The 144,179-nt window shown below is 38.6% G+C and overlaps 2 protein-coding genes across 6 annotated transcripts; both read right to left on the bottom strand.

Annotated features, from left to right (window-relative positions):
• Nucleotides 1–33,228: 33,228 nt before the first annotated feature.
• On the bottom strand, nucleotides 33,229–111,680 carry CENPI (centromere protein I). Of its 5 annotated transcripts, none has more exons than XM_047844708.1 (21): nucleotides 111,638–111,680; nucleotides 109,899–110,131; nucleotides 108,883–109,020; nucleotides 104,760–104,878; nucleotides 104,365–104,472; nucleotides 88,537–88,585; nucleotides 83,399–83,445; nucleotides 78,437–78,526; nucleotides 77,762–77,890; nucleotides 77,362–77,529; nucleotides 77,089–77,209; nucleotides 69,100–69,191; nucleotides 67,485–67,602; nucleotides 67,333–67,397; nucleotides 62,576–62,670; nucleotides 52,195–52,330; nucleotides 51,210–51,334; nucleotides 49,309–49,357; nucleotides 48,959–49,177; nucleotides 34,886–34,927; nucleotides 33,229–34,182 (listed from the first exon to the last, which is right to left on the bottom strand). In XM_047844708.1, exons 2-21 carry the CDS (start codon nucleotides 110,116–110,118, stop codon nucleotides 34,048–34,050), a joined length of 2,265 nt encoding a protein of 754 aa, XP_047700664.1. In that variant the 5' UTR covers nucleotides 110,119–110,131; nucleotides 111,638–111,680; the 3' UTR covers nucleotides 33,229–34,047. The 5 variants fall into 5 exon arrangements, with proteins under 5 accessions (XP_047700664.1, XP_047700663.1, XP_047700665.1 ...); XM_047844707.1 differs by lacking the exon at nucleotides 111,638–111,680 and adding an exon at nucleotides 111,470–111,524; XM_047844709.1 differs by lacking the exons at nucleotides 51,210–51,334; nucleotides 52,195–52,330; nucleotides 111,638–111,680 and adding an exon at nucleotides 111,470–111,524.
• Nucleotides 111,681–113,249: 1,569 nt separating this feature from the next.
• On the bottom strand, nucleotides 113,250–125,422 carry TMEM35A (transmembrane protein 35A). Its single transcript, XM_047843992.1, has 2 exons — nucleotides 125,186–125,422; nucleotides 113,250–115,053 (listed from the first exon to the last, which is right to left on the bottom strand). Exons 1-2 carry the CDS (start codon nucleotides 125,303–125,305, stop codon nucleotides 114,646–114,648), a joined length of 528 nt encoding a protein of 175 aa, XP_047699948.1. The 5' UTR covers nucleotides 125,306–125,422; the 3' UTR covers nucleotides 113,250–114,645.
• Between the last annotated feature and the right edge of the window lie 18,757 nt (nucleotides 125,423–144,179).

Here is a 144,179-nt window from a genome sequence, read left to right as displayed (position 1 = left end):
AAAATAGAGACCTCTAATCACTTATTTCTTTATTCAAATATTTATTGAGCACTCACAAATTTTAAAACTTCAGAGTAGTAATAGCATAGGGGTTACTAGCACAGGTTCTGAAGGTCAGCTTCCCGGGGTCAAATCCTGGCTCTAATGACTGCTTATTGACTTTAGAGTCCCTCTTGGTAAAACAAAAATAATAAAATTACTCATGACTTAGGGTAGATACAAGGATGAAATGAGAGCTACATGTGAAGTGCCTAGCACATTGGCTGGTGCACTGAAAATATTCAATAAATGTTAGCTATTGTTGCTATTTGTGTAGAATCATAACAAACCTGTCAAGGATCAATGGATAGGAGTAAAATTTTACAGCTCTTCAGCCAGTTTCATGGGCCCATTGCTGGAACTGCTCTGGGGAAGAATCATGCCCCGAGAAGAGTGGTTGTAAAGGTACCATGGTTGGAGGAGGTAAGTAGAAATGATACTTAGATGCCAGAGAACTGCTTGTTGCACCACTGAAGTTTTAGAAGATTATCAACACTGAAGAAGATATTATTGGGGTGCCTGGGTGGCTCAGTCAGCTGAGTGTCTGACTTTGGCTCAGGCCATGATCTCAAAGTTCGTGAGTTCGAGCCCTGCGTTGGGCTCTGTACTGACAGCTCAGAGCCTGGAGCCTGCCTCAGACTCTGTGCCTCCCTCTCTCTCTGCCCCTCCCCTGCCTGTACTCTGTCTCTCTCTCAAAAAATAAATGTTAAAAGAATTTTAAAAAGAGGAAATTATTGCATTCCAATACATTGTATTCTAAGGTAAATGATTCCTCTAATGTAGCCAGGCCTCGACCAGTCCTGTTTTCTATCACATGACAAGGAGCACAATGCAGACGTAGGGCAGTGATTCTTAGGTGCAAATCCCAGAACCTGACAAATCATTCCAACTTCTCCCAGTAGCATTTTACCTGGGATTAGTCCTGCAAGTTGGGGTACTCTAACTGACCCCAGGAAAAGGCAAAATTGTGGCCAAGAGAAGATCTAATCGATGAGCCAAATGAAGAGATGACTTATTTAGGACTACCTTGAGCAGGTAGAGGGTCTTTTGCTGGGGCATGGTTTGAAAAGAACTAGGGAGGGTGGAGAGTGGAGGTGATAACTGTTTTGACCAGGCTAATGGCTGTCAGGCAGGAATCTTTAACCCCATTCCTGGCTTTCATGTTTATCAATCATCTACTCTGTGCACAGTAGTGTTAAGTTTCACGAGAGGCACAAACGTAGCAATAAATGAGCTTCCTGCTTCCAACTTGTGATTAAACTGAAGTGGAAAAAATATTCTGTATTTTCTACCTATAGCTTAATTCCAGATTGGGGAGTACAATGATAACAGCTGCACTAACTGCTTTTATTTCACATGCAGCACTTAGAGTTAGGGCTTCTTGAACTCAATTCACAGAGTGACATTAAACCGTGCATAGGCACTTCTGTTTGTTTATAGGATTGTAGCCAGAACTGTACAAAATTCTACATTTATGTTCTCTCACTGGATGGGCATTCTATAGTTTTTAAACAACCAACCCAGTGAAGTATCTCGAGTCCTCCCAGTAAGGGCTGGAGGGCCCAAGGACATACACACAGTGGATTAACATCATCAGGCATTCCTGTGCTAGATGTGCTGTTTTCCCTTAAGTCCTTTTGCCAGTCGAAGGTCCTGTTTTTGTTTTCCACTCCTGATGGGCTGAACCTCAGAAACAGTGGGCTAGTGAACAACCATTTGTGAACAATCTAATTGTGAGGGAATCCGGGCAATGGCAGACTGAGCATAATGAACCCTAAGCACCAACCAGCTACCAACCCACGCACTGATACACTCTCCAGATTCCTGTGCCCAAGTTCCTCGTACCTCCCACTTAGGGTAAGAAGGCTAACAGTGAGGGGAGGTACCAGGCGAGGCAAGTACTTTTCTATGATTATTTTTCTCTTCTACAAGACATTCTCAAAAAGTTCTCCTTTGCTAGTCTAGGGTGGGTTAGGTGTAGTTCTGCTGAAAGCAAAGAGACCCTTTCTTCCAGCTACGTGAATCTCTGGTTCTGTTTCCTGACTCGCACATAGATGAGCCAGGTTTAGCACTCATGCTCTCTATCTAGTCTTTTCTTCTGTTCAAAGCCACCAAGGCCAAACTATCCAAAAGGTTTCTGCTTATTAAAGGTTGCTGCTACTGGTACTACTACTATTTCTGTTTATCACTATTTCTTCTCTTAGAGAGAAGCTCAGCCTGATAGCACAGACTGAGAAATTATTTTTTTTAAATCAAAATATATGTATATATTTTTCAGGAATAGAATTTAGTGATTCATCACTTACATATAACACCCAGTGCTCATCCCAACGAGTATTCTCCTTAATGCCCATCACCCATTTAGCCCATCCCCCCACCCAAAACCCCTCTAGTAACCCTCAGTTTGTTCTCTGTATTTTAGAGTCTCTTATGGTTTGTCTCCCTTCCTGTTTTTATATTATTTTTGCTTCTCTTATGTTCATCTGTTTTGTATCTTAAATTCCACATATGAGGAAACTCATATGATATTTGTCTTTCTCTAATTTCCCTTAGCATAATACACTCTAGTTCCATCCACGTTGTTGCAAATGGAAAGATTTCATTCTTTTTGATCACCTAGTAATATTTCATTGGATATATATACCACATCTTCTTTTTCCATTCGTCAGTCAATGGACATTTGGGCTCTTCCCATACTTTGGCTACTGTTGATAGTGCGGCTATAAATATTGGGGTGCATGTGCTCCTTCAAATCAGAATTTTTGTATCCTTTGGATAAATACCTAGTAGTACAATTGCTGTGTCATAGGGTAGTTCTATTTTTAGCTTTTTCAGTCATACTGTTTTCCAGAGTGGCTGCAGCAGTTGGCATTCCCTTTAAGACTGAGAAATTAATTCTGACCTCAAGGAGTCACTGTGGGACTTCTAAGAGGGGCTGATATTTAAACTGATCACCAGACAGAGAAGGGCATTCCAGGGCTAAGGGAGCAGCATGAACAAGGGTACAGAGGCATGTAAGTGCGTGGCATGTTCAAGAAAACAAATAGCTGAGTTGGGGTGACAATGGAGGGTATTAGAGCAAGGAAAGTGATGTCCAAGAGACTGGATCAAGGTAGGGTGGGGGCAGATTGTAAAGAGCATTAAATGCCATGTTAAGGGGGAGGTGGACTTACTCCTCTAGGCAATGGGGTGTTCTAAGCAGATGAAACACAATCCAATCCACATTTATAAAATGAGCTCTGGTGGCAGAATGGAGGCTTAACAGGCAAAGGCAAGGAGGCCATTTAGGAGGCTCTACCATAGGGCTAGATAAGAAATAAGAGCCATATATAGAATAGTAATAGTGGGAACTGAAAAGCGGCAGATTTGAATAACACTAAGAAGTACTGGTATGCACGGGGGGGGGGGGGGGGCCCGGGTGGCTCAGTCGGTTGAGCGTCTGACTTCAGCTCAGGTCATGATCTCACAGTTCGTGGGTTCGAGCCCGCCTCAGGCTCTGTGCTGACAGCTCAGAGCTTGGAGCCTGCTTCGGGTTCTGTGTCTCCCCCTCTCTCTCTGTCCCTCTACTGCTCATGCTCTGTCTCTCTCTGTCTCAAAAATAAATATAAGCATTAAAAAAAAAGCTTAAAAAAAGAAGCAGTGGTATGCTGGTAAACAACCGGCTCAGCAGAAAAGGAAAAACCCTTAATTTATAGTGTTTGCTGATTTCCACAGTGTAAATACTTCCCCGTAGCTGATTTCGAGCTATCAACTGGATGTCACCGGATGTGGAATTGAGAAGATCTCAATCAGCTCTTTTGAGCCAGCCAGTGTGCCACTATGAAGTGACCAATTAGATGTGGGGGGAGGGTAGCAACGTGGATGGAACTGGAGAGTGTTATGCTAAGTGAAATAAGCCATACAGAGAAAGACAGATACCATATGTTTTCACTCTTACGTGGATCCTGAGAAACTTAACAGAAACCCATGGGGGAGGGGAAGGGGGAAAAAAAAAAGAGGTTAGAGTGGGAGACAGCCAAAGCATAAGAGACTCTTAAAAACTGAGAACAAACTGAGGGTTGATGGGGGGTGGGAGGGAGGGGAGGGTGGGTGATGGGTATTGAGGAGGGCACCTTTTGGGATGAGCACTGGGTGTTGTATGGAAACCAGTTTGACAATAAATTTCAAAAAAAAAGATGTGGGGGGAGGCGAGGGAGAGAAATATCAAAGATTATGGATGTGTCTAATTTGAATGACTCCTTAGGCGTCAAATTAATGGAGAGAGGGAACTCAGAAGGAAAAACAGATTTTGTTTGTTTGCTTGTCTAGGATGGGGGAAGATAAGAGGTAAGAGGCATACCAGGAGGGAATTAATGACGTTGGTTTTCGACAATGTTGAGTTGGAACTGTTAGCCATGAAATCCAATTTTCAGTGAGGCTCTGCCTGGTAACAATAACTCATACTAATGGAATACTAACACTATACTAAGAACATTATGTATTTTTATGTTCTTTCCCCTTCATAATAACCCTATGGGTCTGGTAAAATAGCTGGAATATAGTAGTTGTTCAACAAATATCTATTAAGTGAATGAATGAATTAGGCACTCTTATTTTCTTTGGTTTATAAATAAGGGAAATGAAACACAGATTCATTAAGTAACTTGTACAATAGCACACAGCTGGGCTCAAGCCTGGATTCCATCATTTTTTTTAATGTTTATTATTTTTGAGAGAGAGAGACAGCGAGCAAGCAGGGAAGGGATACAGAAAGAGGGAGACAGAGAATCCAAACCAGGCTCCAGGCTCTGAGCTATCAGCACAGAGCCCCATGTGGTACTTGAACTCATGAACCGTGGGATCATGACCTGAGCCAAAGTTGGATGCTTAACTGACTGAGTCACCCAGGAGCCCCTAAGCCTGTGTGATTCCAAAACCACTTTGCGATACTATCTGTGTGCTGTGGAGACAAACCATGGCATGGAAGTTTTCTTTTTTATCTTTCTAACTCTAGCCCATCACAATGTCTATACATAGTGTTATGGACTGAATGTTTGTGTCTTCCTAAAATTCATATGTAGGAGCCATATCCCCCAGTGTGACTGTATTTAGAGATAGGGCTTTTGTGGAGATAGTTAAGGTTAGATGAGGTCATAAGGGTAGGTCCCTGATCCAAGGAATTAGAATTGTCCTCATAAGAAGAGTAAGAAAGACCAGAGCACTCTCTTTCTCACTCTCCAATCCCTGCCTTCATGTATATCTGGTGAGGGAGGGCTTTTGAGGACAGAGCAAGAATGTGGCTGTGAACCAGGAAGAGAACTCTCATCAGAAGCTGAATCAGCCAGCACCTTGATTTTGGATTTTCCAGCCCTCAGAACTGTGAGAAAATAAATGTCTGTTGTTTAAGCCACCAAGTCTGTGGTATTTTGTTATGGTAGCCTGAGTTGACTAATACACAAGTACAGGACCATAAATATTTGTTGAATGAATGAGAACTGATCTTAACATTTATATTGGAAATACTATTTTTCAGAGATAGGACCTAGTAGGACATAAGGAAATTAGGAGTTAAAGAAAGCCCCCACATGATCTCTTTGATGGTGGATTTTTCTTTGATGAAAGCTTTGCTCTGTAGGATTATTAAGGGGTTTCTTGCCAGAATTTACAGCGTTATCCATAGCCAAGCCTCAGAAATATCTTCTCCTAAGGATCTTTGTACTCTATTTCCTCAATTCTTAATTTTCTTATGTCACTAGTACAATGGGAGAATTACAAAACTATTTATTACTTTAACAAAAATGGATTGAGTATCTTCTGTGCCATACAATATGTCCATTATAGTATTCATTTTTTACCACAAACCTTGGCGGTATTTCATGTTACCCCATTTATCCAGTGAGAAAATTGAGGTTGGTAGAAGGTAAGTAATGTGCTCAACGTTCTTATAAGTGAAATCACACATTTAAACTCCTGTTTGGCTTTTCAAAAAAATATCCTCTCCCTTTTTTTACCCTTACTAAACAGTAGGGTGCGACCTCTGCTCAATAATCTTTTCTCTACCTCTTGGCTTCTGGTTATTTCCACTTGGGGGCACAGTGCTAACTATTAATGCATTCTCTTATTTCATTCTCACAACAACCCTAGGAATCTAGCCCAGTATCTAGCTCATAGTAAGTATTCAACAAATATTTTCTGGAAGGATTACTATGTAATAATAATAGGAAGCAATGGGTCAGCATCCATTCTAAATATTTTACATGCATTCACTTATTTAATTTCCACAACAGAATGAGTTAGTGACTATTCTTTTTCCACCTTTTAAATATGCCTACTGATAACTTTTTGGGTGTTTCACGGGCATCTCAAATTCAACATGCTTAAAATTGAGTACCTCTTCCCATAGTTCCTTTCCATACAGCCACCCTTCCCTCCCATCTTTCTCCTTCCCTGAGTAGACATCTCTCTGCCTAACATTCTATCAGCCCTGCTTCTAGAAAAAGCATGTATCAAGGCGCCTGAGTGGCTCAGTCAGCTAAGCATCTGACTCTTGATTTCAGCTCAGGTCATGATCTCACGCTCACGGGATTGAGCCCCATGTGGGAGATTCTCCCTCTCCCTTTCCGTCTGCCCCTACGGCCCCCCCCCTTAAAACAGAGAAAAGCATATATCATTCTTTGATATTTATACATATCAATGAATGATGGAAATTGGCCCTCCACCATTTCATTGGTTCTTGAGGAATTATGGATACATTACCTCCACTTTCCACCATAGCAGTGGACATGTGATCCAAGCAAGGTTGGATTCTCTTAGAAAAGTGAGTCTCTTTTTGGAACAGCTTGCGAAGGATAGGTATTATCTCTGCTTGAAATGTCTGATAGAATTCCCCAGGGAAGCCATCTGGTCCTGGACTCTTATTTGTTGGGAGATTTTTGATAACTGATTCAATTTCTTTGCTGGTTATGGGTCTGTTCAAGTTTTCTATTTCTTTCTTTTTGAGTTTTGTAAGTGTGTGGGTGCTTAGGAATTTGTCCATTTCTTCCAGGTTGTCCAGTTTGTTGGCATATAATTTTTCATAGTATTCCCTGATAATTGCTTGTATTTCTGAGGGGTGGGTTGTCATAATTCCATTTTCATTCAAGATTTTATCTATTTGGGTCATCTCCCTTTTCTTTTTGAGAAGCCTGGCTAGAGGTTTATCAATTTTGTTTATTTTTTCAAAAAACCAACTCTTGGTTTCATTGATCTGTTCCAAAATATAGAAAGGGAAGGAAAACTTCCAGACTCATTCTATGAAGCCAGCATTCCTTTGATTCCCAAACCAGACAGAGACCCTGCAAAAAAAGAGAACTACAGGCCAATATCCCTGATGAATATGGATGCAAAAAATCTCAATAAGATACTAGCAAATCGAATTCAACAGCATATAAAAAGAATTATTCACCATGATCAAGTGGGATTCATTCCTGGACTGCAGGGCTGGTTCAACATTCGCAAAGCAATCAATGTGATACATCACATTAATAAAAGAAAAGATAAGAATCATATGATCCAGTCAATCGATGCAGAAAAAGCATTTGACAAAATTCAGCATCCTTTCTCAATAAAAACCTTCGAGAAAGTCAGGATAGAAGGAACATACTTAAACATCATCAAAGCCATTTATGAAAAGCCCACAGCTAACATCATCCTCAATGGGGGAAAACTGAGAGCTTTCCCCCTGAGATCAGGAACAAGACAGGGATGTCCACTCTCACCACTGTTTTTTAACATAGTGTTAGAAGTGCTAGCATCAGCAATCAGGCAACAAAAGGAAATCAAAGGCATCCAAATTGGCAAAGATGAAGTCAAGCTTTCACTTTTTGCAGATGATACGATATTATACATGGAAAACCCAATAGACTCCACCAAAAGTCTCCTAGAACAGACACATGAACTCAGCAAAGTCACAGGATACAAAATCAATGTACAGAAATCAGTTGCATTCTTATACACTAATAATGAAGCAAAAGAAAGACAAATAAAGAAACTGATCCCATTCACAATTGCACCAAGAAGCCTAAAATACCTAGGAATAAACCTAACCAAAGATATAAAAGATCTGTATGCTGAAAACTACAGAAAGCCTATGAAGGAAATTGAAGAAGATATAAAGAAATAGAAAAACATTCCATGCTCATGGATTGGAAGAATAAATATTGTTAAAATGTCAATACTACCCAAAGCTATCTACACATTCAATGCAATCCCAACCAAAATTGTACCAGCATTCTTCTCGAAGCTAGAACAAACAATCCTAAAATTTGTACGGAACCACAAAAGACCCTGAATAGCCAAAGTAATTTTGAAGAAGAAGACCAAAGCGGGAGGCATCACAATCCCAGACTTTAGCCTCTACTACAAAGCTGTAATCATCAAGACAGCATGGTATTGGCACAAAAACAGACACATAGACCAATGGAATAGAATACAGACTCCAGAATTGGACCCACAAAAGTATGACCAACTAATCTTTGACAAAGCCAGAAAGAATATCCAATGGAAAAAAGACAGTCTCTTTAACAAATGGTACTGGGAGAACTGGACAGCAACATGCAGAAGGAGGAAACTAGACCACTTTCTTGCACCACTCACAAAAATAAACTCAAAACGGATAAAGGACCTGGATGTGAGACAGGAAACCATCAATACCCTAGAGGAGAAAGCAGGAAAAGACCTCTCTGACCTCAGCTGCAGCAATTTCTTACTTGACACATCCCCAAAGGCAAGGGAATTAAAAGCAAAAATGAACTACTGGGACCTCATGAAGATAAAAAGCTTCTGCACAGCAAAGGAAACAATCAACAAAACTAAAAGGCAACCAATGGAATGGGAAAAGATATTTGCAAATGACATGTCAGACAAAGGGCTAGCATCCAAAATCTATAAAGAGCTCACCAAACTCCACACCCGAAAAACAAATAAGCCAGTGAAGAAATGGGCAGAAAACGTGAATAGACATTTCTCTAAAGAAGACATCCAGATGACCAACAAGCACATGAAAAGATGCTCAACGTCACTCCTCATCAGGGAAATACAAATCAAAACCACACTGAGATACCACCTCACGTCAGTCAGAGTGGCTAAAATGAACAAATCAGGAGACTATAGATGCTGGCAAGGATGTGGAGAAACAGGAACCCTCTTGCACTGTTGGTGGGAATGCAAACTGGTGCAGCCACTCTGGAAAACAGTGTGGAAGTTCCTCAAACAATTAAAAATAGATCTACCCTATGACCTAGCAATAGCACTGCTAGGAATTTACCCAAGGGATACAGGAGTGCTGATGCATAGGGGCACTTGTACCCCAATGTTCATAGCAGCACTTTCAACAATGGCCATATTGTGGAAAGAGCCTAAGTGTCCCTCAACTGTTGAATGGATAAAGAAATTGTGGTTTATATACACAATGGAATACTACTTGGCAATGAGAAAGAATGAAATATGGCCTTTTGTAGTAACCTGGATGAAACTGGAGAGTGTTATGCTAAGTGAAATAAGTCATACAGAGAAAGACAGGTACCATATGTTTTCACTCTTATGTGGATCCCGAGAAACTTAACAGAAGACCATGGGGGAGGGGAAGGAAAAAAAAAGAGGTTAGAAAAGAATTTTTTAAAGATGAATGCTGATCAAGAACTTTGGAAATATCGCCTTTTGTAGCAACGTGGATGGAACTGGAGAGTGTTATGCTAAGTGAAGTAAGTCATACAGAGAAAGACAGGTACCATATGTTTTCACTCATGTGGATCCTGAGAAACTTAACAGAAGACCATGGGGGAGGGGAAGGAAAAAAAAGTTAGAGAGGGAGGGAGCCAAATCATAAGAGAGTCTTAAAAACTGAGAATAAACTGAGGGTTGATGGGGGTGGGAGGGAGGGAAAAGTGGGTGATGGGCATTGAGGAGGGCACCTGTTGGGATGAGCATTGGGTGTTGTATGGAAACCAATTTGACAATAAATTTCATAAAAAAAGAAAAGTGTATCTCAAGTGTATATGGAGATGAAAGTTGGCTAGGATTTGGTAATCTAATATTAGCACTCTAAAGAGACATTCCATAATTTCCTGTTGCAGAGAAACTCATAGTTGCTTCTTTTTATTCTGTACTTTCTAAGGTCTGATCCAGCTCTTCCTTCAGTTGTGACCTACCCTTCCAATGAATTCCATTTTTTGTTTAAGTGAGTTAGAGACTTTTCTTTTTCAATTTAATTTTTTGCTGCTTGCCACCAAAGGATTCTGTTTAAACCAAACTCAGTGAATGGTACCATTTTATTTACCCAGTAGTTTAGGTTAGAAATCTGAGAATACTAGGCTGATAATGTATTCATCAGTCTCAAAGTCTGATATTAATTTTATATCTTATATCTTTTTAATCTTTCTATTTTTATTGCTACTGCCTTGATTCAGGCCTTTGTCTTGCCTTAAATGCAGCAAAAGTCTTCTTCTGGTTTATTCCCCTTCTGATATTTTCATGCTATAGTGAATGCTTTCTAAAAACCCAAATCTGATCATGTTACTCCACTATTTAATACCTTTTGTGCTTCCCCATCCCGTTGAAAATGAGTTTTAATTCCTTATCTTAATGCAAAGGGCAACTTATGACTAAGCCCCTGCCTACAATTCTCCCTCTAGAATAAAAGAAAACAAAACCACTATTTTTGTGTTAACATTCAACTACCCCTCTACCACATAGTGCAAACCAATAGGCAGGAGATATTTTCAAAATATTTCCTCAAAAGCCCTTAACTCCTGGAGGAGAATTTTTTTCATCTTTGTAATCACAGTGCCTATTCATAGACACATGATACTTAATTCTCTTCACTCTTTCTTATGCTGGATATTCTCCAATAATTCCTCACTGGAATTATTTCATTCTATTTCTTTGTTGCTTTGACCCTTCTGTACAAGCCAAAATGTATACATTATTTTCTTTCCTTCCTGTGGTGGTCCCCCAATGAGTCCATGCCTCCCTATATTCATGCCCTATGTGACCCATCCCATATCCCTTGAATCTTGACTGGTCTTGTGACTTTTTTTTTGACCAATAGATAGAACTGACTGTGTGAATGCTGAGGCAAGGTTAGAAGAAGCTTTACGGCTTTTACCTGAGCAACTTGGACCACTCCCTCTCAGAGCCCAGCCATTATGCTAAGCTCAGGCTGCATTGAAATGGCACATGCAGTTGCTCCAGTTGACAGCCCCAACTGAGTTCCTAGCCTACAGCTAGCATCAGCCACCAGTGATGTGAATGAGCTACCCTGAATATCCAGCCAATCAAGTCCTTTGATGAATCCAACCCCAGCCAAGAATTGCCCAGCTGAGCCTAGTCAGCTCACAAGACTGTGTGAGACAAAAAATAGTTTTAACTTTGTGGTGGGTTTGTTATACACCAAGAGATAATTAGAACACCGTTCTCATTCCAGCCTCTATCTAAAAAAAGTCTCATAGATAAACTAGCTCATGTTGTAGGATTGAACCTTCTTTCCTGGTTATACTATTGTCCAATCTACTAAATTTTTCCTCCTAGGACAAGCATTCAGAGAAACTAACCTAGATGACTCAGCCTTACTGTACATCTACAGTTCTGAGTTTCTCTAAAAGAAGTAATATATTCATTGAGATTGACTGATTGATTTTATGAGATAGAGAGAGGGTGTAAGTGAGCGAGGGCTGAGAGAGAGAGAGAGAGAGAGAGAGAAGTGGGGCTCACCTGAAGCGGGGCTCATTTTCACATGAAGTGTGGCTCATGCTCACCCAAAACAGGGCTCATGTTTACCTGATTTGGAGCTCAGGCTCACTCGAAGTGGGGCTCGATCTCACCCCATGTGGGACTCAAACTCATGAATCATGAGATCATGATGTGAGCCAAAGTTAAATGCTTAATCAACTGAACCACCCAGGTGCCCTGATTGGATTTTTTTAAAAATTAGGAGTAGTACTGATTATGGAACTTCTGACATTCATCCTAAGTAATGGCTAGGTACTTTTTTCTTTCATCTCTAAATGTCTGTTCTTGAACTCTTCTATCGGTAGCTATAGAATCCACAGACATCTTTATCCCTACACTTGGTCTCCAGGAGTAAATCCCTCTTCTCTTTGCAATAGAAAGATACTTAAAAAAAGTAGACCACTGACATCTCATTCCCACATTAGAAAAGATCTAATGCTTCCCTGTTTTTTCTTAGTGGCTAGTCACTGAATTGTCAATTGTGTCTTTGTGTTTTTTTTCTGGCAATATATATCAATGGCAACAATTAATAAGAACCAAGTTAACTATTTTCTCAATCTCACAACTTCTCCCTGCAAATCCTCAGCATCTTAACTAAAGATTCTCACTTCAAAGGAGAATTGCTAGATAAAGAATCCAGAGTCTATCCACTACTATCACTTTAGGCAAAATGTTTCCTTAGGTACTTATTGATGATAAATTGGGTGAAGAAGTGATAATAATAATGGTTAGCATTCATCAAGTGATCATTATATACTTAGAACTGTTCTAAGTGCTTTACATATATTAATTCATGTAATTCTTGTCACAACCCTGAAAGGAAGGTGGTATTATTATTCCTATTTTATAGATAAGGAAACTGAGACACGGATAGATTATTTAGGCCACATACCTAGAGTATGGCAAAGTCTAGATTTGAACCTCGGCAATCTAGCTTCAGAGTCCACTTTTTAACCACTATGCTATTAGGTCAAGATTTTGTTCAAAGCTTTCAGACACTCAAGCTTTAAAGAATGAATAGTGAAAGCAGAATTACCCAGTACCTAGTTTTTCTTCTATTTTCTTTGTGTTAGAAAAGGATTATTCATTGGTCTGGAAAGGGTAGAACAATTACTAGTATGAATGTTATATCCAAAAATGAGTAAGCAACCCTAAAGACAACATCTAAATTCTAGGGACCTGTGCCAGTAATTTACCCTCTGCTCCTCAACTTTACTCCTACCATTCTGTATTTGCTCTCTACAGTTCCCAGGCTTTCTTGCCAACTTAGGTCTTAGGGTCTGCCAATAGGAGGCATTAGCAGGAGATCAGAAGGCAGGAGGAAGAGAGATGCTTCCTGCTTTTGGCTCTGATGGGTAATAGCTGCTGGCAGGAGCTGCAGTGCCAGCAATACCAGAGTTTCTAGCCTTGGTTAAGGTGATACTACTTTGGTAGATATATACTTGATTGTAATAATGTCTCTAACAGTGCAATAGTAGGAACAAGCTTATGAACTTCACTCCAGAAATATCAGTTTCTGATCTCTGTATCATCTCTTCCTCCTTTTTCCTCCGTGTCTCCCTTTTGCTCTACCATTCTTTTAAAAATCTTTGTAATTAATTCATTTTATTAAATTTCCTGTTTGAAACACTAGAAATAATTTTGCTTTATCTGGCTAGACCCTAAGACCTCAAAGAACTTACAGATGAGACTATTGGAACCCTATCAAAGATCTTTGAGAAAGTGACAATTACAGGAATGGCATCAGAAAACTGAAAGCAGTGAAATATTGTACTAAAAAAACCCCTTTTGTATTGTGAAGAATAACACATATAGAAAAGTGAGCATACATAAATATATAGCTTAATGGTTTACCAAGAATCAGCCATAAACCAGCACTCAGGTCATGAAACAGAACATTATCAACACCCCAGAATCCCCCTGCCAATCATTAGATTGTCTTTCTTCCACAAAAGCAATCATTAACCTGACTTTTATGACAATCATGTCCTCGTCTTTCTTTATAGCTTTACTGTCTAAGCATCAGTTAATCTTCAGGTAATGCCTGAACATTAATATTCTGTTTTTTTAACTATTATATACATGTAATCAGGGGCATCTGGGTGGATCAGTCGGTTGAGCATCTGACTCTTGATTTCAGCTCAGGTCATGATCCCAGGGTGGTGGGATCAAGCCCACATTGGGCTCCACACTGAGTGTGGAACCTGCTTAAGATTCTTTCTTTCCCTCTCCCTTTGCTCTCCCCTGCCTGTGCTCTCTCTTTGTAAAATTTAAAAAAATAAAAATAAATGAACTATTATATACATGTAATTAAACAATATGTATACTTCTGTGCTGGCTTCTTTCACTCAACATCACATTTGTTAAATTGATCCATTCTGATGCAAGGAACTGTAATTAATACATTTTATTGCTCTATAACATTCTATTTTATGAACAAACATGGCTACCAAACAAGGTTTGATCTGAGGCCATATCAATAAAGTAGGAACCATTTGGTAAAATATCAATGAACTAGATGGCATGCTGTGAAGGATGACCAAGACAGTAAAGGTCTAGCTGTATATACTGGTTTGGAAAAAGAGAAGGCTTAGGGCATAGAAGGAAAGGAGCCACAGCTGTCATAAAATTTTTAAAGAGCTACCATGTATAAGAGGAATTGAACTTATTTTATGCAATTTCAGAGGGCATAATTAGGACCAATAGGTAGATGGTGTAAAGATTTCAGCCATCTTATCACTATATTCTTGCCCTTGTCTTCCATAAAGTTCTTGGAGATAAATAGGGATAAATTAAATGATCTTTATGGTTAGTTGCCTGAGCCCAGGGTTTTTAAATGCAATTAAATAGTTCTAGAAATAATCTTTATCTCAGCATTTTCTGCAAACCTTCTGTTGACAGAGACTTTTCAGCTGGAACAAGCAGAGGCAAATAAATATTAAAGATAAGCCAAAAACTGTATTATATACTGACCATATGAATCATGAGAACTAAATGATGTGAAGACTTCTGATTTGGAAAATTGCCATTTCAGTACTAATCTTTTTTTTTTTTTTCAGTTTTACACTAATCTTAAAAATCAATTCCTATACTAGGTAATTCTGGGAACTTTCTAACAAAAAGGTTATCTCAAATATGAAAAGTTAGAGGAAAGCCAGCAGAAATTTCTAGGAGCTTCTGTGTGAGCATGTTTGTCTAACACTACTTGCTTTACAGAGTTACAAAGTTCAAACAAGATAAGGCATATATAAATACTTTATAAACTCTAAAGTGTATTAAACTAGAAGATGGGATTTAAAAGAAAACAAGGTTCTAAAGAACTCTCAGAAGAATCAGCCTAAAGTTCCAAACCAGGGCTTAGTCTGAATAAGTTTTTCAGAAATGAGGCTCCTAAAAATTTCCTGATGAGATTCTTAAACACAATTAAACACATAATAAGAATTAACCTCTAGAGAAGGAGTTAATTTGTGAATAATGAATAAACACAAAAGGATATACCATTAAACTTTAGACCCTCAGGTCAAAATTTTGCTAAGAAAAAGCCTCTTCTAATCTAACATCTCCTTAAATACAATATCAGAGGTTTTTCTTTTATAAGCTGGCCAAGGTACTAACAGGGTTGTTTAAGTGGCTATTGCAGAGATAACTAATAATGAAAGTGGTTTTTGCTAAACTTTATTCCCCAAATCTAAGCATATTAAAGAAAGATATGGAATCTGATATTATTAGTAAATGCTGGAGGAAAATCTCAGAGCTGTCAAATTCTATCTTAAGATTAAAAAAATAATGTTTATTGGGGTGCCTGGGTGGCTCAGTTGGTTGAGCGTCTGACTTCGGCTCAGGTCATGATCTCACGGTTTGCGGGTTCAAGCCCTGCATCAGGCTCTGTGCTGACAGCTCAGAGCCTGGAGCCTGCTTCAGATTCTGTGTCTCCCTCTCTCTGTGCCCCTAACCCACTCGCATTCTGTCTCTGTCTCTCCCCAAAATAAATAAAAAAACATTAAAAATTTTTAAAAAATGTTTATTTATTTATCCTTGGCGGGCTGGGTGGAAGGAGAGAGAGAGAGAGAGAGAGAGAGAGAGAGAGAGAACAAGCGGGGTAGGGGGAGAGAAGGAGACACAGAATGTGAAGCAGGCTCCAGGCTCCAAGCTGTCAGCTCAGAGCCCGACCCGGGGCTCAAACCCACAAACCATGATATCATGATCTGAGCTTAAGTCAGACATTTAACCAACTGAGCCACCCAGGCGCTCCTATATCTTAAGATTTTTGATGGATGGGAATGCAAACGGGTGTAGCCACTTTGGAAAACAGTATGGAGGTTCCTCAAAAAATTAAAAATAGAACAACCTTACAACCCAGCAATTGTACCACTAGGTATTTATCCAAGGGATACAGGTATACTGTTTTGAAGAGGCATATGCACCCCAATGTTTATAGCGGCACTATTAACAATAGCCAAAGTATGGAAAGAGCCCAAATGTCCATTGGTGGATGAATGGATAAAGAAGATGTGGTGTGTATACACACACACACACACACACACACACACGCACACAAACATACATACATACATACAATGGCAATCAAAAAGAATGAAATCTTGCCATTTGCAACTGCATGGATGGAACTAGAGGGTATTATGCTAAACAAAATTAGTCAGAGAAAGACAAATATTATATGTTTTCACTCATATGAGGATTTTAAGATACAAAACAGATGAACATAAGGGAAGGGAAGCAAAAATAATATAAAGACAGGGAGGGGGACAAAACTTAAGAGACTCTTAAATATAGAGAACAGAGGGTTGCTGGAGGGGTAGTGGGAGTGGGGATAGGCTAAATGGGTAAGGGGCATTAAGGAATTGACTCCTGAAATCATTGTTGCACTATATGCTAACTAACTTGGATGTAAATTAAAAAATAAATAAATGATTAAATGATTATCAGCAAAATAAAATAATAATTAAAAAATAAAAATACTTAGGAATATTTTAACATAGGAAGTTTAAGATTTGCACATTGAAAACCATAAAATATGGGGCGCCTGGATGGCTCAGATGGTTAAGTGTCCAACTTTGGCTCAGGTCATTATCTCACGGTTCATGGGTTCAAGCTCCATGTCAGGTTCTGTGCTGACAGCTCAGAGCCTGGAGCCTGCTTCAGATTCTGTGTCTCCCTCACTCTCCTCCTCCCTCACTTGTGCCCCCCCCCAAATAAATAAACATTAAAAAAAAGATTTTTGATGAAGACTTTGTCATTTGTAATGAGTACAATGATTTCAGTTATACCTCTCTCAATTTACTATTAGCCATAGTATGATGTCTCATTGTGATGGGGAAAAGCCAAGTAGATGTGGTTGGGTGTTTTGATTTTTGTTTTGTTTTCTTGAAATTAGAAAAAAAAATGATTAAGACAAAATATAAATAAAAAAATGTTATTTGAAAGTTACAGAAGACAGAAAATGACCAAATATTGCTGAAAAAACATTTTAAAACCTAAATAAATGGATTGATATACTATGTACATGGGTCAGAAAACTCATTATTTTAATATGTTAATTTTACCAAAATTGATATATAGATTTAATACAATAGCGATAGAATTGTCAACAAGGTTTATTGTGAAAATCAACAAGATGATGCTAAAATTTATATGGAAATGCAAAGGTTCTGGAAAAGTCAAAGCAATCTTAAATAAAAACAAACCAGGAGGGCTTACACTATCAGACATCAAGACTTGTACTATAATGCTAATAATACTATAATACTATAGTTAATAATTAAGACAGTGTGGTACTCACGGGAAGACAGTCACATACACAAACAGGAGGAGTGAAGAGTGACATCAATAAGATGGCCACATAAGATGTCCTTTGCTCATATTCCCCTCTCAACATCAGTTCAGAATACATCCACAGACAAAAGTGCCTTGGTGGGAATATGGGTTCCAAGTAAGAGACTGAAATCCTGATACAGTCTATGAATACAGACAGCTGGTTTGAAAAGACAGGCCCACACCCAGGCTGTTGACTCATCTACTATGGCCCCACCTATAGAACTGATACAGTTGTGTACCCCTAAAGATTTGGATACAGCCCCGTTTAGGTTTGGTTCTAACACCACTACCATACATCAAGGGACTCGAAAGGAGTCTTACTGTATCCATAATAGGCATACTGATTTTGGTCCAGACTGGACCTTGATGTGGCTTGTGAAATGGATCCAGCCCCTCTTGGTCACAGTCTGAGAACACCTAGAGAGCACTGATTTAGATAATTACCTATGGATAAGAGAGCCTTTGTGAAAGTCAAGGAGTCCAGTGGAGAAGTTCCAGCATACCATTTAAGCAAAAGAAAAAAAAAAAAATCCAAGATTGGACACAGTAGAGAGAGTAAGATAAACAATAGAACTTTACCTGCATTATTCCTCCCTGAAGGCAGTATAGGTTAGGGCGAGAAGAGCACCCTTCAGCTCATGATTTCTCCCACAAGGGAAAACGAGAACATGTAAGTGAGCACTGAGCTTACCCACCTGTGCAGGACACTGCCAAAGAGGCCCACATCTCTTTCCCTCCACCCAGAGTACCAAGTCATGAGTTGTAAAACTTGGGGTTTGGTGAGTAGCTGGGAGAATAGGAGCTGGAGTTAAGAACATATCAAAGGGACATGGATCCTAATAACTGTGTCAGGAGTCTGTTCCCAAACTGCTAAGGACTACTCACCTGCAGATCATCCCAACTGGCACATAGACACCCTCAAAGCTCCATGCACTCCATGCACATTTCTCCCTAACCCTTTAGTTGGTTCCCTGTGCAAATTCCCAGTGACAGTGAGATCAAGCTTTTTCAGACAGCTAGTGAACACGTGCAGAAAGCCAGCCTGAATCACAGAAAGACAATTCAACAAAATCAGGAAAATAATATACAAACAAAATATAAAGTTTAATAAAGAGATAGAAATCATACAAAAGAACCAAATAAAAATTCAGGAATTGAAAACTACAATGAATGAAATGAAAACTGCAATAGAGAGTGTTAACATTAGACTAGATCAAATGGAAGAATCTGTGATGTAGAAGAAGGGACCTTTGAAATTATCCAGTCACATGAGAACAAAGAAAAAAATGAAAACATCCAACTTGAAATATGGGATATCATCAAAAGAAACAATCTATGAATTATTGCAATGAGTCCCAGGAGACAAGAGGGAGAAGGGAGCATAAAGTTTATTTAAGGAAACAAATGGCTGAGAACTTCCCAAATCTGGGTAGACATTTGGCTATCCAAGTTCACGAAGTACATAGGCCTTCAAACAAATTCAACTCAAAGAGATCTTCTCTAAGACACCTTATAATAAAACTGTAAAAAATCAAAGACAAAGAATCTTAAAAGCTGCAACAGAAAAGAATCTTGTCACTTATAAGGAAACACCCATAATGCATTCAGTGGATTTCTAATAGAACCCTTATAGGCCAGGAGAAAGTGGCGTGATTTATTTAAATTGCTGGAGAAAAAAACCCTGCCAACTAAGAATACTTTATCTGGCAAAGATATCCTGTTGAAATGAAGCATATATAAGGATTTTCCAAGACAAACAAAAGCTTATGGAGTTCATCACCACTAGACCTGCATTATAAGAAACGTTGAAAGGAGATTTTCAAGTTGAAATTAAAAGATATTAATAGGTAACGTGAAAACATATGAAAATATAAAACACACTGACTGGTATAGGTAAGCATATGTCATATTCAGAATATTCTAATACTATAATATGATGCTGTGTAACCACTTAACTCTAGCAAAAAGGTTAAAGGACAAAAGTATTAAAAATAACTATACCTATAGTAATTTGTTAATATACAATTTAAAAGGGGGTAAATTGTGACATCAAAAACAAAAATAAGGGAAGGAGTTAAAGGTGAGTTTTTTTGCAAAAACACTAACTCAAAAAGATATCTGCACCCCCATGTTCATAGTGGCATTATTTACAATAGCCAAGATATTGAACAAGACTTAGGAGACAACTTAAGTGTTCATCAATGGATGAATGGATAAAGAAGTTGTGAAATATATATGGATGGACCTTGAAGGCATTATGGTAAGTAAAATAAGTCAAACAGAGATGGGTGAAAATAGGTGAAGGGGATTAAGATGTCCAAACTTCCAGTTATAAAATAAGCCACAGAGATACAAAGTACAGCACATTTAGTCAATAATATTGTAATAATGTTATATGGTGACAGATGGTAACTATACTTATCATGGTGAGCACTAAGTAATGTATATAATTGTTAAATCACTATGTTGTACACCTGAAACGAATATAACATTATATGTCAACTATATTTCAATAACAAAAAAGAGAATATATAACAATCCTATATATGCACCCAACATTGGAGAACCTAAATATATTAAGAAAATACTAACAGATCTGAAGGGAAAAATAGACAACAATACAATTATAGTAGGAGACTTCAATACCTCACTTTCAACAATGGATAGATCATCCAGACAGAAAAACAATTTGAAAACTTTGAATTTGAACTACACTAAAGACCAAATGGACCTAAAAGACATATACAGAAAATTCTATCCAACAACAGAAGAATATACATTCTTCTTAAGTGCAAATGGAACATTCTCCAGCATAGATTACATTACAGTTCCCCAAACAAGCCAGCAAATTTAAGAAGACTGAAATCATACGAAGAATGTATTCCAACTACAACGATATGAAACCAGAAGCCAATTATAGAAGAAAAATTCACAAATATGTAGAAATTAAATGACACATTCCTGAACAACCAATGGATCAGAGAAAAAATCAAAGGGGAAATTAAAAAAAATCTCACAACAAGTGAAAATAGAAATACAATATATCAAAACTATGGGATGCAGTGGAAGCAGTTCTTGGGGGTAAATAATAAATGCCTCCATTAAGGAAAAGAAATGAAAATAAAGGACCTACCTTTACGCCTTGAAGAACTCAAAAAGAAAGAACAAACTAAGCCCACAGTTTGCAGAAGGATGTAAACAACAGAGATATATGAAGTAGAGACCAGAAACATAATAGGAAAGAGCAACAAAACTAAGAATTGGTTTTTTGAAAAGGTAAATAAAACTGGCAAGCCTTTAGCTACACTAACCAAGAAAAGAAGAGAGAAGACACAAATAAAATCATAAATGAAAGAGGAAACATTACAACTGATACCACAAAATATATAGCATCATAGAAGAATACTATGAACAATTATATTCCAACAAATTGGATAACTTAGAAGAAAGGGATAAATTCTTAGGAACGTACAACCTACCAAGAATGAATCTTGAAGAAATAGAAAATTCTGAACACACCAACAATGAGTAAGGAAATTAAATTGGTAATCAAAAGCCTCCCAACAGAGAAAAGTCCAAGAGGAGATGGCTTCACTGGTAAATTCTAAAGAATTTAAAGTATCTAATGATTAAATTAATTTAAAGAGTTCATGCCAATCTTTCACAAACTCTTCCAAAATATAGAACACTTCTTAACTCATTCTATGAGGTCAGTATTACCCCAATATCAAAACCAGACAAAGATATCACAAGAAAATACAAACCAATATCACTCATGAATACAGATGTTGTAAATACTCAATAAAATACTATCAAGTCAAATCCAACCACATATAAAAAGTATTGCATTCCATGACCAAGTGGGATTTGACACAGGAATGTAATGTTGAGTAAACATATAAATATCAACCAATGTAATTCATGGTATTAATAAAATAAAGTACAGAAACAAAACCATATGATCATCTCAACAAAAGCAGAGAAACCAATACCTTTTTATATAATAAAAGAACTCAGCAAATGAGGAATAGAAGGGAATTTCCTTATAAAGAACATCTACTAAATGTCCATAGGTAACATCATACTTAATTCCAAAAGAATGAAAGCTCTCAAAGGGGCGCCTGGGTGGCGCAGTCGGTTAAGCGTCCGACTTCAGCCAGGTCACGATCTCGCGGTCCGTGAGTTCGAGCCCCGCATCAGGCTCTGGGCTGATGGCTCAGAGCCTGGAGCCTGTTTCCGATTCTGTGTCTCCCTCTCTCTCTGCCCCTCCCCCGTTCATGTTCTGTCTCTCTCTGTCCCAAAAATAAATAAACATTGAAAAAAAAAGGAATGAAAGCTCTCTCCCTGAGTTCAAGGAACAAGAAAAGGATGTCTACTCTCCCCATTTCCATTCACCATTCTACTGGAGGTTCTACTAGCCAAGATAATTAGTCAAGAAAATGAAATAAAACACATCAGATGGGAAACGAAGTAGTAAAAAAAATCTCTATTTGCAGATAGCATGATCTTGTGTATAGATAATCAAAATAAATCATCTAAAAAACTATCTGAGCTATTAAACAAGTTCAGCAAGGTTGCAAGATACATGATCAAAATACTAAAATCGGTTGTATTTCAAAACTGCTACAACTGAACAGAAAAAAAAAACAACCCTGATTTTTAAAAAAGGGCAAAGAAACTGAATTGACATTTCTTTGAAGACACAGAAATGGCCAAAAGGCATATGAAAAGGTGCTCAAATCACTAATCATTAGGGAAATGCAAATCAAAATCATAATGAGATATCACCTCATACCTATTATGATAGCTATTATCAAAACAAGCAAACAAACAAACAAAAACCCAAAGATAACAAATGTTGTCAACACTATGGACAAAAAAGAACTCTTACAAAGTATTGGTGAGAATGTAAATTGTGTACTACTATAAATAACAGTATGGTGGTTCTTCAAAAACTTAAAAATACAATTACTATGTGATCCAGCAATCCCACTTCTGGGTATATATCCAAAGGAATTGAAATCAAGTTCTTGAAGACATACCTGCACTTCCATGTTCACCGCAGCATTATGCACTATAGCCAAGACATGGAAACAACCTAAATATCTATTGATGGATGAATTGATAAAGAAAATATGTTATATACATACAATGGAACATTATTCAGCCTAAAAAAAAAACAAGAAAATTCTACCATTTGTGACAACATAGGTGAATATAGAGGACATTATTCTAAATGAAATAAGCCAGCCACGGGACAAACACTACATACCATATATATGAAGAATCCAAAACAGTCAAATTCATAGAAGCAGAGAGTAGAATGGTATTGCCATAGGCTGGAGGGAGGGGGAATGGGAAGGTAATATTCAAAATGTACAAAGTTTCAGTAAAAAAATAAAATACAGATAAAATCAGTTTTATTTTTATATACTGATAATGAACAATAAAAAATGAAATTGAGAAAACAATTCCATTTACAATATCACCAAAAAGAATAAAATACTTAAGAATAAATTGAACAAAGAAGCATAAGACTTGTACGCTAAAAACTACAAAACATTGTTGAAATTAAGTAAAGCAGACTTCAATATATGGAAAGATATCTGGTGTTTATGAACTGAAAGATTTAAAATTGTTAAGAGGACACTACTCCCCAAACTAATCCACAGTTTCAATGCATTATCACAATTCCAATTGTCTTTCTTTGCAGACATTAACTAGTTAATCCAAACTTCATATGGAAATGCAAGGGACCCAGAATAGCCAAAACAACACTGAAAAAAGAGAACAAAGGGGATTATCCATACCTCTCAATTTGAAAGCTTACCACAAAACTACACTAATCAAGACAGTGTGGTACTGACATAAGAACAGACGTATAGATCGTTGGAACAAAATTGAAAGTATAAACCCATACTTCTATAGCCAATTCATTTTTGACAAGGATGCGAACACAATTGAATGGGGGAAATAATAGCCTTTTTACTAAATGCTATTGGGATAAATGTGTATCTTCATGCAAAATAATGAATTTGAACCTCTAACTCAGACCATATAAAATAACTCAAAATTGATGAAAGGTCTAAGACTGTAAAACTCTTATAGAAAAAAATATTGATGTAAGGGTAGATGGGGAGGTGGGGGAGAGTGGAAAGCAGGTGATGGGCAGGGAGGAGGGCACTTGTTGGGATGAGCACTGGGTGTTGTATGGAAACCAATTTGACAATAAATTATATTTAAAAAAATATTGATGTAAATCTTCATGACCTTGGTTTGGGCAACAATTTCTTAGACATGACATCAAAAGACAAGCAATCATGGGCGTGTGGGTAGCTCAGTCAGTTAAGTGTCCATCTCTTGATTTCGGCTCAGGTCATGATCTTGTAGTCATGAGATCAAGCCCCGCATTGGGCTTGGTGCTGGGCATGAAGCCTACTTAAATTTCTCTCTCCCTCTCCCTCTCCCCCTGCCCCTCCCCCATCTCTCTCCCTCAAAAAAAAAAATACAAGTAACCAACGAAAAAAATAGATTGGACTTCATCAAAGTTGAAAAATTGTGTGTACCAAGGGCACTATCAAGAAAGTGTAAAGGCAACGAAACATTTGCAAATCATATATTTGATAAGCATCTTGTATTCAGAATATATAAAGAAGTCTTCCAACTCTACAACAAAAAAGACCAACAACCCAATTTTTAAACATGGGCAAAGGACTCAAATAGGCATTTCTCCAAAAGATACAAAATGGCCAACAAGACACAAAAAGAAGCTCAACATCATTAGTCAATAGGTGAATGAATATCAAAAGCCACAATGAGATACCACTTCACACCCACTAGCATGGATGTAATTTTTTAACACTGAAAAATAATAGGGATGCCTGGGTGGCTCTAGTCAGTTAAGTGTCTGACTCTTGGTTTTGGCTCAGGTCATGATCTTGTGGTTCATGGGTTCGAGCCCTGTGTCAGGCTCTGCACTGGCAGCATGGAGCCTGCTTGGGATTCTCTCTCTCTCTCTCTCTCTCTCTCTCTCTCTCTCTCAAAATAAATAAATAAACAAAACTAAACAAAAATGAAAAATGTTAGTGATTATGTGGAAAAAATGAAACCCTCATACATTACTGATGGGAATGTAAAATGGTGAAGACTCTTTGGTAAAGTTTTGCAGTTCTTCAATAAGTTAAACATAGAATTACCATATGACTCTGTAATTCTATTCCTAGTTATATACCCCAAATAACTGAAACACAGGTGTTCAAATAAAAATTTGAATGTTCATAGCAGCACTATTCACAACAGCCAAAGGTGAAAACAACCTAAATGTCCATCAACTCATAAATGGATAACAAAAGATGGTATATCCATACAATAGAATATTATTCAGCCATAAAAAGTAATGAAGTACTGATACATATTGCATAATGTTGAAACCATTAAGCTAAGTGAAAGAAACCAGACCCAAAAGGCCACGTATTGTATGATTACATGAAATATCCAGCATATGCAAATCCATAGAAAGAGACACAGATTGGTGATTGCCTGGGGCTGGGAGAAGAGGGGAAAATGAGGAGCAACTGCTTAACAAGTACATTTGGAAGGGGTGATGAAAAAGTTCAGGAACTAGATATTGGTGATGGTTGTATAACATTGCAAATGTATTTGTTGCCACTGAATTGTACACTTCAAAATGGATAATCATAGATTTTGTAGTAATAACATGGAATTCTAAACATGATTAAGATTTTTTATACAGAGTATATTAGAAACTGGGTTAACTTTTTGAAATAAGCGTAATTTTTACAAAAAGATGCTCAACATCACTCGTCATAAGGGAAATACAAATCAAAACCATGATAAGATACCACCTCACACCTGTCAGAATGGCTAAAATTAACAACATAAGAAAAAACAGATGTTGGTGAATATGTGGAAAAACGGGAAACCCTCTTACACTGTTGGTGGGAATGCACACTGGTGCAGCCACTCTGGAAAAAATTAAAAATAGAACTACCCTACAACCCAGCAATTGCACTACTAGGTATTTGTCCAAAGGATACAAAAATACAGATTCAAAGGGGTACATGCACCGTGATGTTTATAGCAGCACTATCAACAATAGCCAAACTATGGAGAGAACCCAAATGTCTACCAACTGATGAATGGATAAAGAAGTGGTATATATATATATATATATATATATATATATATATACACATACACACACACACACACACACACACACACATATACACAAAGGAATATTACTCAGCCATAAAGAAGAATGAAATCTTGCCATTTGCAACAATATGGATGGAACTAGAGTGTATTCTGCTAAGCAAAATAAGTCAGAGAAAGACAAATACCATATTATTTCACTCATATGTGAAATTTAAGAATCACCTGAAATCAAATATATACAATTATCCATCTAAAAACGTGAGATAGCTCCCCAATTTTATGTAAAATACCATTCACTGGGACACCTGGGACTTCCTGATTCATAGACAGTCACCTTATAACTTTACTTGATGAAAGAGGCAAGGGAGTCCTCCAGGGCTTCTTTTTACAAGGGCACTTAACTCATTCATAATGGTTCTACCCTCATGACCTAATCACCTCCTAAAAGTCCCACCTCCAAATATCACATTAGGTTTCAACATATGAATTTGAAAGAGGGGGGCACAAACTTTCAGTGTATAGTACACCCCATTATCTGCCTCCCTTTCCCCATCAGCCCTATAGTCAACCACATTATTTTCTGTCTTTATAAATATTTGCCTATTTTGGACATTTTCATGTAAACAGAACCATACAATATGTGCTCTTTTGTGAGTGTCATGTTTCACTTCACGTAAGTTTTTGAGTTTTTTTCCATAGTATAATATATATCACTTCTTCGATCCTTTTTTTGTTTTGTTTTGTTTTGCTTTGTTTTTGGCCAAACACTATTCCATTATATGGAGATAGTGGGTTTTATTTATTCACTCATCAGTTGGACATTTGGGTTGATTCTTTTGGCTATTATAAATAATGCTGTTATGAACATTTGTGCACACATTTTTATGGGGACATGTTTTCATTTCTTTTGGGTTATATACTCAGGAGTGGAATTACTCATACAGTATCTCTGTTAAAAATTTTGAGGAACTGCCAAATTGTATTTCAGAGTGGCTATACTATTTATAGTTTATAGTCAGCAATGTATGAGTCTTTTAATTTTTCCACATACTCACTTGTTCTTTTATTATAGCCATCCTAATGGTTATAAAGTGGTACCTCATTGTGGTTTTGATTGAATTTACCTAATGACTTTTAATGTTCTTATTATCCATTCACAGACTTTTCTGGGGAGAAATATCTATCTGGATCTCTTGCCCATTTTTTAATTCAGTTGTCTTTTTACTATTGACTTACAAGAGTATACTCTAGATACAAGACACTTCTCAGATACATGATTTGCAAATTTTTTCTTCCATTCTGTGCATTTTCTGTTCACTTTCTTGGTGGTCTCATTTGAAGCACAAAGTTTCTAATTTTGATGAAGTTCATGAATTTTTTCTTTTACTGTTTGTGCTTTTGTTATCTCAAGGTCATTAAGATTTACAGTTTTTATCTAGTTTTACAGTTTTAGATGTTACATTTAGGTTTTTGATCCATTTGAGTTAATTTTTGTATATGATGTGATATAGGGGTCCAACCAGATGGTTTTGCATGGGGATATCCAATTGTCCCAGCACCACTTTCTGAAAAGACTATTCTTTCCCCATTGACTGTCTTGTCATACTTGTTGGAAATCAAACTGACCTTACTTGAATGAGTTTATTTCTGGACTCTCAATTCTATCCCATTCTTCTATGTGTATCCTTATGCTAGTATAATACTGTCTTGATTAGTGTAGCCTTGTAGCAAACTCTGAAATAGAGAAGTGTGAGGACTCCAACTTTGCTCTTTTTCAGGGTTATTTTGGTCATTCATGTCCTATTTCCATTTGAATTTTAGAATCACCTTGTCCGTTTCTGCAAAAATGCCAGCCAGGGTTTTAATCGGGCTTGCATTGAAACTAGATCAGTTTGGAGAGTATTGCCATCTTAACAATATTCAGTCTTCTGATCTATAAACATGGAATATCTTTGCATTTATTAGATGTATTCTTACTTTAAACCGTTTTGATAAGGTGTATAGCACTGATGTTAAACCAATCTTACAGGACTGGCATATATCCCAGTTGGGGAGTATAATCCCTTGTATATTGCTGGACTTGATTTGCTAGTATTTCCCTGAGCTTGAATGTATAGACTGTTTTCATCAAATTTGGTGTATTATCAGCCATTATTTATTAAAATATTTTTCTATCCCTTTGTCTCCTCCTCTGCTATACCCATTATGAGTGTGTTTGTGTGCTTAATGATGTACCACATTTCTCTAAGTTTCTGTTCATTTTTCTTCATTCAAGTCCATGATTTCCACTTGGAGTGCGTGTGTATGCATTCTATCCCTTACAGACATTTTCCTTTGGATGTCATTATCATCATATATTCCTTTTAATTATTTTAAACATGGTTGAAGTTCCTTTTTTTTTAAGTAGGCTCTATGCCCAATGTGGGGCTTGAACTCATGACCCTTAGATCGAGTCGCACTTTCTACTGGGCCAGCCAGGCGTCTCAAATATGGTTGAAGTTTTTTAGACATATTTATAATAGCTGCTTTGAAGTCCTTGTCCACCAAGTCCAGCATCTGATGCTTTCAAAGGAAATTTCTATTTTTCCTGTGGATGGGTCACATGTTCCTATCTCTTTGCCCCTTATAACAGTTTAGATAATATATTGTAGCAGCTCTGGATACTGATTGTCCCTGTTCTGGGGCTTATTGCTGCTGTTTAGTAACTTGGCTAGACTAATTCTGTGAAGTCTGTTTCTCCACAGTATGCAGCCTTTACTTTTCCTGTTTGGATTTTTTCTTGCCTTTATCTCTAAACCTGGCATCCTAAGGGTCATCCCTGGGTCATTACAGTTTAGCAGTCAGTTACTGATTGACCAGAATTGTGTTTAAGTTCCTGAGCCAGTAAGGTTTTCATTTTTTGCTGTGTGATCTGTGTGGCTTGGAGACTGCTTTCACATTACAGGAAGTTTACAAGTTTGTTCCACTGAGGACTAATAGCAAAGCAGTTTCCTCTCCAGTTGCTGCTGAGAGAGTGTGGCCTTAGGTATCAGCACATTATTCTATATCAGGCCTCCTTTGCTGTCTCTTTCTGATCTCCCTGTTAAACTTCAGATCTGCTTCCACTGGTATTACACCATGCTTTTGCTCTCTGGTAACTGTTACCTGATTTTTATTTTGAACAATACCTTGGAGGCATATATTGCTCCACTATCCAAATAAAGTCAGACCCCTCAGACAGGGTCAGGATGCTGCCAATCTTTGAGGTTTTCTCTTACCTCTCCATGGCAGAACCTCTGTATTATAGACCAGTATCTGGGACTGATGGGAGTTGCCATTTGGTTTCTAAGTGCTAGAACACCTCTTCTGAAACAAATTTGGGAGAGAGAATGGGTGTAGCCTCTACCACAAATGTTATAGCCTCCCTACTATTACTGAATCCTATATGTTTTGAATAAATTGTTCTCAATTTGTTGTAAATCCTTTTATTATTCTCCAGAGACTTTGCATGATTGTCTTTGCTAATTGTGACCAATTAGACAGATACTCCTCTGGGAAGATATCACAGTTCGTGGGTTTGGGCCCTGCATCGGGCTCTGCTGACAGCTCAGAGCGTGGAACCTGCTTTGGATTCTGTGTCTCCCTCTCTCTCTGCCCCTCCCCTGTTCATGTTCTGTCTCTCTCTCAGAAATAAACAAACATTAAAAAAATTTTTAAATGTAGTCTTGTTCAATATCATGTGATATTAACTGTGTTATTGTATCCATGGCTGGAATACTCACAAATGACCAGGATATTAAACTCTTGAATAAATGCTTATTCATAGTTTCAGCACTTTTTCCAGAAAGGGTCAGGCAACCTGTGTTCACCCAGAATGTAGAGTATAACAAAATGCATATTACTTCAATATGCTACTACCTTCTGTGACAGTCTTCAATTGCATTCTGTAAGTTATACTTTGATTACATACACTTCAAAGGTAAGAAAAACTTTGTATCTTTTTTCCTCCTTTATGGCTTTCAATGAAATTTCACAGGTTTTCTATCATTTTATATGCCAAATCTTTGAAAGACATACATTAGAGTCTAAATTTTGCCAAAGAGGGAATCAAGATGCAAAGTACTTAAGTGACTTCCAAGGTCATACAATTCATTAATGATAAACGTAAAACTAGAAGCAATGAAAGGATTCCTCAATATCCAGCCTTCACCTCTGTGCACCAAATCTAGTTAGATAAGCTAAGATTCCTCCTAGAAAGATAAAAAAAAAATTGCTCTTCTGCTACATAACTAAAAGTAGACTTTAGGGCACCTGGGTGGCTCAGTTAAGCATCCAACTTCGGCTCAGGTCAGGATCTCACAGTTCCTGGGTTTGAGCCCCACATCAGGCTCTGTGCTTACAGCTCAGAGCCTGGAGCCTGTTTCAGATTCTGTGTCTCCCTCTCTCTCTCTGCCCCTCCCCTGCTTGTGCTCTCTCTCTCTCTCAAAAATAAATAAATAAACATTAAAATAAATAAATAAATAAATGTTAACTTTAATTCACATGTACTTATTATGCTTCTGGGGAAGACATCCTTTTCTGGTATTATAAATATAAAGCATTGATGATTCAGATCAAAAATATATTCTGTTAAACATTGTTGGCCATTGTTGCTATAACATTATTTCTCACAATTCTGGAGGCTGAAAGTCCAAGATCAGGGTGCTATAACATGGACAGGTCTGGTCCTCTTTCTAGCTTGTACATGGCTACCTTCTTGCTGTATCTTCATAAGGGGGAGAGAAAAATCGGTATCGCCCTTGTTTCTTTTTTTTTTTTTTTTTGAGAGAGAGAGAAAGCACGCGAGTCAGGGAGAGAGAGAGAGAGAGAGAGAGAGAGAGAGAGAGAGAGAGAATCTTAAGCAGGTTCTACACTTACTGCAGAGCCTGACGTAGGGCTTGATCCCATGGTCGTAGGAACATTACCTGAGCCAAAATGGAGAGTCAGACGTTCAACCAACAGAGCCACCCAGGTCCCCTTCTTGTCTCTTCTTATAAAAGTACTAATCTCATTTATGAGGACTCCACTCTCATGACCTAATTACCTCCCAAAGGGTCCACCTCCAAATACGATCATGCTAGAGGTAAGGGCTTCAATGTCTGAATTTGGGGGAAAAAACATTCAGTCCATAGCATCCATCTTTATCAAAAATAGAATTCTTATGTGACAAAAATATAGGCTTTCTATAATAAAAAATTAAGTAAAAAGTTACATCAATTGAAAAGAGATGGTAAAAGTATAATATCAATTTTAGAGAATATTTTTTCTTATTTCTAGTAAACCATTGTGTGACATAAAATGTATCTGATTTAGAGAGAATGTCTGCTATGTTAACAGAAATTATGTGAGATATCATAGACTTATCTAAACTTTTCTTTCCAGGTCATCCTCAAGACCAAGAGGAAGAAGTTATGATAAAAAGAAAAATAAAATGTTAGAAATCTAACAGAAATTTAGTATTGAACATTATTAAGTCAATATTTATAACATCAACAATGTTACATAAATACTAGGTAAAGAAAATTATTGTTATTTTTGTACAATTGGGATAATAAACCAAATTTTCTATTTTTCTCTTCTAGACAACTTTTGCACTAAAGCAAAATATTCTTATTTAAATCTTATTTTTGTCATGAACATTCTTCAAAAAAGAGTTTTTAAATAACTAGATTTGGCTTATTTGCACATCCATTTATATAATCTTAAGTGGGTTAAAAAAATTGATCAAGAGAATAATATGGACTAAAAAGATCCCCAGGGAATCCTTACTGAACAAAAAGACAAACATAAAGGAAAATAGTTTTTTTCCTGGGTCAAAAACTTAGGTTTAGAAATTTCTTCCATGACTGGAAGACTGTTAGGGATTAAATTTTAGGAAAAATAATCAAATCCCTTCTCACAATTGAAAGTTCCACATGACCTTAAAGACAAAAATATCATGTCCTGAGTAACAATATGGAAAGTTATTTAGAACACAAACTTAAAAACAAAGAGAACTCTCTAAATGAGAAAGGGTATCTATTGGGGATGCTATCACATTTACTTCAAAGTGGCTAAAACTTTTTTACCTGGGTATATAGGCAATATTCCACACCAATAAATACTCCTTGTTTGACACACTTTTTTCACTTGGCTTCCAGTCTCCGACTTTTCTTTAGCCACCAGTGGGTCTTTCTGTCATTTGCTGGTTCCTCCTTTTCTCTTCTACTTTTTAATGTTGGCATATACCATAGGGCTCAGTCCTATGCTGTCTTTATCTGCTCTTTTCTAGCTGCACTAAATGATCTTATATGATGTCATGTCTATTCACTAATGACACCAAAATTAAGTCTGCCAGTCCCAACTTGTACCCTGAATTCTAGACTTGGGATATCCAACTGCCTACTCCATCTTCAACCTAACATGGCCAAAACAGAACTTTTGATTGAACACTCCTCCAAATCTGTTCCTCCTCCAGTATGCCACATCTCTACAACCCAGAATTCACCCAGTTGCTCAGTCAAAAACCTAAGAGTCACCCTTTTCTTCTCTCTTTCCCTCTCATATCCAAGCTAACAGCAGATCCTATCTTCTCTACCTTTAAAGTAGAGCCTAAATCCAATACCTAACCATCTCCTCATCATTTACCATACTAGTCTAAGACTCTTTCCTGGAACTCTAATAAACTTAACCAGTCTCTCTGCTTTAACCCTTAATTCTCTTCAGTCTAACTAACCTTCAAACAACAGCTCCCATACAGGTAAGCCAAAGTATATCACTCTGCTCTCAATCCTTCTAATGACTTCTTATTGTATACCACATTATTAGGGCCTTTATGAACTACTCGATGGTTTCTTTCCTATGTCATTCCTTACTATTCTTCTCCTTTAATTACTATGTTGTAACCTGACTGGTCTCTCTGCTAGCTCTCAAAAGTATGCCAACTAAGTTAACATTTTTAAGCCCTTCACAACTTGCCTTTGACTCTGCCCAGAATGCTCTTCCCCCAAATATTCACATGGCCCATATACTTATTTCATTAGGGCTTCTGCATAAGTCACCTCCTCCAATAGGCCTTAGTCCCTAACCACCTTATCTAAAGTAGCAACCCTCTAAATATTCTCTCCCTATTCCTTGTTTCTTCTTTATAGCACCTCATGTTATATTTCTGCTTACATTTTTATTGTCTGCCTTCTCCAAAAGGACGTAGTAAATTTCACAAAAGCAATACTTTGTATTGGTCACAGCTATACAACCAGCACACAAAAGAATATCTGCCACATAGTAAACTAGATAAATATGTACTGAACCCCAAAAATGAATGAATGGGATTCGAGTCTGAGCACTACCCAATAATATAGTTTTATTTTGCTTTAGAGGAAAAACAAAAGCCACAAGAATGTGCCCTTAAAACCAAAAGTAAACTCAGCTTAATTTCTCTCAAATGACATGAAATTTATTAAAAGGAGAAGAGTTACTCAGTAGCAGTGAATTTTAATTTTCAGCAAAATATTCTAGCTATGATAAAATTTTTTAAAAGCTTCAGAATGATCCCCCCAAATAAAGTCTCGGTTTATTTAAATGAGCCTGAACATGTAAAAATGGGACATGTAACATATACATATATACACATACACAAAATAGTACAGTTTTATGAAATCAAAGTGGAATAAATGGGAACATTTTAGATTATCCCACAATCCTCTCCGCTTCCTTCTCTCATCAAATTGCTACCAGTGAAGGCCCAGGAAGCTACCAATTAGCTAGAGCTGGCTTTAAGCATTAGAAATGTATCCTGTTAACTTGATGCTGACATTGTTGTTCACAATAAGGAAAATGGCAATATCCCCAGAGGTTTCAGAAGCGGCAGGGCTTTTTGCACGAGTATGTCTGTGGCTTAACTGCCACTATATGTTATCTGCTCTCTTCCACTGATGCAACTTAGAGTCCACAAGAATTTGAAAAATTCCACCACCTAATAGATGAATCTCTTTATGTATAATCTGGTGGAAGGCTGAGCCTGAAGATGAAGTCGGTTTTCACTAGTGGGCTAAAGAATCTAGATCTTGAAAAATAAATTTAGCCACACTGAGGCTCTCCTGAACCATGCACAGAAGGCCAGTCCAAGTGCTCCGAGGATGGCAGTCTGTTGGTGAACAGATTATGGCAACTCAAGTTGAGCCATTTGGCCTCTCTAGCAACAAGGAAAAGAATTTAGTCCGGTATGGTCAGTTTGTTTCAGTCAAAACTCATTTAATGTTGATGATGTGGTTTATGCTCTCTGGTCAGGGGGGTAGAAGAACGATGAATACTACTCCTTATGAAAAGTTTCAAGCCTTGTAACCCCTCTGAAAATAAATAGTCCAAATACCAGTTCCATTTCTTTCCCTGCAGGCACAAAAAGGGGAAAATTACTTATCAAATATTTACTAGGCTTATTCTCTACCTCCTGATCTTTGCCTAGGAAAAGTTCCCAATGTCCTGAATGCACATAACCAAGAGTTAGCTCAGAGGAGCCAGGTTTATAACTGGAACTCAGGCACTAAGTAATATTCAAACCAGAAAGTACCCATAATTTAAGGGCTAAACATTCCTTTTATTATACTGGCAAAAAAATTTTTAGCTGTTCAACTGAACAAGTACTATGAAATGGAAATGGGTCATCATTCGCACATTCTAGAAATTTAACATTTAAAATAGCTAACATGGGAGCAGACATTATGTTACTGCCTACATTAAATATGTACACAACAGAGTTTCTGTAACAATGAGACAACTATGTTAGGTTATGTTGAATCAGCCTCATTACAGTCACACTTTGAATACATGCAACTGTATTATAAAATGAGAAAATGCACAGATACAACAGCAAGAGTCAAACTATGAATAGCTGTATCTTAGAGAAGACTGTATAGGGTATGTGACAATAAATGCACATCAAAGTCACTGGAATGAATTCAGAAGGCAAACACTTCACTTTGACTTTGTGGAGGCAGCAGGATTAAGGTTGGGAGAAAAGTGAAGGTATAAATTTTTTGATGAAATGAAACTGTAGTAAATCCCTGAACATGATGAATATAAATTTATTTACCCGAACAGAGCTCATGTTTACTCTCCTTTCTTCTGGCCATTCCTTAAAAAACAAAAGCAAAAAAGAAGTGGGGAGATATGAGGATGGAAATATTTGGTTAGTAAAAATTACTAGAAAATTAAGATAGCTCTTCATTGTCTGATTCATTTGCTACATTTTATTCCTGCTATCGCTTTTGGATTCCTTTTGAATAAACACTCACAATAGCCTTCGATATTGCTCCCTAGAGCACACACAGAAGGAAAATAAGATCACAGTGAAGAAAGTATACATCATTTTGCTAATTTATGGCCTCAAATATGTACTCAGTCACTGGGGTGAAGATGAAAGATGTTAGAGAAGGCTTCTTCTGAGGTATAGGACACCCGAACAGAGTCCTGAAGGATGAGAAGGAAGTCTGGTGAGGCAGTCTCTGTACACAGTAGATTCTATAAAAACTGTGATTCTTTATGAAAACTCAGATCTAGGTGATCTCATTTATTTCCTATCTTTAACTATCACCCACTATACTTCAATGAAAAGTCATTAATTCTAAAACAAACATTTTTATATATTACGAAGAAAAAACTATGCCTATTAAACTATATATAACACAACGTCTTCTAACACTTAAAATTTAAAAAATTTTTATTTTATAATGATTGAGTTTTAGATGTAGGCAGATTTTGATCATATATCCTTTTTATAAACATGAAATGATAAATATAAACAAAATTAAGTAGGGAAAGTATTCAGAGTCCTACTCTTCTGAATTATTTTTCTACTCAAGAGCTGTAGATAACTATGTTTTTTTTCCCACACAATATCATCTTCTGTGCCAGAGTGTTGGCAATGGAACATTTCTTATAAGAACTAAAAGATACTGGTACTGGGATCCCAATTACATAAACCTAACCTACTTTTGGCACCTGCTTCTAAGAAAGTCCATAACATGTATGGTTTACTTCTTCCCTCCCCTCTTCCTCCAGGACATTTGGTTTTTGGGGCTTAAAAGAGTGTTCCAATATTTCCTGAAAGTTTTTTCCCCAAGCTTCTGACAACCATCCCACAAGGTCTGATTTTGGCAACCCCCCGGGGCACACTCAAAAACAGCAAATGATGGGGCACCTGGGTGGCTCAGTAGGTTGAGTATCTGACTTCGGCTCAGGTCATGAACTCGCGGTTTGTGGGTTCGAGTCCCATGTCAGACTCTGTGCTGACAGCTCAGAGCCTGGAGCTTACTTCCGATTCTGTCTCCCTCTCTCTCTCTCTGCTCCTCCACCCTTGCACTGTCTCTCTCTCTCTCAAAAATAAATAAACATTTAAAAAAATATAAAAAAAACAGCAAATGACAACTATATCTTGATTGCTGCCTGGCTGACACTGATCACAAGACTCATCCTGATCTCTAAGAAGTTCAAAAGTGAAAAAAAATGTGTTTTTACTGATTAAATATACTCTAAACTCCATGCTGATGAATTCCATATTTATATCTCTAGTTCCAACTTCTCTCTTGTGCTGCAAGTCCAGCTACAAACTGCCTACTTACACTTCTCTTAGATATCTAACAGGTATCTCAAACCTAAGTAGGTCAAAACAGAACTTGAGTCTCAACTTGCCCTCCCCCAAAACCAAAATAACTTCTCCTATTCTTTCATCAGTATTCCTGTTATTAATAAGTGGAACCAACATCAACCCAGTTGCTCAAGTAAAAAAACTCAAAAGTCCTTTTCTTTTCCTCATTCCCACTTCCAATAAAATCATCAAGTCCTGCCTGTTCTACCTCTGCAATATATCTCAAACCAGTCCACTTCTATCCATCTCCACTACCACCACATATATACAAATCTCTATTGCTATCTCCTGTATAGACTCCACCAACAGCCTCCTAATTGGTGCCCCTGCAGCCACTTGGGCCTCCTCTTATAACTCTGTCCTCCACCAAAAAGCCAAAGTGATGTCTATTAAACATAAACTCAGACCATACTACAACCCTGCCTTAAAATTTTTTAATTGTTTCCCATAACACTCCTAACAGACTCATAAGAGAGATAGCCCCCGAATCTCTGCCACCTTATTTCATTCCATTTTCCCTCTTTTCCTTAAGCTCTAAGCCAAACTGGCCTTCCTTTTTCCCCTGAACCTCTTGAGCCATTGTGCCATTCCCACTGCCTAGAATGCTCTTCTTCCAGCTATTCTTAGGCTGGCTTATTCTCATCTTTTAGAAGAAATCTCAGACCAAATACCACCTTCTCAAAAAGCCTTCCTTAAACACCCATTCCTCACAACTCCCCAGTCACTTTCTCTCACCCCACCCTGTTTATGTTCTTCATAGCATTTCTCAAAATTTATAATTATCATGTTTATTTACTCATTACTTGTTTATTGTTTGTTCTCATTAGAATATAAACTCCATTTGGGCAGAGATATTGGTATTTGTCTCCATAGGCACTATACTCCCAGTGTGAGAAGCACAGTAAACACAAAATAAATATTTGTTGAATGAATAAAGAAACAACGATTGATTCAAAGGTAATTATGATAATAAAATGTAGAGCTTCAGAACTGCCTGAAATGAAGGCTCTACAAATGTTGAAAATATTTTGACTCATTAAGTAAACAGAGCTCTTTGACACTGAGAACTGATTGGTCAAATTATATTTACTAAATTATCTCTAAAAAGCTGACTAATTTGAAACATTAACAATGTTAAAATTCAGTAAAATCAAAATGTCAGAATCAAATCATACTACCATGGTATCAGAGGTTATTTTTACCATCTCAAAGGTAAGATACTTAGATAATGAAGAGTTAGTTGGTGACAAGAGCTCAAAAAGGCGCTCTTTTTAACACAAAAATTGACATTAAAGCCTAGTACTTTCAGAACCATACAGAAACATCATCAGTTTAAAAACTGGCAGTTTCAGGGGCGCCTGGGTGGCTCAGTCGGTTGAGCGTCCGACTTCAGCTCAGGTCATGATCTCGCAGTCTGTGAGTTCCAGCCCCGCGTCAGGCTCTGTGCTGACAGCTCAGAGCCTGGAGCCTGCTTCAGATTCTGTGTCTCCCTCTCTCTCTGCCCTTCCCCCACTCATGCTCTGTCTCTCTTTGTCTCAGAAATAAATAAACATTAAAAAAAATTTTTTTTAAAACTGGCAGTTTCACATTTTGCCAAATGTGCTCTATGCCACTAGAATTTAAATCTTCTAGTCAGAACCAACCTTCCTTAATAAACATTTTAAAAACTGTTTTCTGCTTTAAAAGAATGTATCAATTCCTGATCTTTCAAAATGAGTTTGCTCACCTATGTTCTAGTTAATAATATTTACTACTTTAGAGACTGAATTTTATAACACACACAGTCTAGAAGAAAAAATTGTTTGACTTATGAAAATCATTTCTACTTTATCTATGGTTTAATACATGCTTTGCCAAATAAGAACTGGGTGCAACATTATTGACTGGGTATGGAGAAACCAACAACCATTCATGGTTAGCAGTAATGTAAATCTGTATGAATTCTACTGAAAGGAATTTAACAACACCCAACAAAATTAAAAAGACATAACCTTTGAGAACAATTCCACTTGAGAGCAATTTTATCCAGACACACATGTATATGTGTGAAATGATGTATATGGTTTAAGAATAGTCATTAGAGGGACACCTGGGTGGCTTAGTCAGTTAAGCATCTGACTCTTGGTTTCAGCTCAGGTCATGATCTCATAGTTCGTGGGTTCAAGCCCCGCATCAGGCCCTGTGCTGACAGTGTGGAGCCTGCTTGGGATTCTCTCTCTCTCCCTCTCTCTCTGCCCCTCCCACAGTCAATCTCTCTCTCTCAAAAATAAATTTTAAAAATTAAAAAAAGAATATTCATTAGAGTATAATTTCAAAACAGAACTAGAAACAACTTAAATGCTCAACTTACAACTTACATGCTTAACTTTAATATAGATTCATATGATGGAATACTATGGAGACAACAAAAAGAATGAGGCAGCCCTTTGCATGCAAAAATGAAACAAAGCCAAGATATTGAGTCAAAAATTCAAGAGGCAGTAGATATCATATATAATGTTGTAAAAGATCATTTACACAGAAATATACAATATATCTCTAGAAGGATATTCAAGAAATTGAATGTGGGTGCTTTATGATAAAAAGTGTCCATATGGAGTTTCACTCCCAGGAGAAGATCATGAGTTCTATGGACACACTCCCCAGAAAATGAGAAAATTTGGCAAAGACCATTTTTAAAAACCCAGCACTTACAGTATCTGGAAATTGTCCTAAGGGTATATTAATGTACAAATATAACAATATTTATTCAAGAAAATCTACTAAAATTCTGTAAGAACAGCAAGTGTCTGGGGCATGTGACCTGATCTTTCCTATGTGAGTGTGGCTGAAAGGTCAGGGCTGTAAATACCTACATTAAGAATGAAGGAGGGCCACCTGGGTGGCTCAGTCAATTAAGTGTCTGACTTCAGCTTAGGCCATGATCTCTCGCAGTTTGTGGGATCCAGCCCCACACTGGGCTCTGCACTGGCTGTGTGGAACCTGCTTGGGATTCCCTCCCTCTCTCTCTCTGCTCCTCCTCCACTTGCACTCTCTCTCTCTCAAAATAAATAAACTTAAAAAAAGAATGAAGGAAGATTTCAATTCAATAATCTAAACTACTGCCTTAAAACACTAGAAACAGGAAGGCAAACTAAACTCAAAGCAAAAAGAAATTACAGGTGACCCTTGAATACAGGGGGTTAGGAGTGCCAACCCTGGCACAGTCAAAAACTCTGTGTATAACTTTGACTCCCCCAAAACTTAACTACTAATAGTATACTGTTGACCTGAAGTCTTACCAATAACATGTCAATTAACACATATTTTATACACATTATATATTGTATTCTTACAATAGAGTAAGCTAGAGAAAAAATGTTATTAAGAAAACCATCAGGAAAATACATTTACAGTACTGTACTGTTATTGAAAAAAAAGGGGGTGCCTGGGTGGCTCAGCTGAACCAAACTCTTGGTTTCAGCTCAGGTCATGATCTCACGGTCGTGGGTTGGAGTGGGCTCTGTGTTCACAGAGCAGAACCTGCTTTGGATCTTCTGTCTCCCTCTCTCTGCCTCTCCCCCACTCAGGTTCTCTCTCTCTCAAGAATAAATAAATGTTAAATTTTTTTAATTAAAAAAAGAAAAAAAGAGAAAGAAAAAAATTCTGCATTTAAGTGGACCCATAGGAGTCTCAGACTTCCTAATTCCAAAACTTACTCCAAAGTTACAGTAATTAAAACAGTATGGTACTGGCATGAAGACAGACCTATATACCAGCGGAACAGAACAGAGAGCTGAGAAATAAACCCTCATGTAGAATATGGTCAAATTATCTTTGAAAAAGGTTTCAAAATCATTTAAAGGGGAAAGAACAGTCTCTCCAACAAATAGTGCTGGGAAAACCAGATATACACAAGCAGAAGAATAGAGGTGACCACTTTATACCATATACAATAATTAATTCAAAATGAATTATAAACCTACACATAAGACTTAAAACTATAAAATCCCTAGAAGAAGACATAGGAGGAAAGCTTTATGACAATGTATTATGCAATGATGTCTTGGATATGACACTGAAAGTATAGGCAACAAAAGCAAAAACAGAAAAAAAGGCAAATGGGGCTACCTTAAACTTGAAAACTTCTATATATTAACAGGCACAATTAAAAGAATGAAAAGGCAACCTATAGAATGGGGAGATATTTTGTAAATCATTTATCTGATAAGGGGTAAATATCCAGATTTTTAATTTTTATTACCTTTTTTAAAAGTTTGTTTATTTATTTATTTATTTATTTATTTATTTATTTATTTATTTTTTAAAGTTTATTTATTTTTGAGACAGAGAGAGACAGAGCATGAACAGGGGAGGGGCAGAGAGAGAGGGAGACACAGAATCTGAAACAGGCTCCAGGCTCTGAGCTGTCAGCACAGAGCCTGACGCGGGGCTTGAACTCATGGACCGTGAGATCGTGACCTGAGCCGAAGTCGGACGCTTAACCGACCAAGCCACCCAGGCGCCCCAAAAGTTTATTTATTTTGAGAAAGACAGCATGTGATATGAGTGGGGGCAGGGGCAGAGAGAGAGAGAGTGAGAATCCCAAGCAAGCTCCATGCTGTCAGTGCAGAGCCTGACACGGAGCTCAATATCACAGGCCATGAGATCATGACCTGAGCTGAGATCAAGAGCCAGATGTTTAACCAACTGAGCCACTCAGGCACCCCCAGACTTTTTATATAAAGAACTCATACAACTCAACAACAAAAAAATAAATAACTTGATTTGAAAAAAATGGGCAAGGGACTTGAATAGACATTCCTCCAAAGAAGATATACAGATGACCAATGAACACAGGAAAAGATGCTCTACATACTAATCATTAGGGAAATGAGAATCAAAACCACAATGAGGTACCACTTCACATTCATAGGATGGCTATTAAAGGAAAAAGGGAAAATAAGAAGTGTTGGTGAGGACATGGAGAAATTGGAACCCATGTGCCCTGCTGGTATGAATATAAAATTAATATGGAAACACCTACGGAAAACACAGTGTTTCTTCAAATAAATATAAATAGAATTACCATATGATCCAGCAATTCCACTTCTGGCTATATACCCAAAAGAACTGAAAGCAAGGACTTGAACATACAATTTTATAGCCATGTTCATAGCAGCATTATTTTCAAGAGCCAAAAGTGGAAAGTAATCCAAATATCCATCAAAGAGCAAACAGACATGGGTGGATCTAGAGCGTATTATGCTAAATTAAATAAGTCAGACTGAGGAAAACAAATACCATATTTCACTCATATTGAATCTAAAAAACTAAACAAATGAACAAACAAACAAAAAGCAGAATTAGACCTATAAATACAGAGAACTGATGGCTGCCAGAAGGAAGGGGGAGTATGAGGGATAAGCAAAATGAGTGGTGGGGAGTGGGATATACAGGCTTCCAGTTATCAAATGAATTAAGTCATGGAAATAAAAGGTACAGCATTATATGGTGACACATGGTAGCAACACTTGTGATGAGCATAGCATAATGTATAGAAAGACTGAATCACTATGTTGTACAACTGAAACTAATGTAACATTTTGTAAACTGTAACCTGCTTCAGATTCTGTCTCTCTCTCTCTCTCTCTCTCTCTCTCTCTCTCTCTCTCTCTGCACCTCTCATGCTCATGCCCTGTCTCTCAATAATAAATAAATGTTAAAAAAATTTTAAAGGAAAAGAAGTCTTTTCAACAAATGGTGTTAGGAAAACTGAAGCGCCACATGCCAAAAAAATAGAGTTAGATACCTATATCACATCCTATGCAAAAATTAACACAATTTTTTAATCTAAAAAAATCACAATTTTTAATCTAAAAAATCTAAATATAAGAGCTAAAATTATAAAACTCATACACACAACATGGGAATAAATTCATGATCTTGGGTTAGGCAGTGATTTCTGAGCTATGACATCAAAAGCACAAACAATACACTAACAACCAATTATCCAAAAAGGAAATTAAGAAAATCCTATTTATAATAGTTTTCAAAAGAATGAAATATTTAGGAATAAACTTAACCAAAGGATATGAAAGACTTATACACTGAGAAACTATAAAACACCAATATAAGAAATGAAAATATATGTAAAAATGTTTGAAAGACATCCTGTGTTCACAGATTCTGAGAATATTGGTAAAATATACATACTAGCCAAAGTAACATACAGATTCAAAGATTCAATGCAATCCCTACCAAAATCCTAATGGCATTCTTTACAGAAAGAAAAAAAAAAAACTATGAAATTCATAGAGAACTATAAAAGACCCTGAATAGTCAAAAGAATTTTCAGCAAGAATAACAAAGCTAGAGAAATCATACTTCCTGATTTCAAAATATATAGCAAAGCCTCAGTAATCAAAACAATATGGTACTTGTATAAAAACAGACACAAACCAATGGAACAGAACAGAGCTCAGAAATTACAAGGGTGCCAAGAATACACACTTGGGAAAGGAGAGTCTCTCCAATAAATGGTGCTGGGAAAACTGGGTATCCATATGCAAAAGAATGAAATTGGACCCCTACCTTACACCACTTACAAAAACAAACTCAAAATGGATGAAAGACCTAAATGTAAGACAGGACGACATCAAAATCCTAGAGGAAAAAACTGGCAAAAACCTCTTTGACCTTGGCTGCAGCAACTTCTTACTCAACACGTCTCCGGCAGTGAGGAAAACCAAAGCAAAAACGAACTACTGGGACTTCATCAAAATAAAAACCTTCTGCACAGCGAAGGAAACAATCAGCAAAACTAAACGACAAGTGACAGAATGGGAGAAGATATTTACAAATGACCTATCAGATAAAGGGTTAGTATCCAAAATTTATAAAGAATTTACTCAACTCAACACCCAAAAAACAAATAAGCCAGTGAAGAAATGGGCAAAAAACATGAATAGACACTTCTCCAAAGACATCCAGATGACCAACTGACACATGAAAAAATGCTCAACATCACTCATCATCAGGGAAATACGAATCAAAACCACAATGAGATACCACCTCACACCTGTCAGAATGGCTAACATTAACAACTCAGGCAACAACAGATGTTGGCGAGGATGTAGAGAAAGAGGATCTTTTGCACTGCTGGTGGGAATGCAAACTGGTGCGGCCACTCTGGAAAACAGTATAGAAATTCCTCAAAAAATTGAAAATAGAACTAGCCTACGACCCAGCAATTGCACCACTAGGTATTTATCCAAGGGATACGTAAGCTGTTTCAAAGGGGCACATGCACCCCAATGTTTATAGCAGCACTATCAACAATAGCCAAAGTATGGAAAGAGCCCAAATGTCCATCAATGGATGAATGGATAAAGAAGATGTGGTATATATACAGATAAAGAAGATGTGGTATATATATACAATGGAGTATTACCTGGCAATCAAAAAGAATGAAATCTCGCCATTTGCACCTACATGGATGGAACTAGAGGGTATTATGCTAAGCAAAATTAGCCAGTCACAGAAAGACAAATATCATATGACTTCACTCATATGAGGACTTTAAGATACAAAACAGATGAGCATAAGGGAAGGGAAGCAAAAATAATATAAAAACAGGGAGGGGGACAAAACACGAGACTCTTAAATATAGAGAACAGAGGGTTGCTGGAGGGGTTGTGCGGGAGGGATTGGCTAAATGGGAAAGGGAGGGGCTTAAGGAATCTACTCCTGAAATCACTGTGGCACCATGTGCTAACTAACTTGGGTATAAATTTAAAAAAACAAATAAATTATAGAAAGAAAAATTAAAAATTAAAAAATCTATAAAAAATTTTTAATTAAAAAAAGGAAGAAATCCTGCCATTTATGACAACATGGATAAACCTGAAGGAAATTATGCTAGGTGAAATAAGCTAAACACAGAAGGACAAATATTACATGGTACCACTTATATGGTGAATCTAAAATAATCAAACTTGGGACACCCGGGGGGCTCAGTTGGTTGAGTATCCAACTTCGGATCAGGTCATGATCTCTCTGCTGCCAGTGTGGAGCCCGCTTCAGATGCTCGGTTTCCCTTTCTCTCTCTGCACCTCCCCCACTCGTGCTCACTCTCTCTCAAAAATAAACATATAAATAAATAAACAAACATACTCCTAGAAATTGAGAGCAGAATGGTGGTTGCCAGGTGCTGGGGAGACAAGGACATACAAAGTCATTTTTCAAAAGCACAAATGATAAAGGAAAAAAATTCATAAATTAAAAGTTCAACAAAATTAAAAACTTTTGTCCTTCAAAAGATAGCAACAATGAAAAGACAACTCACAGAATAGAAAACTTTTATAAATCATTTCTCTGATAAGTAATCTAGAATATAGAAATGATTCTCAATGAGTCGATAACAATAAAACAAATACATTAAAAATAAACTAATTTATTTTTTATTTTTCTAAATGTTCATCTATCTTTGAGAGAGAGAGACAGAGCATAAGTGGGGGAGGGGCAGAGAAAGAGGGAAACCCAGAATCTGAAGCACGCTCCAGGCTCTGAGCTGTCAGCACAGTGACCTTTGCAGGGCTCGAACCCACAGACTGGGAGATCATGACCTAAGCCGAAGTCACACGTTTAACTGAGCCACCCAGGCACCCCCAGAATAAACTAATTTAAAGTAAAAGTAAACCAAAAAATGGTCTGACTCTTGATTTTGGCTTAGGTCACGATCTCATGGTTCTTGAGTTCAAGCCCTGCATCTCGCTCTCTGCTGTCAGCACAGATCCCGCTGCACATCATCTGTCCCCCTCTCTCTCTGCCCTTCACTTGCTCATTCTCTCTTTCTCTCAAAATAAATAAACTTTAAAAAATGGGCAAAAGGTCTGAACAGACCTTTTTCCAAAGAAAATATATAATGGGCAATGGGCAATAAGCACATAAAAAGGTGCTGAACATAAAGAGCTATCAGGGAAATAAAAACTGAAACCACAATATGGTACTGTATCACACCCTCTAGGATGGCTAGAATAAAAAAAAGAATAACAAGTCTTGGGGAAGATATGGGGAAAACAGAACCCTCACACACTGTTGGTACAAATGCAAAATGGTACAGCTACTTTCAAAAACAGTCTGGAAGTTCCTCCAATAATTAAACATGGATTATACCATATAATCCAGCGTTCCCACCTCTAAGTATATCCCCAAGAGAAATGAAAACATGTTCACACAAAACCTTGTATACAAATCCTTATAGAAACATCATTCACAATAGCTAAAAAGTGGAAATAACCCAAAAGTCCATCAACTAATGGATAAGCAAAATGAAATATATCTGCCCCAAAAATATATTATCTGGCAATAAAAACAAATGAAATACTGATACATGCTATGCCATAGATAAACCTTGAAAACATTATGCTAAGTAAAAGAAACCAGTCACAAAATAACATATATTTTATGAGTTTATTTTTATGAAATTCCAGAATAAGTGAATCTACATAGATATAAAAATAGATTAGTATTTGCCTAGGATGGGGGCAGGGAATGGGGAGACAGAAGTGACAGCTAAGGGGTGCAGATTTTCTTTCCAGGATAATAAAAATATTATAAAATATATTGTCATGAAGGCAAAGCTCTGTGAATAATCTAAAAGCCATTGAACTGCATACTTTAAATGTGTGGATTATACTGTATTTGAATTATATCTTAAGCTGTTTTAAAAAGACTAATTTTTTTAAAGTGTCCTATCTTTTAGAGGTATATAATGAAGTATTTACAGCAAAATTGTATAACATTTGGTATTTGCTTCAAAGTAACTGGGTGGGGTGAGAGGGTTAAAACCGGTTGGGAGTAGAGACTGAACTGGGTGATGGGTATGTGGGGATTTATTTTACTATTCTCTTTACTTGTGTATGTTTGAAATTTACAACATGAAAAAAGTTTTGTAAAAAAAAGTAACAAAGACCTAATGCTATGGTAAGGAATGCCAAAATCTATGGAAAGGTAAGCCAGTATCTAGAACGTGAGAAGCCAGATGGGTAAACCTCATTCTCAAAGTCGCTCTTGGCTTTTCTTCCACAGCTTCAAAGGGCAAAGGTAACTAAAGTCAAAGCACAGGTTCTGCCAAAGTAGGAAGTCTTATAACCCAACCCCCAATTTAAACTAGAGACCCAAAAGGCTATACCTTCAAGGTAAGAGTTTATCAGAAGTAAATTCGCCTTCTCAAAGGCTGGTCTATCCACCTATGATCAAGGGAACCTTAGACATAGTACTTGGATTAGGGTAGTCCCAGACAAAGAGCACTCCTAGGTATCTATGGAAGTAAATGAAAAGTTCTCTCTACAGGAAGATCTCACTCTAATCTGATTCCTTCTACAGATAATATTCCAGGTATCCAGCACATGGCCAAAGATAACCAGACACACAAAGAAATTAAGCAATATGAGGAAGAAGCAGCAGAAAAAGGAGGCAAGCAGTACACACAAACACTTCTGATACTGGAATTATCAGACAGATTATAAAACAATGTTTACTAAGTTAAAGAAAGGAAACACTGGATGGTTAAAACAAGAAGCAATAAAAATGGCTACCTAAAGACAAAGAAGAGAGAAGAAGAAGGAGACAAGGATGGAAGAGACATTTCTACAGTTTAGATTTGGAACTAGGTAAATGTTTTACATATTCTATGTTAAAAGTAACCTCTAAAGCATGAAAAGAAACTGAAACAAATATACCTAAATGTATATAAAATACAGTACATGCTCTGTACAGTTTTAGGATTTAGTCCAGAAGCAAAAAGAACTAAAGTTATTTCAAATTTCATCCAGTAGTCTCATTATTAATAGTAATATAAATACTATGAATTTGAAACAAGTTTATATATATATATATATATATATAAATCAGACAAATTATTATGAAGATGAGAAAAACAGAAAGAGAAGAACGAATATCAGAAAATCACTAAACTATACACCTCTGAAATCCCTCTATGTACTTAAAAATATAATTTTAATTCAAATACTGAAATCATTCAATATGTTTCTGAAGGCCTACATACTAATTTTTTCACCATCTGGTCCTTGACTACACTTCAAAACCTCATATCCTATAATGCTACAGTCTAAACTAGTGGTTCTCAACCCTGGTTGTATATCACAACAATTATATTAAAAAAGCAGATTCTGGATGTCACCACATTGTTATTAGATCAGAATCTCAGGGTGGGAGCATCAAGGATGTATACTTTAGAAAAGCACCCTGGGTACTTCTTCTCAGTTAAGGGAGAATCCCTGCTCAAGCCCTACAATTCTACTTAAGTTCCCCAAACGTGGTAAGCTCTAAAAGAGGGGTCAGCAAACCACGGCCCAGGTCTCACATCCAACCCAATGCCTGTTTCTGTAAATAAATTTTCATTAGAACACAACTCAGCCCATTTGTTTACCTACTGTCTATTGCTACTTTCATGCTACAATGACAAGGCTGAGTAGTCTTGATTGAAACAACATGGCCTGCAAAGCCTAAAATATTTACAATCTGGGCCTCTAATGGAAAAAGTCTACTGACCCCTTATCTATCTTTGCATTTTTCTTCAAATACTTCATCTTGGCAAGATCATGCTCATCACTCAAAGCTCTGACTGGCACCACTTCTGTAAAGCCTGAACTGGGTTAGTACCCCTGTATATTTTTTTCAATGTCCTCTGTACTTTCCCTATATTACTCATCATTCTTTATTCGAAGATGTCTATTTAATGACCACCACCCTATCTAGACCACAAACACTGAGGACAACACCCAGATGTGTCTTGTTTACCACATTGCCTGATTCATTACATGCATATATTAAGCATTTATTCAATAAATATCTCCCCCCTCCTGTACATTTCTTTTCCATCTTATTAGATTTCTCAGTGTTCCAATCTGTTAAGGGAATTCTGAATTTAGATTCTATCAGTGTATCTGTAATCCCATCATATTGTGTCATTTACACATTTGATATGCACACCATTTGAATTCCTCAAGTCACTGATAGTGGTGAAAATGACAAGGCTGATAAAGTCCTAAGAAGACTGGACCCCCTCCCTGCCAGCACAGTGACAGCCATCAAATCAGCAGTCTTTAGTGTAGCCTACATTTTCCATCTTGTCTAGAAGGATTTTATGAGAGTTTCCACTTCTTCACAGCCATTTCTTACCTGGTACCATCTCTACCCAAGTAGAACTGAACTAACAATCACTCCCCCATCTTTCTCACAACGGTACCTTTTTCTCATTTCACCTCACTATATTGTAATAATGTTTATAAGTCTGTCTTTGCCACAAGCCCAAGCCTGGAGGATAATCCTCCTTGGGAGGATAGAAACTTACTTAAATTAACTTTGAACCTCCAGAATGTCCAAAAATCGAGCTGACACCAAAAAAGGAATGAATGAACACGTCTTACAATTCAGACACAATTTATTGCATTTCCTATTTCTGCCATTATAGCACTCCTATATAAAATCTAAAAATCCTTTAAACGTCCTTACCTGGAGCAGAAAGGAAACTGTATAACTCAATAGAGCTGGGTGATGAACTAAATTTAAACTGCTTTTATACTCTGCTACTCCAGCTTTTTCTATGACTTCATGGTCAATATACAATCCTTTCTGGAAAGGTTTAGATGTCCACAGGCAACCAACCATCACTGTCAAATAGTGATTAAATTCTTTATAGGTCTTGGTGCTGAAATTGAACTCTGATTTTGTCTGTTGGGAAAGAAAAGAAATATTCTCATTATAATCTTTTCTTCCTTTCCTTCTTATTCCCAATAGATCATATACATCCAAACTCAATTTTTCAACAATGGTGATTTAACACAGAGCTTTGTCATCTATACCTTTTGTACCAACTCATTTTTCTTTGCAGCAGTCAAATTTTTACGATACCTAAAATGGAGAACAGAATGAAATTTTGAACATTGAATGCTTTTGAAATGTGTAAACATAAAGGTGTACATTAAATTTTTTTTAATGTTTATTTATTTTTGAGAGAGAGACAGAGCGTGAATGGGGAAGGAGCAGAGAGAGAGGGAGACACAGAATCCAAAGCAGGCTCCAGGCTCTGAGCTGTCAGCATGGAGCCTGACGTGGGGCTCAAACCCATGAACCATGAGGTCATGACCTGAGCCGAAGTCAGCCGCTTAACCAACTGATCCACCCAGGCACCCCAAAAGTGTCCATTTTAAATGTAAATATATGCAGATGTGACATACACAAATAACCAGCTGCCTAGTTAAGGTTTTTATTCTTCTGTGCTACACTCCTCTTAAAGATAAAAGTTAATAGAGGCTCAAATATTGAGTTGTACATTTAAGATATGCACTTAACTATATGTAAATTTTAGCTGCCTGAATAAAAAAGAAAAACCAATGAAGGAAATACTTTTAATGTTTCACTATAAAAAATTAATAGAGGCTCAAGAGCAGTCACTAATATAAAACATGTTCTCTTAATGTAGAAAAAAGGTACAGTAGAAAGGATAAACGGGAAACTTATAAATTTATTTTTTTCTTGCCTGGGAACAATTAGTAATTAGTTTATAAACATTCTAACCTTGGTATAATCCTTAAAGTTATGCCAAAGGGGTCTACGACAATTGTGAACTAAAAGAGTAATTTCAGGGGCACCTGGGTGGCTCAGCCGGTTAAGCATCCGACTATTGATTTCAGCTCAAGTCATGACCTCACAGTTCGTGGGATCAAGCCCCACATCAGACTCTGCACTGAAGGGCCAGAGCCTGCTTGGGATTCTCTACCTCTCTCTCCACCCCTCCCTTGCTCACATGCGTGCTCTCTCTCAAAATAAATAAATAAACATTTAAAAAATAAAAAGAGTAATTTCAGTCTGTAAGTGAAAGAATTAGAGGGGATCAGAAACTCCTCTTACAGTTTCATATAATTGGCAATAGCTCCCCTCATCTACCAGAAAATGTTCACTTCTTTTAAAGTTTATTTATTTATTTTGAGAGAGATAGAAAGCAGGGTAGGGGCAGAGAGAGAGGGAAGAGAGAGAATACCAAGCAGGCTCCACACTGTCAGCACAGAGCCTGATGTGGGGCTTCAACTCACAAACAGTGAGATCATGACCTTAGCCAAAATCAAGAGCTGGACGCTTAACCAACTGAGCCACCCAAGTGCCCTAAAAATGTTCTTTTTACCAGAGATACTACATAGAACTAAACTAGTTGTCAGCAACTAACTAATTTTTCTTTAGGACACAACAATGAGAATGGACAATGCTGAGGGCACCAGTACCACTGCACAAAAGATTTGTTAACTAAGAATGTTTTTTTTTTTAATTTTTAAAATTTGAGTGTGGCTGACACACAATGTTACATTAGTTTCAAATGTACCACACAGTGATTTGACAAGTACATACATTATGCTATGTCTACCACTGTAGCTGTCACCATACAATGCTATTACAATATCACTGACTATATTATTCATGCTGTGCCTTTTATTACCATTAACTATGAATTTTTTAAAACCATATCCCCCATGGTGACATTTCAAAAACACAGTTAAAATAGTCCCATATCAGAAGGTCATTACCAAAAGAAAGACATGTTTCCTATTTCAATAGGTTCTGGCAGGAAATAAAAATAGTTTTATTGTCTTTAATATTTTATTGTATACAATATATTACAGGGTATAAATTATAATTTATTGTATAGTTGAAAAACAAAGATAGAAGTATGATGTGTTAATTTATATAAAACAGTAAAAATGTTTTGTACCTGTCCATGATATAACACAGCTGGTTCAGGATACTGGAATCTAGACTGAGGAGAGCAGGATAGAAGATCCCCGGAGGAAACAATACCACTAGTGGAAGGTTATAATTTACATATATGTCACATACCTTTTGGGAAGAATGATAACATCAGTATACAAATTATTTCCCAGAACCCCTCAACCAAGTTCACCCAAAGATTTATCAATAGAGAATAAGCAATAATAGAACATCAGATTTCGGTCTGCCTGATTCATAAATTGAATAGGTAATCACAGCCTGCTTAAAAATGTACCTGACTAAACATCAAACTTGCCATAGAGGATTATTTCTACAATGTCATTACTAAAATATTCCATTTTTTCCTGGGGAGAGGGTTTTAAGTTGGGAAGAGAGGAGAAGGGAGTCCTTAAGGGAGTATTCATCCCATTAATAGTGATTTATCATATTAGTTAGCTATCAACATGGAAAATGAGCATGCTTCTAAAATATATAGCACAAGACAATTAGTGCAGGGAGGAAGCCAAGAAAACTGAGATTAGTAGGTACTTCCAGGATAATAGTTTTGTCCACATCAAATACTACAAAATATAAGAAGACCATAATCATAGATGTTTTGAAAGGTAGAAGTGGATATATGAAGAAACAACAGGGTGTTTTTTGGGTTTTGCCGGGAGTGTGGAATGTACAATGAATGAGTAAAAAGTGATGCTATAGACAGACTTCTGCCGAGGGTCAGCATTCTTCAGGGGAATGTCTATTAAAGCAGTACCTGAACTTTTCACCAAAACCATTTGTTTCTCCATTTTATGAAAATCAGTTATTCAGGTGATAATCTAATCATGAACTTCAACATAAGAAGCTTATTTTAACTGTGTTAAACATAGTCACAGTCCAACTTAATAGTTGTACATAAAATTTAAATAATAGACCAGTAAAGCAGACAGCCAACACAAAAATCAAAATAGACAATATGGGATGTGTACTACCTTCTCATAGAAATCCAAAATAAAGTGCAGTAAGAAAGTATTGTTGCTTTCCAAGCGCATTGCAGTAGTGGACAGCCACCCTATGTAGTCAATCAGTTCAGACACAGTGTTCACGGATCCACCTAAAGTGGTATCCCTGCAATAAGAAACCATGACACTGAGACCCACATTCGCAAAAGTCTTCACAATTTCCAAGCTAAAGTTAAATAATATACAGCAAAAAGTTTTTTAAGGATTTCAGAAAATGATCAGTGCTCCAATGTATAATTGAGGTTTTTTTTTAAACCACAGTGATTAACCATAAAACTACACAGTGCTCCAGGGAACAATTAAGATAAATTCACAGAACATGCCTAGCAACTACTCTACTAGTAAACATCAGAGAAAAAAGATTAAGCTCCAGACAGACTTTAGATGTCCAGGAACCACAGAATTCAGCAAATTAGTTTCTAAGTATACAAACCAAGACTCAGTTTTACCTGAATTCCTGAGTTGAAATGCTATTAAAACTAATTTCACTTTAACTGGAATTCAATTCAATCCTAAAACTGAATTAGTATAATTTTTGGCATCTTTCTTCCAGTAATAACCAAATGTGGTTATATTATATCCTTCCCAAATCAATAAACTGTGTCTCTTTATTTTTTTTAAGATTTTATTTTTACGTAATCTCTACACCGAACATGGGGCTTGAACTCACAACTCCGAGACCAAGAGTTGCATGCTCTACTGACTTAGCCAGCCAGGTGCCCCAAACTGTGTCTCTTTAAATCACACTTAAACACTGACTCCTGATTTCACTTCTCTCTCTCTCTCTCTCTCTTTCTCTCTCTCCCCCACCCACCTCCCCTACCTCTCTCTCTCACACTTTTTTTTTTAAATATTAACTTAAAATTTTTTTTAATGTTTGGTTAGTTTTGAGAGAGAGAGAGAGAGAGAGATAAAGACACAGCCTGAGCAGGGAGGAGCAGAGAGAGAGGGAGACACAGAATCCAAAGCAGGCTCCAGGCTCTGAGCCATCAACACAGAGCCCAATGTGGGGCTCGAACCCAAGAACAATGACATCATGACCTGAGCTGAAGGCAAAAGCTTAACTGACTGTGGCACCCCCTCCCCCAGACCTTGTGCATGCATTCACTCTCTCTCTTCAAAAAAAAATCACAAAAATAAATCTCAAGAAAAAAGGGAATAACAAGTTCAATTCATCTATCCACTCACCCTGTTCTTCAATCCACTGTTGAGTGGACTAGGAAAAGACTTACAAATATGATTTCATACCTTTACCCTCTGATCTAGGTGGCCAACAATGGTTATGCACAAGAAATAAAGAACGGCAGATAGTCTTAGAGCCTGAGAAATGATTATGACTCTACCACCACCCACTGATGGATCAGTGTCAGAGTGAACAGGGAAAAGATCAGGAGACCATTCACAAAGGTGGGCATCCATATTGTCAACTGGCTATTTGCAAACTATATTTTAACTATGATTTTTGGCAGCACCTGGCAAATGTTTCTGAAATAATTTGAGCAATGATGATTGCTTACAACAGCACACTTTGAAGTGCTTCTCCACAGGACACAGAGGCACTTAAAAAAATTTTTTTAACGTTTATTTATTTTTGAGAGAGAGAGAGACACAGCATGAACGGGGGAGGGTCAGAGAGAGAGGGAGACACAGAATCGGAAGCAGGCTCCAGGCTCTGAGCCATCAGCCCAGAGCCCGACGCGGGGCTCGAACTCTCGGACCGCGAGATCATGAACTGAGCCGAAGTCGGCCGCCCAACTGACTGAGCCACCCAGGCGCCCCGAGGCACTTTAGATGAAACAATATTCTGTTCAGGACTGCATCCTACTCCCCACACACAGCAACATGTTTACCATCCTTGGCTACCACTCACTAAATAATGGTAGCACCCTCTTCCCATTCACAGTGCCAACCAAAAACGCCCAATGGACAACCACTGCTGAGAATGGCTTCCTACCCTTCCCTCCTTATGATCTACAACTACAATTTACTCCCTCTTTGACAGTCATGTGGCATATGGTCATATGAGAGGGACATGGCATTATATCCATATTGCCAAACAGGAGTTACTGAGAGCATAAGAGCTATATTATACAATGCCAAGTGGTATTATGACACTTAAGTTATCTACACTTATGTCCATTTGTTTAAGACTTTTAGAAAACTTTTTAACTGCCCTGACGAAATTCATGACACTAGTTTAAAAAGGATCCTAGGGGCCCGCGGAAGAGGGTACGAAGGGCGGAGAGGCAGTGCATGCTACACGAACTGCAGGAGGGAGCCAGGGTGGTGGAGGGGCAGCCCGCCCGGCAAGGTGGAATCCCAGAGTCTGGCTTGCAAAAGCGGAGGGACCAGACTGTGTGAGTTCTGACAGCCAGCGGGACTTAACATCTGGAACTTATAAGTCAACGGCTCTGCTCTCAGAGAGCGGGGAGGGTGAGAGGATGCCAGGAGGGAGAGGTGTTGAGCCCTGGAAGACAGAGCTCAGCTCGGTGGGGAACAAAGGCGTTGGACAGCGTTATCTCCCTCTCCCATCCCCCAGCCAAAATCCCAAAGGGAACCAGTTCACAGCACCAAACTTGCTTGCACCACGCAAACACCCAACGCTGTGCTCCTCTGGATCCATCCCTCCAACGGGTCTGCCTGCCTCCCTCCCAGTGCTGCAGGGCACCTCCTGCAGGGGACCACCAGCGGCAAAGCCAGCTAAGGCTGCCCCTCCCACCCCTGTGCACCCTGCGGATCCACCACGGCTAATACTCCAGATCCCATCAAAGCAACTCCACAAGCCTGGCAGTGTGCAGGTAGCCCAGACAGGGGCCACACCACTCCACAGTGAGTCCTGCCCCTGGGAGAGGGGAAGATAAGGTACATAGCAGTCTGACTGTGGCCCCATTGGTGGGTTGGGGACAGACATTGGGTCTGACTGCAGCCCCACCCACCAACACAAGTTACTCCAAATAGCACAAGGGAAGTGCCCTGCAGTTCCGCGCCACCCCAAGGACTATCCAGAATGACAAAACGGAAGAATTCGCCTCAAAAGAAACTCTAGGAAATAGCGACAGCTAACGAATTGATCAAAAACAATTTAAGCAATATAATGCAACAAGAATTTAGAATACTAGTCATAAAATTAATCACTGGGCTTGAAAAAAGTATAGAGGACAGCAGAGAATCTATTGCTACAGAGATCAAGGGACGAAGAAATTAGTCATGAGGAGCTAAAAAATGCTATAAATGAGGTGCAAAATAAAATGGAGGTGACCACACTTGGATTGAAGAGGCAGAGGAGAGAATAGGTGAATTAGAAGATAAAATTATGGACAAAGAGGAAGCTGAGAAAAAGAGAGAGAAAAAAATCCAGGAGTATGAAGAAAGAATTAGAGAACTAAGTGATGCAATCAAACGGAACAATATCCGTATCATAGGAATACCAGAAGAGGAAGAGATAGAGAAAGGGGCTGAAGGTGTACTTCAACAAATCATAGCTGAGAACTTCCCTGATCTGGGGAAAGAAAAAGGCATTGAAATCCAAGAGGAAAAGAGAACTCCCTTCAGATGTAACTTGAATAGATCTTCTGCACCACATATCATAGTGAAACTGGCAAAATACAAGGATGAAAATTCTGAAAGCAACTAGGGATAAACACGCTCTAACATATAAAGGGAGACCTATAAGACTAGTGATGGATCTATCTACTGAAACTTGGCAGGCCAGAAAGGAATAACAGGAAATCTTCAATGTGATGAACAGAAAAAATATGCAGCCGAGAATCCTTTATTCAACAAGTCTGTCATTTAGAATAGAAGGAGAGACAAAGGTCTTCCCAAACAAACAAAAACTGAAGGAATTCATCATCACTGAACCAGCCCTACAAGAGATCCTAAGGGGGACCCTGTGAGACAAAGTACCAGAAACATCACTACAAGCATGAAACCTACAGACATCACAATGACTCTAAACCCATAACTTTCTGTAATAACACTGAATGTAAATGGACTAAATGCTCCAACCAAAAGACGTGGGGTATCAGAATGGATAAAAAAAGCAAGGCCCATCTATTTGCTGTCTGCAAGAGACTCATTTTAGACCTGAGGACACCTTCAGATTGAAAGTGAGGGAATGGAGAACTATCTATCATGCTACTGGAAGTCAAAAGAAAGCTGGAGTAGCCATACTTATATCAGACAAACTAGACTTTAAATTAAAGGCTGGAACAAGAGATGAAGAAGGGCATTATATAATAATTACAGGGTCTATCCATCAGGAAGAGCTAACAAGTATAAATGTCTATGTGCCAAATACAGGAGCCCCCAAATATATAAAACAATTACTCACAAACATAAGCAACCTTATTGATAAGAATGTGGTAATTGAAGGGGACTTTAACACTCCACTTACAACAATGGATAGATTATCTAGACAAAAGATCAATAAAGAAACAAGAGCCCTGAATGAGACATTGGATCAGATGGACTTGACACATATATTTAGAACTCTGCATCCCAAAGCAACAGAATATACTTTCTTCTCGAGTGCACATGGAACATTCTCCAAGATAGATCACCTACTGGGTCACAAAATAGCCCTTCATAAGTATGAAAAAATTGAGATCATACCATGCATACCTTCAGACCACAATGCCATGAAGCTTGAAATCAACCACAGGAAAAAGTCTGGAAAACCTCCAAAAGCATGGAGGTTAAAGAACACCCTACTGAAGAATGAATGGGTCAACCAGGTAATTAGAGAAGAAATTAAAAAATATATGGAAACAAATGAAAATGAAAAGACAACAATACAAATGCTTTGGGATGCAGCGAAGGCAGTCCTGAGAGGAAAATACATTGCAATCCAGGCCTCTCTCGAGAAACAAGAAAAATCCTAAATACAAAATCTAACAGCACACCTAAAGGAACTGGAAGCAGCACAGCGAAGACACCCCAAACTCAGCAGAAGAAGAGAAATAATAAAGATCAGAGCAGAAATAAACAATATAGAACCTAAAAAAACTGTAGAGCAGATCAATGAAACCAAGAGTGGGTTTTTTGAAAAAATAAACAAAATTGATAAACCTCTAGCCAGGCTTCTCAAAAAGGAAAGGGAGATGACCCAAATAGATAAAATCATGAATGAAAATGGAATTATTTCCAACAATCCCTCAGAAATACAAGCAATTATCAGGGAATACTATGAAAATTACATGCCAACAAACTGGACAACCTGGAAGAAATGGACAAATGCCTAAGCACCCACACACTTCCAAAACTCAAACAGGAAAAAATAGAAAACTTGAACGGACCCATAACCAGTGAAGAAATTGAATCAGTTATCAAAAATCTCCTTACAAATAAGAGTCCAGAACCAGATGGCTTCCCTGGGGAATTCTACCAGACATTGAAAGCAGAGATAATACCTATCCTTCTCAAGTTGTACCAAAAAATAGAAAGGGAAGGAAAACTTCCAGACTCATTCTATCAAGCCAGCATTACTTTGATTCCCAAGCCAGACAGAGAGCCAGCAAAAAAAGAGAACTACAGGCCAATATCCCTGATGAATATGGATGCAAAAATTCTCAATAAGATACTAGCAAATCGAATTCAACAGCATATAAAAAGAATTATTCACCATGATCAAGTGGGATTCATTCCTGGGCTGCAGGGCTGGTTCAACATTTGCAAATCAATCAACGTGATACATCACATTAATAAAAGATAAGAACCATATGATCCTGTCAATCGATACAGAAAAAGCATTTGACAAAGTTCAGCATCCTTTCTTAATAAAACCTTCGAGAAAGTTGGGGTAGGAGGAACATACTTAAACATCATAAAAGCCATGTATGAAAAGGCCACAACTAATATCATCCTCAATGGGGAAAAACTGAGAGCTTTTTCCCTGAGATCAGGAACAAGACAGGGATGTCCACTATCACTGCTGTTGTTTAACATAGTGTTGGAAGTGCTAGCATCAGCAATCAGACAACAAAAGTAAATCAAAGGCATCAAAATTGGCAAAGATAAAGTTAAGCTTTCACTTTTTGCAGATGACATGATATCATACATGGAAAACCTGATAGACTCCACCAAAAGTCTGCTAGAACTGATACATGAATTCAGCAAAGTCACAGGATACAAAATCAATGTACAGAAATCAGTTGCATTCTTATACACTAACAATGAAACAACAGAAAGACAAATAAAGAAACTGATCCCATTCACAATTGCACCAAGAAGCATAAAATACCTAGGAATAAATCTAACCAAGGATGCAAAAGATCTGTATGCTGAAAACTACAGAAAGCTTATGAAGGAAATTGAAGAAGATATAAAGAAATGGAAAAACATTCCGTGCTCATGGATTGGAAGAATATTGTTAAAATGTCAATACCACCCAAAGCAATCTACACATCAATGCAATCCCAATCAAACTTGCACCAGCATTCTTCTTGAAGCTAGAACAAGCAATCCTGAAATTTGTGTGGAACCACAAAAGACCCCGAATAGCCAAAGCAATTTTGAAGAAGACCAAAGTGGGAGGCATCACAATCCCAGACTTTAGCCTCTACTACAAAGCAGCAATCATCAAGACAGCATGGTATTGGCACAAAACCAGACACATAGACCAATGGAATAGAATAGAAACCCCAGAACTAGACCCACAAAAGGATGGCCAACTAATCTTTGACAAAGCAGCAAAGAATATCCAATGTAAAAAAAGACAGTCTCTTTAACAAATGGTGCTGGGAGAACTGGACAGCAACATGCAGAAGGAGGAAACTAGACCAATTTCTTGCACCATTCACAAAAATAAACTCAAAATGGATAAAGGACCTGAATGTGAGACAGGAAACCATCAAAACCCTAGAGGAGAAAGCAGGAAAAGACCTCTCTGACCTCAGCTGCAGCAATTTCTTACTTGACACATCCCCAAAGGCAAGGGAATTAAAAGCAAAAATGAACTATTGGGACCTCATGAAGATAAAAAGCTTCTGCACAGCAAAGGAAACAAGCAACAAAACTAAAAGGCAACCGACAGAATGGGAAAAGGTATTTGCAAATGACATATCAGACAAAGGGCTAGTATCCAAAATCTATAAAGAGCTCACCAAACTCCACACCTGAAAAACAAATAATCCAGTGAAGAAATGGGCAGAAAACATGAGTAGACACTTCTCTAAAGAAGACATCCAGATGGCCAACAGGCACATGAAAGGATGCTCAATGTTGCTCCTCATCAGGGAAATACAAATCAAAAGCACACTCAGATACCACCTCATGCCAGTCAGAGTGGCTAAAATGAACAGATCAGAAGACTATAAATGCTGGCGAGGATGTGGAGAAACGGGAACCCTCTTGCACTGTTGGTGGGAACGAAAACTGGTGCAGCCGCTTTGGAAAACAGTGTGGTGGTTCCTCAAACGATTAAAAATAGATCTACCCTATGACCCAGCAATAGCACTGCCAGGGATTTACCCAAGGGATACAGGAGTGCTGATGCATAGGGGCACTTGTACCCCAATGTTTATAGCAGCACTTTCAATAATGGCCAAATTATGGAAAGAGCCTAAGTGTCCATCAACTGATGAATGGATAAAGAAATTGTGTTTTACATACACAATGGAATACTACTTGGCAATGAGAAAGAATGAAAGATGGCCTTTTGTAGCAACGTGGATGGAATTGGAGAGTTTAGGCTAAGTGAAATAAGTCATACAGAGAAAAACAGGTACCATATGTTTTCACTCTTATGTGGATCCTGAGAAACTCAACAGAAAAACATGGGGGAGGGGAAGGAAAAAAAAAAGGTTAGAGAGGGAGGGAGCCAAACCATAAGAGACTCTTAAAAACTGAGAACAAACTAAGGGTTGATGGGTGGTGGGAGGGAAGGGAGGGTGGGTGATGGGCATTGAGGAGGGCACCTGTTGGGATGAGCACTGGGTGTTGTATGGAAACCAATTTGACAATAAATTTCCTATTTAAAAATAAATAGATAAATAAAAGAATCACCTTTTAACAACAACAAAAGAAAGGATCCTAGGGGGGTGCCTGGGTGGCTTGGTCAGTTGAGCATCAGACTCTTGGTTTTGTCTCAGGTCCATGATCTCATTGTCTTTGGGATGAAGCCCCACATTGGACTCTGCCTTCCCACTCTCTCTGTCCCTCCCCCGAACTCACGAACTCACTCTCTCTCAAAATATAAATAAATAAACATCTTTAAAAAAATAAAAAGAGGTTCTTTGTTTGGAATTTAGTATTTTTGAAAGAAAATATAGAAATGGAAGGCTCCTCTATCGGGTTACCTGAAGATTTACACTGCAAATTGGCGAAAGATTATAAATGCAAACACAGTGTCTTTAATAGAACTGAGATGTTTGAAGAGGTTAAACATTTAATTTCCTTATGATCGTGGTTCTCAAACTTTAGCTAGCATCAAAATTATCAAAGTTTTTGTTAAAACATAGATTACTAGGCGCTACATCCAGAGCGTATTTCAGTTGTTCTAGGATAGATTCTGAGACTTTGCATCTCTAAAAAGTTTCCAGTGATGCTGATGCTACTGGTCCCCAGACATCACTTTGAGGAGCACAGCCTTACAAGAAACTTTCACTACCCATAATATTCTATTTCTTTCTAAAAGTTACCAGACATATGTGATATATGGACACACTACAACAATGAATATGAATAACTAAAAACAATTTCTAGGCAACTCCCAAGCTTTTATTCACCATGTTCCTCTCAAAGGAGGAGATCACTATAGGTATAAGAACACATAGGAAAATAGGAGCTAATCTAACCAAGCTAACCACTAACCACGTGCAACTGAAGCTAAGAGATCCCTATACTTAAATAAACTGTGACTGATAATGTAAGGAATTTGAATGCTAATTAGATATTTGAAGATATTAACTAATTTTATAAGTCACAGAAAGACAAATACCATATGATGTCACTTAGATGTGGAAAAACAAAACAAACGAACAAAGAAACAAAAAACAAACAGAAAAAGCCTCATAGAGAACTGATGACTGCCAGAAGAGATGGAGGTCAGGGGGATGGGCAAAACAGGTGAAGGGGATTAATAGGTACAAACTTTCTATTATAAAATAAGTCATGGGGATGAAAAGTATAGCAAAGGGAATATAGTTAATAATATAGCAATAACTTTGTAGGGTGACAGATGGTAACTACACTTATCTTTTAAGTTTATTTATTTATTTTGAGAGAGAAAGACAGCATAAGCAGGGGAGGGGCAGAGAGAGAGGGAGAGACAGAGAATCCCAAGCAGGCTTCGCACCATCAGCACGGAACCTGATTCAGAAGCTCAAACTCACAAACCATGAGATCATGACCTGAGCCGAAATCAAGAGTTGGATGCTTAACCAACTGAGCTCCCCAGGCGCCCCATAACTACACTTATTGTAGTGAGTACTGTATAATATATAGAATTGTCAAATCACTATGTTATACACCTGAAACTAATATAATGTTGTGTGTCAATTATACTTCAATTAAAATTTTTTAAATGATGATAAAATAAAGCTATTAATTTTTTGGTGTTATACTGCTATAATTTTTCAACAGTTGAAATGATGTGTGGGTTTTGCTTTTTCCTTAAAAAAAAACCTAGAACAAAAGAAAATGAGGAGTGTTATAAATTAGAAAAAAAAAATTAATCATGACCTGATAACTGTTAAAGCTGGATGATGCATACATAAGGATAACACTGTACTATTTTCTGTCCTTTTGAATATGTTTACAATTTTCTATAAGAGTGCTTTTAAAATTAATGTTAAAAAATAATGTGGCTGATAATATAGGAGAAGCCAAAGATTTTATGTAGAAAGAGTAAAAAAGGGCACATTTAACAATAATCAACATAATGGAAAGCTGGGGTTCTTTTTTTTATTTCAAAGTGAAAAGAAATTAATGTACATAACCAAAATACATCAGAGAAACCAAAACCAAAACTGTACAGAAAAATTACAGATTTTCCTAACCATCATCAGAACTGACTTTACATGTAAGTAAGAACATATTTTATAAAGTGAGCTAAACTGAATGGAAGCCAAAGATGCAAGTTTTAACATCAGCTCTCCAATGTTTTGCTATAGTAACTCTTGTAAGTCACTTAGAGGATTAGGGGTTGCTTTCTGATTTATACAATTGAACTTGAAGAATTTAGCCTCCCTCACAGGATTACAGGGAAGAAAAGCGAAAAGAAACAAAAACATTTTTGTTAAGAAAGCTATGACTATGTATTTACAATAAGGTCTCGTGCCATACTATTAAACTCTATCTGCAAACATTTTAATGCAGATCATCTCTTGTGGAGTGTTGTAAGAGAACTCACAGAGGACTGTCCATCACAGGTTTCATGTGGATGTCCGTAGAAAGCCACAACAGCCAATTCTGCAATAGTTCTTTCAAACTCTGGAGAACACTACACTGAGGAATCAAAACAAAAAAAAAAATCATTCATAAAACCATTCAGACACACTACAGTGTCAAGAACAAATTAAAACCAGAGCCTTGGCGGTGGAGATGACTGCATCTAATTCAGAACCTAATAGCTGCTGCTCCAGCCTGATCAGTCTCCAAGAGACAGATGAATGCCAAGTTCAAGTTTATATTGCCATTTTCTCTACAAGACTGCCGCCAGCTTATCAGCCCAGGAACAGACTCTTGTTTCTCTAAATTACATTCATTTATAACATATATTACATCTTCAAATAAAGTATCACCCACCCCTTGCTGTCTCCCCTTAGATATCCTTTAAAGTTGCTATAGAAATGAGTTTCCCATCCATTTCACCTTGTGTCACAACTACAATTTACTCCCTTTTTGACAATCATAAACTTTATCTTACCTTCTGTAACTGTGGAAAACAAACAATTCTAGTCATTCTCAGGCTTTGCCTTGATTTCTCAGGGTCTCATTTACATACAAATACAGTCTTGACAGAAGTGTGCCCAGAGCATTAATGAGGATAAATCATAGTATCTATAAATTTGAAAGCTATCCATATCATCCCCAAACCTAATACAGGAAACCTTTATTACATATCCTTAACAACAGGGGGAGAGCATTCGCACATATCCTTAACAAATAATGGCCTAGATACTATTTGAATATCTCCAGTGATAGGATGCTCACTTCACAGAACAGTTCAATTAATACTTTTTAAAGAAACTGACACCTTGCATTCAGGTTATAAATATGTTCAAGTTTAAAGTGACCTTGGAATCACCTAAAACAGTGTTCAATTTTGGTGTCAACCAAGGATTTAAACATCTGAGAAGGTAGTAAATATTACCATGTCATATTCAGAAAACTAAATCCTTTCATTCCCCACTCACTTATTCTAATCCACGCAGTCCCCACATTAAAGTCATGAGATTTTTATGTTTATGAGAGGAACATGGGTTAAAAAAAAAAAGGTTGAGAAGCACAGCTCTACCCTATATAAGAACCTTCTCTACATAAATATCCCCAGTAGATACACCCACTAAGCCTATGCTTGACCTTATTCTAACACCAGGAAATATACTACCTCTTAAAGTCCTTTATTCCATTTTGAGTTTCCTCTACCTATAATGAGATACTGCCGTGGGGTGCCTGGGTGGCTCAGTAGGTTAAGCAACCAACTCTGGATTTCGGCTGAGGTCATGATCCCAGGGTCGTAGGATCGAGTCCCACATTGTGCTCCGTGCCGAGTATGGAGATCTCGCTTAAGATTCTCTCTCTCCCTCTGTCCCCCACCCCAGTCTGGCATGCACACACATTCTCTCTAAAAGAAAAAAGTTTATTAAAAAAAGATACTGCCCTATATCTAATACTGCCTTCTGAAGTCACATAGAGATCTGCTCTTTCCATGGGACAATCTATCAATTATTTGAAAAGAACCACAAAATATTCATCTTTTTTCCTCCAGGCACAATATTCCTGGTTCCTTTACTATCCCAAGCTAGAAATCTCAAAGTCATCTTGTGTCCTTCATGCTTCATTTCATCACCAAATCCTATCATTTTTTCTTTTCAAAATGCCCAACTTTTCCATTCCTTCCAATCCCCCTGTAACTACCTAGCCCAGGCCTTCACATCTCTAAGATTACTTTATCCTCCTAGTCAGTCTTCTTTTTCTAGTCTCATCTCCCAAACCCCCATTCTTTCTCTATGGCTACCAGACCTTTGTTACTTAAGTACTCTACCCGTTATATCCACCTTCCCTCAAAGAACCGCGTATGGCAAAGGAATAGCAATACATAACAAGGTCTTAAAAATGTTCAAACTCTTTCCTTTTACCCAGTAACTTCACTCCTGGAAATGGATACCAAGAGAAGAAATCTGTATTATGAAGATGAGCAATATAGTTATCTATACCTACAAAGAAACAAATTAGAGATAATAACAGAAAAAGGATTAAATAGATTTTTGTGAACTATGACTAGGTATTGACTATATTTGACGAATTCCGGATTGATTTTTTTGAGAGAGAGAGAGAGGGAGAGAGCACGTGCAAGTTGGGGAGGAGGAGAGGGAGAGAAGACATCTCAAGCAGGCTCCATGCCCAGTGTGGAGCTTGATCCCACGACCATGAGATCATGATCTGAGCTGAAATCAAGAGTTGAACACTTAACTGACTGAGCCATCCAGGCTCCCCTGTATTCTGATTTTTAAATTTATGTCCACTGTTTTTGTAATTATATAGGAGATATAAATCAATGTGGACAAAAATTAGAAAATTAACATGTCAAAATGAAAAAAGCATTGTTACAGTGGATTTGTGGGATTTTCTCAACCAAAATTCTTCAAGAAAAAAGTTGTTTACTGATAGGCACAACTAGCTAAGCACAAACAAAAGCACTGAAGATGTGAAACTATTAGAGTTTTAAACATTATTTATTATGTTAAGCTGGGTAATCAAGCTATACAATAGCTAAGGTGATAATAAGTCATTAAAAGCCTCATAAACTCTACTCTGTTTTCTCTTTTGCCTTTTAAAAGCCTCAAAAACTGGAGCACGTGGGTGGCTCAGTCAGTTAAGTGTCCAACTTCCGCTCAGGTCACGATCTCCCAGTTCGTGAGTTTGAGCCCTGCATTGGGCTCTGTGCTATCAGCACAGCTATCAGCCTGGAGCCTGCTTCAGATTCTGTGTCTCCCTCTATCTCTGCCCCTCCATCCCTCCCTCTTTCTTTCTCTCTCAAAAATAAATAAACATTAAATAAATAAAATAAAAGCCTCATAAACTAACTGAATTTTTAGCTAATTCTACCACAGGTCATATTGCTGTTATCCTTAGCCACTTTCCCAGAATGAAAACCCTTTGATCACTTATCCTTTCTTGTACCCTATACTTCTCTGTGCTTCTTTCCCTCTTTCATTGATCTCAACCTTTCCAAATCTTTCAATTACAGTTTCCACAACTTCTATTCCATGATAATCTAAACCTATACCTTCATATTCTTCGAAGTATGCTTTCCATCTTCTTATTCTAGTCATATCCTGGCTCTCCCTCCCCACTCGAGGACACTTTTCTCTGAATACATTTCCATATCTCCCTTCAACACCTGGAGGTAAGCAATGCCCTAGCTTCCTTGCTAACATGAGAAAAGAATGTAAGCCCATTCTTTGAGAAGGTAAATATAAAATCAGAAATGAATCTCCCTTTAAAAGGAAAGAAATCTGGTTCTGCCCCCATGATTCCACTGAAACTCCTCACAAAGGTAGCACAAAACTTCTGTATTATCAATTCCAAAAGAAACTTTCTTTGGTCCTTATCTTTCTGGATCTTCCTGGGATATACGGCAACATTCTTCCTTCACTACTTCTTGATATCCTGTATTCCTTTTGTTTCCTTGGCACTACTGTTCTTCTGGCTCTTTTCATAGCTCTTGAGAAGGTTCCTTCATAGACTCTCCTTTTCAGCTAAGTGTTGAGTATTCCCCTGAGTTCTGTCCTTGGCCCACCATCTGTTTCCTTTCCTCTAACCCTTTCTCTCCCCAGCCTCCCACTCTCAAATATAAATATATGTATGTGTGTATAAATAAATGCATATATACTTACTAAGTTGGACCATATGAAATTAACACTGATCAAATACTTTTGACCTACAAAATGGCAATTTTGTATGGTTCAACCTAATATTTATAGATAAATAGCTCCCTAGAATGATGGAATAAGAGAAGAGATAAAGAATGACCCAATTACAAGATAGGAAGAAAATCACAAAAAGCTGCAAAATGAAGTCCCTGAAGATGTATTGGCTGGGGAGAAGTGGTAGGTATTGTCATGTGAATGATGACGTTGGTCAGGTAGTAAGTACAAATAATATAAATTAACCTCAAATCCAAGTTAATGTGACAGGTAGTTAATAAAGTACCATTTGATTATGACAAATACTAAGCAGGACAATACATTTTTACTGTAAATGTGGCCAACAGTAAGTGACTTAAGGTGAAAACAATGTTACAAAAGAAATACTCTTTATATTGTCACTCTTCTGAAATAGGAATAACCATTCTATACAAAAGTGGCTCTCAGACTCAGTTGGGTAGAACTCTTGGAACTCAGTGGTCTTTTTGGAGAACACACCAAAATAGTAACACATTTTAATTTTATATAAGGTTGGAACAATTTTATTAGCAGAAAATAAGAATGTTATAAATATACAGTATGAATGTCACAGGGGATTTTGTTTGTTTTGGCCATTACTGTATTCCCAGTGTCAAGAAGAACATCTAGCACATGGTGGGTGTTCAATAAATATTTGTAAAATGAGTAAGGGTATCTATAAAAATATCAACCACAACAATCAAACTAAGTATGGTTAAGTATTTCCCAGTTTGTTTTTATTAATACTAATTTGCCACCTGTTCATTTACTTTGTCACCTGCTACAAGTGGAAGCAGTTCAGGAAACTGTATGCAACAAAACCTTTACAAAAGAAAATTCTATGCATTAACTTTGACTTGAGTGATGTAGCATCTCCAATCCAGATCCAAGGGAATCCTGGTAGAAAACCACTGCTTTAATGTGGGTTTAGAATCATGTACCACTGACCATAAAACCATACTTCCTATTTAATCTAAGCAATACAGTATTTTCTTACCTTGAAATAAATGGTTGATATAAAGAATAGCTGTGCTAGATGGTCAAAAAGAAGTGGTTTCACCTCTAGGAATTGAAGAAAAAAGATTATTCAAGATTCCTTTAATTAATATTACAATGAATTAAAGGACTCCAAATTTTCATGATACATACCAGAGAAGCTACTAAAAGGAATCCAGGTCACAAGCTGAAGGAACTGTGATCGACAACAGAGGCCATCCCAGAGAGGAAGGCTCTTATACAGGAATGTTTCACAGGAATAGAACCCCTCCTACAACACAAGTCCATAGTAATAACTCATATAAACCTCTTCAGTCCATAATTACTCTCTAAACAACCAGTTTATTCTGTGCTATACTTCTTTTAGACCAAATTTTTTTGTCATCAATATAATAAAAGCCTTGGGTTAAGTGCCAGAGTTCCTCATAAAAAGGACCAGATGATTAATATTTGGATACATTACCATCTTCACCAACATAGTTTTCAAATACCATAAAACATCAACTAGAAAGAAGGTAAAAAGACAAGTTATGTAATGTTTTGAAAGATAAATGAAATTGTACTACTCTGGAGTATATGCAGTCACTTGCACAGTCAATAAGATGTACACAATGTTATAACAGGGCTGTAATTTCTTTAGAGGCCATAGACCAAATTCAAACTCTGGGCAGCTCCATCAGGAGGAATACTGAATGTGTATGTTGCTTATATTCCCACCAAAGAGAGGATCCAGGGCTTTCCTTTTTTTTTTTTCTTGTGTTGCCCTGAGCCTTAAATAATGGCATGCACCAGGACGCCATCTTAGACCTCCTTCTCATGACATGAGTTCTCTGGACAATATCATCTATAACATAGCTAAAACCACCACCTATATGAGGAGTCCTGTAGTTTAAATCTCATTCCTCAGCACTAGACTCATTATCTAACTGCCTACTGGGTATGACCTTTTAGATATCCAACAGGCATCTTTTAAGTCAAAATTCTTTCCTTCCAAGCCTGCCTGTTCCTTCTACATTTCCCTTTCTCACTGAATGCCATCATCATCCTCCCAAGCAGGAAACCTAAAAGTCAACCTAAATTCATCCCTTTACCCTCACCACCATAAAAATCACATCCAACTTCCAATTCAATGGCCTCACACCAAATCCTTAAGATTTATTCAACACATTTATTGGGCATCTTTTTTGTACCACATACCAAGATGAGCAATTGTACGGGAAGAAAATTTAGACATAGTTCCCCCTGACCAGGAGCTTATGTGTGAAAACAGAGATGCTGCAAGAGACAGGATACAGGTAAACACAGTGAACTAAGAGCACATAAAACAAACATCTGAACCAGACTAGGGCAATGAGTATAGGCTTCTTGATGGTGCTGAGTGGCAGCTTAAAGTACAGCTAGGTTACTTACGTAGGCCAAATAATTAATTGGCTAGTAGATTAAAAAATATTTATTGATTATGAGAACACAGTAACCCTATGAGATCTTACCAATGAATTCAATTGAATGCATTCAGTTATATCTTCAGTTTGTTCTCTTAAATTACAGCCCTTTCTCTCTTATTCGCATGATTTAACAAATTCTTTCTTCAAATCCAACAGTACAGAGATAAACATCAATTCAATTCAACTCTATTTATAACGAGTTTTGAAATGAGTAAATACGGTTTACAAATGATGCCGAGCACTAAAGAAAAGGTATTCAATGGATATCTAAATAAATTTTAGAAAGAAGTGGTGGCATGAATATGAAGCAAGTGGAATCTTACTTGTAAGAAGTACTCTGCCCTGATGATAGTGTCCAGTAAGTTGGCAAATTCTTTTCCATGTTCATAATTATTCACCTTATACCAAATACACTCTGGAGCAGAAATATTAAACATAAGCAACTGGTTGCATGACAATAAAAACTATACAAAACATAATTACCACTACTCTAAAATGGCAAATGATAAATATAAACAAGTAATCAGTCTTATACATCCTTATACATCCTAGCCAACCTGCACTGCAGACTGTAACAGTTATGAGGAGTGAGATCGATGTTCCTCAAGAACTTCATGACATAGGGAAATCTTACAGTGAAAAAATAAACTAGTAAAATTAACATACAATAAATGTGATTAGCTTAAGTCACATAGTAGTCCAAGAGAGTATAAATGTGTGAATTAAAAGTTTGAGTATAACCCAAATTTCAACTAGGGTGAGATGGGGATAATCTCAGAGTGGTAGGACTTTAGTAAGTGGTAATCTAATAAAATATCACATCTTATCTAAAGAAAAACTGAGCAGGAGAAGGAGAGTTAGCCTGGAACTGACTAAAACCAATTTTGAACACTAGAAAAAAGTCAGGAGTTGCTTACCCAGGAAAGAAATGATCTGGCCAACAGAAATACGATCTCTAAAGAAACTGATCCACTTGGAAAAATTAAATTCTCAGGTCTTACTAGGGCCTGGATGAAAAACTCCCTAACTGCTCTTTCCTTCAATTCTGTAATTAAGAACTCCTCTGATGACTAATTTGGCTCCCATCTACACTGACAGCAGAGATGAGATATTATTGTTGGCAGAAATATGTAACATGAACATGTTACCAAAAATAATTCTTTAATTTTTTTAATTTACATCCAAGTTATTTAGCATATACTGCATTAATGGTTTCAGGAGTAGATTCCTTAATGCCCCTTACCCATTAAGCCTATCGCCCCTCCCACAACCCCTCCAGCAACCCTGTTTACTCTCCATATTTAAGAGTCTCTTCTGTTTTGTCCCCCTCCCTGTTTTTATATTATTTTTGCTTCCCTTCCCTTATGCTCATCTGTTTTATATCTTAAAGTCCTCATATGAGTGAAGTCATATGATATTTGTCTTTCTATGATGGGCTAATTTTGCTCAGCATAATACCCTCTAGTTCCATGGAGTTGCAAATGGCATGATTTCATTCGTTTTGATTGACGAGCAATACCCCATCATATATATATATATGTGTGAGACACACACACACACATATATACACATATATATGTGTGTGTGTATGTGTGTGTGTATATACATACACACACACACATATATATATATATATATATGCCGCATCTTCTTTATCCATTCATCCATCGATGGGCATTTGGGCTCTTTCCATACTTTGGCTATTGTTGATAGTGCTGTTATAAACACTGGGGTGCATGTGCCCCTTTGAAACAGCATACCTGTATCCCTTGGATAAATACCTAGTAGTGCAATTGCTGGGTCACAGGGTAGTTCTACTTTTAATTTTTTGAGGAACTGCCATACTGTTTTCCAGAGTGGCTGCACCAGTTTGCATTCCCACAAGCAGTGGAAAAGAGACCCTCTTTCCCTACATCCTCGCCAACATCTATTGTTGCCTGAGTTGTTAATGTTAGCCATTCTGACAGGTGTGAGGTGGTATCTCATTGTGGTTTTGATTTGTATTTCTCTGATGACGAGTGACGTTGAGCATTTTTTCATGTGTCAGTTGGCCATCTGGATGTCCTCTTTGGAGAAGTGTCTATTCATGTCTTTTTCCCATTTCTTCACTGGCTTATTTGTTTTTTGGGTGTTGAGTTGGTAAGTTCTTTATAGATTTTGGATACTAACCTTTTTTCTGATATGTCATTTGCAAATATCTTCTCCCATTCTGTCAGTTGCCTTTCAGATTTGCTGATTGTTTCTTTTAATGTGCAGATTTATTTTCATGAGGTCCCAATAATTCATTTTTGCTTTTGTTTCCCTTGCCTCCAGAGACGTGTTGAGAAGTTGCTGCAGCTGAGGTCAAAGGAGTTTTTGCATGTTTTCTCTTCTAGGATTTTCATGATTTCCTGTCCTACGTTTAGGTCTTTCATCCATTTTGAGGTTTTTCTTGTGTATTGTGTAAGAAAGTGGTCCAGGTTCATTTTTCTGCATGTGATTGTCCAGTTTTCCCTGCACCACTTGTTGAAGATACTGTCTTTATTTCATTGGATAATCTTTCCTGGGTTGTCAAAAATTAGTTGGCCATACGTTTTGGGTCCATTTCTGGGTTCCCTATTCTCTTCCATTGATCAGAGTGTCTGTTCTTGTGCCAGTGACATAGTGTCTTGATGATGACAGCATTGTAATACACCTTGAAGTCTGAGACTGTGATGCCTCCTGCATTGGTTTTCTTCTTCTAGATTACTTTGCCTATTTGGGGTCTTTTCTGATGCCATACAAATTTTAGGATTGTTTGTTCTGGCTCTGTGTAGAATGCCTGTGTTATTTTGATAGGGATTGCATTGAATACGTAGATTGCTTTAGGTAGTATTGACATTTTAACAATATTTGTTCTTCTTTCCCAGGAGCATAGAATATTTTTCCATTTTGTTGTGTCTTCTTCCACTTCTTTCATAAGCTTTCTATAGTTTTTGGTGTATAGATTTTTTTACCTCTTTGGTTAGATTTATTCCTAGGTATTTTATGGGTTTTGGTGCAATTGTAAATGGGATCAATTCCTTGATTTCTCTTTCTGTTGCTTCATTGTTGGTGTATAGGAATGCAACTGATTTCTGTGCATTGGTTTTATATCCTGCAACTTTGCTGAATTCATGGATCAGTTCTAGCCATTCTTTTGGTGGAATCTTTTGGGGAATTCATGGATCAGTTCTAGCCATTTTTTTTTTGGTGGAATCTTTTGGGTTTTCCATATACACCATCATGTCATCTGCGAAGAGCTAAAGTCTGAACTCCTCCTGGCTGATTTGGATGCCTCTTATTTCTTTGTGTTGTCTGAATGCTGAGGCTAAGACTTCCAATACTATGATGAATAACAGTGGCAAGAGTGGACATCCCTGTCTTGTTCCTTAGGGGAAAGCTCTCAGTTTTTCCCCATTGGGGATATTAGCAGTGGGGGTTTTATATATGGCTTTTATGATCTCAAGGTATGATCTTTCTATCCCTACTTTCTTGAGGGTTTTTATCAAGAAAGGATGCTGTATTTTGGCAAATGCTTTCTCTGCATCTATTGAGAGGATCTTGTCCTTTCTTTTATTGATGTGATGTATCTCATTGATTGTTTTGTGGATATTGAGCCAGCCCTGAATCCAGGTATAAATCCCACTTGGTCATGGTGAATAATTTTTTTAATGTATCATTGGATCCAGTTGGCTAGTATCTTGTTGAGGATTTTTGTGTCCATGTTCATCAAGGAAATTGGTCTATAGTTCTCCTTTTTAGTAGGGTCTTTGTCTGGTTTTGGAATCAAGGTAATGCTGGCTGCATACAAAGAGTTTGGAAGTTTGCCTTCCATTTCTATTTTTTGGAACAGCTTCAAGAGAATAGGTGTTAACTCTTCCTTAAATGTTTGCTGGAATTCCCATGGAAAGCCATCTGGCCCTGGACTCTTGTTCTTTGGGAGATTTTTGATTATTAATTCAATTTCATTACTGGTTATGGGTCTGTTAAAATTTTCTATTTCTTCCTGTTTGTTTTGATAGTGTATATGTTTCAAGGAATTGGTCAATTTCTTCCAGATTACCCATTTTATTGGCGTATAATTGTTCATAATATTCCCTTATTATTGTATTTCTGCTGTGTTGGTTGTGATCCCCTATGTCATTCTTGATTTTATTTATTCGGTCCTTTCCTTTTACTTTTTGATCAAACTGGCTAGGGGTTTATCAATTTTGTTATTTCTTTCAAAGAACCAGTTTCTGGTTTCATTAATCTGTTCTACTGGGGTTTTTTCGGTTTTGATAGCATTGATTTCTGCTGTAATCTTTATTATTTCCTGTATTCTGCTGGTTTTGGGTTTTATTTGCTGTTCTTTTTCCAGCTGTTTAAAGTGTAAGGTAAGGTTGTGTATCTGAGATCTTTCTTCCTTCTTTAGGCAGGCCTGGAGTGCTATATACTTCCCTCTTATGACCACCTTTGCTGTAGCCCAGATGTTTTGGGTTGTGGTGTTATCACATTGGCTTCCACGAACTTTTTAGTTTTCTCTTTTACTTCTTAGTTAGCCCATTCATTCTTTAGTAGGATGTTCTTTAGTCTTCCAGTATTTGCTACCTTTCCACATTTTTTCTTGAGGTTGATTTCGAGTTTCACAGTGTTGTAGTCTGAAAATATGCACGGTATGATCTCGATCATTTTGTACTTGTTGAGGGCTGATTTGTGTCCCAGTATGTGATCTATTCTGGAGAACGTTCCATGTGCACTGGAGAAGAATGTGTATTCCAATGCTCTAGGATGAAATGTTATGAATATATCTGTTAAGTCCATGTGGTCCAGTGTGTGATTCAAAGCCATTGTTTCCTTCTTGATTTTCTGTTGAGATGATCTGTCCATTGTTGTAAGTGGGGTGTTGAAGTCCCCTACTATTATGGTATTGTTATCAATGAGTTTCTTTATGTTTGTGATTAACTGATTTATATATTTGGGTGCTTCCACATTTGGAGCATAATTGTTTACAATTGTTAGAACTTCTTGGTGGATAGACTCCTTAATTATGATATAATGCCCTTCTTCATCTCTTGTGACAGTCTTTATTTTAAAGTCCAGATTGTCTGATATAAGTATGGCTACCCCAGCTTTCCTTTGTCGACCACTAGCATGATAGATGGTTCTCCATTCCCTTACTTTCAATGAAAGTGTCATTAGGTCTAAAGTGGGTCTTGTAAACACTACATAGATGGATCTTATTTTCTTATCCATTCTGTTACCCTATGTCTTTTGATTGGAGCATTTAGTCCACTGACGTTTAGAGTGAGTACTAAAAGATATGCATTTATTGCCATTATGTTGCCTCTAGAGTTGGAGTTTCTGATGATGTTCTCTTGCCCTTTCTAGTCTTTGTTGCTTTTGGTCTTTTTTTTTTGTCTTCCCCCCCCCCTCAGAGAGTCCCCTTAAAATTTCTTGCAGGGCTGGTTTAGTGGTCACTAACTCTTCATTTTTGTTTGTCTGGGAAACTTTTTATCTCTCCCTCTGTTTTGAATGACAGCCTTGCTGGATAAAGAATTGTTGGCTGCATATTTTTCTGATTCAGCACATTGAATATATCCTGCCACTCCTTTCTGGCCTGCCATGTTTCGGTGGATAGGTCTCCTGCAAACCTGATCTGTCTTCCCTTGTAGGTTAAGGACTTTTTTCCCTTGCTACTTTCATGATTCTTTCCTTGCCTGAGTATTTTGTGAATTTGACTATGATATGCCTTGTTGATGGTCGGTTTTTGTTGAATCTAATGGGGGTTCTCTCTGCTTCCTGTATTTTGATGTCTGTGTCTTTCCCCAGGTTAGGAAACTTTTCTGCTATGATTTGCTCACATAACTCTTCTACCCGTATTTCTCTCTCTTCCTCTTCTGGGACCCCTATTATTCTGATGTTGTTCCTTTTTAATGAGTCACTGATTTCTCTAATTCTTAAATCATGCTCTTTTTCCTTAGTTTCCCTCTTTTTTCCTGATTCAGTGGTCTCCATAAGTTTGTCCTCTATATTGCTGATTTGCTGCTCTGTCTCATCCCTCCTTGCCACTGTGGCATCCATTCGAGATTGCAGCTCAGTTATAGCATCTTTTATTTCATCCTGAGTAGCTTTTATCTCTGCAGAAAGGGATTCTAATCTGTTTTCAATCCCAGCTAGTATTATTATTGTGATTCTGAATTGTGGTTCAGACATCTTGCTTTTATCTGTGTTAAGTCCCTGGCTGTCATTTCTCCCTGTTGTTTCTTTTGGGGCGATTTCATTCGTTTCGTCATTTTGAAGGAAGAAAAGTAATTAATAAAGTTAAAAAAATTAGAATTAAAAAATTAAAAACAACATAAAAAAATCAAATAAAGGATGCTAGATCCTAGGTGTGATATGGTATTGTTTGTGATAGGAGCTTGACAGATTAGAGAAAAAAGGGAAAGATAAGAAGAAAAAAGGAAAATGTTTGAAAATTTGAAAAAAATGAATGCAATGAAATAGAATAAAATGGTGGAAGTAAAAAAACAGAATTTTAAATATTTACAAAAAAGTAAAAAATAGAAAAAAATTTAAAGACAAATATTTTAATAGAAATGGGAAATAAAAATATATTTTTTCTCTTTTTGTATTCAAGAATAAGAAAAGAAAAACATTGAATAGATGGACCAGCAAACAGACAGAAGTATGATTGAAATTACATCGGTTTCCCCTAGAAGGCAACTATGAAGCACTTTATAGTCCATATACTAAGCAGGCAGAGAGACTTGTGTTGTTCCTGAAGAGAGAGGTTGGTCCAATTGGGTGGGGTTTAGTGTAACCGCTCCATTCTCCACTAGATGGTGCTGCTTAGATTACTGGGGTGGATTGCTGTGGCACCTGCAGGTGTGTATGCACATGTGTGCAAAGGGTGAAAATGTTGTCACCTAGCTACCCAGTCTCTAGTATCAGAATTCTGTGCTCTCCCCCACCAGCAATCGTGTACCCCTCCTTTGTCTCCAGCTTCCATCCACTCCCTGCTTTTACACTGTCCATGACCTAGCCATCAGGTTGCCAGGCGGCACCTCCCTCCTGAGTTTTATCTCAGATGTGGCTGTGTTTTCCAACCCCTCACTTCTGAGGGACTACAGCTTTGACCCGCTCAGACTGTCTGGGAGAGGGTCTCACTGAGCAATGGCCAGGTACCCGCCCGCCCCCAGTAACGTTCGCAGGACCATGCTGCAACTGACGCCCAGAGACTGCAGCTAGGTGCCAACCTGCTCCAGAAAAACTTCATGCGATTGTGTAGAAGCAGCGTTTCAGGGACTGTGGTAAATCACAACACACATCTGGCACCAGGCTGCCCCCTTAATGTCTTTGTTCCAGCACCAGTGAATATGGTTGTTCTCCAGGGTCCGCTGGGACCCTTGCCTTTGGGGTGGCCACACAGCCTCTACCAAATGTCCTCCCAACAGGGGAACTGCGTCTCCCCATTTGGTCCTCTGCTCCTGGGGATTCGCCTGTCCCAACAGAGAATCACTGGTTATTGAGCTGCAGATTTTCAGACTCTGCACTCCCCCAGTTTATAAAGTGTTAATGGAATTTAAACCCTCTTCTTTCTCCTTTCTCCCTTTTTTTGTTCAGTCCCTGTGACTTTTTCCACATTTCCACTTCCTCCTCAGCTGCTTTTGTGGGGCTTGTTTTCTCCTGTACTCTCCCCCAGCTCTGTACTCTCTCTGCAAGCAAAAACAGCTCCTTTCCCTCCACGGCTTCTATCTCTCCCAGTTCACCTCTCCACACTGTGTACCTGTGGAGTTCTGTGGTTCATGTTGTGCAGATTATTGTTTTAAACCTCAAATCAGTTTTCTAGGTGTGCAGGATGGTTTAGTGTTGATATGGCTGTATTTCATGGATAGAGACATAAAAAAAACTTCCATGCTGTTCTGCCATCTTGAGAATTATTTCTAGTATGAAGTAGTAAGTTGCTATCCTGACATGTATTAGTCTTCTCGAGTGTGGTTAGCATTAATCTGATTATTTTGTGGGCTGAACAGCAAGTCTCTGGACATACAAAGATGAAGAGGTTTTGGGATTGTGATGGTCATCAAAATGGAGCCACCCAGTGAGTTTGGGTGGCCATCTAGCAATGTTTCCTTAACAACATACCTCCTTTATTACTGTATCTTAAAATTAGTATAAAGGAAGCATACCAGCTCTGAATATATGATTATTAGAGAGATAGTTACAACATATGAAGGCTCCTCCTATTTAGAATTTGTCACCCTTATAAAAGATATAAGCTATTTGGTTCCCTCCTCATGCAATCAATGAGTTTAAATATCAATTTTTACCTTCCTGTAATGTTTGACTCAACCAGTGATAGAGTCTCAGTAAGATGGACTCGTCTTTGACAATGTTAATATAGTGAAGCAGCAGAGAGTTGTTCAACACTGCACCCATCTGAGAAGGCAGCTGCAAAGACAGAACAATCAAGTGTAAGTATATGAAAAGGAGTAAAAGGAACATAGCAACAAGGAAATCATCAGATAGGAAATACACAATAAAAATAAAGGCTGTGAAGATTGAATGGAAAATATAGATAAGCACATAGTCCAGTCACATACCTCTAAGCAATGGATGTTCTTTAAGAGTTGAGGGAAGCTTTTAAGCTGTTCTAATGGAAATGATCCATTACTACGGAGATAATCAGAAAGAGCCATCCCTTTTTTCCCACATTCTTTACTGCAGCTACTAGAATTCAGCATGGGTATAACTGAGTAAGAATTCCATTTCTAAAGAAGAAAGACAGTAAAACAATCTATCAATGGACTAGACAGACTACAAACTAAATGTAAAAGCAGTTGTTAAGTTGTTCAGTTAATGAAGTCTAAATGTGGTTCACACAGAATTCTAGGTAATTAAAATGTATTTAAATTTCTATAATCTCTTGAATCATCTGAATGGTTACTGTTTGGCTTTAAGAAAAGAAACCTGCACAAATCATTTGGAGTTTTAGACACTTACTCTTTTTACAGGATGGACATTAGCTGGACCTAACATTAATTTTACAGGTTCAGGAGGGGGTCCCTGAATCCTTTGCCTCACAGCAAGTAGAGCTGTCTCCCACAGATTCTCTGAATTCCTAAAATAAATCTACAAGAAAATTGGATTAAAGTACATAAATAGGTACCCATAACATGAAGCAATATAAAATACAAAATTCTTAATTGAAAATGTATTAATTATGATACATTTCTCTGCCATGCAAATGGTTTTTTTCTGATCAAGAATCTATTTTATACATTAAATAGAATTAAAACAAAATGCCAATCCCTTAGAAAACTTCCTAGAAACAATGCCATAATACTAGATTTTAAAACGGTATGCTGTAGGGGGTGCCTGGGTGGCTCAGTCAGTTAAGTGTCTGTCTTCAGCTCAGGTCATGATCTCACAGCTCATTGGTTCAAGCCCCACATCGGGTTCTGTGCTGACAACTCAAAGCCTGGAGCCTGCTTAGGATTCTGTGTCTCCCTCTCTCTCTGCCCCTCCCCTGCTTTCACTCTGTTTCTCTCTCAAAAATAAATAAACATTAAGAAAAAAATAAAACAGTATGCTGTAAACATTTCATTTCAAATCTGTAAATTAACTTAATAAAAATATTTCGATCTAAATATGACTTATCACTCTTTAATCCCTCACCTTTTTCCTTGCAGGCAAAGATACAGAAATCAAAGTAGGAGCAAAGAACTTATACAGCGATAACAAAGCCTGGAGGTGAGGCTGCATTCCCTGAAATGAAATAAGAGTTCTCAATTTTCAATTCTTTGGCATAAGAAAGAAAAGTAACAATAAAATAAACAGATTAAACATATATTCCAACCCTAATTTTACTATGTGATATGGCTATTGGAAGATGCTATAAAAAAATCAAAGAATAAATAATCAGACATTTTAAGTCAACTATCATAAAACTACCCTCATGAGCCTGTGGACTTCTTTTATGACCTTTTCTTTTTTACTTTTTCCTTAATATTTTATCTTGTCTTCTATGCCCATGCCTTAGGTCTACAGTCATACTTACTAGCATGGCTTACTTTCACTGGTAGCATACTCAGGACTCAAAGTTGACTCATTCTTGATTTAGACAGAAAGGTGGGAAGACAAAAAGGGAAGCTAAGAAAATAGGGCAAGGAAATATTAATACGTTATCATAATTCCTGGAAAATTAACTAGGAAATCCAACAACAGGTACGCAGTAGTCAAGCAGCTTGATACGACTAAAACAAGTCTTAACAAAAATATTAATTTTAGAATGACAGAAGTCATTACTGCTGGACACCTGGCTATCCAGGTAGACATATCTGGCTATCCAGAGGAAGCATACTACTAAAATGAATTCCAAGAAGGGGCACCTGAGTGGCTCAGTCAGTTAAGCATCTGACTTTGGCTCAGGTCATGATCTCACATTTCGTGAGTTCAAGCATCAGGCTCTGTGCTGACAGCTCAGAGCCTAGAGCCTGCTTCAAATCCTATATCTCCCTCTATCTCTCTGCCCCTCCCCTGCTCATGTTCTGCCTCTGTCTCTCTCAAAAAAATATTTAAAAAAATTTTTAATGAATTCCAAGGAAATAACCAAATTGTTTTGTTATATTACAATTTTGTTGAATCAAATATTGTACAAAATAAGACAGGCAGAAATTGGGGCTTAGAAATACAGTGTTCCTATTTTTGTAACAGCTTCTTGAAATTAAATTTGTTATAACAAAGCCAAAATAATCCAATTTATCTACACCAAAATATCTTCTGATCTCTGTACTAATTGTCAATTAGTATCAGAGTTTGCTTTGAGTTGGAATGCTTTTTGATAGAGAAAATATTTAGTAGAGGAGAGACCTTTAGAACGTACTGTCTACTTAACTAAACATATCTTTGTTGTTAAAAAGTTAACACTCTTTTCTTTTTTAAAAAGAATTCCAGTTAAATATGACATATTGAAAATAGATGTTTAACTCTGGGTCCTCCCAAAGCCCCACTAAAAAGTAAAGGAATGAAAAAGGCATAAAGCACAAGTTCAAAGAAAACAAGAGAGGATACAACAGCAAATGAGACATCCCAACAAGATTTTGGAACCTAGAATAAAAATGGACAAATAGTAACCAACTTGGCAAAACAGAGAAAACAAAATCTAAGGTAGTAACAGAAAAAGGCTCAAAAGCAGCAGATTCATGTTTTAGAACTCTCAAAAGGACTCAGGAATTTGAGGGACGAGATACCTCTGAAAAGTGGGGGCGGCAGAAGTGCAAGAAAGGCAGCAAACAGGAGGATTGGTTGAAAATCTAAGTAAGAAGCAATTAGAACCCCAAATTCCTTCACCACACTAACAAACATCAAGATTTTACTCTCTTAAGATGAAACTGGAATTAGATAACAGGCACAGCTGAGGGAGGGTACCAGGACCCTTCCTCACCCCTTTCCACTGCCTGCAACCCAGAGTGCTAGGAACCAAGCTGATAACCTGTGATGGTTAACTGTATGTGTCAACTTGGCTGGTCCAGAGTGCCCAGATACTTAGTCAAACATTATTTTGGGTGTTTCTGTGAGGGTGTTTTAGATTTTAAATTGGTAGACTTTGAGTAGATTGTCCCCTATAAAGTGGGTGGACCTCATTCAATCAGTTGAAGGCCTATAAAGAACAAAAAGACCAGCCTCCATCAAGCAAGAGAGAATTCTTAGCAGCCTGCCTTCAGACTTCACCTGTAACACCGGCTCTTTCTGGTTCTACAGGAGACTGTCTTTGGACTAAAACTGAGACATCAGCTCTCCAGTGTCTCCAGCCTGCTGGCCCACCCTGCAGATTATTGGCTTCCTAGCTTCATAATCATGCAAGCCAATTCCTTATAATAAATATCTTTCTACATATCTATACACACATCCTATTGATTCTGCTTATGGAGAAGCCTGACTAATATATGCCCTAGGCAGTAAACAAGAGGATTCCTCTCTGGGAAAAGTGACACAGCAATCTGTGGGGCTCCCCAGTGAAACATCAAGATCCAGCAATGAACAAGACCTGCTCACATGCAAAAGTTTCCAATCACCATTTTAGTTCTTTATTATTAAATATGGACAAACAACGTTTTCCAGGCATTTGAAAAAAGCCTCTACTGTGAAGCACCAAATTAACTAAAGAAAGGAACTCTGAGGAAACAAGAGACCAAGCTGGAAACAGGAAAAGAATCTCAGCCAAAGTCACATAGGCTCACGCCTAGCAGAGGGTACAATCCTAGAAACCATCCTCACCAACTCCCCACCCCTGTTCCAAAGACTATTCTCAACAGGGCCTGGTGTATATATGATAACAACATGCCTGCACCACTTCCCACCAGTCATGCCTGCCACCACAAAGACAGTTGCTATATTTTGTTTCTTTCACAGATCAGGAGTTAATAGGGTATGAATGGGTATAGAGAGGTTACATGCCTTTGCAGGTGTCAGAAATCCACATATCCAATATATTTTCTCAAACACACAGATTATGCCTGTTACTGCTATACATGTTGTGCTACATGTAAGCACAGCCACGATTTCTTGGTTTGATACTGTTGGACTTGACCAAAATCACCAAAATTCAGCTAATCAAAACAATTCTAAATGCCTCTTTATATGGCTGCCTAGGTGGCTCAGTTGGTTGAGCATCTGACTCTTGATATTGGTTTAGGTCATGATCTCGTGGTGGTGAGAATGAGCCTTGCCTCAGGTTCTCTGAGCATGGAGCCTTGATATTCACTCTCCCTTTCTTTGGATTCTCTCTCCCTTTCTCTCCCCGTCTCCCACTTACAAGCATGCACGTTCTCACTCTCCTTCTCTCTCTGTCTCTCTCAAAATAAGTATTTAAAAAAATAAAAAATAAACGAATCTTTATAAATGGGCATGGATAATGGAATAATAATGTACTATATAAAATGTTATTAATGAAGCCATATATTTAATGTCTGGGTTTAAAATTTTTACACAATCAGGGGCACCTGGGTGGCTCAGTCGGTTAAGCATCCAACTTCAGCTCAGGTCACAATCTCATGGTCCATGAGTTCAAGCCACATGTTGGGCTCTGTGCTGACAGCTCAGAACCTGGAGCCTGCTTCAGATTCTGTGTCTCCCTCTCTGTCTCTCTGCCCTTCCCCTACTCACGTTCTGTCTCTCTCTCTCAAAAATAAACATTAGAAAAAATAAAAAAAAAATTTACACAATCATGTACTAAACCATTTTTTAAACTTGAACATAACACTATTGTTTCAATTAATACATCAGCAAGATCTTTTTTAAGTTTATTTATCTTGAGAGAAAGAGAGGGAGTGCGAGGGGGGAGGGACAGAGAGAGAGGGAGAGAAAGAATCCCAAGCTGGCTCCATACTGTCAGTGCACAGCCCGACTTGAGGTTCAATTCCACAAGCTGTGAGATCATGACCTGAGCTGAAATCAACGGTTGGATGTTTAAATGACTGAGTCACCCAGGCACCCCCCAAATCAGCAATATCTTACTTATGCTAAGAATTTTCTTATTCCATTGAAATGCTTTGCTGTTAACATGAAGAAACTTTATAACTTTTTCACAATTTATATTACTGTAAAATAAAATTCAACTTGGACAAAAACATGATCATTAATATATTCAGAGAGCTAAGAGAAGACACTGGACTGACACAATGAAAACAGGAAGCTATTAAACAAGAACAATCAAGGGTGCCTGGGTGGCTCAGTCAGTTAAACATCTGACTTCAGTTCAGGTCATGATCTCACGGTTTGTGAGTTTGAGCCCCGCATCGGGCTCTGTGCTAACAGCTCCGAGCCTGGAGCTTGTTTGGAGTCTGTGTCTCCCACATTCTCTCTCTCTCTGCCCCTACCCCGCTCATGCTCTGTCTCTTTCTCTCTCAAAAATAAATAAACGTTAAAAAAAACAAATGTAAAAACAAGAACAATCATTGAATTGTACTAATGGGAAGCCTCACACTGGAGAAGCATGTATGTGCACATTTGTTTGTATTTTTCATTAAACTTGCATGCCTTTTGGTAGGTTATGCAGGCTTCAGCAGTTAAGACAGGCACTACAACTTCCTACTGTTTTATACCCAAAACTTCACAGACTTGTTACCAGGCAGGTATAGTGAAAATAACAATGCAAGAAAGCTGTAAGGATAAGAGATAATGGTCGGGGAATATACTAAAGTCTATGTGTCAAGAAAGGAATGCTTTCCTAGATCACATCCACAAAAACATAAATAAATAAACTAATACTTTACTTTAATAAAGTAGTCATTTTTGACTACTGTCCAACACTTATTTTCCAGCCATAACAACACAGTTTCCTAAACAGTCTTGCTGCTTAACATCCATATATGTCTTTTCTTATGTTGTTCCCACCGCCAGGAGTGCCCTTCTCTTCCTTCTTGGCCTGGTTAAATCCTATCAATCTCTTAAAATTTCTCTTAAGAATTACCACTCCTCCTTGACCCTCATCTATTTCTGATTTTTTTTATTTTGTTTCCAAAGCTCAACAGATAATAAGCTCCCTGAAGATCATGATTCACTCAATTTATATCCCCAAAGCTCAACTCAGTACCTAGCACGACACACTGGCCAATTTTAGGTCTTTTTGGTACTCACCATTTTGGCCTGAAGACCAAGCAGTTTTCTCACACGAAATGGTTTGACTAGAAAAGATAAAGAAAAGTACAATGCATGAGGTTCATAATAAAAACAAACCACATGGCTCATAAAACATCTTCGTACAACACATCAAAAATATAAACACTCTGTTCAATTAAACCATTAAGCAGACACTCTTAGATAAAAGCACAAAAAATAATTCCCACAAAATCTTGTCATTGAACTAATGCTACCAGTTAACTTTATAAAGGCCAATAGAAATGTTAATTCCAGATACTCTGTCGAACAGAGAGGACGATGGTGGAGTAGAAGGACACTGTGATAACCTCCTGCTGATTGCTCAGATTCCACCAACATCCGCTTAAATAACCCAGAAAACCACTGCAAGACTAGCAGAACGAACTCTCCAGAGCCAAGCATAGACAAGAGGCCCACAGAAGAAGGTAGGAAGGGTGAAGAGGCAGTGCGTGCTACAAGGACTGGCGGGAGGAAGCCGGGGCAGTAGAGGGGCAGCCCACCCGGCAAGGCAGAGCCACCGAAGTCTGGCTTGCAAAAGTAGAGGGGGCAGACTCCATGAGTTCTGACAGCCAGCGGGACTTAACATCTAGAATATTAAAAGTCAACAGCTCTGCTCTCGGAGGGTGGGAGGGTGAGAGGACACCAGGAGGGAGAGTTGTTGAGCCCTGGGAGGACAGAGCTCAGCAGGGGAACAAAGGTACTGGCAAGAGTCATTTCCCTCTTCCATCCCCCAGCAGAAATTCCAAAGGGAACCAGTTCTCATCACTGAACTTGCTTGCACCACACAAACACCCAATGCTTTGCTTCTGTGGATCCATCCCTCCCACAGGCCTGTTTCCCCACCCCCCACCCCCGGTGCTGCAGGGACCCTCCCAAGGGGACCACAGACAGCAAAGCGAGCTAAGCCTGCCCCTCCCACCCGAGCACCTTGCAGATCCACCCCGTCTAATATGCCCTTGGCCAGATGCCACCGAAGCAGCACCACAAGCCTGTCAGTGTGCAAGCAGCCCACACAGGGGCCACACCACTCCACAGTGAGTCTTGCCCCTGGGAGAGGGGAACATAAGGTACACACCAGTCTGACTGTGGCCCCAGTGGTGGGCTGGGGACAGACATCGGGTCTGACTGTGGCCCCACCCACCAACACAAGTTAGTCTGGACAGCACAAGGGAAGTGCCCTGCAGTTTGGACATACTGCAGGGACTAACCTAAATGATAAAACGGAAGAATTCTCCTCAAAAGAAACTCCAGGAAGTAGTGACAGCTAACGAATTGATCAAAAACTATTTAAGCAATATAACGGAACAAGAATTTAGAATAGTCATAAAATTAATCACTGGGCTTGAATAAAGCATAGAGGATCTTGCTACAGAGATCAAGGGGCTAAAAAATAGTCATGAGGAACTAAAAATGCTATAAATGAGGTGCAAAATAAAATGGAGGTGACCACAGCACGGATTGAAGAGGCAGAGGAGAGAATAGGTGAATTAGAAGATAAAATTATGGACAAAGAGGAAGCTGAGAAAAAGAGAGAGAAAAAAATCCAGGAGTATGAGGCGATAATTAGAGAACTAAGTGATGCAATCAAACAGAACAATATCTGTATCATAGGAATTCCAGAAGAGGAAGAGAGAGAGAAAGGGGCTGAAGGTGTACTTGAACAAATCATAGCTGAGAACTTCCCTCATCTGGGGAAGGAAAAAGGTATTGAAATCCAAGAGGCACAGAGAACTCCCTTCAGACTTAACTTGAATCGATCTTCTGCATGACATATCATAGTGAAACTGGCAAAATACAAGGATAAAGAGCAAATTCTGAAAGCAGCTAGGGACAAACAGGCCCTAACTTACAAAGGGAGACCCATAAGACTAGTGGCAGACCTATCTACTGAAACTTGGCAGGCCAGAAAGGAATGGCAGAAAATCTTCAATGTGATGAACAGAAAAAATATGCAGCCAAGAATCCTTTGTCCAACAAGTCTGTCATTAAGAATAGAGAGATAACTTCTAAAGGAAATAGAAGCAGAACAGCAAAGACACCCCAAACCCAGCAGAAGACAAATAATAAAGATCAGAACAGAAATAAACAATACAGAATCTAAAAAAACTATAGAGCAGATCAATGAAACCAAGAGTTGGTTTTTTTGAAAAAATAAGCAAAATTGATAAACCTCTAGTCAGGCTTCTCAAAAAGAAAAGGAAGATGACCCAAATAGATAAAATCATGAAAGAAAATGGAATTATTACAACCAATCCCTCAGAAAGACAAGCAATTATCAGGGAATACTATGAAAAATTATATGCCAACAAACTGGACAACCTGGAAGAAATGGACAAATTCCTAAGCACCCACACACTTCCAAAACTCAAACAGGAAAAAATAGAAAACTTGAACAAACCCATAACCAGCGAAGAAATTGAATCAGTTATCAAAAATCTCCCAAGAAATAAGAGTCCAGGACTAGGTGGCTTCCCAGAGGACTTCTACCAGACATTTAAAGCAGAGATAATACTTATCCTTCTCAAGCTGTTGCAAAAGATAGAAAGGGACGGAAAACTTCCAGACTCATTCTATGAAGCCAGAATTCCTTTGATTCCCAAACCAGACAGAGACCCCGCAAAAAAAGAGAACTACAGGCCAATATCCCTGATGAATATGGATGAAAAAATTCTCAATAAGATACTAGCAAATCGAATTCAACAGCATATAAAAAGAATTATTCACCATGATCAAGTGGGATTCATTCCTGGGCTGCAGGGCTGGTTCAACATTTGCAAATCAATCAATGTGATACATCACATTAATAAAAGAAAAGTTAAGAACCATATGATCCTGTCAATCGATGCAGAAAAAGCATTTGACAAAATTCAGCAATGTTTCTTAATAAAAACCCTCGAGAAAGTCGGGATAGAAGAAACATTCTTAAACATCATAAAAGCCATTTATGAAAAGCCCACAGCTAATATCGTCCTCAATGGGGAAAAACTGAAAAATTTCCCCTGAGATCAGGAACAAGACAGGGATGTCCACTCCCACTGCTATTGTTTAACATAGTGTTGCAATCAGGCAACAAAAGAAAATCAAAGGCATCAAAATTGGCAAAGATGAAGTCAAGCTTTCACTTTTTGCAGATGACATGATATTATACGTTGAAAACCCAATAGACTCCACCAAAAGTCTGCTAGAACTGATACATGAATTCAGCAAAGTCACAGGATACAAAATCAATGTACAGAAATCAGTTGCATTCTTATACACTAACAATGAAACAACAGAAAGACAAATAAAGAAACTGATCCCATTCACAACTGCACCAAGAAGCATAAAATACCTAGGAATAAACCTAACCAAAGATGCAAAACCATAGAAAGATTATGAAGGAAACTGAAGAAGGAAACTGAAGGAAACTGAAGAAGATATAAAGAAATGGAAAAACATTCCGTGCTCATGGATTGGAAGAATAAATATTGTTAAAATGTCAATACCACCCAAAGCAATCTACACATCAATGCAATCCCAATCAAACTTGCACCAGCATTCTTCTTGAAGCTAGAACAAGCAATCCTGAAATTTGTGTGGAACCACAAAAGACCCCGAATAGCCAAAGTAATTTTGAAGAAGACCAAAGTGGGAGGCATCACAATCCCAGACTTTAGCCTCTACTACAAAGCGGCAATCATCAAGACAGCATGGTATTGGCACAAAACCAGACACATAGACCAATGGAATAGAATAGAAACCCCAGAATTAGACCCACAAAAGGATGGCCAACTTTGACAAAGCAGCAAAGAATATCCAATGGAAAAAAGACAGTCTCTTTAACAAATGGTGCTGGGAGAACTGGACAGCAACATGCAGAAGGAGGAAACTAGACCAGTTTCTTGCACCACTCACAAAAATAAACTCAAAATGGATAAAGGACCTGAATGTGAGACAGGAAACCATCAAAACCCTAGAGGAGAAAGCAGGAAAAAACCTCTCTGACCTCAGCAGCAGCAAAGGCACATCCCCAAGGCAAGGGAATTAAAAGCAAAAATGAACTATTGGGACCTCATGAAGATAAAAAGCTTCTGCACTACAAAGGAAATAACCAACAAAACTAAAAGGCAACCAACGGAATGAGAAAAGACATTTGCAAATGACATATCGGACAAAGGGCTAGTATCCAAAATCTATAAAGAGCCCACCAAACTCCACACCCAAAAAACAAATAATCCACTGAAGAAATGGGCAGAAAACATGAATAGACACTTCTCTAAAGAAGACATCCAGATGACCAACAAGCACATGAAAAGATGCTCAACGTCGCTCTTCATCAGGGAAATACAAATCAAAAGCACACTCAGCACCTCACGCCAGTCAGAGTGGCTAAAATGAACAAATCAGGAGACTATAGATGCTGGCGAAGATGTGGAAAAACGGGAACCCTCTTGCACTGTTGGTGGGAATGAAAACTGGTGCAGCTACTCTGGAAAACAATTTGGAGATTCCTCAAAAAATTAAAAATAGATCTACCCTATGACCCAGCAATAGCACTGCTAGGAATTTACCCAAGGGATACAGGAGTGCTGTTGAATAGGGACACTTGTACCCCAATGTTTATGGTAGCACTTTCAACAATAGCCAAATTATGGAAAGAGCCTAAGTGTCCATCAACCAAGGAATGGATAAAGAAGTTGTGGTTTATATATACGATGGAATACTACTTGACCATGAGAAAGAATGAAATCTGGCCTTTTGTGGCAACGTGGATGGAACTGGAGAGTGTTATGCTAAGTGAAGTAAGTCATACAGAGAAAGACAGATACCATATGTTTTCACTCTTATGTGGATCCTGAAAAACTTAACAGAAAACCATGGGGGAGGGGAAAGGGAAAAAAAGTTAGAGAGGGAGAGAGCCAAACCATAAGAGATTCTTAAAAACTGAGGATAAACTGAGGGTTGATGGGGAGTGGGAGGGAGGGGAGGGTGGGTGATGGGCATTGAGGAGGGCACCTGTTGGGAGGAGCACTGGGTGTTGTATGGAAACAAATTTGACCGTAAATTTCATATTAAAAAAAAAAAGAAATGTTAATTCCACAGAATAAATGTAGTAAAACTGGAATAAAAATACTCACCATTCTCTTTTCTGGTAAGTAAATACAGCAAATGGCACACATAAGGGCACTGTTATAATATAAAATTTTAAAAAGAAATGACAATATATCTTGAACAGAGTGGCAACGCATCTTCCTCAAATGTCAATTTTATCCTGATTAAGTAAAAAGGCTGCAGAATTTTGCTGAACAATAGCTCTTAAAGCTTCCCTTTTTCATACTACATAGTAGTGGTAAAAACCAATACCTTTAATTGGTATCTCATTACACTATTTTTAAGTTTCTTTTGGAATATAGAAACACTGCAGACAATTTAAAAAGAGAAAAAGATCTTCTAGGGGCACCTGGGTGGCTCAGTCAGTTAAGCATCCAACTTCAGCTCAGGTCATGAGCTCATGGCTTGTACGCTCGAGCCCAGCATCAGTCTCTGTGCTGACAGCTCAGAGCCTGGAGCCTGCTTCAGATTCTGTCTTCCACTCCCTCTGCCCCTCCCATGCTCATGCTCTGTCTCTCTCTCTTGCTCTCTCTCAAAAATAAATATTAAAAAATTAAAAAAAAGATCCTTCTACCTAACAAAAATTCATGCATTCCTTCCAGTAGTCCGTATTTAAGATACAAACTTAAACTTTTATCTTGTTTCCCACTTAAAAGCATTTTCCCATGTTGCTTTGTCTTCAAAATAATCATTTTCAATGATCTTAATATGGCAATGAGTGGATACTCCATAATTTAATTAACCATTTAGCTCTCAGTTTGGCAAAGAGCACACATTCAATAGATTTGTTACTTAAGTTACTGAATGACTGGTTCCTTTATAACATTTCATTTTGAGTGTCCATTTATTGAGGTTTTATTCTAGATTAGGGGTCAGCAAACTGCAGTTCATGTGGTTTTGTAAATGAAGTTTTAGCAAAACATAGCTACACACATTTCATTTATGAACTCTCTATAGCTGCTTTCCTGCTACAACAGCAGAGCTGAATAGTTGTGACAGAGGTCTATGGCTCACAGAGCCTAAAATATTTACTATCCTGGCTCTTTACAGGAAAAGTTTGCCACTACCTGTTCTAGAAGAAAACATAGGAGAATATCTATTTTTTTTAACCTTTCTTTTTGAAGGAGAGACAGAGCATGAGCAGGGGAGGGGCAGAGAGAGAGGGAGACACAGAATCTGAAGCAGGCTGCAGGCTCTGAGCCATCAGCACAGAACCCAATGTGGAGCTCAAACCCACAAACTGTGAGATCATGACCTGGGCTGAAGTCAGATGCTTAACTAACTGAGCCATCCAGGTGCCCCTAGGAGAAAATCTTTAGGACCAGAGGGCGGCGTTATTTTTTTCTTTCAGAAAAGAAAATGATAGCCACAAAATAAAACATGAAAGAAAAAGCCTCCATAAATTGGAGATCATTCAATTTAGAACATCTGTTTATTGGGCAAGTAAATAATCTATCACAGGGACGAGTAAACAATAACCTGTGGGTCAAATCCAGCCCATCACTGGTCATTATAAATAAAGTCTTATTGGAACATTGCCACAGTCGTTTATGTATTGTCTATAGCTGCTTTCACACTACATCAGCAGAATGAGCAGTTGTGACAGAGACATTATGGCCCTTAAACCTAAATATTTACTAGTTGGCACTTTAAGAAAAAATTTGCCAACACTTGCTGTAGAAAAAAGTAGGGGCACCTGGATGGCTTAGTTAGTTAGGTATCTGACTCTTGATTTTGGCTCAGGTTATGATCCCACAATTCATGGGACGGAGCCCCACATGGGGCTCGATGCTGATAGCGCAGAGCCTGCTTAGGACTTTCTCTCCCTCGCTCTGCCCCTCCCCTGCGTGTGCACATGCTCTCTCTCAAAAATAAACATTTTTTTAAAAAGTAAGTGATGTAATGGAATTAGAGAAGGCAACAAAAGCAAAGACTTTCTTTAAACAAATTTGTATTTTGGTAATCATGAATCTAAACTTTAAAATCTGACCTACAACATTCCATATTGCCTGTCCTCTACTTAGAAATGGGTTCACATTCTGCACATACTTGTAAGAAGCATGAATTTAGATACAGGGTTTTTTCTTAAGGAAAGGACATACATTATGACCAAGTCTGATATAATCTACACAAAATACAGTAACATTGAGTAAAAAACTCACTACCTCATATCCCTAGGATATAAACCATTAGCAACACTATTTGTCATGCTGGGTATGAATGAGTGTCACACAATCACTTGCTCTGGGCTCCAACATTATAGGAACTCTGACGTTCTTTTTCAATCACATCTAAAAAGGAAAAAGTCATATACATCTAGGACTTTACAATTGTCTTTCTGGCAAATGGTAAGCACTGCCTCTGAGTCACTAAAGAGTCAGGCTCCCACCAAATTATATGAAAATAACTTTCTGAAGTAATGCTTTTAAAAGTTAGGTTCCTTATTTCTTGATGTGGGTGATATTTACACAAATGTGTTCAGTTTATGAAAATTAATTGAGCTGATCAATTATGATACAATTTTCTCTACATATATACTTCAATAAATATTTTTAAGAGACAGAAAAAGGGTAAAGAAAAAGAAAAAAAGTAGGTCCCCCTCCCTCTTGCCAAGCTGATCAAGAAACTCATCAGCATCATGAAAACCATTCAAGTACAGGTATATGATCTGACAAACATGAGTATCTTGTGTTCATTCATTCATTCATTCATTCATGAAACAAAAATTTATTGAGCAGTGACTAAAACAGACAAAAAGGCCGGCTCTTATGAAGTTTATATTCTATGTGCCATGAACAGTGTTACTAAATACTTGGGTTATAAAATGCTCAGTCTCTGCCTGGAAGAACTCAGTCTATTAAGCTATTACAAGAAAGGGGAAAGCATGCTTTAGTATTTCCCACTCTTAACAAAGTATGCTTAAACATAGAATTCATTTGTTTTGTATTTTGATTAGTTTAAGAACAAAAACCATATGAAGTTAAGAGAGATGTCAAAGGTAAAGGAGAATCGATCACATACTACTTACCATTCATCCACTCTTGTGTACCACAGGACAAACAAAGGGATGAACATTAGTTACTCTTGTTATTCAAGGTACTTCTCTTTCATTCTTGCATAGAAAAATACTTCCTTTGACACTTAGTCCACCCAACTTCAGTACCTCCAACTTACCTATACTCTATCTGCTCACTACTAACCTCTTAGTGACTTCCAAAAGTTCGCTGAGGACTTACACGTCTGACTCAGTCTTCTACTATAACCCTAATCCCAACCGCATGTCAGAAGATTTTAATGTCTCTATCAACAAATCACCTTGTCCTTACAGCTTATTGACTTCTGAATTCCAATGACCTGATCACCATTTATAGAACTACTGTATATTAGATACCCTGATTGACCCTGCCTGCTTTCTTGCCAACTCAGAAATGTTGTTTTACAGTGTATCCAGCTGTTTAAGTACATTTCTGAGCTGGCATGAAAGCAAAGAACTGCAGCTCCCAAAAACAAAGTGAAAGAGAGAACACTGAATATTGAACAAGTTCTCACCCCAAGATTTCTGCCAAACCTTAAAAATCTTGAACTTACAGCTTTAATAGCTACAAAGGGAGGTAGGAGACGGGTAGGCAGGTGATAAAGCTTAGGACCCACCCAATGTGTGGAATATACAAGGGATCTATTAGAAAACTAGAAACCATCCAATGTGTGGAATATACAAAGGATCTATTAGAAAACTAGAAACCTCAGGGCACCTGGGTGGCTCAATCGGTTGAGCATCTGACTTCAGCTTTGGTCATGATCTTGCTGTTCATGAGTTTGAGCCCCACATCGGGCTGTCTGCTGTCAGCATGGAGCCCACTTCAGATCCTCTGTCTCCCTCTCTCCCTGCCCCTTCCCTGCTCATTCATTCTCTCTCAAAAATAAACATTATAAAAAATTTTAAAAAGAAAGAAAACTATGAACCTCAAGAACCACATCCTAAGCACCCAGGTATGAAATAAAAACAAATCCCACTGTGCTGAAGAGGACGGCAAGTAAACTTGCCTGTCCTGGCCTTGGGGATGGGTGAAAGGAAAATAAAGCCATTCCAAAGAATATGTAACCACAAGCCAGTCATATATAGGTCTACAGTTTGAATTTACACTAGTGATATGACCCGGAAAACCTCAAGTGAATAATTTTAAGTGGTTCCAGCTTGTATTTCCCAGAAAAAACATATCTGATAAGGGACTTATACCTAAAATATACAAAGAACACTTACAACCCAGTAATAAAAAGATACCCAATTTAAAAATGGGCAAAGGATCTGAATAGACATTTCTCTAAAAAAGATATATACATAGCCAATAAGCACATGAAAAGATGTTCAACATCACTAATCATTAGAGAAACACAAATCAAAACCACAACTAAATACAACTTTACATCCAGTAGGATGGCTGAAGTCAAAAAGTCAGACAAATTAAGTTGGTGAGGACATGATGAAATTGGTACCCTCATACACTGCTAGTAAATGGTCCAAACAGCTTGGTGATTCCTCAAAATTCTAAACATAGAATTAACATACAACACAGCAATTCCACTGCTAGGTATATATCCAACAGAATTGAAAGCAAGGACTTGAACAGTTACTTGTATGCCAATGGTGACTGCAGCATTATTCATGGTAGCCAAAAGAGAAACAACCCAAGAGTCCGTCAACTTGTGAACAAACAAAATGTGGTATATACACACAATGGAAAATTATTCAGTCATAAACGTGAATGAAAATCTGATACATGCTATAACCTGGATGAAACTTGAAGACATTATGCTAAGTGAAAGAAGCCAGACACAAAACGACAAAAATTGTATGATTCTACTTATATAAGGTGTATAGAATAAGCAAATTCATAGAGACAGAAAGTAGATTAGAGGTTACCAGGTGCTGGGGGAAGGAGGAATGGAGAGTTAGTGTGTAACGAGTAGAGTTTCTGTTAGGGCAATGAAAACATTTTGGAAATAGATAGTAGTGATGCAATTAATGCCAATGAACTATACACTTAAAAATAGTTAAAGTGGTAAATTTTATGTTATGGAAAAAATATAACAGGTTAAAAAAATGAAGTATTGATATATGATACAACATGGATGAACCTTGAAAACATTATGCTAAGTAAAAGATGCCAGTCATAAAAGACTACATATGATTCCATTTATATGAAATGTCCAGAATAGGCAAGTCTCTGAAGACAGAAAATAGATTAGAAATAGGCAAATCTACTCAGCGATGAAAAAGAATGAAATCTTGCCATTTGCAACAACATGGATGGAGTTAGAGAGTATTATGTTAAGTGAAATAAGTCAGTCAGAGAAAGGTATCATGATTTCACTCATGTGTAGAATTTGAGAAACACAACAGATAACAGAGGGGAAGGGAAGGAAAAATAAGATAAAAACAGAGAGGGATACAAACCATAAGAGACTCTTAAATACAGAGAACAAACTGAGGGTTGCTGGAGACATTGGGGTGGGGGGTATGGGCTAAATGGGTGATGGGCATTAAGGAGGGCACTTGTTGGGATGAGCACTGGGCTCTACTCCTGAAGCCAAGATTACACTGTATGTTAACTAACTTGGAATTAAATTAAAAAAACAGGCAAATATTTAAAGTCAGAAAATAAATTAGGAGTTGTTTAGGAACCCCTAAATAGAAAGATGGGGGAATGACAGATAAAGGGTATGGGGTTTTGGGGGTAATGAAAATGTCCTAAAATTGACTATTCTCATGGTTGCAAATATCTGTGAACATACTAAAAACCAGTGAATTGTATACCTTGAGGAGGTAGACTGTATGATATGTGAATTATGTCTCAATAAAGCTGTTCTTAAAAAGTACCCAGAGAGAAAAGAAGAAATGATAGATTACAATTAAACAGACTAAACAACAAGAGAAAGAAAGAGCCAGTGGAATAATATTTTCAATGTCCTGAGAGAATTTAACTGTCACCCTAGAACAGGGCACTCTAAGACATTTTCAGACAACAACAGTTTATTATCAAAAGATTCTCACTGAAAGAATATTCTAAAGGAAACTGATCTCAGATTGAAGGTCTGAGATGCAAAAACAAATGGTAAGCAAAGATATTGGTAAAAAAGTGGGCAAATCTAAACAAACATCAACTGTGAAGATAATAGTGATGTCAACTTCATGTGCATGTGGAGAAGGGTGGAGAAGAATGAGATAGAACTAAAACAAGACAATAGCATATAATCTGGAAAGGCTTTGATCAGAGGTAAAGCGTTCTTAGGACCTTGCCTCATTTAAGATGAAGGTAAAGATACTGGTTACCTTTAGACTCTATGAAAAATCATATTAGAAATTAAAACTGAGAAAAATTGAAATGTTTATCAATTCATTAAAAAAATAATATGCCCATTACATGCTAACATAAATAACATATTCTATGAAAAATAACTATATTTTCCAGAAGAAAAACAGTAGGAAGAGTGACATTGTTGTACATTTTTACAATAAATATGCATGTTAAAATAGATACAATAACACCTAAAAGAACACACACAGAATGTATAACTAACTTCCAAACAAGAATAGGGGGAAAACCACAATCAATCGAAAATAACAGAGAAAGGGGGGGGGGGGGGGGAAGCAGAAAAAAGCCAATCATTTAGAAAGTTTCAAATAAGATCTTTGAATTTATTCCTAGTATATCAATAATCACTACACAGGTAAATAATTGTCTATATTAAAGACAAAAACCATCAAACAGGATTTAAAAATAAAATCTAGTTACATACTATTCAAAAGAGGCATCTAAGACATGAGGACAAAAAAGAAAAAAGATTAAGTAAAACCCCAAAAGATGGAAATATACCAAGCAACTACCATCCAAAATAAAGCCAGAGTAGCAATGTCAGTCTCCTACAAAACAGACTAAAACAAAAAGCATTTCCAATAACAAAGAGTTACTCCATGTTTATTTATTTGGGGGGGTGGGCAGAGAAAGAGGGAGGGAGAGAATCCCAAGCAGGCTCTGCACTCAGAGCAGAGCATAATGGGCTCAATCTCATGACAGTGATAACAACACTTAAGCAACTGAGCCACCCAGGCACCCCAAAGAGTTACTCCATGATAACAGGTTTGATTCATCAGAATGATAAGAAAGCTATAATTGGGCAAACACCTAATAACAGATTCAAAATAAATAAAGCAAAAACTGACAGAACTTTAAAGAAAAACTGACAAATCTTCCATCACAGTGGGAGATTTTCAACATACTTTACTCCATAATCGATAGACAGGCAGCAACAACAAATCCATAAGGAAAGAGAAAATGTCAATTCCAATAACCTTATTCCCTCACTCTACTTCAACAACTCTCTCGCCATGGTCACTCTGAATCTTGTCATCACACTGAACCATGGACTCCTGAACCTTAAACTCCAATGCAACAATTTCCTATTATTCCAGCTTTTAACCCCACTACAGGTCTTGACAATCACCAAAGCATTCCAAACCCCTGCTGTGTATGTTCCCAGTCTGCCCTCTTCTGTCTTCACCTACTTCCCCTTTCTATCTAGACTCCCTGGTCCATCAGCTCAATCATGCTCTTGTATTCTTATCTGACCTATCCTTTGCATATTAGTAACATCACATATCCCTGCTCTCTAACCCCATCTGGGCCTTCAAAACTTCTGTCTCTAATCATCTCCCATTCCCATTTCCATCAGAAGCTATTTCAAAATGTATACTGTCTCCTCAAACATAGCATTTTATCTTCCCCTCCTCACTGTTAGAAAACTTTGCCTCCTACTTGAGTGAAAACTTGAAAAAAAATTACCACTGGGCAGGAACTCCCTCAACTGTGTCCCTTACTAACCCACACATGTATTAGCATCAACACCCATCCTTTTTCCTTATTGTCAGGAGAGGTATCTTGCTTCCTACAGAAAACAAATCCCTATAATTTTAACTCTGATCCCTAGTCTTATTTTGATGCCTTTCCTCTATACCACCACAGAACCCTGTGGATACTCTCATAGGATTTATCACCTTGTACTTATCTTTTCCCCTACTACCTTTAAAGATCTTCCAGGCTAAGTCTCTTACTAGGTAGCTTACCTCAGCAAAGTTATTTAGCTCTTCCATGCCTCAGTTGTCTCTTCTCTAAAAAGGGAATGCTGGGGCGCCTGGGTGGCTCAGCCGGTTGAGCGTCCGACTTCGGCTCAGGTCATGATCTCGAGGTCCGTGAGTTCGAGCCCCGCATCGGGCTCTGTGCTGACAGCTCAGAGCCTGGAGCCCATTTCAGATTCTGTGTCGCCCTCTCTCTCTGACCCTCCCCCGTTCATGCTCTGTCTCTCTCTGTCTCAAAAATAAATAAACGTTAATAAATAAATAAATAAATAAATAAATAAATAAAATAAAAAGGGAATGATACAATTTTGCCGTAAATCCTGGCTCTAGTCATGTGACCCTGGGTAATTATTTGACTTCTTTCTGCCTCAAGACTTCTCATCTCTAAAATAGAAAAACAGGGGCGCCTGGGTGGCGCAGTCGGTTAAGCGTCCGACTTCAGCCAGGTCACGATCTCACGGTCCGTGGGTTCGAGCCCCGCGTCGGGCTCTGGGCTGATGGCTCAGAGCCTGGAGCCTGTTTCCCATTCTGTGTCTCCCTCTCTCTCTGCCCCTCCCCCGTTCATGCTCTGTCTCTCTCTGTCCCAAAAATAAATAAACGTTGAAAAAAAAAATTTAAAATAGAAAAACAAAGGGGCGCCTGGGTGGTTCAGTTGGTTAAAGGTCCAATTTTGGCTCAGGTCATGATCTCACGGTTTGTGGGTTCAAGGCTGCGTCAGGCTCTGTGCTGACAGCTCACAGCCTGGGGCCTACTTTGGATTCCGTGTCTCCCTCTCTCTCTGCCCGCCCCTGCTCACACTCTGTCTCTCTCTCATTCTCTCTCTCTCAAAAAATAAAATAAAATGGGGGCACCCGGGTGGCTCAGTCTGTTAAGCATCCAACTTCAGGCTCAGGTCATGATCTCGTGGTTCGTGAGTTTCAGCCCCATGTCGGGCTCTATGGTGACAGCTCAGAGCCTGGAGCCTACTTCAGAATCTGTGTCTCCCTCTCTCTCTGCCCCTCCCCCACTCGTGCTCTGTCTCTCTCTCAAAAATAAATAAACATTAAAAAATTAATGGCACAAAAACAGACACTCAGATCAATGGAACAGAATAAATAAGCCAGAAATAGACCCACAAACATATGGCCAACTAATCTTTGACAAAGTAGGAAAGAATATCCAATGGAATAAAGACACTCTCTTCAGCAAATGGTGCTGGGAAAACTGAACAGTGACATGCAGAAAAATGAACCTGGACCACTTTCTTACACCATACACAAAAATAAACTCAAAATGGATGAAAGACCTAAATGTAAGACAGGAAGCCATCAAAATCCTTGAGGAGAAAGCAGGCAAAAACCTCTTTGACGTTGGCTGCAGCAACTTCTTACTCAACACATCTCCAGAGGCAAGGGAAACAAAAGCAAAAATGAACTATTGGGACCTCATCAAGATAAAAAGCTTCTGCACAGGGAAGGAAACAATTAGCAAAACTAAACGGCAACCGACAGAATAGGAGAAGATACATGCAAACAAGATATCAGATAAAGGGTTAGCATTCAAAATCTATAAAGAACTTATCAAATTCAACACCCAAAAACAAATAATTCAGGGAAGAAATGGGCAAAAGACATGAATAGACACTTCTCCAAAGAAGACATCCAGATGGTCAACTGACACATGAAAAAAATGCTCAGCATCACTCATCATCAGGCAAATACAAATCAAAACCACAATGAGATACCACCTTACACCTGTCATAATGGCTAACATTAACAATTCAGGCAACAGATGTGACGAGGATGTGGAGAAAGAAGAACACTTTTGCACTGCTGGTGGGAATGCAAACTGGTGCAGCCACTCTGGAAAACAGTATGGCAGTTCCTCAAAAATTAAAAATAGAACAACCCTACGACCCAGCAATTACACTACTAGGTATTTATCCAAGGGATACAGGTATGCTGTTTTGAAGGGGCACATGCACCTCTATATTTATAGTGGCACTATCCATAGCCATTGATGGATGAATGGATAAAGAAGATGTGATATGTATGTATACATACACAATGGAGTATTACTCAGCAATCAAAAAGAATGAAATTTTGCTACTTCCAACTATGTGGATGGAACTAGAGGGTATCATGCTAAGCGAAATCAGTCAAAGAAAGACAAAAATCATGACTTCACTCATATGAGGACTTTAAGATACAAAACAGATGAACATAGGGGAAGGGAAGCAAAAATAATATAAAAACAGGGAGGGGGTGAGGCACCTGGGTGGCTCAGTTGGTTGAGCATCCACTTTGGCTCAGTCATGATCTCACAGTTTGTGAGTTCGAGGCCTGCGTCAGGCTCTATGCTATCAGCTCAGAGCCTGGAGCCTGCTTCAGATTCTGTGATTCCCTCTCTCTCTTCTCCTCCCCCACTCACGCTCTGTCCCTCTCTCTCTCTCAAAAAATGAATAAACATTAAAAAAATTAAAAAACAAAACAAAACAGGGAGGGGGACAAAACATAAGAGACTCTTAAATATGGAGAACAGAGGGTTACTGGAGGGGTTGTGGGAAGGGGGATGGGCTAAATGGGTAAGGAGTATTAAGGAACCGACTCCTGAAATCATTGTCGCACTATATGCTAACTTGGATGTAAATTAAAAAAATAAATTAAATTTAAAAAATTAAAGCATTAAAAATTTTTAAAGAAAATAATAAAATAAGGATAAAAGCCTATATCTTTTAAGGTTGTCAAGAGACTTAAATGGGTTAAAACCACATTTTATCTGGTGTATATTTTATACTTACACACATTTTAGTTTGGCCCAGCTAACTTTCTAGTGTCCACTAGTCACATGAGGTTAATGGCTACCATATTGGACAGCACAAGTACAGAAAATAGTAGGTGCTCAATAAACATTTTTTAAAAGTAAGCTCTGTGTCTAACATGGGGCTTGAACTCATGACCCAAGATCAAGTCACATGTTTCACTGACTGAGCCAGCCAGATGCCCCTCAATATTTTTTTAAAGGAATATTGATGTAAAAAAAATATTGAATTTTAAAGGAATATTTCAGAACCCCAGGACTAGAAAAAATACTTTACATAATTCAATATTTTTTTTTACATTTTAAATCTCTGAAAATAGGACTAATCTTATAATTGATGCCATATGACAGTTTTAATGACAGCACTTTTTAGTAGTGGTTCATAAGATAATGATGTCTCTTACAATTGATGGCATCTTAGAGTTGATAAAATAACTGTACATAAAGCACCAAATGCCTAGCATATAAGCCTCACATATATTATTATGTCTTACTGTTATTTGTATTTTCAATTCTAAATTCAATGTCTGGCATAGTATGCAGTTAATAAATGTTCATTAAGTGAATTTCTACAGGATGCCTTGTGCTCTCAAACTTTGTACATCTAAATCCAAATATATTATATGCCTTCCAAAACTACCTCCTTCCCTTTCATGTTCAAAGGTACCATCATTCTGAGCCATGCTGAGAAATGGCTCAGATCTTGATCTCCTGATCCTTTCCTTAATCCAATTTAGGTACCAGATCCTGTCAATTCTTCCTTTATAATTTCCACCAAAACCTGTCCTTTCACTTTTTCATCCCCACTGCCACCTCCTTAGTTTAGGACAGTGGTTCTCAAACCTTTTGGTCTCAAGACTCTTTACGTTCTTAAAACTTAGAGGATCCCAAAGAGCTTTTGTTTATCTGGTTTATATCTATAGATACCCACCATATTAGAAATTAAAACTGACAAATTTAAAAATGGTTATTAATCCATTAAAAAATAATAAACCCATTACATGCTAACATAAATGACTTATTTTATGAAAAACTACTAATTCTCCAAAAAAAAATGACTAGAGTGACATTAATGTTTCAGACTTAATAGAATACAGCTGGATTCTCTGCTTCAGCACTAAACCTGGTTTGTTTTCACTGAAGTAAATGAAGAAAATCCAGCCTCACAGACATGTAGTTGAAAAAGAAAGGAATATTTTAATAGCCTTTTCATAAAATGGTGTATATTAGTCTTGATAAGTGGTAGTCTCTTAAGGGTTAGCTGCAATGTGGAATCTGAAACCTTATCAATAAACTCTTTGTACTGTTCTATTAAAATTCATTGGTGTATAAAATTAAAGTCTATTGAAAAAACATTAAAGAAATAAAGTCTTTTGAAAAAGTATTATGTAAATAAATAAAATTCATTGATATATCTTGCATTTTGAATGGATCTTTTACCCATGTATAATTTTATAACATCATACTTAGTCATCTGGAAAAGACTGGTTTATTGAGTTATACCAAGCTTCCAAATATTGACACATTTCATTACAATTCACATTTATTATTATTGTTACCAATCTCATCAGAAAAGTTTAACTATTGGGAAGCTGTCAAGTTCACAGTGGTAGATACAAATTTTCCCAACTCATAATTTTCACTTGAAAGCTCAAATCAGTGGGAACAAATACTTCAAGTTGTTTCCTTTGAAATGACAGGCTGGCTTTTCATTTTTGAGAAAACATCTGCCAAATACCCACATCTGAATAACCATAGTTTAAACGTCAGTCATTCAAGTAAAAATGGTATTCCATGAAGAAAGCAGCTAGTTTAGCTCACAACTCAATCACATAAGTGCTATTCCTCAGGACAACAATTATACTTTAGTACACAGACGGGATTTATTTGTACTTCCTATTTCATCACACAGAATATGAAAAACATGTCTCAAAGGGGGCGCCTGGGTGGCGCAGTCGGTTAAGCGTCCGACTTCAGCCAGGTCACGATCTCGCGGTCCGGGAGTTCGAGCCCCGCGTCAGGCTCTGGGCTGATGGCTCAGAGCCTGGAGCCTGTTTCCGATTCTGTGTCTCCCTCTCCCTCTGCCCCTCCCCCGTTCATGCTCTGTCTCTCTCTGTCCCAAAAATAAATAAACGTTGAAAAAAAAAATTAAAAAAAAAAAAACCATGTCTCAAAGGTTGAAATTTAGTAAAATTAATGCATTATTTTTTACTGCTTCATTTGAGACATTAAGAGAAACTAGCATTTTTGTTTTTTACTACAGTGAAGAACAAAATGACCATTAATACAGTTTGGCCCCACTGCCCTGATTCTGGCTAAGGCACCAGTGAGAGAGAAACAGAGACAGAGCACAAACTGGGGAGGGGCAGAAAGAGAGGGAGACACAGAATCGAAGCAGGTTCCAGGATCCAAGCTGTAAGCACAGAGCCCAACGTGGGGCTCGAACTCACAAACCATGAGATCATGACCTGAGCTGAACTCAGACGCTTAACCAACTGAGCCACCCAGTTACCCCTCAGGCACCAGTTATATTCACCATTACTTTATAGCACCATCAGTGCAAATGCCAACACAATGAAAATAGCAGATAATATCTTGACATTGCTATGAAAATAATTTTGACTTCTCAGAACTCCTGAATCAGGGAGACTCAAGGGGCCCACAAATCATATTTGAGAATTTCTAGTCTAGGACTTCATCACTTTATACCTGGATTATCATATTAGTCTCCTAACTATTCTTCCCAACACTAGCCTCTCTCCTTATTCATATTGTTTGGCATACTAAACACAACTTCCAACAATTCTGCTTTCAACATGTTCTTCCCAAAAATTATCACTGATTTCCCCATTGGATAGAGGATAAAGTTCAAATTCTTTAGCATCACCTTAAGACCTCTACAATCTTTCCTCATCCAACTTTTTCATCCCTACCTTCCCCCACTGCCTGACACAACTGTAGTTAAGTCAGACTGATCTATTGAAGTTCTCTGGGAACAAAATTTACACAGCTAACAACTTTGCTTGAAATGTTCCTGTCATATGAAATAATATTTCCTTTTATCAAATCTCACATCCTATTCAACCTTCAAGGACTAGCTTGACGCCCACATACTTTATTTATGATGCTTTTTCTAATCACTCTGGCTTACAGTGCTCTCTTCCTTCCTGGAAAAGTCACAGCAATTATTATCCCCACATTGTCATATACTATCTTTGATAATTTAACTCTTAAGGTATTATTTAACTTTATGTACTTTCCTTAATCCCCCAACTGGATTTTAAATCCCTGGAATACAGAAACTCTCTGCTAAACTTTTAATCTTCTACAGTGCCTAGTACAATGCAACAAATACAGTGAAAACATCAATTTTTAAAAGTAAAATCAATGAATGAATTTCCTTTCCAAAGCCAAGAGGAATTTGGTTAAATGAATGATTCACATGGTCTACGAACTATTGATGGCCCTTGAAAGTCTTCCAGGTGGACAGCAGATTGATTTCTTAGAGTTACTAATGTTTTCAAGGGGAATAATTATGCTATTTCATCAAAATCAGTCCACTAGCATCTCATCAAAAGCAATCCTCTCCTCATTAATTCTGATGAGGTTTTTGCAGTGGTAATACAAGAAAATGTAGAATAAGTGACCCACAGGACTCTGTTAAAGTGGTTTTAAAGGGAAAAGATTACAATCACTGCCCTAAATTAGCAGAGACTCCAATGTGGAGTCGATTCTATCTGTAACATTTTATTTCCTTAAAAGAAAATATAAAGCAAATATGGTAAAAACTTTGTTAATATGAAAGACAGGTGCAAGAGTGTTATGCTTTATACTTTTCTATATGTTTAACATTTTATTTTTAATTTTTTTAATGTTTATTTTTAATTTTTTTGATGTTTATTTTTGAGAGAGATAGCACAAGCAGGGGAGGGGCAGAGAGGGAGACATAGAATCCTAAGCAGGCTCCAGGCTCTGAGCTGTCAGCCCAGAGCCTGACGCAGGGCTCTAACTCACATGTTGTGAGATCATGACCTGAGCCAAGGGGAACACTCAACCAACTGAGACACCCAGGAGCCCCTTTTTTTTAAAATGTTTATTACTTATTTTTTGAGAGAGAAAGAGAGAGAGAGAGAAAGAGACAGAGACAGAGCATGAGCTGGGGAGGGGCAGAGAGAGAGGGAGACACAGAGTCCAAAGTAGGCTCTGGCTCTGAGCTGTCAGCACAGAGTCCAACATGGGGCTAAAACTCATGAACCATGAAATCATGACCTGAGCCAAAGTCAGAGGCCTAACCAACTGAGCGACCCAGGTGCTGCTGACTATTTTAAAATAAGGAAAAACAGGGGCAACTAAGTGCCTCAGTCGGTTAAGCCTCCAACTTCAGCTCAGGTCATGATCTCACGGTTCATGAGTTCAAGCCCCGCATCAAGCTCTCTGCTGGCTATCTGCTGTTGGCATAGACCCGGCTTTGGATCCTCTGTCCCTCTATCTCTCTGCCCTTCCCTGCTCGCGTTCTCTCTCTCTTTCTCTCTCTCTCTCTCAATAAACAAACAAACAAACAAACAAACAAACTTAAAAAACTTAAAAAATATTTAAAATAAGGAAAAACAGGGCACTGGGGTGGCTCAGCCGGTTGAGCATCCAACTCTCAGTTTTGGCTCAGGTCATGATCTCATGGGTTCATGAGTTTGAGCCCTGTGTCTGACAGCGCAGAGCCTGCTTGGGATTTCTCTCTCTCTTCCCTTCCCCAGCTCATGCGCATGCGTGCTCTGCCTCACTCTCTCAATAAATAAATTAACATTTAAAAATAAATAAAAATAAGGAAAAACTCATTGTGTGGCACTTTGACGCACACATCATGTGTCAATATACAAGAGCATACCATTTGATTGATGCATAATGTTGTCCAATTTTTACTTACCAGTGCATCATCTTCCAATGAGGCAAAAAAGAAGCCATAGAGTAAGTTAATTTGCTCCTTGTGATCAATGAAGTCAAACATAGCAACCAGCCAACGATAAAAAAGTACCTACCAAGAGACAAAATGCTTATCTTTAGAGAAATGTAACTGGCACAGGAGAGAGCTTAATTGCCCACTCAGGGCTATTTTAGAAGCCTCTAGCACAAAGTAGGATAATAGATTTTATATCTCAGTAAAAAATTTCTGCTTGAGCAGAGTCCCTGCATCAAGTTATATTGTTCCAAAACCACAGGCTTTCCACAAAAAGCCACTGCCATTACTCCATAAGTGGCTCTTCCTTGCCAGCCCTTAAGTGGTTCTGAAGGACTTATCATCAAAGTGTTTAAAAAGATTACCTTGGTGCTACCAGAACACTTGCCAACACAAAGCCAGGAAACCGCCTTAACCACAGAATCTTCTGATATTAGAGTTGTTGGAATCATGCACTTCAATATCCGAGTGTTTACAACATTTCCTGGAAAGCAGACAAAACTGCAAATTAAACTACATTTTAGAATCTTGTTTATTACTTTACTATTATTCACTTAGTCCAAAAAAATCTCACTGTATACTGGAGGCAATAAACAACAGTGAGTAATATTTGATAGATCTCTTATTATCATTTCAAAACATAGTTTCAAAAAAAATGTACCTTTAACTTCTAATATAAACTATAAAGCAAATTCTTTGACTCTATATTTCTATTTAAAAAGGGAGGATGAGTACAGGGTTTCTCTTTGGGGTGATGAAAATGTGTGGGAATTAGAGAGTGGTGATGACTGTACAACTCTGTGAATATGCTAAAAAAAAATCCTGAACTGCATACTTGAAGAGTGAATTCTATGGAATGTGAATTATACTTCAAAAAAGCCTTATAAATTTCAAAGATTATTTTTTATTTAGTTATTATTTTTTAATGGCACAATAGATTCTTATTTAAAGCTACAGACAGACATCTTGCATGAGCTGCTTCATTTAAGAATAAATATATTTGTATTCTCCATCCCTCCCAAAAAGTGGGGAGGACAGCAGAATGAAACAGCTATTCTTGGAATTAGCTGGCAGTAATATCATTCTATACTGGTCCAATCTTTCCATCATACTCTCTGGCTTCCATGGTATTCTCCCATCTGGTAATAGAAGTGATGCTGCAAATAGCTTTGTATACACCCTATATCAATTTCTGCTTATGAAGGTTTAAAGAATTAAATGCATATCTCATCAATTTTTTTGGTACGTAAACATTGTTTCATTTGCATTATAATGTGGTAATCACACCAGTCACTGAAAAAACAACTATTCTCAACTTCTCATGCAAATAGAATTTTCAAAAGCATCTTGGATCCATGTCTTTAACCACTGTTTCACATGCATTACAGTGTGCTGATCACATCCATTCACTATAATAACACAGTTCTCACTTCTGCAATTAGCATTCTTAGAAATTATCTTATACAGTTTGTTTTAGATGTATTCTAGGATGATGATCACATCCATTTATGGAAATAACACTGATCTTAACTTGGCCCATAGGTAACATCCTCAGAAATATCTTACACACATCTTTTTTTTTCCCTGAGGGTGAAGACCTCTATTTATTTTTTAAATAAAAATTACATATATTTAAGATGTATAGCATGATGATATCATACGCATATACATAGTGAAATGATTACTACAGCCAAGATAATTTACAATTATCTCCTCACATTGTTAACATTTGTGTGTGTGTGGTGAGAGCACCTGAAATCTACTCTCTGACCAAATTTCTCGTATTCAATACAATATTATTAACTATTGGGGCACCTGGGTGGTTCAGTCAGTTGAGCATCTGACTTTGGCTCAGGTCCTGATCTCACTGTTTGCGAGTTCAAGCCCTACATCGGGCTCTGTGATGACAGCTCAGAGCCTAGAGCCTGCTTCAGATTCTGTGTGTCTCTCTCTCAGTCTCTCCCCCACTCACACTCTGTTTCTCTCTCTCTCTCTCAAAAATAAATAAACATTAAAAACAATATTAACTATAATCATCATGCTATACATTAGTCTCTAAATTTATTCATTCTACATATACCTCAATTTCTACTCCATCATTCTGTGGAGAAGGAAGGAAGCAGTGATGGCAGGTGATGAATCACAAGAATAAAAATCTCTCTATTCCACTATGGTTCCTTGTTTTCATTTCTCTTTTCTCCCTTACTCCCATCCCCAACTCTTCTAAAGTTTAAAACAGTCTGACCACCAACACTTCACACATGTACCAAATTCAAAGGGTGAATTCAATAGACTTAATACTTACTTCCCAGCAACTTTTTAATTTCTAAAGTGTCTGAAGTCCTTTTTTCAAAACTTTATTAACTTTGAGAGAGAGAGAGAGAGAGAGAGAGCGAGCGCAAACAGGGGAGAGGCAGAGAGGGAGAGACGGAATCCCAAGGAGGCTCTACACTATCAGCACAGAGCCCAACACAGGCTCAATCTCATGAACCATGAGGTCATGACCTGAGCCAAAATTCAGAGTCAGAAGCTTAACTGACTGCACCCCAAAGTCCTTTTGTACTTAACTATGAAATTTGTAGCACACCTGAATATGCATTTGTAGCCCCTGAATATGCATTTCAACTTAGCAAAAGAGCTATATGTAAAGATATAGTAGTGATGGAGGGTATCACAGAAATAACAAAAAGGAGAAAAACAATTAAGGAGGCCACATATGACATCTCCAATTCCAGCTTAACAGAAAAATGAAGTTAGAATAGAAAGAAAGAGATTATTTTTAAAATTGCCATATACTAGTTTCCAAGGCTGAGGCATGCATTTGCCACAAGACCTGACAAACATCATGGAAACCTTCTAACCATTACTTTCTAAGATATCAAAAAAAGAGAAATTCCAAAATAGAAAATACTTGTATATTCCATACATGTTTTAAGGGGAGAAGAAATAGAATTGACAATAGACACTGATTAGTTAAACATGGATTCCTGGAGGGGCGTCTGGGTGGCCCAATCGGTTAAGTGTCCAACTTTGGCTCAAGTCATGATCTCCTGGTTCATAAGTTCGAGCCCTGCGTCAGACTCTGTGCTGACAACTCAGAGTCTGGAGCCTACTTCAGATTCTGTGTCTCCCTCTCTCTCTGCCCCTCCCCCACTTGTGCTCACTCTGTCTCTCAAAAATAAAACATTTAAAAAATTAAACATGGATTCCTGGAAAGATATTAGAACCAAAAAATTTAGGGGCACCTGGGTGGCTCAGTCGATGAAACATCCAACTTCAGCTCAGGTCATGATCTCGCAGTTCATGAGTTCGAGCCCCAAGTTGGGCTCTGTTCTGACAGCTCAGAGCCTGGAGCCTACTTTGAGTTCTGTGTCTCCCTCTCTCTCTGCCCCTCCCCCACTCTCATTCTGTCTCTGTGTCTCAAAAATAAATAAAACGTTAAAAAATAAAAGAACCAAAAAATCTGAAACCGCTTAAAAGAAGAGCCAATTTTATCAGGTCAAATTTAACTTTGTGGGAAAACACAGAGAATTAATCAAGTAAAGGTAGAGAACTAAAATACCTGGGAGTCATATTTTGGTTTCAGCTAGTAATGTGTTGTTGCTTTAAAACATACACCCCTGAAAACATGATGCTAGGGTATACACAAAGGAACCCAGTATGCAAGGGCCAGGAAATAACATATAAAGCAACCAGTTTTGACAGATGTCTTAACAGTTCAAAAAAAAAAAAAAGTAGAAAGCCCAATTAGCAGTGTGGTACAGTATAAACACTAGAAGGGGAGTTAGAAGATCGAAGCTCCCCAGTTCTAACTCTGACATTAAGCAAGTCTCTTTAACCACTCTGAGTCTCAGTTTCCTCACCTTTAAAATGAGGATGTTCAAGGCCTTAAATACCTTCCGAGTCTGAATTTGGATGAGAGTAGGTTAAAAGGTTCTTGTCAAGTAAAAAAGAATACGGGTCAGGTGTTATTTCTTTCTAAGAACCTCTCCCCCTCCATTCAAAATGCACTTAGAAGAGGAAAGAAATAATTTCCACAAAAACAAAAGCATATTGACTGTTAGATCATAGACACTATAAAGGAACCAGTATCAACAGGGACTTGTCATAAGCAAGTAAACCTAAAAGCAATGAAACAGATCAAGTGATCTCTTAAGCTGCCTTCTAGCAGCATTATTTAAAGTATTATCTATGCTTCTTAAGAGAAATACTAAAAATGACTCCCATATATTTGGAGATAAGAGTCTATACATTCTATTTGTAAAGTCATGTGATAACTAACCATTCTCAACATATGCACACTGAAACTTTTGGTTCATAAGGTAGCTTGAACACAAGAAAGGTCCATTTTATAATCTTACCAGATTGGCTTTATGAAGAGAATAGTACAAATAAGGAACTACAGCTGATACCAATAAACAATCTAATTCAAAGTCTGGAAGGCAAAACTAACTGCAAACTGATGACAAATGTATCCCCTTGACATACCAAATTTGCCACTAAGTGCCACATTTAGTAGAATGTCAATTCCTTCTGGAGCTAACCCACTCTTCCAAGCCACATTTTCCACAGTTTTCAAGTGTTTTTCCAAGGTTTTATCTCTACTCCGTGAAGTTTCAACAGGACCTGGAAAAAGGAACAATATTAAATAGTGGGACCTTTAAAATTCTTTCAGTCTTCAACCTCAACAGTTGCAACTTGGGATACTATAAAGAAATAGCTTTATGTTAAAAATGTCTTCCCCAAAATGTTTCAAAGCCTTTAAAATTCTACAATATTTAACAGCAATGGAGCAATAGCACCTTCAGTGAGGAAAACTGAATCATGCTCTGGCATCTCTGATCTAAAGTAACTAAAAGCACTGAACTTAGACTATAAGCTGATCCAATACTAGAGCAGTAGTTCCCAAACTCTGCTGCAAATTGGAATCACCTAAGGAGACTTTTAAAAATCCTGATGCCCAGACTGCATTCCACATCAATAAAATCAAAATGTCTAAGACTGGATGCCAGGCATCAATGTTTTTTTAAAGATTCTCAGGTAATCCCAATGTGCAGCAGTTTGGAAACCACACTGCCAAGAGTTTGTTTTGTTGTTGTATCCCTAGTACCCAACATACTGACATTAGTAACTGCTCAATAAATGCCTATTAAATAAAAAAAAGCATGAATGAACAAAAATATGCTTTCCTTTAAAAACCCATAAGGGAGCACCTGGGTGGCTCATGGGTTGAGCATCCCACTCTTGGTTTTGGCTCAGGTCGTGATCTCCCAGTTCATGAGTTTCAGCCTCACAATGGGCTCTGTGCTGATGGTGCTGGGCCTGCTTGGGACTCTCTCTCTCTCCCCCCTCTCTCTCTGCCCCTCCCCTGCTCATGCTTTCTCTCTCTCTCTCAAAATAAATAAAGTTAAAAAAATATTTAAAAAATTAAAATCCATAAGTAAAAGGTGTAGGATATTTTTTTACAGAAATAGAACTTTGATAAGAAAAATTATCTGTCTTACCTTTCTCAAAGTATCTCACTGCTCTTTTCAGAGCATCTTCTGCTTCATCATCAGCATGTCCATAATCTTTCACTGGATCGTTTTGTCCATGTTTTAAGCTGCACTTTGAGTCATTTAGGTCCTCTTCTTTCAAGGCCAAGAGATTAGTCTTATAACTATCACTATCTTGTGAAGTCCTCTTTTGTGCCTTAGAGTCCTTAACTCTCTTTTGAGGTGACATTATTGCACATGTTCTATACAGAAACAAGTGTGAAGTTACCATTAAACAGGCAAAGCATCCCTTTTTACTCCACAAAGACAGGAACCATATCTGCCTGGTATTCCCAAACATTCAGTACACAATAACTATCACACAAGCAGCATACACACAAAATACCTGACAACAATCCTGGCAACAAAGTCTATAGGTTAACTTGCACAGAAAGCCCTTGACCGAAATAGGAATAGGGAGAAACAACTCTCCAAGGTAACATTTACAAGTTGAACTTGACTTATTGTGGAAAAAAAGAGTACAAGCAACATAGCAAGCTCTCTTAAAATGGCTCTATCACACAATAAGTCCAAAACTATTCCATCTCATACATTCAATCTCACTTTCTCCACTCACTCCTATATTTCTCCACCCTCCTTGATTTTGCTTTTAATCTTTTATGCTCGCCACTTTGTGAGTGCTAAATTAAAACTGCACAGTTCAAAAGTCTAACTGGTGACCAAACTAAGGATTCTCACAACAGAATTATTCCCCGTGAACTCATTTATTCCATAAACAATTGTTGATCAACTACATGCAAAGCACAGTTCTAGTTACCAGGGATAAGATAACAAAACAGTCAAGGTCTCTACCCTAATGAAACTTATGGGGGTAGCGTGGGGAGGAGTGTGAAAGAGGGGAGTGATACCATCTGATTTGTTGTAAGACCGTTTCAGCTGCAGTGTGGAGAAAAGAATGTTAGGGGATCAAGGAGTGAAAACAGACCAATTTTTAAAAGTCTTGCAGAAGTCCAGAAGACATATAACTGTAGTCTGAACTAGGCCTAAAACAGCGGTGGAAGAGGTAGAAAATGACTGATATGTTTTGGAGATGGACTGGGCAAGGCTGTGATAAAAGAACTGGATGTAGGGAAAGAAAGGCTAAGAGAGGAACCCAGAATGCCTTTTAAGTTTTGGCCTCAAATAGGAAAAACTAAGGAAATGGTCGGAAAGACAGTTACTCAATCCCACCTCCCTACAACATACGAGGCCGGAGCAGGAGAGCAATACGTATATCTAAGCCAATGGGAAGTTCTAGGTTCTGAGTAGTTTCCTAGGGTACTAGAAAAGAAGCGAGGGATAGCAGCTTCTGAACCCATCCAGTTGAACCGTCCTATCATCGCTTCCCATGAACCCGGCCCTTCACAGCCTGCCCCAGCAAAGAGCGAACTTGGCCATGGCGACTCACCCACTAGACAGATACCTGGGCTGGGGAAAAATCCGACCCCAGCCACACCTTGTAGGAGAGTCCTGCTCAGAAATCAGGAGATTCCCTCCGCTCTGAGGGCCCCCATTCCGCGCAGCCTTTAAAAGTACCTCACCTGTTCGAGCCCCGTGTCGGGCTCTGTGCTGACAGCTCAGAGCCTGGAGCCTGCTTCCAATTTGATGCCTCCCACTCTCTGCCTCTCCCCTACTCACGTTCTGTCTCTCCTTAAAAAAAAAAAAAAAAAAAAAAAGGAAAAGAAAAAGAAAAAGAAAAAGTACCTCACCTAACACGCTCCTTCTTCAAAGCCTCCAGAATTCAAACACCGCCTCCTAGATTCAAATAAATGGGCCCCGCCCCGCGCATGCGCTTCTGCAGAGACCCTGTCCGCGGCCAGGCAGAGAGGCGCGCTTTGCTGAAGCCTGATTGGTTGCGTTTCAACTCAAGGACGCGAGGCCGTGAGCGGGCTGACGCAGACCCAATTCCGGAGGGCCGCTCCCCCCTCCCCCACGCCCCGGGCAGGGGGGGCGTGTGGGCCGTTGCTGCCAGAGCTAGCTGATTGGCCGTTGCTGCCAGAGCTAGGTGATGGCTAGCGCTCCCACTGTCTTAATAATGTTTGCTTTTGTTATTTTGCTTGAAACCCGACAATTAGTGTCTCGATTCCTGAATTTAACAAGAGCAATTCAGTTATAGTGATCATTTTGCCCAGATTGACCCCAATGTCGGGACTTTGTAGAAAAACATGAAACTGCAAACTTAGCAATATAAGGCTGCTTCTCCCTTGCTGTACAAGAGACTTAGGTTATGAAGCTGTCGCTTTTCCCAGGTGAAGCAAGGGGGTGGGAAGAAAGGACAGCTGGATCTGCCCTCTTTATACCGAGGTTGGGCAGCCATATCTTCCAGGGTTTGCTAGAAACCTGTGTCCTAAAGTAGGTGTGGCACCTTGCACGTAACCCGCCAGGCAACACGTAAAGATTTCTAACTTTGGGGAATCAGTGAGTTTTAAAGAAACTGGCTAAAACAGCAACATGGGCTTAGTCTGAGACCTGAGTTTGGTCCCTAGTTTAATCTCTTAACTAGAGTAGGAATTAGAGAGGAAAGGTAAACTGAGTGGCTCTTACTGATTTTTTTTTTTTTGAGGCCAAAGCATACCCATAAACTGTAGGCAAAACTGTAAGAGAAAACTGAAATCTTAGGAAGAAATGACGAATCAAAGATTAAGTTGATATATTTTGGAAAGATGACACAGAAATTACTATTGACTGCATCTCATGATTTTCGGAGTACTTTCATGAACTGTTGTTTAATCATGCGTAAGAATTGAATGTTTGATATTTGCTATGACAGCTGCTCCTATCTAGTAAAACTGAAAATTTCTCAAGAGTCATTTTTCATACTTTTAATGATTTCATAGACCCAAATGTGAATTGGAAGGGATTTTAAACCTTCAATCCCCTTCCCTTTTGTAGATGGTGAAACTGGGGCTCTGAGTGGTGAAATAACTTTACTAATATTACAGGTCTGTGGCATTGGAATTTGTGCCACTTTGTGGACACACACAGTGAGAGAACACTGGTTCACCTTTATTTAATATACCTGCAATTTTCTCTGAAATCACTCTTCCACCTTCCCTTGGCATCATCTAGTGAAACAGAACTCCAAAAACCTGAAAATTGTATTGATCCTAATTCTATGGCTTTCTGTTTTATATGCTGACATCACAAAATTGTGGGGAAACTTAAAATGAGATTGGAAAGTTGATAACCTCGTTAGTATATTAAGTGATTATACTTCTTCTCTTTCTTCTCCCTTATCCAGAATCAGAAATAAAAGAGCCTGAATCGCTTGATATGACCCTTTCTTCCCAGATTTTCATTATTTGTCCAGGCAGTTTCCTCCAAATTTCAAAAATTTTTATTTTGAAAGAATGAGAGAAATAAGACAGAGGTATCAATTAACAAGAACAATGACACTGAAGAAAATACAATAATTTGTACTCCCCACACACACAACACCCCCACCCCTCTCCCCATCCCTGGCACAATAATATTAAAACCATCAAAGTACATCTAACAAGGAGAAACAGCAGTATGGAATGAAGAAAGCAATGTTTCATACTGCTCAATCCAACTAACCCATATCAAATGTCCTTCCCCCAGATAAATTCCACCCACCAGAATTGATAAAGAGGTGTAGAGGAGACAACCATGGGAGTAACTTGGATATCTGCTTACACTTGCAAAGTTCAGTGAAGATTCAATAGGAGTAGTGAGTCTGGCAGGGAAACACTGGTTACAGCTCCTCTGTCAAGTTTCAGATGATCTAAGAGAACAGCTAGAGTTTGAGATTCACAGAATTCTAACAGGACTAATCCCTGCTCCCTCAACTGCAACAGTGGAGCAGCTGCCAAATCCTGGTTAGCTGCTGAGAATAGTAGGAAGTGAGACAGCTTTTGGCTTAAGAAAATCCAAAAAAGAGGTCTGGTGACAAGTTACTGTGTCAGTTTCAAACTGTGAGTAAAGGAGCTTAGTAGGTTGGATTGGGGCAAAGGAAAGGTGAAACTTCCAATTTTATAACTTGAAGAATTAGATTATGTATGGACTGCATATATCCCTTCTTTTAATTAAACTGAATATAGAGTATTTAAAATTTCAACAACTGTTACAGTGGAGGCTGATCAGTATAACTCAGTGTCTCAAATTGAAAGAACTTTTTCCTAAAGTGATAAATTGGTTCTCAGCTTAATCTATTGAGAGAAATTCCCTCATGCCACAGAAACATATCACTTGATTTATACCAGAAGTAAGTAGGATTCTCTTTATAGGAGGTTTATTTTATTCTGCCCTTACTAGAATCAGTCTATAAAGGGAAGGATACCTGTGCAGGATTAGTTTAAGATCAGAGCCTTCTCCTCGCACCTGCATGCACGCGCACGCACACACACACACACACACACACACACACACAGTAAATACATTTTCCCACATATAGTCTTACAGTCACATGCTTGCTGGAGTCCATCTCACAAATACACTTCAATAGTTAGCCATATACATGTGCATGCAGCAAGATGTGAGAATTTCCCCGGAGTGATTAAAGGTGGTGCACTATGTCTATGTGGGGAGGTCATTTTAGGGTATAGGTGTACACAAGCCAATAGGGCCATTAACTTGCAGATTATATTTTTTCCTTTCCCTCAAGATAAATAAATCAAATGAAAAACACACACTGACATCTTCCTGGGTGTGATGGAGGCAACTGCCTGGAAGGTCCACTTTTTGCACTTTTGCTTTCCTATGATAACTTCATTTTGCCCTGAGGGGCCTTCTCATATAAGGAGGACTGCTCCTCTGCATTCCCGGAATTCCCTGCTTGCCCTGGTGGTGGTGAGGGCTTCTTCTCAGAAGACCGGTCTTCTGGCTTGCGAGCAATCAACAGGCGGCAGGTGAGCAGGATTCCAAACACCAGAGCATGGGCGTAGCGTTTGAGAGGATCACCAACTAGCTGATGGAAGAAGAGCACAGCCAACACGAGCAAGAGTAGGAAGAAGTTGGCCACATCTTTGGGACGCCCAGGCACAAGGGTCATGACAATGCCACAGGCCACCTCAAGAGCACCAATGCTTTTGCGGAGGAGAATGGAATTGATCCCCATTTTCTTCAGCAGAGGGAGGGCTCGGACATAGCTCTTGTAAGCACGTTTCTAGAGTGAAATACCATAAGGAATGCCACATTAACCATGATTTTAACATTAGAATGAAGAAAACACAAGCAAGGTCCTACTTCCCCACCATTCCCTTTCTATGTCCCCACTAGGTCCCAATTTTTTTTTTACTGTGGCCCCTAAGTAAAATCTTGTAATTAAGATGAGAAAAAAGCAAGCAATCTTCTGAGGACCCTGTGATCTGAACCTTAGTAACAGCACAAAAGAGAATTTGGCTTTATTGTTAGAAATTATTTTCTGATTATAAATCATAAACAACACTAAAAGCATTTAAAAAAACTTAGGGGTGCCCAGGTGGCTCAGCCAATTAAGCATCCAACTCTTGATTCCAGCTCAGTTCACGATCTCTTGGTTCTTGAGAACAAGCCCCTCATCGGGCTCTGTGCTGACAGCATGGAGCCTGCTTGGGATTCTCTCTTTCCCTTTCCCTCTGCCCCTCCTGATTGTGCTCTCTAAATAAATAAATAAATAAATAAATAAATAAATAAATAAACATTTAAAAAATAAATAAAAGAAATTTTATTGGGCCCATAAAATCTGGTATGGATTAGCCATATCTACATTTTCTAGCGCTTGCCTCATCCAAACCCAGTTGAATATGAATACCAACCAAAATGAAACAAGGCAAGGCACATTATGGTAAAGCTTCACTAATTTAGACTTCCCTAATTTGGAATCTGATAAGTCAGACAAAAACTGAGCTAGAGTTTATATCTGTGTAATCTGTAAAAATTAAAAAGTGAGTGCTATGTGAATAGAAAAATACAAATGTATGCAAATACTAGACCCTTATATATCTTTAAAATATAGTAAGATAAAAATCATTCTCATGGCCATTGAGATAAATCCTTAGGCCTTTACAAGACACTACTTTGATTAGCCTGGTGCAAGTTCATTAATTTTAATTCAACAAATATTTATTAAACACCTACCATGGATTATGCAATGGAGATAAGGAGGTAAATAAGACAGGGTCAAGAAGCTCTTGGTCTAGTGGCAGGAAATAGATACATAAAACACCAGTAAAGAGCAGTGTGGTTAACAGCACATGATAGAAGCCTGTACAAGGTCTAATTATAGCCCAAAGTGAGACATCATAGAACAGAGAAGGGAGTCATTGGATACATTACAAAGCAGTAAGATTATATTGACCTTAGAGTAATAGATAATCATATTTTTCACTGTATTCAGATTGGCCTGATCCTCATTTTTTAGTAAATCAATGAGATTTCATCAAATGTCTTACTAGGTGGGCCCACTGCTTTGTTTTTAGTAAGTATCCATTAATTCATTCAATATTTATTAGTGCCTCCTTGTGCTAGGCGCTGTACTAGGTACTTTGGATACAGATGTCAATCATTCAAAGGCCCTGCCTTCCTGAAGCTTGAGTTTATATGATGAAAAGTAATGTAAATACAGAAGTGCAATAAAGTGTAATGGGTGCTGAATAAAATCATATAGTGGATAGAGTAGAGGCAAGCCAGAGTGGTGAAGTCTCCCTAGATGGAAACTGAGAAAAGCTAGAGTGGAATATTAAAGGAAGAGCAGGTGTTTGCAATATCAACAAGGGAAGCTCATTGGGGCACAGGAAAATGGACGAGCAAAGGCCCTGAAGCACAAAACTGATGTGTGTGTTTCAAACACTGCCCCAGTTGAGTATAGGTTGGAGGAGGGAGAGGTCAGAGTAAGACATGAGACAGGGGAGATAGATATGAATAATGGATCATGAAAACTATATATATCCTTTTATATATGTCTATATGTGTGTCACCGTGAGATCATGGAGAACTATATATGTTGTGTTGGAGAGGTGGACTTTATCCTATAAGCCAGGAGGAGTAACATAATTTGCTTTTGAGAAAGGTCCCTTTGGAAGTAATGTGGAGGATGGATTGGGAGAGGTATGCTTGGAAGCAAGGAAACCAAATAAGAGTAGGGTAATGACAGTAAGGAGAGAGGGAAGGGACAGTCAAGGATACTTTTAATGCAAAATCAACAGAATTTGGTGTCATATTGGATGTGGACACTGAGGGAGAGGGATACATCAAGAAAGATTCTCTGTTCTCTGGATTGGGTACCTGCATAGAAGAGTGTTACCATTCTCCAAGTTTGGGGATGCATCTGGAAGAACAAGTTGGGGGTGGGGCAAGGGGTAGGAAGGAATAAGGGACTCGATTTGGGGTTTTTTTTAGTTGAAGTATCTCTAAGACATCTAAGTGGGGATGTCTTGTAGGCAGCTCAGTATGAGAGATCTGGGATAAAGATACAGAATGGATAGTCATCAGTATCCCAGGTAGAATGTATTCAGTAGGGAAAATTGTGTGACAGATGTTTAAGAAATGGAAAAAGGAAGAGAATCCACAAAGTAGACAGAAGAGAGTGTAGTCAGAAAAGTATGGGGAAAGCCAAAAGACAAGGTCATGGGGCCCAAGGTTTTCAAGAAGAGAATAATCAAAAGTTCCATATGCAAGGCAAGGATTATAAGAATCAGGAAGAAAGCCAACTTGACCTCTTAGAAGCATCTGGCACTTAGAATATGTTCACACAATCTAGGTTTGGAACAAATGTTAAGTCATTTCTCTCACTTCTGGATAAGTGAATACACCTTATTTCATGGATTAATTATCATGAGTGGCACAAGATAATCCTCTATGAGGACTGTTAAAAGACCAATGGTTCAGTGGAAAATACCCCATGGGTTTTGATTCAAACAGACTTGCCTTTAAATCCCATCTCTGTCGCTTTCTACTTGGGTGTCCATAGGCAAATTATTTTACCTCTCTGAGCCTCATTTTCCTGGCCAGGGTTAAGATTAAAGTGAAATGAGCAAGGCTATTTGCCTGGAATGCAAAATTTAAGAGGGCACCAAAAACACTTCTTGATTAAGGTAGATAATATCTGTAAAGAACAAAATATCAAAACTTTAAGTAAAGGCAAGATCCAAGTCAGCACTTGCACAGCTCTGCTTCACTTACCTCTTCCTAATCCTGGCCCTGTCAGATCCTGTGTTTAACATTCCACCTCACCCTGTCCCTGAGCACATAAAGAAACACAGCAAGTTAGACATTCTTCCTCCCTCATCCCATTTTCGGTTAATCAGGGATTTTGACAGAAATTAGGGGAGAGGTTCACCAGTAAGCAGTGGAAACCCTGGGCTGAACTGAGCCCAAATGGAGCAGAGCATAGATGAGGGTTAGGGCACCTGGTAGTGGGGAAAAGTATGCCTGTTTCCTCTTGCTGTTAAACTAGATGCCACCTGCCAACTCTTTCCACTCTGCACTCTGGTGACAATAGCAGGGCAACATTAAGGAAAGAAACCTAAACCCAAGAGGCTTCCTTAACACTTTTAAGTAAGGACCATTTCTAATTAACAACACAAAGCTTCCCAAAAGGCAGTTCCTAATCCTAAATGTAAGCTTCTGACAAGATGAATGCAGGAGATAAGAAGAATTTCTTACAGTCAAGTTCAGAGCCAAGACTTTCAGATGCTGGCTGAGTGGCTTCTGGAAATGGTCCTGTTTTGGCTAAGACTAACCACCCATCATTCAATAATAGATTCTTAACTATACCAGAGTGGAATCTGTAGCATTCGGCCAAATTCCAGGTCTTTAAATAAAGTTCCTAAGACTTCAGCGACCTTTATTTTCTTTTTTCTTTTTAATATTTATTTATTTCTGAGAGATGGAGACAGAGCACAAGTGGGGGAGGGGCAGGGAGAGAGGGAGCCACAGAATCTGAAGCAGGCTCCAGGCTCTGAGCTTTCAGCACAGAGCCTGACACGGGGCTGGAACTCACGAACCATGAGATCATGACCTGAGCCGCAGTCACCCAGGCACCCATAGTGACCTTTTTTTTTCTTTACATTTGCTGTAACTCCTTATTACTTTTTCAGTTGTTTATCTAACTTCTTAAACAACAGCTGTGGCTCTTTTATGAGGCTATTGCCTCTTTATTTCCCTTCTTTCCTACAGAGGAAACTGCATTGACCATAAGTCATTTCATCAAATCTTTAGTTCAAAGTTGAGTAGGTACAGATAGCACCTATTCTCCAGGACTCTAGACAGGGAGTGTTTAATTTGTTAGAGATGGGACTCAGCTTGGGTGGGGTCTTGAAATTATAGGAAGCCCTTTATTCTTTCTCCTGTGGAGTAGGATGGAGACATCAAAAGAATCCTACCATTGTTAGCCCCATCAATGTTTGGTCTGGGCCACTTCAGTTCTAACAATAGAAGGGTCGCATGTCTTGAGTCTATTATAGTAACTAGATCTCTAAAGACTTTAATTGTTTTAATAGTAAGAATAAAGAGAGTTGACCTAGTCACTCTCCCAAAAGGCTCTCACAGATCACTTTGTTAGATCTGTTTCCTTTCCATTGCAACGACCTAGACCCTGTAACCATAGTTTCCTTATAGGGCAAGGAAGCAAGAAAAGAGGAGTGTTTAGTCAAATGTTTCAAATCCCTTCAATGGGAAGCATACAGCAATATCCTTGGGCTGAGATTCTTAAGATAAGCTAAATTTCAATTTTAGTTTTGCCCCTAAGTTGCTTGGAGAAAATTATTAAGTATTTTATTATCTGGGTTTCCCCTTTTATAAATTAAATGTGCAGTTTGGAGATTTAATAAAGAATCACAGCATCATGGCATCAACCAAGGGCCACAAACACACATTTCATAATTAATGAACCACACAATGAGAAGACCATGTGTTTGTAAGCCACAGTGATTATTTTAATGGTAATAACAATGAATCAAACAGGTCTATTTTTATTGTATGAGAAAATATGATTCAGACATGAGTCAAAAACATATGGAGCCTTTCTTTAGTCATACTTTTTTTTCTTTTTGTCATTTACTATTCACAACACACCAGGGTCCATGATCTCATGTTAATGATATTAAATTTGAACAGCTCAAAACTGCCTAATTACGAAGCACCAGAGTGGTTCAGTCAGTTAAGTGTCTGACTCTTGATTTCAGATTGGGTCATGATCTCACGATTTGTGAGATCGAGCCCCACGTCAGGCTCTGCACTGACAATGCAGAGCCTGCTTGGGATTCTCTCTCTCCCTTCCTCTCTGTCCCTCCCCTGCTCTCTCTCTCTCTCACTCTCAAAATAAATAAATAAACATTTTTTAAAAACTGTCTAATTACATTCATCTTCAAGTGCAATTAATAACTGTTCCAAGTCAGCTAACAGGACAAAATGCAGAGGCCAAGTGGTTTGGTCCACTTCAGTATATTTATGCCAGTTAGGTAAAAGAAAAAAAAATGGCTAATCTACTGTGTACCTCCATTTATATAAAGTTCAAAAACAGGTAAAACTAACTTACATTTTTAGAATTCAGGAAAATAATTACTCTTGGGGAGGTAGTAGCTGAAAGGAGCCCCAAGGGGGGTTTCTGGGGAGCTGGTAACAGTCTGTTTGTTGATATGGGTGCTGGTTGCACAGGAGTATTCTGAAAATTCTTTGAGCAGTTCATTTATGTTAGGTACACGTTTCAGAATGCTATTCTTCACTAAAATTTACAGAGAAAAAAACTATATGAAAGCCAAAGAGGGCACTGACAAAAATATATTTTGGCTAAAATTCTCAGCCTGGTTGCTATCTTAGACAGTAAAGGCTGTCTTAGACCATAACCGCTGCAGAATATACTGACTCAAGTATGATTTTCCTGCATCTCTGTAGGGAAAAAGTGCCATATGTGAATTATTATTTCCTAAGGGCAATAAAAAGCCATCACGTGTTTAATTGTCAACTATCCATGTGAATGATAAACACATTTTAAGCAATTCTCTTCCCCACTGTTATATAGTACGTACCTAAAGAGGAAGCTGGGAAACCTGGTCCTGCTAACCAAACTGCATTTTAGGGCAGAAGAATCTGACTTCAACTGTTAAAGAAAGGTAGCTCTGAAACAAGCACAGCTGTTGGCCATTGAGGGGCTACAAGTTCCTTGGCATAAACTCCAATGTAGTTTAGCGTGGGATGGCTAGTTGTATGAACTAAGTAAAGTCACTTCACATCTCAGGGTCAGTTTCCTCTCTGACAGAATAAAGGTACTGTACCACCTCAGAGAGCAGTCTAGGCATCAGTGAATTACTGTCTTATTACCTAGCTGGAAAGCAGTTAATGGCGGTGATTGGAAGCATAAAAGATTACCTAAGGGCATTAAATAAACTGCCCAAACATGAGGGCATTTGACTATAAGATAAGCAAATCAATCAAATCAACAAACCTTCCCTATGAGGGGATGTAAAGAAGCAGAGACTTGCCCTGTTTTCCTTAGGGCCACAATCCCTTGGCTTCATTGTGACAGGAATTTGGCATTTTCTTACCATTCTACATGGGGCCCCTTTTGACTACAGAATGGAACCACTGCTACAAAGAGCTGAATACCAAATTTAGAGCAAGTCAACCATTTGTTTGTTCCCCATCACTGCACAGGAAGCTGCTTAGCAACATTTGTAAGCGTTGTCTCCTAATTTCAAGTGAATTAATGAAGGTATTTAGTCAAGGGAGTGATCAGTCATATTGAATTCACGTGGGCTTTAGAGTACTCTATAATGATACTTGCTAAATTTGGAGGAGGTATGGGGCGACACACACCAAATGGGCAATTCAGAGAGACATCTGGAAGTTCTGCATGGAATCCACTGTGCATTACGCAGCAGCAAGTGTGGAGTTTTCAATATTAGCTAATTGCATAAATGTCTGTTCACCAGGGCACATGAAAATAGCATCTTGCTCTTCTAAATGCCTGATTTCAATCCCTTAAACTGACCATTCAAATTAGTCAGGAAGCCACTGCATAATGTAGAATCCATGATCATCATTACTTCACCCAGAGCATTTCTTAAACACTCACTATATGTAAACACTATACCAGATGCTTCCATATATAATCTCGATTAATATTTGCAACAAATTTCTGAGGTAAAGTTGAGGAAATGAGGAAACTGAGACACCAAGAATGTCAGGACTCAAGCCCAAAGCTATCTGACCAAAAGCCTATGCTCCATCCATTAACTTTTCCTGGCTTCTGCAGTATACAGGAAAGAAGTTCATAGTCATGTGTCCATTTGGTTCTTAGCAACGATTCTCCATGGAGGGGACAACACATAGGCATAACACTAATGGTTTTAGAACAGGGGAAAAATAGTGGCAGAAAAGAAAAAAACCAAAATTCTAAATTTGAAAAATTGGTTTCAAAGTAAAAGTATGGATTGGTGCAATTGTACTGTTACAAAAAAGAAGCAAGAATGTGCCAGGTATTTTCAAGAATCAGTTGTAAGTTCTGACATCCAAAAAGGCAGTTGTGATCATTAATGACTCCTCTACTGAGAGTACTGAGTCATGGACTTGGTTTCTAATCTCTGCTCCCACAACAGTTTACCCTATGATATTGGATCAGTTTAATCCATCAGTAAAATAAGAATAACTAATTAAATGAATTTACCTCACTGATATGTTTTAAAGAACAAATAATCTTTAAACTACCACACTTTGAGATCTTGTAAGAAAAGCCACTGCAGGCAATGCATGACTATCAATGCAGAGGAATCACTCCTACATGGAAAACAGAAAATTCCAAATAATCATCACAGCTGATCTAGAGTTGGGGTCCTGAGGGGCCATATGCCCTTATAAGAGCAAGAAATGGCTCCTGTACTACATAATCAAGATCCAACCAGAGAAATCTGAAGGGTGGTGACCAGCCAAGAGAATGCTCCAATAATTCATTCATTTGCTCATCCATTCAACAAATATAAACTGAGCCCCTTCTTTGTACTAGAATTGAATTTTTCCCGTTTCCTATGGATTCAAGAATAAAGCTAGGCCAGCCCAGGACTGGTGCAGTGGGCCCTGTGCCCATCTCCAGCCTGGGGCCCAATGTTCAATGCAGGAGGGGACCTTGGAAAAGGCAATCTGAAAATCCTCCTCAAGCTTCACATTACTGTGAGGTCTACCTCCCAGCTAGATACAGTTCTTCCATTCCCTCCAGATGCCCCTAAACACATAATCACAGAATTGTGTGTACACACACACACACACACAACACACACAATGTTTCTGTCCTGCTGTATTAGCTTACACCTATTTAAACATGTTCCTTTATATGATATGAAAATTTGATATTGGTTTCTTCTGACTTTCATTAGACTGCAATAAACAGCTTGACCCCCTAGGAAGAAACCTACTATAAACCCATTGGTGGCTGGTCCTCCTCAGGAACTCCTGCCAAGCTGGCAGAAAGCTTCCTGGGTGACTCCATCTTAGTTGGATTGCCTGCAGAGCCTAACATTGTACTTAGGGTGCAGCTTGGGGGAGGGGGCTCTAAAACAGCTGAGGAGGGCCTGGGGGACAGGGAGTATACTGAAGAAGCGTACTATGTCCTGAGGAAAGGGAAAGCTCAAAAATACCTAAGGTGCACACACAAACATAGAAATATCTGCACATACTAAAAGTAAAGAAAAGCAAGAGCATATTCACGTATTTATAATCTAACACCAAACTACTACCACCAAGACAAAAATATAGTGGCATGTCCCTCCCACCCTGTCCCTCTGCCTTTGGTGGCTTCTGCTACCCCACCTCCCTGCCCCTCCCCAGTGCAGGCTGCCTTGGATACTCATTTTGACCTGATTTCAATTCCATCTGGTCAAGCGTGATGGGAGGAGGGGAGGGGAGAAGAAGAAATATATTAGGATTTGCCACTGGGGCTAGACCTAGACCCTTGAGTCCCAGCCACCCTCCCCCACCTCAGGGTGATCCTGTGATGAGAGAGACATGGAAAGCACCAGCTTAAACCCTGACACAGAAGCCAGAGCTGCCTGCAAACATTTTCTGAGCATCTACAATTTGCCAGTCTCCATCCATTTGCAGCTCCCATTGAGGAGCCCTCGAAGGCTCCGCAGTGGGCTCCAGGAGAGCTATTTATTCCTGTCAACGTGTGGGGCTATTCCTCCTTGCCTCAGTCCTAATGGGGAGTCCCTCTTGCCTCTTTTCTCTCTCCCTTCCTGTTCCTCCCCTAAGCTCCTTTCCTTCTTGACCTTGAGAGCTCAGTAATGGGTTCCCTCCCATTACTGGCAGTCTGGCAAAGGCAGTGAGAAACAGGTTCTCTTCAGCTGGGGCAGGTAAATGAAGAGGCAAAGTGACGGGGAGAGGCGAGAGACAGAAAGTGCTGGAAACATCCCCTGCCATCCCCTAGCACTCTACAGCATAGGAACAAGTCCTCTTCACGTCCAACTAGGGAGAGCAGCCCAGCCCCCAGGTTGCAGAGGAAATGTTTTGACCAGTCACCTTTGGTTATTCCAACTCTGCAGAAGGGAAAACCTGCAGAGGACCTGGCCCTGAGCATCCACAGGGCAAGATGGGGATTATGGATTATTTCGCAGGAGCGAAGAGGCAGACTTTGCAGATTTTGCAGATTAGCCCACAAACACAATACAACACAACACAACACAACACAACACAACATCCAGGTCTCCCTTGAGTGTAAGGGAGGAAGCAGGTGCTCAGTGACCTTTATTTGGGCCAAGACTGCTTTGTTTCAAGCATACAGACACAACACACCCAGGGGGCTAGGGGATCAGTTCTCCTCCTGGAATGAGGAATACCTTTCCTGCCCCTAAAAAAATCACCAGTTTTAGTAGCCCTTTCTCCTCCAGCTGTTTCCCTCCTTCCCCTTTGTTCTTCCCGAAGATGAATAAACTCTCCAGCTTGCTAAACTCCTAGCTCCAGGGGAAGGAATCAGACTTGCAGACTGGTTGCCCACACTTTGGGTGTGCTAGAAGGAGGGAAGGGTTCCTGCCAAAGACAGGTGCTACGCAGGTCTCAGCCTTCTGGTTTATTTGGAGGTGGAGGTGTACTCGCTGGGCAACCCCTCCCCCAACTGGTGTTCAGTAGCTCCAAAACAGTTGCTCCTGGCATAGCCCACATCGCTCTTGCCCAGATGCTCCTTCAGAGCTGCAAAGTTGTTGGGGAGAAGGGATGGTTCGGGTGGGGGTAGGGGTGAAGGGGGTGGGACCACGGACGGGGAAGAAAAGAAGGGGAGAGGTACTCGCAATCCCTCGGGGGTGCGTCCCTCATCACCCATTTGTTTCACTTACCATCTCACTGTAGGCATCTTTGCTGAGCCTGGGGGTCAACTTGATAGTTCCCATGAAAACAAAGAAGAGTCCCAGGGCCACTGAGAGGGCCACGACAGTTACGGTTCTGGGGGACGCCATGGGGTTACCAAGGCAGGTCCCAACCAATCCTTCGGCTTTGCGCACCCTGTCTAAGGCGCAGACAGCACAGGGAGAGCTAGAAGGAAGGAGAGCTAGAGGGATGCTGCGGAGGCAGCAGGCAGCTAGAATGACAAAGGAAGAGGAGGGAGCTCGGGAGAAAAATTGAGAGATTGAGATTCAACCTCTCTCACTACAACAATCGCTGGGTCCTAATGCCCTACGCTTACTCCTCACTGGCCAAAAGCACAGTCTAGAAGTTAAATGGAGCCCTCCACGGAGGTGGAAACTTAAAATGGGGAAGTCGTAAAATTAGGAAAAGGTAGGTTATGGTTCGAGTTCAGTCCCTGGGCTGTCTCCGGAATGAGGAATCAGGGAAGACCTCCTTTCCACCACTTCCCACCAGGAGCACTTTTCATTTCTATAGCCCTCTAGTTAATTCACTCCACTCTCGTTTTTCAACCTCCCTCCTTCTCTCCCCTTTTCCTTTCCTTCAGTCGAAAACATTACTCCTCAGTTTGCTGGTTTCTGCAGTGGGTAACATTCAAGGATAAAACTGCAAAGTTTCCAGCTCCATTGCTGCTGAAGAACGCTTTATCTTTCTCTTCCTCAAAAACTTTTAATGGCTCCCATTGCCCAGTGGTTAACTCCAGGGTTTTAAATTAGGCATTTGAGGCCCTCCGCATTTTGACCCCTGCCTCTCTTTGGAGGTTTATCTCCCAATAGCTCCCATGCCACCCCTTATCTCCTATCTACTCATGGCCCCATAAACCTGAGCTTTCCCACCTCTCCCTATTCCATCACTCTTCATTAACATTCAACCTTTTCCTCAATGTCACCTCCTCTGGAAAGCCTTTCCTGATCCATTCCCAGCTGGATATCCTTTCTCCATCCTCTGATTTCCTGTAACAATAACCAATGTTTGTTGACTGTTTACTAAGTGCTAGACACTGCCCTTTACTTGTATTAACTCATTCAGTCTTTTTATTTATTTATTTATTTATTTATTTATTTATTTAGAGAGAATTCCAAGCAGGCTCTGTTCTGTCAGTGCAGAGCCCAACACATTGCTCAATCCCACAAACCATGGGATCATGCCACGAACTGTGAACTGTGGGATCATGACCTGAGTCGAGATCAAGAGTTGGAGGTTTCACCGACTGAGACACCCAGGTGCCCCAACTCATTCAGTCTTTACAGCAACACTGTAAGCTAGGTATGAACTCCCCACCCCACACACACCCTTTTGATGAGGCAGTGTTCATTAATAGTCTAGAGTCAGGTCCAGAAGGTCCAGGGTTTAAATGCCACCTCTGCAACTAACTAACTAACTCTGTGAACTTGGATAAGTCTCCCAACTTCCCCAAGCCTCCCATTTCCATATTTGTAAAATGTCTGTGAAAATTCTGCCTCAAAGGTTTGTTATGAGAATTCGATATAAGTAAATTGCCTAGCACAGTGTCTAACATATAATGATGTAGCTCCTTTTTTGCTTCTTTTGCTTTCCTAATCTACTCCACAGTTAGTTTAGGTTATAAGCATTTCAAAGGTAGGAACAACTTCTATATATTCCCCATAGTACCTAGAACAACACCTTTTGTGCACGAGATCCTAATAAATCTTCCTTGCAAAAAAAAAAAAAAACTGACGAATTTAAATGCACATATCCCTGGGAGTGGTAACACTTTAAGTTTAGCAATCATTTACATCTTATTGTGGAAGAATTTCAATCTTTCGTGATTATGATTTGACCTATAAATTAATGAGTGACTACAATGTGCACACAAGTGAATTAGGCACTATAGGAATATGCAGATAAATGAGGCATAGACCCTGTTCCCAAGGGGTTTGTTCTATAGTAGAGAGTAGGATTTGTTAGAGAGGAGCAAAATGAGCACGTTGGGAAGCCCATTCACATAGTTAAGCAACTTATCAAATATATATATATGTATATATACCATTTTCCTTTCAAGTTACATGATAATGGGAATGATAATATTCATTATAAAATGTGTAAAATACTGAATAATAGAAATACTAATAATAAATATAAGGAAAAAATAACTTGTGATCCCAACGTGCAGAGATGAACATTGTTATTCTGATTGGTCAATATTCTAATTGACCTTTTTCCTAAATGCCTCTCTATGTACAAAATATATATAAATTAATTTTTCAAAATTTGATCCTACTAAAGAATCAGTTTTATACCGTTTTTTTCACTTGTTAGCATTTTTCCGTATCATTAAACTATCTTCAAAAACAGAATCTTTTCAAAATGATTGTATAATACTTCAGCATCATTTGAATGTATTATACTTCATTTAACTATTCACATGCTAGATATTATTGGTTTAATGGTGTTTGCTTCTGTAAATAAAGATGCGATGCACATCTTTGTATGTCAATCTTTGTCTAAATTTCTGTATTTTTCCTTAGGATAAATTTCTAAAAGTTGGATGGGTCAAAATTATGAACTTTTCATATATGTATATTCCTTTTTTTAAGTTTTTTTTTTGAGAGAGATTGAGAGCATGAGCAGGGGAGGGGCAGAGAGAGAAAGGGAGAGAATCCCACGCAGGTTCTGTGCAGAGCCCCACAGGGGTGGCTCCATCTCACAAACCGTGAGATCATGACCCAAGCCGATCAAGAGTCAGATGCTCAACAGACTGAGCCACCCAGTCACCCCTATACATATTCATTTTTATATGTATATATTTAATAATAGCTAACATTTACTTATCATCTAGAGAATACCAGACACTATTCTAACTGATTTGCATGTATTGTGAGATTAGTACTATTAATTCCCTCCATTTTATGAATGAGAAAACAGAGCAAGGAGTGAAGCAGTGACGCAGGTCCATAGCAGGGCTGCCGCCTATTGGGGTATTCAACTTAAACCTGTGTTGTTCCTCCATTTGCTGTTGCTGCTCCTTTAAATCATTTGAAGAGATGAATGCTTAAAAGACTCTTGATACATATTACTTATGTGCTTTCCAAAAAGCAAATTTACCTTCCCATCAGCAGTATAGAATATGTATGCATCACCACATCAGATCTGCATTGAGAATTTCAGTGTTTTTTATCTTCATCAATTTCATTCATAAAAATGTTTTGTGTATTATTAGTGTGTTAGGACATTTTTTCATATATTTGTTGGTCATATGTATATCTTCTGTTTATGTCCTTTTCCATTTTTATTTTGAGTATTGATGTTTTTTTATTGACTCTAAGAACTTTTCATATCATACTAACATCAATTATGTTTTAAATATTTTCCCTAGTTTGTGTTTGCCAATAAATCTGGTGGAGTCAAATCTAGCAATACTTTTTTACAACTTTTTCATTGCTTTTACACTTAGAAAATTCTTCCCAATCTAGTGGCCGCTGAGTGGTTAAGTTGGTTGTGCATCCAACTCCTGATTTTAACTCAGGTCACGATGCCAGGATCATGGGATTGAGCCTCATGTGGAGCCCTGCATCAAGCGCACTAAGTGTGGACTCTGCTTAGGATTCTCTCTCTCTCTCTCTCTCTCTCTCTCTCTCTCCCTCTCTCTGCCCCTCTGTCCCTCTTTCCTGCCACTAATTCGTGCTCTTTCTCTCTCAAATTAAAAAAAAAATTCTTCCCAATCTCAAAATTTAACATTTGCTTATACTTTTTTTAAAAATTTTAAGTTGATTTATTTATTTAGAGACAGACTGAGACAGAGTGAGTGAGAAAGCAGAGAGAGAGAGAAAGAAGAGAGAATCCCAAGCAGACTGCACAGTTCACACACAGCCCCATGTGGGGCTCAAACTCATGAAACCTGAGATCATGACCTGAGTCAAAACCTAGAGTTGGATGCTTAACCAACTGAGCCACCCAGGCACCCCCAACATTTGTTTATACTTTTTAAAGCTGTTTTAGGCTTTCATTTTTTTTCATTTACTATTGTTGATGAATTCTGTCTTCACTGGTTTGTGATGCTTCCTTTATTGTATATCGGGTTCTTATCTTTTTATTAGGTCAGTCTCAAGGCTTATGTTCCTTTGATTTGTTTGTTGATTCCTGTGACAATACTATGTTTTAAATATTATAACTTATGTGTACATTTTAATATCTTATAAGCCAAGTGTCCCATCATTATTATTCTTTTTTGAAAATTTCTTTGCTATTATCCTTATTCATTCTTTTAGGTGAATTTAGAATCACTTTATCAAGGTAAAATAACTTTGAATCTTGACTGGATTGAATTAAACATATAATTAATTTTTAAAGCTGTCATCTTACAAAATTTAGCTTTCCCATCCAGAAATATGGCATCAATTTCCATGTTTTCAAATCCCACTTGCTAAAAGATAGACAAATATCCTTGTTTTCTTTGTGTAAAGCATATGCATTTCTTAAAAAATTATTTCCAGGGATTCTGTGCTATTTTTTGTTGTCATCACAAATGGATTTTTTTCTCCATTATATCTCCTAACTGGTTGTTGCTGGCTTACAGGAAAACTATTGATTGCTATTCAACCGCTTTATTGAACTCTTATCTGAACTCTCTCTTTTCTGAGTTAAATCTGAGTGTTTCAATTGATTCCCTTGGGTGTCTTCTGGCTAGACAAACGAATCAGCTACAAATAATGATGACTTTTGTTTCCTTTCCAATAGTTATACTTCATTTCTTTTTCACATCTTACTGTTAGCTACAGGCCAGCTAACATTTGCTTGGCCTTGGGCAAGAGTACAAATGGAGGCCCACTTACCACATGTTAAGAAACCATGAATTGGAACACAAACAGAAGGAAGAAAGCCAATGCTTGTTGCTACTGGGACACAATCATTGTTATGGAAGAATCTATTGTTATTGAGAGAGGAAGGACTTGACACGTTGATTTGTCTTTTCTCTTACTAAGCACTTCAGCTGCTCAAATTCTCCCTGAACACCAAAGCATTTGTCTGATAGCAGCAGCAGAAGTCACAAACCTTTGTGGCATTCAGATGCATTTGCCTTTTGTTTCAAGTACACATGGCAAGCAATATGAAGTATTCCCCTGACATTTGAATGATGTTAATTATGAGACCAGGGGTTTAAGGTTGTGTGTTGTGCCAACACTGAGCACTGGATCCTGAATGTCACAAGTGCCCATGTCTTCGTTAATAAATGTATTATTGTGTATTTGTAATGTGAGGGATCCTCTAAACTATGCCCAGGTCTGATGATGGTGCTGGTTACTCAGAACACTTCTAAGCACTTTTAAAGACTAGTTTTGTCTTCAATCCTAGTTAGAATAGTTCCAGTTAATAGAGAGCTATCATTTACTGAGGGCTTGCCATGTGTCAAATGCCATTATAAGTGCTCTACATACATTATCTTATTCATTCGTTACAACAACACCCCAAAATAGGAACTCTTGTTATTAAGCTTTGCTTGGCTAGGTAACTTTCTCAAAGTCACATGTTTGTATGCTGCTGAGCTGGGATTTGAAACCCAGGTATGCCTGAAAAAGGTTCATTTTATCAACTGCCACATTATGCAAACTTGTATTTAGTCATTTATCATAACATTAGCTATTGGTTTGAGATGATTCTTTGTCTTTAGTTGGCTCTGGAGGCAAAATAGAATACTGGATTTAAAATTTTTTTTAAGTTTATTTTGAGAGACAGAGACAGAGAAGGAGGGGGCAGGGTCTGAGAGAGGAGACACAGAATCCAAAGCAGGCTCCAGGCTCTGAGCTGTCAGCACAGAGCCGGATAAGGGGCTCAACTCACGAACTGTGAGATCATGACCTGAGTCGAAGTCAGACGCTTAACCGACTGAGACACCCAGGTAGGTGCCCCATGAATATTGGATATTTAAACTTGAACTTGAAACTGAACTGAGATCCAATAGCTGGTTCTTAGAAAGAGGTGGCTCTCCTTATTGTCTCATAGGGGATGAGAAATTTTATTCTTTATTCATACCGTTCCTTACATCCTACCATTTGCATATTTGTAGGTTTTCCTTCCAACTGCAGAGGTCTCTGGGTGGTGACTACACTGGGGTCACAAACTCACATGCCTACAGAGGGTGAAGACTTAATGTAAATGTGTAAATTCCATGAGACATTAGACAACATATACTAAGTTTTTTTGTATTGTGACCCCTTCATGCTCTGGAAAATTCTGAGGTAACTGGTAATGAGACCACCAGTTATGTAAAATACAGATCATCTTGAATTATTTTGGTGATATTCAAAATGTGACCTGAGAACCCCAAGTGGTCTGTTATTTCCTCGAGGTACTTTGTGGGTTTGTCTCTTAGAGACTCCATCTCAGGTTATAATCTCATGGTTCATGAGTTCAAGCCCCACATTGGGCTCTCTGCTGTCAGCACAGAGCCTGCTTCAGATCTTCTGTTCCCCCCCCCTGCACCTCCCCCGATCGCTCTCTTTCTCTCAAAAATAAACATTTTTTTAAAAAAGCTTTCTAAGTGATTCAAATGTGCAACCATACTAATGAATATTTCACTCTGCTTTGTTGCCTCAAAACTCAGTGACCTCAGCTGTATCTTGGGGAAACACAAGGCACATGGTGGAAAAAGAGTGAAAAGTGAAAAGAGAAACAAGGTTATGGTGGGGTGAGTGTCTCTGTCTACTGTAAGCAACATATGTTCTTTATAAGGTAGGTGTGAACAACAAATTCTGAGAACAGCTTACATGGTAATGACTCTTCCCTCAGCTTCACAAGTAGTGCTAATCGAGACTCTCTACAGCCTCAGACTGAATGTGTCAGTTATATCAAAATACCAACTGACAGGTAGCTGTACTTGGCAAATACTGCTCTTCAATTTTAACTCTTTGAGTTACTTCCAAAAAAGAATCAAGATCATACTCTATACATATCAGGGTTGTTGTTTTTTTTTTTTTTTTAGCTGTTAGGACCAAGTTAGAAACTGAGCCTAACCCAGGATATGACTGTTTCCAGAAATAGTGTGTTCTGTGAGCACAGCCTATGCACTGTGTTGTCCCCCAGGGTGCAGTTTCTTGTTTCGTCTTACTGTAAAGGCAGAGGCAGGCAGTGACTGGAACCCGCAGTTCAGAACATCCCCAAGGACCCTGAGCACTGAGCCATAAGGAGAGTGCAAGCTTTCTGCATGTCTTTACAGCTCTTCTTTCTGAGAGGGAAGGCAGTAGAGTACAGAGTGCAACAACAGCATCAACAACAGCAACAACAGCATCACTTGGGAACTTGTTAGAAATGCAAAATCTCATGAAAAATAAGATAAAAACAGGGAGGGAGGCAAACTATAAAAGACTCTTAAATACAGAGAACAGACTGAGGTTTGCTGGAGAGGGGTGGGGTGGGGAGATGGGCTAAATGGGTGATGGGCATTAAAAAGGGCACTCTTCAGGATGAGCACTGGGTGCCACATATAAGTGATGAATCTCTGGCTTCTACTCCTGAAGCCAATCCTACACTGTATGTGAACTAACTCGAATTAAAAAAAAAATGCAAATTGTCTGGTCCTACCCTATACCTACTGACTCAGAGACTCTAGAAAGGGGCCCCAGCAATCTGGTCTATCAAGTCCTCCAGGGAATGCTGATGCACACTAAAATTTGAGGACCATTGATTAAAAGTTAAAAGATTAGGAGTGGAGACACAGGCATCAGACAGCTGAATTCAAGTGCTGGTTCCACCACTTACTGTGTGACTTTGGGCAAGTTATTGACCTGTCACTAAATGTCAATTACCTCGTCTGTAAAATACAGCTACCAATTTTCTTATCTGGAAAATAGGTACCTACATGGGATAATGCATATAGAGCACAAATCATGGGGATGGGGCAGAAAGTATTTCATTTATGTTTCTTCACAGAATCATGGAACATAAAAGCATGGAGGGGTATCTTAAAAACAATCTAGTCCTACCATTCCATTCAACTTAATAATGGCTCTTAAAAGAATTCCAGGTGCATAGCATCCTGAAAAGAAAGTAGAGATACATGTCATTATTATTAAGGGTTTGCTGGTGTTGGTGAGTTAGAGAGGCTCAAAATTGTAGCCTCTAAGTTGTTGTAGAATTTGTGCCCTTGAACTGAATCCCAGGCATGAAGCTGAGGTGCATGTATTGATGGCATTCCAATGTGGAGCAGGACATGGGATGATTGTCCTCTGTTAATTCCTCTACATTAAGCTCTTAAGGAAGAGATTCCAGTATTGGAATGCTATTAATATTGAATTGCAAACTTCAACACTATAAAAAGCAAAGGGCTGGGACCTTATTAAGTGAGAAAATGAACATTAGCACTAGCCATGTAAATATGAGGTAGTAAATATCTGTGTTACCTTAGAAACCAGAACATAAAGGTAGCTAGGTAGTTTGGTGACAGTTTCCAGGGTAATTCCTCCCACATACAACATAAGAGCTTGCCTATTATGTTAACTCCTTCTCTACATGCCCACTGGACCCTCACTCAATGTTCCACTATCATCTCTCTCTCAAAAAAACAAAAAACAAAAAACAAAACAAAACAAAAAACCTCCCTTTCTGATTTCCCTATTTTTGTTAGTGCTGATGCCATTCTCCTAAGTACTCTCTTCAAAAGCCCTTGATATTTATCAGTGAACGGAAGGGCCCCATAAGCCCTTGGATACAAGCCCTTGGATATGTATCTCCAAACCTAAGAGATACAGTTTAGAAAAAATTAGACAAATAAATGATAGACTCTTCAACTGAAATTAAAAAAAAAAAAGCTCAAAGTGGATGAGACTAGCCATGTGTGACTTCCCTGAAGCAACTTCTTGTAAATATAATTTGTAGATATACTGCAGATGAGATTGAGATGCCTACCAATATCTCACCTGGGAACTACCAATCTAGAATGTAATTCAGGTTAAGATGAGCTGTTACCTTGGTAACTGTGACATGTAATGAGGATAGGAGGCAGGTAATATTGTAATGACAGAGAATTCTGGTAACTAGTTGGAGGTGATGGAAAAAAGAACAGTGGAGAGTCAGTGTTTATCCAACACCGTTCAAGTAACAGGGATACTGGTCTGATAGACATGTTACAAATAACCCAAAGAATTCTCTCAAAACCATTCACCATCATGTGTTTAAATTGCAAGTGATATTCTGATTGCTAGTTTGGTTTCTCTGGTACATAAATAGCTGGTGAGTATCACCCTATATAGAATATTTCAGTCACTAGAAACTATTCCTCACTGGCATTTGGCTTGTAATCCAGTATCCTATAAATCTGCTTCTTGTAAGTTAGTCCCCTCTGAGTCTAAATTACTTCCATAGGAACTGATAAAATCTCTGTTTCACAGTCTGGAATATGAGGGCTTTACCAAGGTGCTTCAATTCACTTTTTTTTCTCTGATATTTTACTATTTTTCCTTGTTATCAATGTAATCTATATCCATTGTAAAAAAAAAATTGGAAAGTACAGAAATGTAAAAGAAGCTGACAAATGAGTCATTCCTAAGCCTGATATCTAGAGGCAACAACTGTAAACAGTTGGTGTATTGCCTTCCAAAGCATTTTTTGTTTTATACATTTATGATCGTACTGAATGCATAATTCCTTATCCTGCTTTTTTCATTTAAGGTTGACTTCTACACATATTTCCACGTCATTAAAAACTTTTCCAAGGCACAATTTTAAGTTAAATTTTTACTAAAGTGTAATCTACATACAGAAAAGTGCACATATTAAGAGTACAGACTGATAAATTTTCACAAAGTGAACACAACTCTGTAACCAGCACTCAGATGAAGAAATAGAATATTATTGGTACCTCAGAAGCCCCCACATTCCCCCTGCCAGCCATTACCCACACCCAAAAGGTAATGCCATTCAGACTTCTAACACCATACCGTAAGTGTCATTTTAGTGTCTCTGCGATAGTCTATGAATAGACCATATTTTATGACCATATTTTATGTAATCATTTTGTGTTTTTCTAATGTTGGACCTTGAAGATGCTTTTTAATTTGTAACTGTGAGACCCTTTGGGCATATATCATTGTTCACATCTCTATCTCCTTAGAATAGATTCCCAGAGGTGAAATTTCTGGGGCAAATGGTGTGATATTTTAAAAATTCTTGAGGGGAGCCTGGGTGGCTCAACAGCTCTTGATTTGGGTTCAGGTCATGATCCCAGGGTCATGGGATCAAGCTCCGCATCAGTCTCTGTGCTGAGTGTGGAGCCTGCTTAAGATCTCTCTCTCTCTCTCTCTCTCTCTCTGTCTCTCTCCCCTGCTTGTGCTCTCTCTCTCTCTAACTAAAAAAAAAAAAAAAAACAAAAAAAAAAAACAAAAAAAAAACACACACAATAAATGATTCTTTAATTTTTTTTTTCAACGTTTATTTTATTTTTGGGACAGAGAGAGACAGAGCATGAACGGGGGAGGGGCAGAGAGAGAGGGAGACACAGAATCGGAAACAGGCTCCAGGCTCTGAGCCATCAGCCCAGAGCCCGACGCGGGGCTCGAACTCACGGACCGCGGGATCGTGACCTGGCTGAAGTCAGACGCTTAACCGACTGCGCCACCCAGGCGCCCCATTTTTTTTTTTTTTTAATTTTTTTTTCAACGTTTATTTTATTTTTGGGACAGAGAGAGACAGAGCATGAACGGGGGAGGGGCAGAGAGAGAGGGAGACACAGAATCGGAAACAGAAATGATTCTTGATTCTAATTGCTTTCCAGGAAGTTTCTATCAGTTTAAAATCCCACCAGCAATGTGTGAGAGCATCTGCCTCACTGTCCATGGTCTACTTCAAGGAATAACAGATCTTTTAAAATGTTTGCCAATCAATATACTTTGCATGTTCTGGCATTACTAGTGAGGTAGAACTAGTAGAATATTTTTTGACTATTTATGTTTCTTTTCCTGTGAATTATGTCTTCAAACCTTTGCCAAGGTTTCTATTAGGGTCACTGTGTTTTTCTTATCAGTTTATATAAGCTCTTTATACACTCAAGATAATGACCCTCTGCCATACTTCTGTATTTTTTTCTGTTTGTTGCTTATTATTTAATGTGCTAATTGTATCTCTGTCATATAGAAATTTTTAAGGTTTATATAGTAATCTCTACCTACTTGGTATTTTTTTTCCTACTGGTTTTCAGTTTAGAAAAGTCCTCCTATAAACAAATTTCAGATGCATAATTATCTATGTTCTATTTTAGGGATTTTATGATTTGATTTTTTTGACTTTCAACTAATTCATCTGGCATTTTAGTTGATGCATGGTGGGAAGACTCAAATTTTAATGGACATCAGCTTCGGTGCTTGTTACAGACCCAAATATTTCTGAGCCTATCCCCCTGAGATTTCTATTCTGTAGGTGTGGGGTGGGGCTCAGTAATCCCCATTTGTTACAATCATCCCTGAGGATTACATTGTAGATGAGCCCTTGCCCACATTTTGAGAAATTCTTGCAGAACTCAGTGCTCTGTGCTCTGCCTTGGCACATAGACTTAGCACCTCCCATCTGGATAATTGCAGCAGTCTCCCTCAGCTTCCAGATCACTGCACCCTAAAATCTATCCTACACACAGCATCTAGAGTTCTGTTTCAGAAACATCTCATGCAAAACTCTTCATTAGCTGCCTATCATGAAGGAAACTAGATCAAATCCCTCATCCAGCACTCCAGGCCCTTTATTATCTTCCCTGACCTATTGACCTGATCAACCAGATCACTAATGACTTCAGCACAACTCTCCTGTCTAGCCTGGCCTGCCTCCTCCTGGGCCTTGGACACAAATTGCTCATTCTTGTTTTCCTGTTGCAGCTCCTACCTCTCCTCGGGCTATTCAAATCCTATGCATTCAACTCAATTTTCACATTCTTTTCCTTCCCTGACTATTAAGATGATATACTGCTTTGCTAGAATTACCAAAGCCCAAGGCTGTGTAGTCTTCCGTTGTGAGTCTTCCCATCAGGTCACACAATTTAGAGGTTGTGGTCTGTACATTTATCCCTCACAACCTCTAATGAAGTCCTAAGGTCAAGAATGTGATTAATGGAGAATCTGGTTAATGGAAGTGATTTTTAAAAAATGTTTATTTATTTATTCTGAGAGAGAAAGTGCTCTTGCACACGTGAGCAGGGGAGGGACAGAGAGAGAAATAGAGGGAGAGTCAGAGAATTCCAAGCAGGGTCCATGCTGTCAGCACAGAACCTGACTCAGGGCTTGATCCCATGAACCGTGATCATGACCTGAGCTGAAATTAAGAGTCAGACGCTTAACCGACTGAGCCACCCAGGTGCCCTTAGAAGTGATTGTAATACATGTTATTTCTGAATGCTAATGCTGTAGCCTCTCAGAAATCTTTTCTTTGGATCAAAATGAGAACATTTGACAAATTTCTAGAGACTTCACCTTGTTGTGATTTGGTTTGCTGATAACAAAGTCAAGCAAAGGTTATCTCGGTTTCAGCTCTTATTTAATTTAACAATATTGCTTGTCATTTATGACATGTCCATTTATTGACTTTCCAGTTGAACAGTCCAACCTTTACTATAATATGGGATATTTCTTTCCCCTCTTACAAAGCTAATGATTTCTCTTTTATAGAATAACATGCTTTATCAGATTAAATAAATATAAAAGGGTTAAAGGCTAAATAATTACATTATAGCTTCCTTAATCTCTTTTCTCTCTTTACCCTCAGGGGTCTACCTTCTCAAATGACAGACTTGCTTTAAGGAGTTCGCTTGGATGCTCAGAAAAGTAAGGTTGGGAGTGAGTGAATATATGCCCTTTCCCTTTCAGGTAGACAAGGGGAGGAGTCAAATCAATTCATCAAATATTCATTGAGCTCCTATTAGGGAATCTGACTTTGTGCTAGGCACAACAATGAATGCCAAGATGAGAAACTGATAATGGAGCAAAAGGGCATGGGAAGGAGAAGAAAAAAGAGTGAGGAAAGGAATAAAGCCAGTTATATGCATAACAGGGGACTAAAAGAAGAGAAAGGGAGAAGAGAACCAAAGGTACATTCTCCAGCCTGGTCTCACTTGATAGCAATGTGCAGGCCTAGAAAGCTGAAGCAATGGTTTGAGTTCTAATAGTGCTTAAGAACCACTAGAGTGGTTAGGAGGACCATAAATAGAGTCAAGCATTTACCTACGCAAGCTTTTGGAATGGAAAGTAAAAGTTCTCTCTTTCTCTCTTTTTTTGAAATGGTATATACCCACGTATGCATGTGTGTATACATACACAGTATATAAAATTATTTTTGGGTGATGATAGCTAACACTTACTGAGTGTGTACTTACTGTGTTCTAAGTACTTTGCATATATTAACTTATTTCATCTTTATCACAACCCTGTGAGGTAGGTGCGATTTTTATGGACATTTTTTTCAGATGAGGAAATTGAGGCACTAAGCAATTAAGTAACTTTCCCAAGTTCACACAGCTTATGACTGGTGGGTCTGGGCTTTGAAATTTGGTCTGGTTGACTTAATGTTTGCTGTTATTTGAGGTCCTTGGCCATGTTTAACTCACTACTGTACTCACTAGGGCTAATGCCTTGCACTTAATAGGCATGTTATACTTTGAATAAATAAATAACTGAAATGTTGGCTATAAAGTGCTTTCCAGTAAAGCCCGATTACTATTAAATATAAAAATTGGGGAGCCTGGGTGGCTCAGTCCGTTAGACCTCCGACTTCGGCTCAGGTCATGATCTCATTGTTCTCGGGTTCCGAGCTCCACATCGGCACCTGTACTGACAGTGTGGAGCCTGCTTGGGATCCTCTGTCTCCCACTCTCTGCCCCTCCACCGCTCTCTCTCTCACAAAATAAATAAACTTAAAAAAAAAAAACATAAAAATTAAGTGTCATTTAATGTAGATTTACTTTGCTGTAAATCTTAATTCTATTCAAAACAATTTTTTTCCAGCACACATGTGTGTGCATACTTCAACGTTCTCTTACCCCTTTGGCTGGGCTCCTGACCTCTGTAAAAATTAGAGGAATCACTGAATGTAGTCCAGGAGCTGGCAAATGAATTAGTGGTATCTAGCTAGCCTCCTTCTGTATTTTGAAGTTGAAAAAACAATTCTTGTCCTGAGGTTTTAGGATTTAATAGCCCTGCGTGTGATCCACTTCAGAAACCAGGTTTACCTTGTCATAAGAACTTAACACTTTTCTGAAGCAATATAAAATAGGGGAACGAATGCCTGAAAACCATAGGGCCCCTAATAGGGCCAACTTTTACTAAAGGTTGCGATTTGAAGAAACCACCCCGCCCTTCATCTCCCAGTTTTCCAACCCGTCATGGATCTGAGCCCGCAATTTTGGTTGAGTTAAATTGCAAGCACCCCAGAAGTGGGTAGCACACTGTTCACACTTATCCAGATCCACCAATGGGGCGAGAAGTGCAGACGGTGGGCGGGGTCGCTGGGAGGGGAGGAGAGGGGACCTAGGGCAGAAACCTTAGGGAGGGCAGGTGGGGGGGTGGCAACGGGGCGTTTAGTGATTTTGAGGAAGGTCTCTAGAGAAGTGCCCCGGCAAAGTAGACAAAAGGACCCCCCGAAACTGGCTGCCCAGGGCAGGGGCGGCTGCCCGGCGCCTGGGAGGAGCGCCCCGTCGCGCACTGCCCCGGGCTGGCTGCGTGTGCGTCGGGAGTCGAGCCGCCCTGCGTACCAGGAAGTGACTCTCACTAGCGGCAGCCATTCAGGCCGTTGGCTGGCTTTTTCGTTCGCCGCCTCAGGTTCGTAAGAGGATTTATTGGTTACAAAGGTATGGGGGGGGGGGGGGCTACGTGGAGAGCTCAGAAAGCCCGATTGAACCCTCACTGTATAGAAAACTGCTTACTGAGCCAGTCTGCCCGCGGGACGGGGCATTGAGCAGGCAGGCATGGACACGGAAGGGACCTGCCTGTATGAGGTTGCGTGCAGCCCTGCGGCAGCCGGTGCTCTGACCTCAGCCCTCCCCTGGCCCTGCACCTCTCGCCCAAATTCAGTGACAGTCTTAATTACAGACAAGGTGGGTAGAACTTGCCCGAAGAAGAGGGGGATGGAGGGGCTGGTGAAGCGGTTTGGTGGGGGAAGGACCTGATTGAATGTGGGTTGCCGTGAGGACTCAGCACTACACCCTTATGTCCATCTGGTTTATCCAAGAACCGTGTCTGGGACTAGGCCAACTGAAGGAAGAGTGAACAGAGAGTGTAAGCAGGACCCTTGTCTGTGGGTGAACATTTTGCTCCAAGAAGCTCCTTGACCCCACACGGATCAGACCTACCACAGATTGGAACCTCTCTGGGCATTTCAGGCAGGTTAGCTATCCTAGCCCTAGAAACGTAGTCTACCTTCCTATCTGGCAGCTCTGGACCCTGAGTTCCTTTCCGATTAATTCCTGAGGCAGAAACTGAGCAGTTTTCACATTTTTTTTAAAACCCAAGCATTTATTTAAAACAAGAAAAGGTATGAAAAGAAAAGTCTTTTGAGTGGACAAATGCCTCCTGTGACATCAAGAAACAAAGAAATATAATCCACTTTGGTATTATTCTCCCTTGAAAAATATATTTCACTAGAGAAATTACTAAATATGATGAAAGGCTCTTTACCAGGACAGATGACTGGTTGGCGATAGTAGGGTCCTATTTGAGACCATATCTGATGATCTGGAGGAAGAGACCTAGATGGACAAAGGCCCTCCTGCTGAGGGGTACAGGGCAAGTGGAGCACAGTCATGGTGGCATTCACCAGTGAGAGGACCTACACACTCAAAACAAATTCTGATTGTTGTGGGGTATGGATAGCTGTCTTCAATTCTCAGCTCTCCTATCCCTCCTCCGGCAATCCCTAAATGGGCCTCCAGCTTCCTTCATCCTTGTCTGTCACCTGGAGGGACCAGTACCACTCCCTTTTCCCTCTCAGTGCCCATTCTTTATTCTTTGTCTCTTACCTCTTCACTCATTTCTTCTCTCTGGCCTTTGTATTTCTTCATATCAAATACATACATTTGTGCCACTTTAGAAAAATGTTTATTGCAGGTTACACACTTTTGATAGTGTTAATAGGTGGTCCAAAGCAGGTCTTAAACTCACCACACTTTAGCAGGCACTAATGCAGAATGTTATTAAAGTTCTTTTGTTTGTGCTTTGTTTTTTAAGTTTCCTACATAATTTTACTTATCCTAACAGCACTTGCATACTTTATTACATCCCACTAGTTTTGCAGGTCCAACACATGGAACCATGAAGAAGTCAAGTGATGTGCTTCATATCAGAGCCTAAGGAAGGGCAGTGACTCGTGTTGAATGCCTGCCATATTAGGCACAGCCCTGAGCACTTCATACATATGAGCTTGTTTGATTCTTAGCACAACCCTGAAAGATAGGTGTTACTAGTCCTGTTTTTATGAGTGGTGACACTGAGATTCCTAGTGCTTAAGTAACTTGCCCAAAGTCACATAGCTAGTGGGAGGCAGAGCTGAGGTTAGAATATGGCTCCAAAGCTCATGTTATTAATGACTTGCCTCTTCCTGGGAGTAAATTGGATGGAGGGTGCTATGCATTAACACCTGGACTTTGGTACAACTTAAATATTTTTTTTAGAAATTTGAAATTCCCCCCAAATGCTTCCATGTTGTGACAGTTGCTTTCTTTAGTACTTTGTAAACACACAAAATGGTATATGGGCTAAATATTATAGCACCCATGTTGGCATCCTTTAAGTTACCTAGTGGTCATGGCATACTAACTTTACAGTAATAAGAGGAAGCCATGGAGGAATCTTTGTTAATAAATCTATTATTACATACATTGGAGATGTGTGTGTGTGTGTGTGTGTGTGTGTGTGTGTGTGTGTATTCCGAATTAGGTATGACTTACCATTGGGATGTAATCCAAGATAGAGGACAAGGGCAAAAAGGTAATTTCGCAGCTCATCATTGATGTGTCCAGCCAAGTCCATTCACATATTCTTGGTGCTCAAACAAGTTACACGGAAATGATCAGGCACCATAAGGTAAATAGGCAAAACACTGAGTCATGTGTTAGAGGAAAATGGATTCCTTCTTCCTTCCAGAGTGAGGCTTTCACCTGTTCTAACTCTTACAGCTTATGCCTTATAGTTACCCCTACTTTAACTTCCCCCTACCCAGTCCCATACTGTCTTTAAACATCATGACACTTATAGTTAACACATACCGAGTTTTTGCCAGGTGCTAGATGCTGTGCTCAGAGTTTTACAAACATCATCTCTATTTAATCTTCTGCTGAGTACTTTTCATTAATTATCCCTTATTTAACTCTTATAACCACGATATGAGGTAGGAACAATTATTATCTCCATTTTACAGATAAAAAAAAGGAAGGTGATAGGGAATGATTAACTTGCCAAGTAACTAGTAAGTGGTGGAGCCAGGGGACCACCCAGGTCTGCCTCCCTCTAGGGTCTGCATGCCTAGGATCTGAAACCTTCATTTGTCCCTCCTGTCTGCCACTTACTATTGTCTTCTTTACCTTTCTTTGGCCTCAGACATACTGGGTATGTCAGTGCCTTACTTAAAGGCATCTCCCTTGGCCTCTAAGCCCTGTGTTGTCCTGGTTTTCCTGGGTCACCAACATCTCTTCTTGTTCTCCAAATATTGCCTTTTTCCTAGGCATAGTCATTGGACTTTTGCTCTTCTCTTCACTGAAAGCTATTTTTTTTTAAAGAATCTTACAGCTTGTATTTTTTATAGACACTCACTCAAATCTCTAGCTCTGACTTCTCTCATGACTTGTAGTACTGCTTCTCTATTTACTTGTTAGATGTTTCCATTTGGACATTTTCCTTACAATTGCAAACACATGCCTCAAAAATGAACTTTTTTTAAAAAAAAGTTTCTCTCAAAAAGAAATAAACATTAAAAAAAGTTTATTTATTTTTGAGAGAGAGAGAGAGAGAGAGAGAGAGAGAGAGAGAGAAAGATAGAATCCCAAGCAGGGTCCACACTGCCAGCACAGAGCCCTACGTGGGCCTCAAACTGTGAGATCATGATCTGAGTCAAAATCAAGAGTCAGATGCTTTAACTGACTGAGCCACCCAGGTGCCCCATGAACTTGCTTTTTATTAACCTCCCCATTTCATCTTTATTTTTCTACATAAAGCCTCCCTCAACTCACTGTTGCCTTCACAATAAAGTCCATGTTTTATTCAGGCATTAAAGTTCTTCCAGATCTCACTTTGATGTAACTTTTCAGCTTCATTTCCTCTGTTCCCTAAAATGAACTATTGTTTTAGCCAGACTCATCTAGCTGTTGGCCTACAAACATCTGATTCACCTACCTGCCATCCTTTAAGACCTGATGCAAGGCTTACCTGCTCTGGGAAGTTTTTCTTGAGCATTTGTCAGGAACTAAGCATATTACATTATTTATTATTGTCGTTTCCTGCATCTGCACTTGATCTTCTCAATTAGATTGTAACCTTCGTGACCCTTCTCATATCTTGTGTGGCACAGTGCCTTGCACATAGTCAGCACTTATTAAATATTAGTGGGATGATTGGTTTTTGGGTGGGAAGGTAGAATATGGACAGGGATTAGCCATAGAAGTGTATCCAAGTATGTTGATCTCTTCCCTGGAGGACAAAGAATGTATTTTTCTCATCTTTTTATTTTGGGAACCTAAGCCAGTGCCCGGCATGCAGTAATTCAGTTCCTTTCAGCAGGCCTGTTTTTACCAAGTATTGACTCTGCCAGGCACTGTGCTGGGTGCTGAGTTTCCATAGGGTTTGTAAATGAATGAAGGGTTTTGGGAGTCGTGCTTCTGTTTCCCAACTTCTGTTTGTTCACCTTTCATGCAGGTGAATTTCAGTATTTTGGTGCTTGGCAGGGATTATGAGAAGAGTCCCAATGCATAGCCTAAGGTGTTTCTTCTCCAAGTTTGGTCTCATCTCCAAA

This window comes from Prionailurus viverrinus, chromosome X (assembly GCF_022837055.1).
Source record: "Prionailurus viverrinus isolate Anna chromosome X, UM_Priviv_1.0, whole genome shotgun sequence".
Classification (NCBI taxonomy): domain Eukaryota; kingdom Metazoa; phylum Chordata; class Mammalia; order Carnivora; family Felidae; genus Prionailurus; species Prionailurus viverrinus.
This window is presented reverse-complemented; position numbering and strand designations above follow the sequence as displayed.

Excerpts from the sequence above, each read along its gene's own strand:
- CENPI (XM_047844708.1), bottom strand. The coding sequence starts at position 110,118 with ATGTCACCTCAAAAGAGAGTTAAGGACTCTAAGGCACAAAAGAGGACT. Across the intron at positions 77,210-77,361 it reads AGAACATCCATTGCTTAGAG|CTGCCTTCTCAGATGGGTGC; the intron begins GTATGTGACTGG and ends CTGTCTTTGCAG. Across the intron at positions 49,358-51,209 it reads CTGTGTTATATCATGGACAG|GTATCGTAAAAATTTGACTG; the intron begins GTACAAAACATT and ends TCTCCATTTTAG.
- TMEM35A (XM_047843992.1), bottom strand. The coding sequence starts at position 125,305 with ATGGCGTCCCCCAGAACCGTAACTGTCGTGGCCCTCTCAGTGGCCCTG. Across the intron at positions 115,054-125,185 it reads AAGATGCCTACAGTGAGATG|AAACGTGCTTACAAGAGCTA; the intron begins GTAAGTGAAACA and ends ATTTCACTCTAG.